At 49.5% G+C, this 142867-nt stretch overlaps 3 protein-coding genes and 1 pseudogene across 5 annotated transcripts; all 4 read right to left on the bottom strand.

Annotated features, from left to right (window-relative positions):
- Positions 1-15769: 15769 nt before the first annotated feature.
- Positions 15770-35762, bottom strand: LOC121437936 (potassium voltage-gated channel subfamily C member 4). Of its 2 annotated transcripts, none has more exons than XM_041638073.1 (4): positions 35085-35762; positions 24569-25505; positions 22493-22696; positions 15770-16872 (listed from the first exon to the last, which is right to left on the bottom strand). In XM_041638073.1, the coding sequence occupies exons 1-4, from the start codon at positions 35760-35762 to the stop codon at positions 16811-16813; spliced, it is 1881 nt and encodes a 626-aa protein (XP_041494007.1). In that variant the 3' UTR covers positions 15770-16810. The 2 variants fall into 2 exon arrangements, with proteins under 2 accessions (XP_041494007.1, XP_041494008.1); XM_041638074.1 differs by having other exon boundaries at positions 16805-16934.
- Positions 35763-44372: 8610 nt separating this feature from the next.
- LOC121437863 (sodium-dependent neutral amino acid transporter SLC6A17) lies at positions 44373-93838 on the bottom strand. 2 transcript variants are annotated; one of them, XM_041637967.1, is made up of 12 exons: positions 93701-93838; positions 75414-75786; positions 70525-70682; positions 68810-68936; positions 67980-68161; positions 66427-66537; positions 54235-54476; positions 53786-53978; positions 51489-51681; positions 50769-50928; positions 48857-49019; positions 44373-48385 (listed from the first exon to the last, which is right to left on the bottom strand). In XM_041637967.1, exons 2-12 carry the CDS (start codon positions 75697-75699, stop codon positions 48017-48019), a joined length of 2184 nt encoding a protein of 727 aa, XP_041493901.1. In that variant the 5' UTR covers positions 75700-75786; positions 93701-93838; the 3' UTR covers positions 44373-48016. The 2 variants fall into 2 exon arrangements, with proteins under 2 accessions (XP_041493901.1, XP_041493902.1); XM_041637968.1 differs by lacking the exon at positions 93701-93838 and adding an exon at positions 93242-93506.
- Positions 93839-109413: 15575 nt separating this feature from the next.
- On the bottom strand, positions 109414-110809 carry LOC121437901 (annotated as a pseudogene).
- A 25053-nt stretch (positions 110810-135862) lies between these two features.
- Positions 135863-136435, bottom strand: LOC121437902 (ubiquitin-like protein 4B). The gene has a single exon (XM_041638019.1). The coding sequence runs from the start codon at positions 136433-136435 to the stop codon at positions 135863-135865; it is 573 nt and encodes a 190-aa protein (XP_041493953.1).
- Positions 136436-142867: the final 6432 nt, after the last annotated feature.

Consider the following 142867-nt stretch of genomic DNA (forward strand, 5'->3'; position numbering starts at 1 on the left):
GAACTCGCAGGAATCCTACTGGTAATATAGTTGGTGGTGCAAACTTCAGGCCCCAGTCCCACACAAATACTTTTTATTTACTCAACACTCACAGAGTCTTGAGGGTAATGTTAGGTAATTTGCTTTAAAGATGGGCAAAGACAAAGTCTATCAAAGCATAATTTTCTTTTGTTGCTTGTTTGTTCAAAGTATAATTTCCAAAAATCTTCTAAAAAGCAAAACAAAAATGGTTGATTGGTAAGGGGAATTTCAGCGGGGGAGTTGGGGAAGGAGAATTATAGGGGGTTAGAAATGACCAGCATTCATTGTATACCTGTATAAAATTGTTCAAGAATTAAAAAAAAGGAAACAAGTGCTCCCAGATACTACTTTTAAAATAACAACAACAACAAAAACAAAATGTTTCGTTGAATTCATTAACAATAAAATGATAATACTGATTTAAAGACCATTTGAGGAATAGCATTTAAATGAAAAGAAAAAAATGAAGATTCTGTTTCTTGTTGTTGTTGTGTTTTGTTTTTAACACTTAAGACAAATTGGTTAACAGCAGGACAATGAGACTGAGTTTACGTATACAGGAAAGGAGTCATTGGAGCTCTACCCAAGAAAACACGGTTCAAGTTAACATGCAACTTCACAGTCTGAATCTGCAGTTTAATATTAATAATACATGACAGCCTACATCCTAGAGCTACTTTCCAATGGGTGTGCACCCTGAGTATGATTTAGCGGTTTCTAGTAACCACATTAAGAAATAAAACCACGGGCTGCTCACTTGCTGCTCTTTCAGGGGACCCAGGTTCAATTCCCAGCACCCACATACTGGCTCATAACCATGTCTAATTTCCAGTCGCAGGGGAGCCAGTGCTGGCTTTGGAAAGCATCAGACACATTGGTGATGCACACATATACAAACAGGGAAAACACTCGCATAAATAAAATAATAACGTTGATTTTTTTTAAAAAAGAAAGAAAGAAAGAAAGCTGGGTGGTGATGATGCATGCCTTTAATCTCACACTTGGGAGCCAGAGGGATGGGGTTAGAGGACAGACTGGTCTACAGAGCGAGTTCCAGTTCAGTCAGGGCTACGCAGAGAAATTCTGCTTAAAAAAGTCAAAAAAAAAAAAAAAGACGGAAGAAAGAGAAAGAAAAGGAAAAAGAAAGAAATGAATAAATAGACAAGACCATAAATTGTGTGTGGTGGTGCAGGACTTTAATCCCAGCACTCGGGATGTAGAAGCAGGTGGATCTCTGTGAGTCCATTCTGGTCTACACGGTGAGTCTAGAACAGCTAAACAGTGAGATCTATCAAGGAGAAAACAAAGAAAGAGAACCAAAAGCTAGGTGTGGCCCACACACCCTCAGTCCCAACATTTAGGAGGCTGAGACAAGAGGATTTTGAGGTTTAGGTCATTGTGTACTATGCGATGAGACCTTGTCTCTAAAGAAATAAAATCCCCAAACAAAAACCCACACACCAAAGAAGCAATAACAGACACAAAATTAATGTGAATAATATGTTTTAACCCGACAAGTCCAAAATATTGTCATTTTGGCATATGGCACTAGCCGCATTTCAAGAACTCAACAGCCATCTGTGAATTATAGTTCTAGAGAATTCAGTAATCTTTGTGTGGATGTGTTAAACAAAGCTTCCATATGACATTGAAGAAATGTAGTCCTCCACTTGGTCTCACCTGTACTTTAGATCATTCTTTTTAACAAGGGTTCCTAGGTTCCTATGACCCAACAGACAAAGGCTCCAGGCAAGGTGACTCTGAACTAGGGATTCTAACAGGGCTTATGCAAAGCCGTGGGTGTGCAGGGCTACAAGACACAACATCTTGTGGACAGGACGTAGTGGAACAGGACAGATTTCAGTTTGCGAGACAGAGGATATAGAGGAGGGACACTGTAAGCAGAAGGCCAAGTGAGCCCAATGCAGGGGAAACAGTGATGTGGGCTCTGGTTGGGGAACAGGGTACGTGGAGGAGAGGCAGGGACTGACTAAGGTCTGGTAGGCAGGTTGAGCCCTTGAGGTCAAGGGTCTGGAGAAATCGTGGTAGCACATCTCCTCTACATCCAGAAAGAAAAGGACACGTCTTATAGTGAGCTCCTTCAAGGAACTCTGAGCCTGGTTGCTGGTCAGATCTTCTCATATCCTTCCCCTCTGGTTTCCACCACTGTGAATGGGTAGAAACATTTGCATCATGCTTGGTAGCTAAAAGCATTTTCTGGCCATCAAATGACAGAGATAATGCCCAAACCCAGAATGATGAAACCATTGGTCGAGGGGGCATAGAGTCTCTAAATCTTCTAAGGTCTCCAGTGAGCAAAGACTCCTGGGACTGAGGGAGGCTAAAAGATGATTTATGGATCAGTGGCTTCATGGCTGATACTCAGACAGCCTTTGGGTCAGGTTCACAGGAGATATGAACATCCAAGTCTGACATTAGCTCCCCTCCTGGCCAAGTGAGCAAGAAGGGGCATAGCTGGACAGGTTTCATCTTCATCATTGGTGGAGGGGATAAAGAGGTGACTTTAATTTCTCTTGCCCTTTTCAAGTGAGAGGCTCAGAGTTCTTTACAAGCGGTCTCTAAGTCACTGGTCTTAGCTTCTAGAAAAGACAGGCCAAAAGAGAGTAGGCTGGGATAGATCACAGAGCAAGAACCAAGAACCAAGCCTCAGTTCTCAGAACTATCCTCCAGGGTCCCCCAACCTATCAGCATCAGGAGGAAACTGGCTCATTTCACTGCTAGTTCTATAGGAGAAATGGTACATGGGCACAGAAAAAGCATCTATAGCACAGAGTCTGTAGCTGCCAGGAAGGGAAGAGGCAGTGTGGGGGAGATTTCACGATGCTCTGTGGTCAGCTGACTCTTCTGCACACTCGTGCGTTCATGGGGGCAGGGCTGGGTCTCACACCAGCTTCTTGGAGAGCGGTGTGTTTGGGAGGCTGCAGATTCTAGTGGGGTCCTCATTCCACTCGGGGCTACACAATTACCATGGGCAAGACTAAGCATTCAGTCGGCTCAGGGAAATGCTGATCTCATTGCCTTGGTTCAGTTTCCACACTTTGTGCTATGAACTGATTGCTGCTGCGTTTTACAGGAGTGCTTTCTGATGATAGTGAGAGGAGAGAAAACGAAAGCCCCAAGCAGCAAAGGCTACTGAATTGGAACTCGGGAATGGAGCCAGGCCTGCCAGCTTCCAGCTCCATGTTTAGAAGCGAGCTTCATAAAATGTCAAATAGTTGGTTAAAGCCAAGACGCAGTGTGCTCTCCAGCTGTGTTCCAAATAGCACACGCACGTTTGGTTGTCTCTCCACCAGTCACCTCAGCTGCCAGCACCTCTGCAGAGACCTCTGGTCTCACTCTCTCCCACCTCCAGCCAGATCTAAGCATCCAGTCCCAGCCCTTCAGGAGAGGCTGTGGCTGACTGTGCTCAGTCACTCTGCCCCAGTTTAAGAAGGGAAAGATGTGAGAAGGCCAGGAAGCTTCGTGAGCATCAGTTTCTGAGCTCGGTCGGTAGCAGGTATGGGATTTCATTCAAGCCCCAGGAACCGACGAAGGTTGACAGTACTGCCCCTGAATGATGATGACAGGTGGGAGCTGCAGCTAAGACAAGCTAAGTCAATTGCCAAAGGTCACATAGCCCAGGTAGAAGCCAGGCTATCGTACAAGATCCCCAGGTCCTGTCTGCAGTCAGTTCCAAAGAGCCATGATCTAAACTGTAAGAAAAAAAAAAAACAATGAAGAAACAAAAACTTCTTGGAATAGATAGAAAAACATCAGTCAGGGATGGCTGTTTTTAAAGTCTATGTAATGGATAATACTTTTAAAGACTTTTTAATAATGTGTGTGTGTGTATACATGTGCATTCAATATGACAAGCATGGGGAAGTCAGAGAACAACTTGATGGAGTCCATTCTCTTCTTTCCACCATGTGGGTCCCGGAAGTCAGTCTCAGGTCATTAGGCTTGGTGGCAAGTGCCTTCACCTGCTGAGCATCTCCTTGGCCATAGAGTGTATAACTTCAAGTTTGAGTGCAGTGGAAAAGAAGCAAACCCCACTGAGACTCTAATGGAACTCTAGATCTTCTTTCCTGAAAAGTGTACTTTAACCCATAGATACCTGCAACCTTTGCTACAATGGACGGAGGTTCATGGGCTCTGGGAGTCAGTCAATTTCCTTTGAAGGCCAGGAGTCTACAGGATGGATGCTTTGGGAGAAAATAAATGCTGCAGGTAGCATGGGGTGGGGCAGTGTTTTGGCCAGGGAAGAGAAGGAGAAGAGGGATACCAGTGGGACCAGAGAAAGAGAGAGTCAGCTGTGTAGTGGTTGAGGGCCCAGGCACTTTCCAAGGTGAAACTTGCTGGTGTCTTGGTGTTGTGTAGCAGTTTCTTCCAAAATTAAAACCTTCCACTCTGGAGAGAAACTGAATACACAGGATGCTTATAGGGAGATGAAGTAACAGGGAAGTTCTTTTTTTTTTTTAAAGATTTTTATTTATTATGTATACAGTGTTCTGTCTGCATATATGCCTACTCTCCAGAGAGAGCACCAGATCTCATTACAGATGGTTGTGAGCCACCATGTGGTTGCTGGGAATTGAACTCAGGACCTCAGGAAGAGCAGTCAGTGCTCTTAACCTCTGAGCCATCTCTCCAGCCCCCATACCAGGGAAGTTCTAAGGGGAAGAGAACACCCATCCTGTAGGGAAGCTCTTTAAGACCCAAAACAATCAAACTAGCTCAGGAAGTCCCTGAAACTGATCAGACAAACTAGGTCCCTCCCTCTCTAAGTGTGTATATAAACAGCAAGGACTTCTGAGAGATATCAGACCAGTTGAGCAGCCTATAAGAAGCAGAGGCCAGCTGTCTGGAAGCAGAGAGATGAGCTGAACCGCCCAAGAAAGCCCAAGACCAACTGATTTACCTGAAAAGGACATTAACCTGTTGAGCTGCCTGCAGGTTGGGCACTTGCTACTCTGTGGAGGATCCAGATTTGATTCTTAGTACCCACATGGCAGCTTATGGTGGCTGTAACTCTAGTTCTAGGGGATCCAATGCTGTCTTCTGATATCCCCCGCACCTCTGTAGCCCCTGGGCATGAAATGGAACACACACACACACACACACACACACACACACACAAGCAAAACACTGATACACATAAAACAAAAATATTTTTAAAAAATCTTTTCCCCTGCAGCCAGCAACATCCATACATAGAATAAAAACCCAGAATAGTCTTGGTCTCTTTACAAAGTAAAGTAACTTTACACTTGCCAAAGATAGGTGGTGTCAGGCTAACTCACTTCTAAGCCAGCCTGTTAAAAGTAATGATTACATGAGGTAAACATCCCCAGAAAAAGAACCTTAACTAATTTGTGCCAGACTGGAATGTCTGTCTCCTGAACTGACCTACCTCTGAGATGAAGTGATCTGCACCTTCTGTGAACTCTTGTGCCTGCTTCATCCATGTGGGCATTTGCTCAACAGATGAACGTGTGGGGTTTGCCCAGTGATTCTATTTCTAGCCTGTTTGGTTCATTTTAGGTTTCGTAACCTCGGCCTTCAATGGTCAGGCTCTCCTCTCCTCTTCTCTCCCTCTCTCTCCCTCTCTCTCTCTCTCTCTCTCTCTCTCTCTCATTTGTCTGTCTCTATCTCTCTCTCTCCCTCCCGCCCTCTCCTCTATCTTCTGTCCTCCCATTCCTCTCTTCTCCTCCCTCTCCTCCACTTTTAGACTCTTGATTTTTTTGGTCTGCTTCCTGTGACTGTAATAGATACCTGAGATAACTGACTTTGTTGGAGGAACACTTATTTGTCTCATGGTTTCAGGGGCATTGGTTTGTGGTCACGCGGCTCTGTTGTTTGGGGCCCATGGGTAAACAGTATATCATGGTGCGAACACAAGGCAGAGAAATGCAATGAATTGATAGCAGGGATGGGGCTGAGTGAGGGGCTGGTGTCCAACTACGGATAAGTCTGCTCACTTCATAGAGTTCCAGAAGCAAAGAGGAAGGAAAAGACTAGAACTCCAATATCCTTCTTAAAGCCACTCCCCTAGTAGCCTAACTTCTTCCCACTAGGCCTTGTATCCTACAGGTTCTGTTGCCTTGCAATAACACCTTGAACAGAGGACCATCTTAGGGCACACTGAAGATGCAAACTGTAGCATTTGTTTCTAATGTGTTATGTACTTCCTCCCATACCACCGTCTCCTTGACTCTACTGCCAGTGGGGTGTGTGTGTGTGTGTGTGTGTGTGTGTGTGTGTGTGTGTGTGTGTACACAAGTCCTGGACCTTGGGAGAGAGATAAAGAGCAGCTTGTTAAAATAAGGGCTGAGTTACCCTAATCCCCAGCATGGCCCAGGAAGCAGATGGCATCGTGGTTAGCAAGCAAACACATGTTGTCCTGCTTCTGGGGTCACCAAGAAGGAAATGAAGTACTGGTGAAGAGTCTCATGAATATTAATATCCTAGGGCCTGGCCTCAAGCTAGAGACACACCATCCCCGTCATCCCACAGTGAATGGTCTTAGCAAGAGATTTGAGGGATATGATTTCTGCTACTTTCTATGGTGAAAACCAGGGCTGGAACTATCTCCTGGCTCATTTCCCCAAGGACATGCAATGATCGCTGTTCAGCTGACTGGGTCTGTCCAGTGTTTCACACGCCCCATCTCTCTGCTCTCAGTGGAGTCTGAGATTCAAGGTTCCTTCCAGGAGAAACCAGTTTCAGAGAGTCATTTGCCTGAGGCCATAGAGTTCCAAAGCAGCCCAAAGAGCTGCAGATGGAATTAGCTGGCTATAGACAGTGTGAATTGATAGTTGTGGTGGTGTTGAGTGAGACCCCTGGCTAGGTCTGGGCATAATCTCAGTGGGGGGTGCGCAAGGCCAGAACCAGCCCAAATGGGTTTGTGTCTCTGAAACTGGCCTGCAGTCTCTGTTGAAATATTCCCTGTGCTTTGCTTTTCTTGTCTGTAATGGTGTTGTTCAGATGAGGGACTGCACAGAATAAGAACAAACTCTGCCCTGTTGCAAGTACCGAGTCAGAGGGAGCTGTTTTCTCTAACTTCCTGTGGAACTAACTGCCTCTGATACAGAACACCCACCCACACCCTCAAAAGGGCAGGGGATTGATAGCCCTTCACCCCAACTCCTGCTTTACAAGAGTCCCAGAGGACCCTTTCAGAGTCTAATTTTCCAGAACACCTTCAGGAAATGTGATGTTTGTGTGGGTTCATCTCCGGTTCACAAATGTGGAGGCAGAAGCTCGGCGGCACTGTGGGCCTGGCTTGGACCTCAGGGAGCACTGTTCCCCTCTTCAAGCCTCTCTTTCCGTGGCTCCTTCTACAGCAGGGATTTTTGTCCAGGAGCAAAAACCACATACTGAGTGAGAGCTAGGGAGGGAAAGAAGCACAGAGCACTCTTCATAAAGACTGAGAAGGAAGAAGGCTGAAGGGCCCAGGACACAAACCTGGCTATCTGGAGAAAACTCTGCAGGTCCACAGTCACTAACCTTCATTGTTTAGAGCCCGGGAGCTGGAGGGCTGAGGTGGGAGCTAAGGATGAGGGAGGGCAGGGAGACTCGGTGGTGGGATTGTAGGGCATAGCATCCCAGGGAATTGTTCTGGACAAATTCTGAGACTCAGCTGTAGGCTGGAATGACAGACGTGGAAGCCAGAAGCTGACAGGAGTCAATGGTGGGTGGCCAACTCATTCACTATCCGTCTATCCATTCCCCTTTAGGCTCCTGAGCACGGAGCAGGGGCTTAGCTGAGTAAAACCAGCAAGGAAGTCATCACTGATAAATATGCAAAGTGCTTAGTGTGCACTTGTCATAATGAAGGACAGAGCGCTCTCCCTGGGAGAGCAGGGATGGTTCTCGGAGGGGATGCCTGAGTGGGCCCTGAGAGATGTTCACGTTTACCAGGAAAAAGACTCAGTATGAGGCTGGGGAGGGGCCAAAAAGAGAAGGACCTTTTAGAAGAAGGCAAATGCCAATGCATAGCATTTCTGATATTTTCTTCAGTGTTGGGGATTGGACTCCAGGCCTTTTAAATGCCACGTAAGCTCCCTATCACTGAACTACAGCCCAAGCACCTTCATATACTTTGTGGTTAATCAGAGCCAAGTGAGAATTCCATGTAAAACCCTGTCGTCTATTTTTTTTTGCCTCTCTATTTTATTTTTTTTAATTTAATTTTTAAATTAATTAATTTATTTTTAAAAAATATATTTTCTTATTTTACATATCAATCTCATTTTTTACCCACACAAGGAAGATCTGCTTTCTTCTCTAAGTTTAAAAAACAAAACAAACAAACAAAAACTATCTTGCTTAGGGCTCTTGGATGTTATAATTTCTGTAATAGAGAACAGGGCTTCTGCTCTGAAAGGTGAGAGGTCTTACAGTTCTATCTCCTGGGAAATAAAGCACACGTGGAGCCTAGTTTATACCAGGCTGTGGATGATTAACATTTTCTTGTTCCTAGAGTAGATGAAGTGAGGGTGACCGGATGAGCCCCGTAACGGGGGCCGTGCCGTAGCAAGGGGAAAGTAGTGAGAGCCTCCTGCCTGGGAGGAAGAAATGGAGAATTCTAGAAACCAACATTTCAGCCCTGTGTAAGGAAATCCAGTTTGTCACAATCCAGCACTGAGGTCCAGAGAGAGAGAATGGTTACCCCAGGGCCTTCGTGCACTGCCCCTCCCGCTCCTGCCCAGGCTTCCTGGGAGCTGTTTTCTACCTCTAGTGAGATCCTGAGAGAAATGACATCCTCAGTGGGTTTACAGGAGTATAAACAGTGCTGCCCCCTAAGGGGATGCGAGGGCCCGCTATCACACCAGTGTCACAAGAAGGCAGGGTGAAGCTGGCCTAGCTTCTGCTCCTCAGCCCTGGAAGACTGCATGGACTAGTCCCTGGCTGGCTGGCTAATAGCTCAGGAAGGTGCTACTTCTCCACAGAGGCATCCATGATGGTGGTGGTGCAGCGGTACCCTTCTGTTCTCCATGGCAACTGGGGAGCTGCCACCTCAGGGAAGCCACTATGGCAACAGCTCTTGCAGAGCAGCAAGGAGCCTCTGGGCTTTCAGGCCTTCTGGGCTTGTCTCCTTGGTCTTCCTGGGGGGTGGCTGGCTCATCTGGGCATCAAAGAAGAGGTGGAGGCAGCCACTTCTCTAAGCCTGGCCTCTGGGTCTGTAAGCTTACAAAGACTTCTGTTGGTGCATGGTTTGTTCTAAACATTCCCCCTTTGTATCTGGCCAGAGGACCAGATACAAAGGACAAAGGATGAGATACTAAGAGGGTCTTGGAAATCAGGAGCGGAGCGGAGCCTCGGTTAAGGCATCTTGGTCTCTCGCCCCTACAAATGTTTTCCTCATGGGCAGTCACACCCGGTGATCCCAGGGTGTGTGACCCACAGCATAGGAAGCCCCTCTTGTCAGTGGGCCAGAGAACTCTACCATCCCCCCTGAGGCTGGGCCAGGCAGCTGGGTTCTCCTTGCCACTCCCCAGCCTCATTTCCAGCTCTCCTCTTTCTGTTCTTCATCAGTTCTTCACATCTTCCTCTTTCCTCCTCTATCTTGATCTTTTTTTTTTTTTCTGCTCATGGCTTTCTTCCTTGCTATTTACTCATTCAGGCAACACTTCACTGAGCATCTACTATGAGGGAGAAGCCAGGAGTCAGCACTCTTGAGAAGCCTGCAGCAGGGCAGGGGTACTCTACCAGTGCCCAAAAAACTCAGAAAATGGAGAACTCCGAAGAACAGAGGTGAAGAGCTGCTATGCTTGCCCTCCCTCACCCCCCCCCCATTATTCTGACAGCTTCTCAGGCAGGAAATGCATGCTAGAAAGAGAAGAGCTTTCACATGTTCCCCAAGGGCTTCCAGAAATGCCCTAGAAGTGAGGCACACAGGCCAGCTGGAAGCAAGGCTGAGTTTAGCAGCTGTGAGCTAGGTTGGCTTCCCGCTCATTCATTCATTCATTCCTTCACTCATTCATTCATAAAATAGGGACTGAGCCCCAAGCATGTGCTAAGGACCTAGAAATTCACAGAGGCCAACATGAGGCAAACTTGCAGCGATGCAGAGAGTAGCATGAAGAAAACCAGCTGGCTGACATAGAAAAGGGCAGAGGATGGGGCTGCGGCTCCATTAGGCAGACGGTTCAGTTGTTAAAGGGTCCTGCTGCACAGGTGTGAGCACTTGAATTCAGATCCCCGGCACACATTTAAAAAAAAAAATCCAGGTAGGGAGGTATCCACCTTTAACCCTAGTACTGGAGAGAGAGGGACCACAGGGACAAGGTGGATGCCCTGGAGCTCACTGGCCACTCAGTCTAGACGAACTGATGAGACCCAGATTGAGTGTTTCAAAAAGTAGAGGACCTAGAAGATGGCTTAGCAGCGAAAGGTGTTTGCCACACTAATACAAGCCCAACAACCTGAGCTTAATTCCCAGAGCCCACCCAAAAAGCCTGATGCAATGCAATTCAGCATTCCTACAAAAGGGAAAGAGGAGACAGGAGAATCTGCCCGAAGGTCACGTGCCAACTAGCCTGGAATAGGCAATGCAGTAGCAGAAACTGGTAGAAGATGAGCCCTGCCTTTAGAGTTGTTCTCTGACCTGCACATGCATGGCATGACATGATGCACACGTACAGTAGGAACATCTACATACACCACATTCACACAAATAAATAAACGTAACTGCTACAGCACCCATGATCGCGGAAAAGGAAATGCAAGTAAAACTACATAAATATATATGGAGACCAGAGGTGAGGGCTGGGGCCAGGTGAGGAGGTCACACTCAAGTTGGGAGTGTGGGTTGTTTCGCCAGATGCAAAGGGTAAGATGCAGTCCGTCAAGGGAAGGGCTGGAGTGGGTGGGGAAGGGAAATGGGTCCTGTGAGGGGACGGGACCAGCATGCGTGACTGGAGAGAGAGAGAGAGAGAGAGAGAGAGAGAGAGAGAGAGGGAGACAGAGAGAGAAAGTGGAGGTGGGCTGGGAGGATAGGGACAGGGGCTGAGAAACAACCATGCCCCAAGCCTCCGTTGAAGGCTTTGAATTGTATTGAAATGCAGAGGGAAGGAAGCCACCAAGGGTTTTAAGGGTAACAGGATCTTGATTCCACTTTAAGCTGCTCTCTGGTTGCTGGGCAAGACGGGAGATGATGAGGGAAGAGCTGAGGGTCACAGGGAGGCCTGGGAGGCGCCTCCTGCAAAAGGCCCAGGCTGGGGACCTCAGACAGAACAGACAATCTGGGAAGGGAGCAGGATGAGACTATCTGAAATACATTTCCAAGGCAGAAAAGTAGCATGCCTGGCCTGTTTCCCCATTTAGCACACAAGCTCCAAGCTTGTGGGCAGGGGTCCTATTTACTGCTCTTTCCCCAGGACATAGCACAGCATTCAATAATCTTGTGTTTGAAAACAGGGAGTGAAGTAATACTGGAGTGAGAAGGTGAGATTATGGCTGTGCTCTTCCACCCGGCTTCCGGTCAGCTGTAGCCTGTGTGGACAGAGGGAAGGAAGGCAGAGGAGGAAATCGGAGGCCTGTGGAGCATCAGGAAAGACGCTGCACCAGGGCCACACAGGCACTGTTGAGAGCAGCGTGAGATGAAGGAGCTCCACTGTGTGCTTGCAGAATGACTGACTGAACTGATGTGAGTGGGGATTTCTGAAATGGGGCTAGAAATAGGGACGCTATCAGCATCTATAAATGCTTAAAGCATGGGAGCGGGTAAGGTCACCTAGGAGACAGTATGGAAGAGAAAGGGGGCCCTCCCAACAACCAGGAACTGTTGCATTAGGTAGCAGGGACCCAAATTCAACCAAGACCAAGACTCTGCATTTCCAGTAATCTAGTCACAATGACCCTAGTACATACTTTAACCACGCCCCTCCCAGGAGTCCCTGGAAAGGCAAGCAGATACCTGGCAGAAGGTAAAACTGGGGTACTTAAGAGACAGCCAGGTCTCGAGTTCTTGAGACAGTTCTCAGGAGCAATGCATGTTGTTTGGGCCTGAGTGTGATGACTGCAGTCCTCAGGGACTGGGCTAGCTCACGGGCCAACTAGGATGTGAGCGCTGTCATGCACAAAGGACTGGGAGCCCTGAGCTAAACACAGATGCTCACGGTGACAATGCCACAGGGATCCCTGGGGGCTGGTGGTGGGTCACATGGCAACCCAAGTCCATGTCTACTGAGTCATTGCTGTCTAGTAACGTCTCAGATGTTCTCTGTCGGGGCAGGGAATCTGGGAAAGTCCCATCAGGAAAGGAGTTCATCTGAGTCTTCCCTGAATCTCCAAGTTCTCGGCCTGCCCCGGCTGAGTCAGCCTTCCAGTCAGAGGTCTGACCACCTTGCACACCATGCAGAAATTCTTCCCACAGCCAGCACTTGGCTCCTGGGGTTCCCTCATACTTCTAGGAATGGAGTTCCCCTCAGCCTATAGGGGAGTCTGTTCCTAACCGTTTCTTAGTTGTTTTGTTAGGAAGCTTGATTCCGGAAGGCCTGGAAGACCTTGACCAGGTGTTCACAGTGCCACCTTTGGGGCACAGTGAAGTGCAGGGAAGGAGATCCAGCCTTCTCTGCTGAGTCGGTGTGGAAGAGTTTCTAACATTTCCTACTAAGTCTGTGAAGGAAACAAAAATAAGGTGTGTGTGTGTGTGTGTGTGTGTACCTCGGGTGTCGATCCGCACGAGCCATGCACCTTTGTTTTTCAGACAGGATCTCTTGCTGGCCTGGGACTTGATAAGTGGACTAGCCTAGCCAGCCAGTGAGCTTCGAGGATCTGCCTGTCCTGCCTCCCAGTGTCAGAATTCCAAACACATGCCGCCATGTTCAGCTTTTTAAAGATGTAGATTCTGGGGATCAAATGCAAGTCCTCCTGCTTGAAAAGCAAGTACTTTATTGACTAAGCCAGCACCCCAACCCCAAAATAGCTCTTTTCATTTGACCTCCTTAACATCTCTACCAATAACTGGTACCCCTACTGCAGTGTTCGCCAAATACCCGAACCCAGGAGCTGGTTTTCCACCAGATCTTCTCCAGGACGAGCTGCTCCTCCTGTCCCCTGGTTTTCAGGCCAGTCCCACCCAGGCTTCCCTTCTGTGTGTCACTGGGAAGGGACTTGTCACTCCCTGAGCTAGGTGTTGCCACCTGGTCATTAATTAATGAAGTCAAGATGTCCCTTCTTCCCCAGGGTGTGTGTGTGTGTGTGTGTGTGTGCTTACACAGACATGAGAGTGAATTAAACCCACTTTCATAAGCCCTGGTTTTCTTATCTTCTAAGAGGGAACCAATACTTTTGCTAAAGGCATCAATTGAGATTAAGGAAATGAAAAACATTCTAAGTTCCACACCAGGGGTTTTTCCTCCCAAGCCTTTCCCAAGCACTGGGACAGTAGAGCCATTCTGTTGGGCCTCGGTGTCAGTTTTGGTGGCTCTTACTGGGCTGTAATTCTGGAGAAATGACCTTCTATGCGGTGCTGCATTTTCTTCTCTGTGGAGCAAAGCGTCACATCAACCTCGGAATGCATTTCCATGCGCATAACACGAGTGTCTCAGGAGAAACACACGCATGCTGTTTAATCAGTCCCTTGTCTCCTTTGTCAAAAGAAAAGGAGGCTAATCCATGGCACTTCTTTTGAAATGGGAAGGCATCAAACCAAACTGCTGCTGTTGGCTGAAGGTTGCGCCACAGGAACCCCCCCCATCTATATTTGTTTAAATGCAATGATTTTTAGCAATTTATTTATTTGTGTGCATGTGGAGGTCCAAGGATGACTCACAAAAATCAGTTCTGTCCCTCCACCATGAGAGTCCTAGGGATCGAACTCAGGGCTGTCAGGCCCGGCAACAAGGGTCTCTACCCACTGAACAATTCTGCCAGCTCAGTGAGCGGTGGTTATCTGTGCAGAAAACTTCCTGGCACCACCTAGCATCATTCTCCTACAGCTCAGCATACCTACTGCTATGACGGTTATGACAATGAGGAATGGAGGTTCGGGCAACCTAGGCAACGCGGGACTAAGAAGTCACAGATCTGAGATTCACATCCGAGTCCCTCTGACTCTAAAAGCCCACCCCGGCACAGTGATTCTGTTCTCTAAGGCAACCCCTAAGTTAGGACTCAGTGTGGGCCCCAGGGAGAGCAGAAGCCTACCGTGTGTCTCCCTTCATGGTGCAGCTTCGGGGACACGTGGGTCACTCTGCATCTGCCCATTCCAGAGTTTTGAAGGTGTCACTGCGTATCCCAGTCACATCCCCGTAGGTCCCCTTGGGATGCTCCTGGCATCCAATACTCATGTGCTGTTTGCTAGGTTCTTAGCCCATAAATATGGATTCATGTTTAAAAAAACAAAATAAAAAAAAACCCAGCTAAAGTAAAAAACAGCCATTCTGGATGTGGGCCCTGATGCGTAATGTCATTAGGGAGTCAGCAGTACATCCCATCCCATTATCGCCTGGCCAAGCTTCTCCGAGCAGCCTGGCTGCAAATGGCTTTCTCTTGGGGGGAGAGCACAGCCCTATCTGCCCTCCAGTTGGAGGAGAGATTTCATCTTTAATTGACAACTGGCCGCCTGCCACCACCCTGCCTCTACTGTTGGCCCAGGCTCGTGGCTGGTTTTCCATGCCACTTCAGGAATAGGCTTCCCCTTGTTTCTTCCTTCCCCAGGGCCCTGCGGTCTTCACCCTGCCATTCTGTATTGCCCTAGACAGCTCCTGGTGTGCTCTTGTCTTTTCTGAGTGTGTTTGGACATGAAGAAAATCTGCAGAAAAAAAGCCTGAACTGAAGGCAAGGGTGAGGGGGGAGCTAGAATTTATGGGCGAACTCCTGTCTCCAGTATGCTCTGTGCAGACATCTGACCTTGGGCCAGGCTGTTAAGCTGTCTTTGGAATAAGCACCATTATTTTACAGGCATGAAAACAGAGCTGAGGAGTTACCCCCAAGAGTCCCAGCTAATAAGGGGAAGATCAAGACTAAATGGAGGCACCTATGGAGGTTTATTGAGACAGTGGGGAGTAGGGAGATGAGAACATGCACCCGGACCTGGCTGTAGAGCCCAGGACAAACGAAACCACAGGTCTTTCTGAGGATCAGTGATGACAGTATGGGGATCCCTTCTGGGTGACAGCAGGGCTGCGTATCCATAAAGCCAGCCTCATGTATGCCCCTACGCGGGGGTGAAAGGAATAGTGAGGGTCACCAGTGTTCAAGAACTTGCCACTTCCCTAGACCATGTACTCCAGGTCTGACCATTCTCCATCCCCAAGGGCCCCTTGGTTGTATCACGCCAGTCCAGTGTTGGCTTTGGTACTTCAGCCCTCATGCAGTCCTTGCAATGGCTGGCCTCCCCAGAGCCTTGGCCCACTTAAAACTGATGCACTTGCAGGGAAGTCCCTGTACGAACAAGCAGGCATACAGTAAACTTCCCTACACACAGAAGACTTATTCCATGCTATGGTGTGTGTGTGGGGGGGGGGGGAGGGGGGTCGCTCAGGTGGCAGCAGCAGAATCAGGACACTGCCCAGGAGTGAGGGGTTCAGTGTTATGCCCTTGGCTGCCTTGAGCAGCCTCACTTTTGAGTACTTCCTGCTAGCTGTAAAATGCAGGAGCTGGGTCACAGGGAGGATCCCTGGTGGGTGCGTGCAATCCTTAGAGGCAGACGGGAGGTTGTTTGGAACTCAGGGAGGCCTCCCCCCACCACAGACCCACAGCCAGAAAAGAGAGGCGAGGCAGATGCTCACAGAGGAGCAGCAGGACACTTGGATGTCTTTATTGGTGCTCGAGCACAGCATGACAGTTGAGGGCATGCAGACAGGGCACAAGGGGCCCGGCCTAGGCGTGCCTCAGACACACACGAGGGAACAGCTTTAGAAAAGGACTGACTGATACCAAGGGTGGGCAGGAAGGGCCGAGGGAGGGGCAGAGGCCAAGGCTGAAGGGGTCACCTGGCCTCTGCTATTGCACGCATCCTCTGGCCGCCGGCCAGGAAGTACAGTATTGCGACTGGTCTCCTCTCGCCCAAGGTGTCCCCTTCTCAGACCCCTGAGCCAGATGGGCAAACAGATCCCCTTCCATCTGCCCAGCAGCATCTTTGAAAACAAATGGACAAAGGAGACTCACACAAAAGAAATAAAACTCCCCTCTGTCAAGGGCACAGAAGGGGGTGCTGGAAGGAGCTACAGAGGCTACAGAAGAGCCCCTGGAAGTGCCCCCAGTGTGGGGTGGTGGGAGGTAGAACCCCAATCTGGGGTGGGGTTGGGCTAGTGAAGCAGTGACCCTGGAGGGCAATCTTGCCTTCGCAGACTTCAACAGGCCACCTGCTGGCAGGGGAAACACCCCCAAGTGAGAGCAGCCTGGGACCACCCAGCTGGAGGGGCAGGTGCCAGGCCCGCTACTTTCCCTGGGACATTCCATACAACATGGTCAGAAGGAACAATCCATGAAGGAAGAGGGGAGGGGACACAGGGTGGGAAGAAAACTTGGGAGACATAGCCTAACAACGAAGACAGACCACCAGTAGCACGTGCACTACACACAAGAGTATATAGTACGTATGAATATAGATACTATATGTGCATATATGTCTCTTCAATGTACAGTAGAACAGAGCATCAGACCCAGATGGCTCTGGGGCCCGAGAGTCGCATGGGAGGTTTTTCCACCAGTTCTCTGCAAACAAGGATATCTGAGTCTTTTTCCCAGCAAAAGATTCGTGCCTGGGTTCCAGAGTTTCCCTAAGCCTCTGGCTTCCTGTCTGTCTGCCTGTCTTTTTCACGTTGGTGCCGCCTTAAGAGAGGGTGAGGACTTCAGCGTGGGCATAGTTGGACGAGAGGGCGTCTTGGCAGGTCTCTGTGTTTAAAGAGCACAGGTGTGAGACACTGGGACGCACGCTTTCGGTTCAACATTGCCTTCTGGGGGCGGGGGGGGTCAAGAGTTCAGCAAAAGAAAGGGAGAAACAAAGAGTGAGATGTTAGAAGGAAGCCAGCCAGCTGCTGACCCACCGGCTGTGGGCTAAGGAACAGCCAATAGCAGAGCTGGAAGGCATAGGGGACCCAGGGCTAAGAGGCAAGGAAGAACCAGGATGGTACAGCAAGTGGGGTGAAACCTTCATCTCTCCTCTGCCAACCCACCTCCAGGCCGAGGAGACTCAGGGGACGCTGAAACTCAGGTAGCCATTGGCAAGAACTACTAGCCTTTCAGGTCTTCGGAGTTCTACTGCAGACTCCACAGAGCCCAGCAGGGAGGCAGGGGTGAAAATCCCTGCTGTAGACTATGGCTCACGGCCCCTCACTCCAACTGTCCTCTGCTCTCTTTGTGCTCTCCCCCAAATAGCCCCATCTGCCCTCACCACCATGGACAACCCCACTGTCCCAAGGAGCCAGTGAAAATGGCTCTAGAGTGGGAAGACACATCACACCAAGCCCCTGGACCTCAAAGTGATAGGAAGAGTCCTGGGGCGTGGGTATGGAGGGCACATTGCCTCGGGAGAGCAGGCTGGCACATGGCATCAGCTTCAGATATCTGAGGCTTGGGTCTTCTTCCCTATCTCCCAGCAGCAGTACTGGCCAGACAGCTAGAGAGGCTGAGCTAACAGTGTGGTGAAGTTTCAGCCCCAAGGCTGATTAGTACAGCTATTTAGTCTGTCATTTGGCATCCAAGCCTCACCGCTTCTACACTAGGGTTCCCTGACATGTTGAAGGCTTTTTACTTTATATATTCCCTGACATGTTAAAGGCTTTTTAATATATATATATATATACATATATTTGTATGTTATGTATATAGTATAATATATATATATATATATATATATATATATATATATATATATTCTCATCTCAGCATGACCCGTTACCATCTCCATAAGACTGTGGCCCCAACCAGCTCTGTCTGGCACAGTCTGAAAGGTAAGGCTCTGAGTTTGCTCCTAGGCTGCCTGCTTGTTCTTTAAGCAGGGCCCCAGACCCCAGCTACAGGGTCATGTTCTAAAAGCAAAAGCAACAGGTCCAATTCCAAGTCCAATGCAAAGACAAGCTAATGCACGCTTTTGGTTCAACATGGCCTTCTGGGGTTTATCTAAGTGAGATAAACCTTTCTCCTTGTGAAGGACATTCAACACCTGGATGGATCTGAGGCTTGTATAGGCAACTGCCATAATAGATTTTTTTTCTTTCCTGGAACCCTGGGCAAACACAAAAGTCCTAAGAGGTAGCTGAGGACAGATAACTCACCTAGTTCTTCCACCAGCTGGGCCCTGCCTCTTCCCTTTGGAGCCAGGAGATTAGGGGTGGGTATAGGAGCCCATCTCTCCAACCAAATGCTAGGGGCTTCAACCTGGCAGATGCACTGTGTGTCCCAGGGACATCTGTGCCCCCTACAGGGGTGCTGTAAGCATGCCCATCCTTGTAGGAGGAAAGAAGAGAGGAGGCGGTGGGTGCCGTGGAAACCTGGGTTCCGCACAGCTTGAGGGTTGCCACAGAAATAGCTGCCTCGGTTCCCCAAACCAGAACGGCAAGCCAGAGAAAATAGCTGTGGTACCCGTGCTAAACTGGACACCTGGCTCATCCTGTCAGACCACAGTCTCCTGGTACCAGGAGCCCCGCTGGGTGGGGCCCAATCTACCACAAGGAGGCTCGATTCAGGCTCAGCCTGCTCCCAGTATCTCCTCATCTTACCTCTCAGAAAACACCCCCTTCTGAGAGCCAGTGGCTGCAGACCCTGTAGAGCACAGCTGAACCGAGTGTGCCAGGGCCTGATCTAGCAGAACTTCCGAAGTTCTTTCGGCCAGGGCTTGCTCACGCGACAGTGCCTGTCACAGGCTTTGCAAAGCTCCAACATCGGGAAACGATTTACATTTATGCCTGGGCCACCTTCTGTGTTGACCGCCCCCTGGTTTTCCAGTTTCCTGCCAGGTCCCTAAAGTTGTCTCACCAGGTCTCTTTATTGCCCTGTAGGGAGCAGATATGGACCTTCCTTAGCCACGCCCTTTTCAAAGTTGCATAATCGGACTCTAAGATAGCCAGGCACGTGGCTCTGCTGTCAGGTCAATTCCCATCAGGTGAAGCAGGGAGGCTTGGTAGAGGCTTTTGTCCTTTAGCCCTGGGTTGAGGGAGGGGCTTATTGGGAGCAGGAGGGGCCCGGTGGCAGGTGTGGGTAGGAGCTCCTGTCTCCTCACTTCCCCTCAGCTGTCTCTGTGCAAGGTGTACCCCTGCTCACCCAATGACTCACAAACCTGTTGTGCTCCCGGGCTCGTTAGGTAAATGAATACACTTAATTATAGAAATTAGATGAGTCTCCGGTTCTGGCAGGAATACAGAGCAGAGGCTGGGTGGGAGTGGCAGGTGACTCAGAGGCAGGGCTGGGAATCGGAGGGAGCGGGAGAGAGGGAGCAAACTGTCGCTGAAGCAGAGGAAGCAGTGTGGAGATGCTGCAGCGCAGGGCACAGATGGGATGCTGGGTGTCACCCGCTGAATCTGGGCACGGGCTTCGGGGAGGAGGGCCTCCCTGCACTTACACACCCTGCCACACCAGGGCTTGCACCAAGCCTGGGGCTTGGGTTCTAGGAACTCCCATCTGTGCCCCAAGGCCCAGATGGAAACACCGGGTCCCACTCCCAGGGCAGCTCTGTCGACAGGTGCTGCTGGTCCAAGGAGCCAAATGTCCTTTTCACCAGCAGAGAAGCCCCATGAGACAGCCTTGTTACCTGCTGATCTTGGTGTGGGGTGGATAGACAGACAGACAGACAAGCTGGTTACTGGTTAAAGGCCATAAGGAATGCAAATTAAATTTCTGTGGTTAAAATCTCAATGTAGGTTTGACTTGCAGGCAAGATTAAGCCGTTCCAGACACTCTGTGTACCACGCACACCCTGGCCTACAAGGATCCTGAGCTGAAGGCAAAACCCAGAGACATGGGCCCTGAGTGTGCCAGCACCTATGGTTCAGGGAGAAGCTGGCAGTATCTCCCCCTTACATTCAGGTTCCATGGCTGACCGTTTGGGGGAGCCAGGTGCCATGTAGGGCAGGCTCAGGGACTCGAATTCTCCATCCTGACTGAAGTTCCCTTCTGCTGTTTTCTCAGACCTCAGGAGGGATAAAAGGGTTGGGGTGGCATGTAAACATGCCTGCTTGGATATGTGTCCCAGTGTCAGAGCTGAGGAAGGCCATGGTATAGCTAAGGACCTGAGTGACCAGGTGGGGGGCTGGTGAGAGGGTGGAAGGGGTGCGAGAGCAGGAGCTTTCTCGGAGGATAGGGCGAGCTGTACCGCGATGCCAGTGGAGACAGCCCCAGACTGGTTCCAGCCGCTCCTGCTATGTTGTTTAGACTCCGGGACTTTTCGCAGCCTTGGTGAAGAAAAGGCACATGGGTCAAAGTGGAGTTGTCTCCTCAACAAGGGAGCTCCATGGAATCCATGCTACTTCAAGAGACTCTAAAGGGTGGGTGGCCCCGGACTGGGGCGAAGGGATCTCTCCTTGTTGCGAGTGGCTTCCTGCCACTCCCTGCCATCAGTCTCCTGGGCTCCTGAGGGCAGACCATAGGACCTCCGCATAGCTTAACCTGTGTCCTGTCCTGTTCTCGCTGGCCCAGCTGCACAGACTGCACAACTTCCAGCACCTGCCTTCCACCGTGAGAGCCCGTGTCACATACACTCCGGCTCATCGGAAACTACTGGTTAGGGATGGGGTCAGCGTGACGGCTGCAACAGGCCTGCATTCAGCCTCCCCTTGTCCTAGGTCTAGATGACTGTGGAGAAGTGTGGCGTGGGGAAAGTTGTGAAGTGCACGCTGGGAGTCTGGTGATATTAATTGCCACACTTGCTTAGCAGGGCCTGTTTCCCAGCAACCCACCTGTTCCCTCTCGAAGGTCACTCTAATTGGCTGAGCTACATGCTTGTTGCCAAGAAGCAGTGTGGAGGCATCTTGAAAATAGAGCAGATGGGCCCCCAAAGGCACCTCAGGGAGGCAACGTGGACGGATAGAGGTTCTTCTGTATGGTGCCTGTACTTATGGGAGTACCTGCCCTCAGGGCTCTCCTGACTTGTATTCTCACGGTCTCTTCCACAACTCTACTGCACCAAGCATTTCACAGCCTGAAGAGGGACGCCAGGGTGTTCTTCCTTCAGCTCTGTGTTCTCAAGTCCTCCACAAGAGTGGGGGATACATTCTACACCGTGGCTTAGCAGGCTGCAGCCTGAGCAAGAGAATACAGTGGTACTACTGTATTCTTGAGGTGCAAGAGAGAAAGGCATGTCCGGGGCCTGAAGGCTGGAGCATGGAAGTCACAGGCGAGGGTCTATGAGCTCTGAGCACTCTCTACCTGTGGACCTTCTCCTTCCAGGTGCCAGACTGCTGCTCCTGTTGCTGTCACTCAGTGAGACAGGTGCCCAGCACAGCTGAATGGCCACTTTTCATGGCTTATCAGATCGGGATGCCTAAGAAGCACACGGGAAGGTGCCCCAGAGACTGCCTGGACCCGGTAGCTAGGGGCCATCTTTAGGGCCCAGAGACATTGCAGGCTATTCCTGCAGCAACCACTACCCTTGTCTGATTCAAACCAGTCACAGTTTGGGATTTGGGACCCTGAGAAGTTGAGAGGGGGAACCTTGCTAGTTAAGAGGTGGTCAAGAGAAAGCCTGCAGATGATGTTTGTTTAGGGAGAAACACAGCTTCTTCTGGAAATGGGCAGGATGTTAGGGAGGTCAGGACACAGGACAGTCAAGGTAAAGTGGGATCAGGAGACAGACAGGACAAGGCTCTGGCCTTGAGCCTCCTGGTTCTCAGTCGTCACTGGCCCTTGTCACTCCAGTGGTTTCTGTTTCCCTCTCCTTTAAGGTTAAGGCTCCTAGCTACACAGGCCGACTTCAGCTCTGTCCCTGCCACACGCTGGAAGTCTGATGATAGAATTCCAGACTTCCCTGACAGACAGGTAAGAGGCTGCTCCACTAACTTCGAGAATCTTTCTGCTAACTCCTGAGAGAGAACCATGCCCCCTGCCCACCTACTCCTAGCCACTCCCAGACTGGTCCCATGACCATCACACCCCAGCAGCTGCCAAACATGGGATCCAGGCCGGCAGTGAAGAATTGGAGATACAGGACCTGTGTGGTCTGAAGACCTAGAACCTGGAATTCCTGGCTTTGGTAGTGTTTGGGACTAGGGACATGGCTGGGTATGACTCTGTAGGCTAGGCCTGAAGGACCAGAGCCGGGGAGGCGACAGAGCATCCCATAAAATGTCTAGCACTGCTCCTCCTGGTGGGTACCTGAGAGGGAGGGACTCCATAGACTCCTAGGGAATACTAAAGGCTTTCTAATCCAGATACGCATACTAAATGCGAGGGCGCATCCAAGGCAGAGGAGATGGTGGCCATGGGCTTAGGGGAGGGGGAGACCTCAAGCTCTGTGGGGAGGGCTGGGGAGACTCAGCTCTGGAGGGGCTCCCAACCTGCCCAGCCCAGGGAGCCACCATACCTTTTCGGACACTGCCATCGGCACAGGCATAGTCCCCAGCACTGAGCAGGAAGCAGGCAGCTGCTTTCTTGTTTCTGTCTCGTGTGCCTGAGCGTCGCAGGGCCCGACGCTCTTCAGGGGTGGGGGCCGAGGCCAGGGGCTGGGTGAGGCCAGCTCCCTCCTCATCAGACAGCACCGCGTTTGCGTCACCATTCTGCTTAGAGTCTGGAGGGGGCAGAGAGAAAAGAAGCTAAGACAGTTGCTGGGGCCTTCTTAAGGGAGCCTCTCAGACTCCAGGTCCAGGAAGCAAAAGCAAAATGGCGGTGCCTGGTCTGGAGACTCTTCTCTCAGCTTAGGCTTACAGCCTCCCTTGTGGGCTGGAACACAACACAGACATCCTACAGTCGCAGTAGTCCCCCAATGGGCTTCTAAGGAGGTCCCCGGAGATCAACCCCTGCAGGCACAGATTCTTACTTCCCCTCTGGTCTGGCTCAGGTAGGCTCTTGATGAGTCTGCATTCCTCAGAGAAGACCTGGCTAGTAGGGGTAATGGGTGGTGGCTTGTGTGCCAAGCGTACTCAGTAGTGTCGCTGGCTCTCTCCCTGCACCACTTAAGGCAGTTATTCTGTTCCTCGGGCACCCGGGGCCAGCGCTGAAAGGGCTTGGGCAGAGCTCTCTTCTGTCTGGGAAGGTATAGGGAAGAGACTCCAATTCAACTCTTCTCTGTGGGAACACCTTGTCTTCATCAAAGAGGGGCACAGCTACTATGGGCTCTGACTGTATGTGGTGGGGTTAACCTAGCCTGAAGACGCTGGCACTGGCCATGCAACACCTCAGTGTGGCCAAGTCAAGCCTCAGTGCTGTGCGCATCTAGGAAGCTGCCTAAGGTCCTCTGTATTGGGACACACGGATCCTCTCTGAGCTCTGCCTGGACCTCAGAGCAAATCTCTGATTCCAATAGGATCAGGGGCACCACTGTGGTAAGGAGCAGAAGGAAACTTTCCTATTAAGGTCTTTATCAAGGAAGATCCAGACCCCAGTTAATACCAGAGAGCACCTAGCCCCAACAGTGTGATGGCTGCATGCCAAGGGGTCACAAGTCTAAATGTCTCAACTCAGGCACCTCTCTGGAGAACTAGTCCCACTTCTAGAGTCTAACCAGGAGCTGCTGCCTCAGTCTCCCAGGTCTACCCAGCCCAGCCTCGGTGGCCTGACACCCAGTCACCCCCCAGACCTGGGCTTGTATCATTCCTGGGAGCTCTGCCCATTGAATCTGATAGTGCTTTTCCTGTCTTTCTAATCTCTTTCCATGTTCTTGGGGACCAGGCTGATCTCCCTTCTGACCCAGGGCAGGTGAGCTTCCTGGAGTGGCCCTTCCATGGAAGGTCAGGATTTGATGCCCAGTCTTACTCCTGTCAGGACACAAACACTAGCACCTTCCATGTCCCTAACCCTCCCCCCATGCTTTTCCAAGACCCTGGGCTACTTCTTCCCTAGTTCCCTTCTACCCATGTCAAACCCTGAGCCCAAGACTCACTCCAGCTTTAGCTGAACAGAAGGCAGCCTCCCACGTGGTTACGTTATCACATCTATTAGGCCAAGAGACAGCAGACATGCATGTTGGGAAAGAAGTGAGTCATGTGTTGATGCACCTTGGAGGAGCAGCTGCCCTGGTCTCTGGCTAATCGGATCAGCGCCGGCATTTGCTCTGACTTCTCAGAGTGAGGCACATCCACCCCTCATCTGGGGGCAGGACCCTGATACGTCATTGCTATTGACATGTTGTGCCTAGAGGGGAGGGGACTCTCTAACAAAACAAGGGGCTCGAGGAGGAACTAGAAACCCTGCCTTCTAACACACAGTCCTATACACTGCCATCACATCCAACACTGGAAGGACAATTCACTCCACAGACCCTGGTGTTCGCCACAATCATTAAACCATGGGACAAAACAACTGATCTTAATACGCTGCCCTCCTAGAGGCATGCCTGACACACAGCAAGTTTACACAATATAGCACAGACGCAAATATCAAGGGCCAAAGGAACTCCCTGACTACTTGGGGAAAAGGAGTCCTGTGCCTAAGCTCGACTTACCTGCCCGTTTCCTCTCAACCATACCCTCTTCCCGGGCAGGGGGGCTGGTGTCACTGTAGGTGCTGTCCCGGGGCGAAGTTTCCTCAGACTTGCAGTACATGGGTGACTCAAGCTGGGCTGGCCGCGGTACGTGCTTCTTTCGCTTCTTGGGCAGCTTTTGCTTGGCCATAGCCAGGGAGTAGTACATACCAAAATTGTTGACGATGACAGGCACGGGCATGGCAATGGTTAGCACACCAGCCAGTGCACACAGGGCCCCAACCAGCATTCCTGACCACGTCTTCGGGTACATGTCCCCATAGCCAAGTGTTGTCATGGTGACCACGGCCCACCAGAAGCCAATGGGGATGTTCTTGAAGTCGGTGTGGTCGTTGCCCCGTGGGTCAGATGGCCTGGCCCCGATTCGTTCAGCATAATAGATCATGGTGGCAAAGATGAGCACACCCAGGGCCAGGAAGATGATAAGCAACAGGAACTCATTGGTGCTGGCTCGGAGCGTGTGGCCCAGCACGCGCAGCCCCACAAAGTGGCGCGTGAGCTTGAAGATGCGCAGGATACGGACGAAGCGCACCACGCGCAGGAAACCCAGCACATCCCGAGCGGCCTTGGATGACAGGCCACTCAGTCCCACCTCCAGGTAGAAGGGCAAGATGGCCACAAAGTCGATGATGTTGAGCAGGTTCTTGACAAAGTCCAGTGTGTCTGGGCAGCACACAATGCGAACCAGGAACTCTAGAGTGAACCACATCACACACACACCCTCGATGTAGGTGAGGATGGGCTCTGTTTCTACCTCCCGCCGGAAGCGCACGCTGGTGATGTTCCCTACCCGGTGGATCTCTGTCACGTTGCGGTCGATGTTGAAGGCCTCGTGGGTCTCCAGGCAGAAGGTGGTAATGGAGACCAGGATGAAGAAGAGAGAGGCAAAGGCTACCACCTGTAGGTCAGGAGAACAGGGAGTGGTTGTCATGTCAACAATAGTTGGCCTCATTGGAAACACTGACTTCTACTCATGGTACAAGAGCGTATAGGTTACTAGCCCATTGCTGGTCAAGGGGTGGGAGTAAGGTAGGGACATGAGAGGATTTACATGCACTGATGCTTCAGGGCAATGCTTCCCCTAATCTTTGCCAGGGTGCTCAGAAGACAGAGGAAACCACAAGTCAGGGTATCATAGCTTCCTGGTTCTGACTATTACAGCTCTGCCCAATTTATGCTTTAAGGCTTCTCAAATTGTGGTGTGTGGACAAATCAGTTGAAATCACTTGTTCCAGTGTGGCTAACTCAGGAGGTTTGGGGAAGGGTCTATATTCCCCCCTTTCTAACAGGCTCCCAGGTGAAGGGTAGTCCACATACTACCCCCGGGATAATCAGGCTCCCAAAGTGGGGGCTTACACCAGAAGCATCAAGTGTGTGGAAACGGGTGAGACACGCAAATTTTAGCAACATAGACCTACTGAAAAGAAACTTGGAGGACACAGAACCTAAGAAGAACGTTAGGAAATCATCTAGGTGACCCTGATATACATCAAGATAAAGGTCCGTTGCTTTAGGGGATGTCCAGAGACAAGGGCTGTAAGGAATACCCACTTTCTGCCAACTGACCCCTTTAACATGACCTGCCTCCATGACCCCGCCCCGCCACCTAGAACCACCTTCTGCCTCCGTGGTAAATCCAGGAATGAAGACAAACATGGCTATGGTGATTGGAAGGAAAATACCCCCAGAGGGAGTGGTACTGTTAGGAGGTGTGACTTTGTTGGAGGAAGTGTGTCACTGTGGAGGCGGGCTTTGAGGTCTCACATATGCTCGAGAGACCTCCCAGAATCCCAGACCACTTCTTGTTGCCCACAAGTAAAGATGTAGGCCGCTCAGCTACTTCTCCAGCACCATGTCTGCCTGCAAACCGCCATGTCGCACGATAATGATAATGGACTAAACCGCCGGAAATGTAAGCTACGCCAATGAATGCTTCCTTTATAAGAGCTGCCGTGGTCATGGAGTCTCTTCACAGCAACAGAAACTCTAAGCCATGGCCTACAACAGGAGGTTGAGGTGGGGAGGCTCTCAGAACAACCAGTGTCTCCTTTTCTGCAAACTGATGCTAGCGGGACCCTGAGCTTCCAAGTCAAATGAACTGTACTTATCAGGGCCAGAATGGCGGCAGCAGACCTGACAGCCGTGGGGATCTCAGCTAGAATGATGACAGCAGTATCAGGCAGAGGAATGGCTGGACTAAGTGTCCAGTCATGACGAATGGAGATGAGATTCATGTGTAACAACACCAATTACAGAGCCTTCATCTGCTATTCATACCATTCGGTGGCACTGTCAAGACACTCACTGTCAAGGTCCGCTCTCCTGCTACTGGTCCTGCTTGGAGGATGGGACGTGGCTTCCCCCGCTGGGTGGAGAACTGAACCTATACAGGTAACTGAGGGATTTTCGTGGCTGTACAACATTTGACAACTCCGTGCCTGCCCTGCCCTAATTTCTACCTGGCCGTGTCCTTTTTCCCGTGCAGCGAGCACTCAGCTCTGCCTGTCGGGGTTTTCCTCATAGTGTGCCCACACTGAAAGGGAGTAGGCAATACAAGACACTAACAGAAAACACGGGGGATATGGAAAACCAGGCAAGACCCCACATCCCCAGAGCCCTCTGGGATAGAAGAAGTCAAGGAAGGAACTTTGGTCATGACATTCACCATCTGTTCTCTCCCCGGAACTATCAGCCACCCTACCTGTGTCTCTGCCTTCCATCTCCTCAGTGACAAGGCAGACAGACCACAACTCTCCATTGCACAAAGGAAGAACTGATGGTCAGAGAGGCTGCATGTCTATTCTAGGACCACACTCCCCAGAGCACATAAGAACCGGGTATGACCCCAAAACCGTGTGGTCTGGACGTTCCTTTATACCATACCATCTTTACTATCCCCTGAGCAGAGTTGCTTCACAGGCCCAGGAATGCAGGCCCCGATGCAGCCTGTGCCATCACTTTCCTGGTGCCCGCTATTCCAGCACGAGGATATGTGCCTTCCCAGGACAGGTCCCCCATCATAAGACAGGGTTATTTCCCTTACTCTTTAGATGGGTTGAACATAGACAGCAGGGAGAGGAACAGGCTGGGGAAGTGGGTCCATCTACCTACTTCTCCTCGAGAAAGTAAATTTCAAGTGCTTTTGCTGGCCTCGCTTTTTCTCCCCTGAGACATGGGCTGCCAAGACAACGCAGCCTACTGCAGGCTCTCCATGGCCATCCATTAGGAGCTGGTGACAGTGCCTGCCCGTGGCTGTGGAATACAGGGTCCTGGCTCCACCCTGTGCTCCAAGAAGCAGAAGGAATAAGAGTGAGGGGTTAGGACAGCACTTCCTGGTTTTGCCAGGAGGCATGGAAGCCCAAGAGCTAGCGCTCTCTCTCTCTCTCTCTCTCTCTCTCTCTCTCTCTCTCTCTCTCTCTCTGAGGGACCGTTAGCCAACAGAGTCTGCCCACCTGGGATCCTGAATGTGAGGTTAATTAGTGATGTGGAAAAACAAGGTCAGGCAGGTGCCCAGCCTTTGCCACAGCCTACATTCCTCAGCTGCCTCTGCCACAGGTACTGATGGAAGGCCCAGACCACCTTCACGTGAGGCAGAAACATCCCCAACTCCTGTGGTCTCTTTGGCTTTTTTTTTTTTTCACAGAGCCATCCCAAGATTGCCATAAGGTGGTACAGGTCCTTTAGGGCCTCCAGTGACCTCCAGTATTCCTCTCCTCTACATCACTCTCAGGCAATTGTTTCCTAAGTGGTTGGCTGGTGTAATTAGAGCTTTTTGCCAGGCCTCATCTTTGAGGGAGGGATACTATTTCATTTCCCACAAGGCCCTTGACTCAGGCTGCCCAGGACAAAAGGGATCCCAAGAGACAGTAGCTACAGCAATAGCAACCTGCAAGGGGTCACAGCCTGTGTTTAAACTTTAGCCCCCATGAGCAGCAATTCTGTAGGTCTGTCAGTTGTGCGTGAGCCTCCCTCTCATCAGGCCTAGCACTGCCAGCCTGAGGGCAAAGCAGAGCTGAAGAGCCCAGGGCTGGCGGCCTTACAATCAGTCGGGTAAGTGTGTGCCCTCCGTGCCATTCTCTCCTTGTACGCTGGGACCGTACAAGTGCTCACCTCACACCCTCCCTGGAGGATGCATGAGCCGCGCCACAGCAAGTGTCTAAAATCTGCTAAGTGCTGAGCTGAGGTGGAGGCAGTCTCTGGGGGAGCCCCCTCCTGCGTCTAAAACTGACAAGCCACCAAATCCTGAGAAGTTTATACAAGTCAACTCCCTTTCTGCTCTTGGAGACAAGGAAACCTGAAGGCTAGAAGCGGTTTGTCCTGGAGGCCATGGGTGAAACTGGCAGCTCTCTCCTTGGCAAGAGGACACAGGCTGTGGATTCTAACGGCAGTCAAAACTGCCCAGGCAGAAGACTGTTGGAGTGAACTGACTGTATCTGCTAGGGGAGGTAGCTGGGCCTCAGCACTGGGGACAGGAGACCCTGGATGTCAGGACAACACTCCTTCCAGCTCCCTGTTCCCCTGAGACACCCTCACACACGTGCTGGCTATTATGGCCTTCAAGGGACCTGCCCATCACTAAAGGCCCAAGCGTTGCAACTATCAACCCAGTTACCAGCTTTTCCTTCTGCTCCACTGTACTGGAACAAATGAAAGATCACACTTTTGGGTTCAAACTGGGTTCTGTTATCAAATGCCTATGAGACCCCTCTGACTTTCTTAGCCCCAAGTAGCCTCTGAATTGTTATTTATAAAGAGGAAACTTGAATACCTACTATGTGCCACTATGCTGGGAACAGCAGGAAAAATCTAGAGAAACACTTCCGACTTTTGGATCTTACATCCTAGGGGATAGAAACTGCTGACAGACATCTTACATAGCATATCAATGGTATGAGCATTATGGAGGAAAAGAGAAGAAGAAGGAGGCTAAGAGAGAAAGAGAGCTAATTCAAACCGGATAGTCAGGCCAGATCACAAGGACAAGATGAAATCTGACTGTAGCGGTAAAGGAAAGAGAGCCCGAGGCAGCAGGAACAACCGTGCAAAGACCCCAAGTCTTAGAGGGGATGAGAGCAGAATCTACCTAGTGCGGTTGTTTGAGAACTAAAAGAAATGATACCTGTGAAATTTAGCACAGAGCCGGAGGGCCAGGAATCTGGCAGAGGCTGGGTGAGTGGAGAGGTGACAGACACTAGTCAATGGGAACTGAATACAACCAGTGGGGGTTGGGCAGGGGAGTCCAAGGAAGGAGGACCAGGGAGACAGATGGACAGATAAACATAAGGAGACTCATGCCCAAAACCTATATTAAGGAAGACGTGTAGGAGAAGGAAAAATTGAGAACACAGCCAAAGACGCTTGCAGAGGAAGAAGATCTGTGGAGACAGGGTGAGGGGCTGAGCCTCCTGGTGAAGTCAGATCTTAGTACACAGGCAGTGCTGGGTACTAAGTGGGGAGCCCTGGGGTTAAAAGGAAAGAAGGAACAGGGCCTGTCAAGAAAGGCAGCTCCAAGCAGCTCCTGGCTCCTAAGTGAGACATACATGAGGCCCTCTCCTAGCTGAGGGCCACTCCCCCTTTCTCTTTTTTATCAAACCTGGTTGTGAGCCAGCAATCCCTAGTTCCAGCAACTAGTGCTGCCCTTCCCCTGTGGTCACCCTTCCTGTGAGTCCTCAACCAAATGGGACCAGATCCAACCCAAGTCACTGTCCAAAAGCCTCTCGTTGGTCAAGTTCCATTCTGCCATGTCCCATGCAGACTTGCCTTCCCTGGCCAGACAATCCTGTCCCTGACTCTGCAGAGTTGGGCACCATGTGTTTCTATAGCAATACCTCCTTTTAGCCATCATTCAAGGAGATAAGTCATCACCCCATTTAGAGGTGGGGCTTGTCACTCCTCTCTGCCTATTGGGCTTTATCTTTTACAACTACCACATCACCCATCACGACACATCTACAATTACTGTTGCCCGTCCTTGTCATTAACGCCTCTCTACCTGCCCTAGCTCTCCCCAGACCACTGGCCTCTTCGTTACGTTTCTAGAACCCAGCCGCATGTACTACCATGGAGCAAGTGCATAGTCAGTATCTTCTAGATGCCTAGAACCGAGGTAACTGTAGCTTCTTCTCACAGGACAGGCAAGCTGTCAGGAGAAGGGATCATTTAGCTACAGGACTGGGGCTAGAGGTGACAAAGGTATACCCAGGAGTACCTCCAGATTCCAGGGACCTAGCACCTTGACAACGCTCTAGAGTGGGCCAAACCTACTTCTGACGGGAGTCCTTGCTAAGCACTGGGTGACTACTTCATGGCCGGAAGGAAAATCAGCAGGGAGGTGGGCCATCGTGGTGGGTTGGTAGTACCCAGGCTGTTGGGAGTGGCTGGTACCCAGCATCTAGACTAACAATGTCCACTGTGGAGGTGAAGGGATCAAGGAGCTAGCTCTCCCCATGGCCCAGTTACCTAACTCTCTGCTCCTGTCTGCTTTCTCCTCGGATCTCCAAAAGAGGCTGTTTAATTTCACTCCCCTCCCCCACTCCACATTCTCACAAAAATGGTGACAAACAGAAACAACGCATCATCTATAGACAAGATGCTCTGAGGCAAATGTTGATCTCTTCAGAGTGAGAAAGAGAAACAACACTTGGAGGAACCCGAGAGGAACCTGAGAGGCTGCCTGAGGCAGGATCCGCGGGGAGTCTTCAGCCTCTGACCACCCAGGGTGGGTTGGCACTACCCTGCTGGACTCATGTTTCATGTTCACCCTGTACCCAGACTCAGAGGGCACAGCATCAGTGGTGCCGGCCCTCACTCTGAAGCCCGTCATGACTACCGTGGCTACCAACAATGTCAGACCTCTAAAGGGGCCCGAGTTTTGACCCTCTGCCCCACAACCTAATATTTATTTGTAACCAAGTCTGGCCTCTATTTTTTATCAAAGTTACCTGGTGAAAAAGTGAGAGCGAAGGGTCAGACCAAGGCAATTCTAGAAGTGATAAGAAATAAGAAGGGGCTAGGAGTGGAGTGGAGGAGGAGACTCTCCAGTGAAGGCCACCCCCAAGCCCTCCAGAAGCCAGAGACCCTTTCTGGGCTGGAGTTGCAAGGCAGGAGTAGCAGCAACAGAGTGGACTCTTGAGAGCTGAGATTGGATTCTAATGCTACGGGCTGTGCTGTCTAGGCAGGTGTCACTGTGACTCTGTGTTCTTATCTGTTCACTGAGGTGAACGATTCCTGCCTCTCCTGAGCCAGAGGAGGTAGCAGAAGAAAGCCCAAGCCAAGCTCCTGTCACACAACCTGAGAAAGAGAAACATTCGTGTCTAGCTGCCCTCCTGAGGCATTGGGGATCCTGTGATCAGCCCCTTCTATTCTGAAGAGAAACATGGAAAGAAAAAAGATCCAACCAAGAACCTTAGCCAAAAGAGAAGGGCCGTGGCCCTTTATACAGCTGATAGCTGAATTAAATCCATCGCAGCTTGGGACCTAAAGAACAGAACAAGGAAGCAAGGTAGCCCAGGGTCCCTGAGGTAGGCCTCTAGTCTGTTCTCAGAAGGAACAAGGCAAGATTCTATGGCTCTGAGTGCTGCGCGAACCCCTCCTGGCCTCTCCTGGGTTATACAACAGCCTAAGGAAGCCTTTGCTCTGCTCCAGGGCAGTGTCCATGAGAGGCTAAAGACAGAACCAGCCTGCCCTCAGCTCAAGCCACAGAAACAGAACCGCAGGAGCGGCCTGACTGACGACAGTGGAGGCAGTAGGGGTGATCATCCTGCCTCAGAGCCTTCCTGAATGGACCAGCTGATAGCCCGGCCAGTAGCTAGGCAACAGGCTCTCCTAATTAGCTCAGTTCACTTTGTTGTTTGCGTCTGTTTTGCTCCTGTCTAACGTACTATTCAAATGGCTGAACTGCTGTATGTGAAGAGACGCCTCAAGGCCGAGAGCACAGCTCCTCTGCCCTCATGTGCCCTCCTAGGTGACATTGTGAGTCTACAAAACCTCTAGTGTTGCAAACTCCTTCCGGGAAAACTGCAGCTGATTGGGATGGGATGCATGCATATCCAACAGTGCAGAGCTCCTGTGGGGACAGTTCTGACAACTTGGGGGTCAGTGGAGAAAACAAATGCAGCTTCCCAACTCTCCCACTGGGCCCTCAAGTCTTAAGGAGTAGTAACAGGGCAAGTGGCCCTTCTAACGTCCCCTCGGACTTCTGAGTGCCATTGGTTCCTGGGCTTCTGATGTTTATTCACAGTAGAGAAGAGGTTTAGGACTCTGAGCAGGCTGGAGCAAGGAGCTAGCCACTTCTCCACCCAGCAAACAGCCTCACCCAGTAGAGAAGGCTTGTGGTAGTTACAGAGTAAGGAGCCTCAGTTTTGATTCAAAGCCCTGCAGGAGTGCTGTAATCCCAGGTCAGTGATTTACTTGCTCCCAGCCTCCATCTGTTAACTGGACATTGTTTAAAGTTCTTTAGGAAGAGTAGAGATTAATGTAATGTCTTCACAGCAAAGCATTAGTACAGGATGCTCAATAAAGAGTTGTTATTCATTTTTTAATAAATTGTGTATTCTCACTTATGTGACCAGAACGGTTCAGAACTGGTCTCTGCCTGTGTTCCTCAGCTGTGGGCAAGTCTTTTGACACGTGTCAGCCAGAGCTCCACAGCGTTATTCCCATCCATGCTAATGATCTGAAGGTTAGAAACTAAGGATGGCTTTGGCCAGACAGTTAATGTGTTCGAATCCTGGTTCTTTCCCTACTTAAATGGGAGAACTAACCCTCTACTTGATGGTAGAGTCTCTCGCAATTACAGAGGGAAAAAGAAAGCAGGGGCCCCAGAATGCTCAGAAATAGGGCCCAGTTCCCTCAGTCATCTCTTCCCATAAAAGCTTCCCTGGTTTGGGCCCCTTTCTGCCTCCTCCCTGCCCCATGACTTTGAAAAAGTCTCAATGGCTTGTGATTGCCTCTCTCTCCTAGTAAAGACAAACTAAGGGCCATCAGGGCTAATAAACTCCCAGCAGGGGTGCACTGGCCAGAGGCATTGCTGTGCTCCCCACTTCTTAGCTGGTTTTCAGGACCACAAAGCTTTAAACCAAAGCAGCTAGAATAGACAGGGCCTGAAAAGAGTCCAGATTTCCAGTGGCTACTTAAAGTCCCAGCACTGCGTGGAACCTCTGGCTAGGATCTCCACCTCCTTTCTCTTCCAGGGAGGAGCTGCATTGCCCTGGCTTGGTATTTATGCCAGCCTAACGCATCCCTTTAGCTGAATTCCTCAACCCTCCACTCTCCCCTGGGTAGGAAGTGGAACTTTTTCTCCCATGACTAGGGTGAGGACCGGTCCGTGGGGTGTTGAGGGGAGATGGAGAGCAAGGCTCTGAGACTCACTAACATGACAACCTGGGATGCCAAAGGAACCAATCAGACCAGCTTCAGCTCACAGAAACAGATCTCAAACACAGCTTGTCACCCTGTCTCTCTTTTCTTTCTCCTGTCTCCTAGACAGCTCTCAGCTAGCTTTGAGGCTAAGGTCCATGAGAGCAGATACCAGCCTGCAGGCTTTTTTGTTTTTAAATTTCTAAAGCCTTCTTCAGGGTTTTAGCTGCCCAAGCATGCCGGAGTGAATGAATACATATCTTTCTAGCACCCCACCACCACCACCACCTTCAGGGTAGGGACTAGGTCTTGTCTAAATCAACCTGTTTCCCCTTCTCCCCACACAGCCATTTCCAGTGTAACCTGAACCAGGGCTTTCTGGGAAGCCACTTTGTGCTAGAGCAGAGAGAAAAGAGCAGTGACAAGTCTGACCATCACTAGCAAGCTTGTGGCTATCCAGTGTCCTGGGACCCTGAAGAGCCCAAAGCAGTGGCTTTATCCTGTCCACCACAGAGAGGCCAGACTATGACAGAGGTGTGGAAAGCCTTGGGACAGGGCCTGCTCCCTGGAAGAAAAGTCCTAGACCAGGAAAGGTTTGGGCTCTGAGGATCTCTGCTTCTTATGAGCTAGGCATTCTGGAAACTATGCCCCCTTCTCTGCGATGCTTAGCTGCCTGCACAGGGAGCTGCTGGCAAGATGGAAACAGGTAAGTGTCCAACCCAATCCACGAATTCCTTCTCTTGATCCTGCCTTACTCCCTGCAAAAAAAGGTCAAATTCAAGCACTCCAGGACTGCGGTCCTGTACAGGGCAACCACGCTGACCAAAGAGGAGCAAGAAAAGCCAAGTTGAAGGCATGCCACTCACTGAGGGGCATGTGGCAAGGCCGACAGCTGGGATTAGGTCCAAGGAGAGAGTCAAGTGTGTGCAATCTCCTAATGGAGCATGCAGAAGGGAGGGGTGACTTCCAAGGGCCCATGAGGGAACTGGGAGGCAGGCAGGTACAGTCTGCCAGGTATATCAATCTCCTTCCACCACCCCCCCCCAATCGGACCCACCAACACCAGCACCAAGAGCCCACTGGACACCGAGATGGGGAGACCCTGGCTTCTGCCACTCACCCTGGCTGCCCGGGATGAGTAGGGATCCTCGAAGAGCGCCCACATTCGGGGCTGCCAGCCACGGCAGCCCCCGGATCCAGCACCAGAGCCCGCGCCTCCCTCATGGGGGCCCAGACGCTGCAAGGCCAACTCCCGCTCATCGTCGCCAGCCTCATCGCTGGGCCCTGCGCCACCCCCGCCCCCGTCCGGGCTCTCGAAGATGTCCAGTGCCTCTTCAGCATCGCGGTGCTGCCTATAGGTCATCCAGCAGCAAGGCTCCACATCAGTTTCATCAATACCCCAGAAGGTGAGCTCTTCCTCGAAGAGAGGCCCACAGACGTCGGCGGGGCAGTGCAGCTTACCGGTACGGTAGTAGTTGAGCACATAGGCAAAAACACCCGGGTGCCGATCAAAGAAGAACTCACAGCCCCCACCACCGCTGCTGCCGCTGCTGCCTGCACCGCCGCCATCCGACTCCTGCCGACCCCCGCCGTCGGGATCCGCCAGCCAGGCAAGGCGGGTGCCGGGTAGAGTGCGCAGGGTGCTGCGGTAGGTCTCATGTCGCGTGCCGCCCACGTTGATGATGATCTTCTCCGACGCCTCGCCCTTGGCCATCTCCTCCTTCAGACATGTTTTGGACGGAGGCTTGTTCCCCGACTTGCGCCCGCGGTAGGAGGAGACACACACCGAGCTGATCATAAGAAGCGCTACGGGGCTCCGGCTTGGGGCGGCCGCTGCCCTCCAAACACCCTTCCCAAGGAGGCAGCGTCAGACCGGGGAGGGGGAGGAGACGAGGAGGAGGTGGAGGAGGAGGAGGTGGAGGAGGAGGCAGGAGGCAGTGGCGGCCCCTTCGGCGGCGTGGCTCTGCCCCTGCCTCCCTCCCTCCCCCCCAGGGCGCGGAGCAGGAGGAGTTGGGTTTCTCTGGTGTACAGGTGGTTGGGATTTGGTCAGGCAGAGCCTAGGGAGGAAGGAAGTGGAGACCAGGGTCGAGGACTCAAGCCAGGGGTCCCGGGAGGTAGGGGCAAGCCCAAGGATGCTCGGGGCCGGGGACACGCCCCCAACCCCAGAAAGACGGAGAAGCGCACAGTCCCGGAGCACTGCGAGGGTCCGCGGCGCGCGCGCTCACACTCACGCGGGCCACCTTTTGGCTTCCAGTCCTCGTCGAGCCTGAAGGCAGCTGGTTTTCTCCGGGTGGCAACGGCGGCGGTGGCAACGGCAGCAGCGTAATAGCAACAAGTCCTCGGAGCGGCAACCGGGGCCAGGCGGATGCTCTTAGGGTAGCCGGAGCTCTGCGGGGCCGGGCAGTGTGCGGTCAACTCGAGGCGGCGGTGGCTGCATGTGGCCTCTTCCCCCCATTCATAAATCCAGCGCGGAGCACCGATGGCGGGCGGGCGGGGCTGAACCGAGCGAGAGGGACCGCCGGGCGGGGGCTGTGTAGGACCAGGCGGCAGCAGGAAAACAAGCAAGCCCGCAGCAGAGAGCCCGGGTCCTGCGTCCGCGGCCGGGATCTGCGCCGGGCTGGATGCCGCGCTGCGGGGGCCGCAGCGGGACGAGGGGGGGCTCAGACGGGGCGTCCTGCGCGGCGCAGAGCCTGGAGGGCGGGGCTGCTCTGAAGAATCTGGCACCCGGCGCTGGCGAAGGAGTATCCCGGCGGCGGCCGAATGGCCAAGGACACCTGCAGGCTTCCAGGGCCGCGCCAAGAGGGAGCCTCAACGCAGCGCCCCGGCGCCGGGTTCCTGCGATCTGGCGGCGGCGCCGGGAGCCGCGCCATCTACGCGTCTGCCCATCTCCGGGCGGGGCGCCGGCCTTGGCTCGCTGTTAGGGGCGGGCGCGAGGTGGTCTAAGGGAGGGAACGCCTGGGCGCCAGAAGAATGGGGCTCCGAGGGTTCTGCGTCTCCCTCCCGCGATGGCAGCGGTTTTGGCGCTCCAAGTGGCGCCTTTTCCTCGCGGCCCCGCCTGACCCCAGCACACCCTCCGCGGGGCGGGATGGGCGCGGCGCGGCGCCGGGCCGTTTAGGTGCGTTGCGGAGCTCGGGCGGCGGAGCTCAGCCTTCCTCCGCGCATTCCAAACCAACCGAGGCGCGTACCCCGCTCACAGCTAGTGCCCAGCGCCGCGCGCCGCCCCTGCGCGCCTCCGCCGCCATCCCCTCTCGCCCCTCTCCCCGCCTCTCCCTAGCCCTCAGCTCCACCCACTGCAGCCCTTGGTGACACTCAAGCGGTCTCGACTCCTGACCTCTAACCTCTCTCTTTCTCTGAGCCTCTTCACACAGAACCTAACCTGTGTCTCGCTTGCAGCTAACCCGGTGGTATTGTTGCGGTTTCAGTGCTTCATTGTGGCCGAGTGGAATCCAGGATGGAATAGAGTGGTAAGGCTGTACATCAAAGAAGCTGTCCTCTCCTCCTCCGGAAACACTGTTTAGGGCCTTCTGACCACCATGGCCCATATCTTGGGTGCTTTAGATCTTGATAGTCATGATCTCTGCCATAGTCATCACAGCCTCCACCTTGGAGCCAGGACAGCATGGTGCTGAGCAGGGAAGTGCTTTGGGTCTAGGTGGAGGGAAGTCCTAAACCTGAGGCTCTCCTTGAAGAAATGGTGAGTGTGGCCCTGAAAATCGTCAGGTTGAAGGCCCTGCTCCCTGTTGCTATGAAGGGACCACAGGAAGGGCCACACTCTGCCTCATGCCATCTTAGGATCATATTACTGTCCCATTCCTTGCAGTTTGTCTTTTCCTGTGGTTCGGCTCCTCTAGGCTGCACTGTTTTTTTCATATTGCCTCTGAGGACCCATTTGCTAAGTAATTGAGAAGCTGCCATATCCAAAACATGAAGCATTGGATCTTGCTGGCCGTGTCCCAAGAGCAATTTCCATTTTCATTGGTTTTTAGTTGTTTTTTTTTTTTTAAGCCCAGAACCACACCTATGTCTTTACTCTCCTCCCTCTCCATCTCCTTTGCCTCTCTCTGCTGCAGGCGCTCTGCGTGATATGAAGAGGAGGTTTAAACAGAGTGCAGGATGATTGACACACCATACCTCATACTACATGTGTACCATCCGATTTCTGGATGAGGTGAACAAAACAATAAACTATCTGCAAGCCTGGGGCTTGCCTGTTCTTCAGAGAGAGGTTAAAAGTCCAACATAAATGCAAGGGATTTTTATAAGCAAGGGTTTCATCATGAATGAAGTAAATAATAATAATAATCTTTGATGATTTGAACTAGCATGCAAGCGAGGGCCACACCCTCATCTTCACCTCAGTCAGAAGCGCTCATTTGTGGGATCCTCTTTGTGCACCCCCGACTCCTCAGACACGCTGTCGGGATTTCAGAGTTTGGCTGCAGCAAAAACAAATTTTGCAACATGATTGAGAAAATCCCCATCTCTAGCCCAGGGAAACCGCTGTCCAGTTTGTGCGTCCATCTGCAATCTTAGTGGGGTGGTGATGAGTGTCTGCAGAGAATGCAGGAGGAACCCAGCCAGGAAGAAAAAAAGGCCACAAAATCAGAGAGGGAGATGAGAAAGCTGGTCTGGAGCTAGGGGGTCCCAAGAAGAACTCAAGAAAAGAATTGGTAAAGGTGGTCTAGGAGGAGGGCCAGCCCCTACTGACAGTTTATCCTAAAGCTCTGGATTAACCCACTCCATGGGCCTTTTTCTCTGGGCTAGTAAGGTTGGCACGCAAAAGCCTATTGCTCTCATCTCTGTGTGTGAGGTAATGCTATTATTCTCTTCCAAACCTACACTCCTGAAAAATGTGAGCCCCCTGCCCTGCTGTGAGTGGGTGGGTGCTGCCCCCTGGTGGTGCTTAACTAGCTTGTCCTCTGCTCCAAGCTGTTAGGTGTGTAGGAAACGGGCAGTTTGCTATTGGTTCCTAGTAGCTGCTGGTCCATGGATTCCTGCTGATTCCAAGACCTCAAGGCTTAGCCCCACCCTAACATACCCAGGAAAATGCCCACCCTCTCTGTTTTTCATTTCCTAAGATCCTGACAGCGTACAAAAGTAAGCAAGCCTACTTCCAACCCCTGCTTCACCCCGATCCTCTCCCCAACTTCATCCTGCAGCTTCATCCTACGGCTCTCTCTTCATCTTAGTCTTTCCTCTCCTTTCTCACCTGGGATTTTTCTTTTTGGCTGTCAACAAGAGCATCTAGAGCCAGTTCACACTGTGGAATCAGATATCAGACCAAGTAAGTTCCCTAGCTAGAATTAAGGGGTTAGCCAAAGAATAAGGGCAGAAGGCAAAGCCGAAATCCAGAGTGATGCCGGTACATGCTCTTGAGCTCCTGTATCCTTTGTAGGGCTCTCGAAGAAGCCTCTCCCCTCCTTATAGAGGCCAAAGGGAAACGGAAAGGCTAAAATCAAAGTCTTTCCCCCATTTAGAACATGCATATGGTCTCCCTCTTGGGGGTAACAGGTGCTATCTGACCTGTCTTCTACCGTCCTTTGGGATCTCCTTTTCTGAGAGGTTCCAGGCCAAGGAACTGGCCTATGGCGATCAGGGCAAAGTCATAATCCTTTGGTGCTCATGTCTCTCTCTTAGCATTCCAGATCCTGCCAGGGACCAACCCCTCCTTTTTCAGATCCAGGCCAAGGAGCCAGCATCCTTTCCCAGCATGCCCCGCTCCCTCTTGGCCTAGCAAATTGAATTGCTTTATCGGAGCTCATCACCAGGCACATGTGGCAGGCCTTTATTCTGTGCAGGGTGAGGAGGGCGGGCAAGAGGAGACTGCAAACTTGTTTGCTCAACAGCTCATCTTATTCTTCCACTCCCACCCCCAGGCTCTCGGGCTCCAAATCACATGGGAGAGCTGTCTCAGGAAGGGTCTAGAAAGAACATACCTAAGACAATGGCCCAGAGCCCTGTGGGCCATGTGGAGGCCAGCTACACTGATTCTGACAAGAGCTTCAGGCTCTTGTATTGCTTTAAAGATCTCAGGGAACTCCAGGCACCCTTTGATGCCCTTCCATCTCTTAAAAGGAAGAGACCAGAAAGGTGCAGATCATAATTCAGGCTGGGTCAGACCTCAGGGCTTCAGAAACTGGCTTAGTGTCATAGGGCTGGGCTGGAAGGGAGCAGGGTATGCTGGGAGGGACCCAGTGCTACCTCAGAGGCATGTTCCTGTTAAGGGATTTCAGGTCTATGCAGCAGCAGTGAACCTTGGAGATGGAGCTACACAGCTGGGTTTGGGCCCCAAACAGAGAAAGCACGGAGGCTTATGTGGTCTCCATGTGTAGGACAGTGTAAATGAGAATCACAGAGGCAGCTTAAGGGACCCCTCCAGGCATTTTTCCATCAAGGCTGTTGGGCTCTGGGAGGCAGCTGGGACTGAGGAGTGTGTACACACACACACACACACACACACACACACACACACACACACACAGTGCGGGGCCCAGCTGGCATGACTCCCTGGCACTCAACATCTCTCCATCCAGAAAAGTACAGATTCCTCCTACCTGGGCTAAGTTCCAAAGGAGCAGGTTCCTTCCAGTAGAGTAGTTAATTAGTACTGATGGGCCGGATCCCCTCCAGCAGGATCCTGGAGAAAGGGGAGCAGCTGTCTGGAGAGACAATTCAAACCCAGGCTCTTGTTAGGTCAGTCATAAAGTGCACAGATACAGCCCTTCTGACATGAGGGAAGACCCTGGGAGCCTGGGAGTGGCCCCCTACCAGGTCCTTCTGCTGTGCATGGAGTGATCTTATTCATGATACGTTTTCTGTTGACTTGCTCGTCTTCTCCCCAGCTCCCAGGTTCCTTCCCACCTAAGCTAGTGTGCCTGGCACCACAGGAAGGTGGACACACCAAGTCTCATTGTGATTGTACAAGACAAGAAACCCTGCCTGATCCGAGCCTTTGTGCAGATTCTCAGTGGTTAGTACAATTCTAGGCACTCTGAATACCTGTGCCATGCCCGATGCAAGGGATCAGAGGAGGAAGGTTAGAAGCAGGAGACGGTTGGGGTCCCTCCCATCAGGGCCTTGCAGCATGGGAAACCATCCACTGGGTTGGATCGGGAAAGCAGGCTTTGGCCACGGTTTCCCCTCTGCTTGGTTGTAGGAATTCTTACCCCTGGCCTCTATGTCCTCAACTGTTATATGAGGTGATTTGGTCAGAGAAGCCCTCAGATTCACTTCCTGGTTATTTTCACTGTGAAACAAATTGACCTAAAATGTAAGTTTAACAGTCATTTTCTTTCTTTCATTCTTGTTTATGGGCCAGAAAGGTAGGAAGGGCTCCGTTGAGCAGTGCTTGGAACTCATGCAACTGCAACCACACATCCACTGGTACTGCAAATCCATGAGACTCCTGAGCCGAGTGTTCAATACGACACACTCCCATGGCTGGTGGTTGACACGGCCATCGGCTAAGAGCTCAGCTGAAGCTGTCAATAGAAGCATAAACACACGGCTTCTAGCCCTATTGTCTCTGTGAGGTACCAGGGCTAACCTTACAAAGCAGCAAGCTCCCCCAGGAACCATTATCCCTCATGGCTTCTAGCCTTGTAGTCTCTGGTACCAGGGCTAACTTCACAAAGCAGCGAGCTCCCCCAGGAACCATTATCCCTAGAATACCGCGAGGAAGTGGAACTCTCCTTGTTGATGCAGCCTTCCTTGCAAGTCACATAGTATTATTTCCTCCATTTTCTGTTGGTCAAAGAGGGGATTTGCTTGCCCAAATTCAAGAGGAAAGGTAGAGAAATTTCTTGATGGGAGAAGGGTTAAAGAATCCTTTGAAAATTCACCAACAAATGAGCTGCCACATTCCTGGAGCTTATAGCATTCTTTAGCCCATGCCTATGGGCTGGATGAGGCTCTGTGTCTGGCTGTGGCTAAGGAGCAAACACAACCCTGGTGGGATTAGTGAGCACCCACTTCCTTGGAAAGGGACATTCTCTTTTCTCCTTCCTTGGCTTTTTCCTGAGTTAGGCTGAGACTGTCTTTTAACAATGGTCCTAGGATGCTGGTTTATTGCAGTGGTAGATGCACTCACCCAGGTTTGGAATCGAGAAGAGAGCTGTGCTTACTTATCATGTGTTAGAACCCCCTATGGAAAAAACTTCTCTGCTAGGTTCCAACTGGTACCTCAGGAGTCCGTTTATTTCTTCCAGCATCTCAAGGAAGGGATTTTATTGTCATACAGGGCTCAGAAGGTTAAGTGGTCTGCCCAAGGTTGGTGAGAGACTCATGATTGGAACAACCTCACACTGCCTGCCCCTGGGGTGAAAATGGGGCAGAAACTCTCTCGTGTTCTTCAGCATGCCCTTATCATCTTGCTGCTCACTGCCTCCATTCAGGCCCCGAATTTAGCTGCTCACCTCCTCATTAGGAGAGATTCCCTGTGTGTCTCAGTTCTGCACTTCATACTGAGATCCTCTCAGGAAAAGCATCCACAGACATGCCCACGATGGATGATGGAGACGTCCGAGGCCCAGAGTGGTATCCTCCCATTTCTAATCTACAGTGAGGTCTGGGTGCCCTATGAACAGATGCCAAGGCCCATAGACCATGGTGGAGGCGAAATATCCCCAAGCCCAGGCCTCAAGAAATAGGCAGCTTCCAGCTGAGCTTCCATTTTTTTTTATTTTTATTTATTTTTTATTTTTTGCTCTTGAAATGGTCTCCCCAGGCACTGTGAGCCATCAGGTGAGAATCTGGTCCCTAGAAATGAACTGTGTCAGAAAGGTCAGTTGCAGAAAGTCACTCTGACGAGCAAGCCCAGCTGAACCCCACTCCTACCCATTTCTACGCAGGAATTAGATATTTGATGCATGTGAGGAAAGGCTCCCTTGGGACTTCCAGACCAGCTCTTCCATGAACTGAATACCCCTTAGTTCCCACTGATCTACAGGCCTAATCCATACTGGAATTCCCCATTCACAAAATCATGAGGTATGGTATGATGGTTATTTTAAAATTTGGACTGACTCGGAGTACGGCAAAAGATTATTGATTCAGGTGTGTTATCTACTTCAAACTATTCTCTCCCCCTCTTCTTCTTCCCCCTCCCCTCTTCTAAATTAGAAAAGGTAGGCTCAGAGAGATTAAGTAACTTGCCTAAGGTCTCTCGGGAAAGACAAGACCATCCTGACACTTAAACTTTACTTTGAGGACTTAGCTTCCGAGTTCCACTGCCGTGAAGCCCTTATATAGTGTCTTAGGGTCCGTGTACCCCTCCTGGAGGGATAGCTGCCATTTCAACCAAATTTTCCAGAAGTCTGAGTAGCTGTATATAGAATGATTTGTCCAACACTGGGACATTCCCTTGTCTGAGAGATAAGTAGGGGGATTTGATGGAACAAAAGAGGTGCCTCCTTGGTCAAATCAGGGCACTGGGTGCTGGTTTGCCTGTTGTGGGGGTGTTGTCTCTGGCTAACATGGAGTCTACCCCATGGTGCATTCTTAATGTTTATTATGAATACTCTGCAGAGTCTGTGACAGTTGAAGAGGAGGTTTCCCAGGCTAAAACGTGGACAGAAAGGGGTTCCTGCCACCTGGTGGCTGCTCGTGGAACAACGGGAGACAGGGACAGGAAATGGAAGGTCCCTTTGGAGGGCCCTGCTGAATGAGACAGAGAGGGAGGGCAGGGTGGGCAGCGTTGATCCAGACCAGGATGAGGCTGGAAGAGAGTGAGGTTCTTCCCGAGACTGTGCTCCTAGTGGAGGCAAGAAAGGGGCTTCTCCGCCACCAGCTCTCTCTGTTCTTCACGGTCCTGCATTCAGTGGGTGCTTATATAACAAAACTTGGGGTATCACACCTTATACTTCACCTGTAGCTTCCGCTGAAGATTCCAAAGGACAGCATTTGCAGTGTGTGTGTGTTGGGGGGGACTCTCAGCACTTAGAGCACGGCTTTCTGGAACCAGCCCACTTCCCTAAGGACCAAGTCAGGCCCCTGCCTTTTGTGTTCCCCACAGACCTCTGGTACTGCACCCTTGCAGAGTGTACATATGTCGCTTTTCCCTGAAGCCAGGCAGAGGAATGACCCCTGAAAAGTCCTGGAAGAGGACACTGAGCAGCACATCCTCATATTAGACAGAGCCTCATTTTCCTCGCCCAGAAAAAAAAAAATGTAGGTTCCAAACATTTCCCTCAGAGAAAAGACCTTAGCTGTACAGTTGCTGAGACATAGTAAGGCCAAGAACAGTGCACACATCGTCAATACCTAGGGAAGCTCCCAGGAAACTGGATATCCATCCTCAAATTTCTCAGCCAGCATCCATAAGAATAAAATCACACTTTTGTCCCAAAGCTCCCCTCAGCTCCCCGCACCCCTGGAAGTGTAAGAAAGGCAAGAGAGAGTGGTAAGAACAGACACTTTATTGTACACCAGGGTAGGGGAGACGAAGGAGGGGCCCTGGGGTGGCATTGCCTCATCCCCTCTCCTGGGCTGAATATCCTGACTCAGGGCTCTGACCAGTCCAGGACACATGGATTCTAACTGCTCTGAACCTGTGCCTGGCCCTGAAGAGACTGCCTGATATGTGTTTAGGTCTGTTTAAAGCAGGACTTCTCATGAGAAATGACCCTGGGCCCTCCTCCACCAGTTCCCTGCCCTTTCAGACCTAAGGGGAGGGACCAGCAGGGTACAGAGTCACAGGTGTATTGTGACCCGCCTCGCTCCCATTCCCTTTTCACAGTGGGGCCTACTCTGGTTGGGGGAGGGGTACGATAAGGAAAGGAAGAAGGGCAGTCCCTACCTGTTAATACTTGCAGGCCTGTGTGGGGCTGGCTCAGCCTCAGGGCTCACACAGGCTGCCTCTGGAGGGCATTTCCTGGCACTTAAAAAGCGGCAGCCCCTGAAGATTTATTGCTTGATGGCAGATGCCAACCTCACCTGCTTTCCCTTGGGTGCCTCACGTCTCCCCCACCACCCAAATTGGGCCTCAGGCTTCACACTGTCTCCCGGAAGAGGGGCCCAAGGGCTCCCTGAGCAAGAGGCTGGTGACTGGGGCTGGGGGACAGGCAGAACAGGGAACCCTTAGGTGTACCTCTGCCCTGCCCCAACTCAATTGACTCACAGCCCCCCCGAAACCCCTTGTCTCCTGGTGGGCACTGTTTGGGCAGCACTAACCAGCAGCAGTGGGGATCCTGGCCCTCACTGCCAGGTCCTCCAAGGAAGCTGGGGCTTGATCTTCAGTGTCAGGAGACTTCACCTCATCTCTCCTGAGGAGCCAGCAGAGGTCTAAGGAGCAGCTGTTGCTTTCTGGGTACTCGGGACTCTTTCAAGGTCAAATGCAGGACAGAAAGGCAGAGAGACGCCTCCCTCGGACAGCTGTCCTAAGAAACCCAGTGCTGTCTGCTGAAGACCGAGTGCCTCCAGGGTGAACAACAGAAGGTTGGCTAGAAAATAAATGGGGCTCCCCCGCCACCCAAGGCCGTCCTTCCATGGAAGGACATGAGACATGAGTCACCTGTGGGAAGCAAGCCTTTCCCCATAGCTAGTGCTCTCTGAGGTGTCTGTCCTGAGGCTTCCCCATAGAGCTAAGAGGAAGACCCAGGTCTTCAGAAGGTGGTGAACACTGGGTGGGGGGGTGGGGGTGGGGGTATCACAGATCAGCACCTTATGCACTCACACCTACCAATGTCTCTCTCTCTCTCCCACACACACACACACACACACACACACACACACACACACACTCACGGAGAAAGGGAGCACGTGCTCTAGGACCTATGTCCAACTCACAGCAAAGATGCAACCAGGACAGGTTCCGGCCTACAGCTAAAGGCTACGACAAACCCTACAGAGCCCACAACGCACAAGCAAGCAGCCTCGGCTCGGTTCCCCTCCCCCCACTCACCGCAGGCTCACAGGCTGGGGCCTGGCCCAGCCACGCTACAAAATTAAAAATATATCAAATATACAATGAAAATAGATCTGTACAGCACTGAGGATGAAAATAGCCCACCAGCCGCAGTATAATATGGGGTTTGTCATTTCACAGCAAGGACACCCACATGGACAGATTGAATGCACAATAGAAATAGCATAGAGAGGAGTAGAGATAGTGGAGTCCGCTGGGGCCTGCACTTCCTGTTTGCTAATTCTGCTCGGGACTAGGCACGGGGCCAGGGAGAAGGTGTTGTCAGGCAAGGGGGGCCGATGACGGGATGCCGCACCCCCAAAGCGCATCTCTTCAGGGATATTCGGACTCCCTCTCACCTCAAATACTAGGACAGGTGGAACTGAGAAGGCTACAAGGGAGAGAAGGAGGTGAGGAACTGAGGAAAGAGAGAGATGGCAGGAGGAGGGGATGGACCTTTCAGGCTAGGAAGGGAGGTAACCAGTAGGCATAGGAGTAGAAGGTGGGCACCTGGGCCTAGTCTGCCCCTCTCAGTACTGAGGGAAGTCAGGGCCAAGAAAATGACCCCAGGAACCTCTGGAAGTTACCCAGGTCAGTTCCTGTCCACCAAAACTTTGAAATATATATATATATATATATATATATATATACACATATACACATATATACACACATACACACATATATACATTTATGTATGTGTGTATATATATATCCACCCATCCATACATCCATCCTAGTCTGCCAGTCATACATAAATATATACACATTCACACACACATATATATGGATATATATATCCATACACCATCTCTCTGAGGTCATACTGCAGAGAGATACCCTGATTCTCAGGTCAGTTTCTGAGTCCTTACAGGCTGCTCTGAAACAGTCCCTCTCCCCAGGGGAGCTTTGATAGAAGGACAGGGACACTGCCAGAGGCTGTACCTTCTCAGGGCCTAAAACCAGAGGCTCTTTGCTTTGCCACTGCCCTCCACCCCCGGCAGCCTCCATCCTGCCCAGAATCACCTGTGCCATATCTCTGAACAGACTGGGGGAGTTTGGGAAAGTTTCCAAGGTGTCTTCACACGAGGTGCACACCGGAGGCTGTGCTTGTGCAGCAGGGAGAGCGAGAGGCAGCCCGAAGGGGCAGTGAAATGACCTGTCTTTCCCTAGAAACGAGGGCTCCTGGTGACACGGCCCTGAACTCCAGGAACCCCCATTCCAGGAGAGAAGCTGCCACGAAAGAGGATGGCAAGCTCCGGGTGAGAGCGGAAGAGAGTGTTTCACTTGTGCTCCAGACCTAGGCTGTGCTGGAACCCTTAGGTTGTGCTCTGCAAACCTCGCCTGGCGCTGCCCCTTTTCTCCCTGGGACAGAGGCCAAGACCACCACCCCTGGCGCCAGGCTGGATAGTGGAGATCCAAAAAAATGGCTAAACCCTAGTTAAGGTGACCCCTCCCTTCACCATGCTTCCAGGCAGAATCAGGAACATACCCGGTCTGCCCCTGGCAGGAGAAAGAGTCATTTCAAAGATTCCATGAGCTGGCTGTGGAGCATTCCTTTCAATGCTCAGGTTCTCGCTCAAGCCAGAGGGTACCGCCTATCTCGTAAGACAGAACTGAGGAGTTTCCTGACACACGTGTCCCTATCCCCATCTTAGCTCAGGAGCAGCCATGCTGGGCTGACAGGATGATGTGTTCTGTTCTTACGGCAGACTGGGCTAAAGTCTACCTCCTGTGCCCTCGGCCCTGAAGCCTCTGCCCACTACCACCAATACCAACAGCGCAAAGCGAGCCTCCCCAAGACCTGAGAACTGCAAGTGGTAGGTTTCACAGGGAGAGGGGGTGTCGAGTCCTAAAGTGCCCACTTGAAGTTCCCCCATACTGGGGTTGTTGTGGTCACATGGCTGCAACTTGGCAAGAGTTCTCAAAAAGTTACATGGGGTGGAGGCCTGGACGAGGGGATGAAATTGTCCCCAGTCCCCTGCTCATAGGTAGAGGGAGTCTGCTGGGACTTGGGTGGGGAACAAGGCCGGGCAGATCCCCTCTCCGTGGACTAGCCTGGGTCTGGCAGCTACCACGGAGGAAGAGACTAGGCCCAGCCAAGTGGGCAGGTTGGGTATTGAGGGGAGGTGGGCAGAATGGCACAGTGGTCACAGCTCTGATTCAGGGGTGCTGGCCAGGAGGTAGCCGCTTCCATAACGTCCATTGGGATTGCCGCTGCTCTCCAGGGGCGATGTGCTGCCGGGCCCCAGATAGGAGCGGTGGGTGGGCATGGGGGAGGGAGCCTCGCTGGGCACCTTGCTGAGGATGAAGCGGGTCTCATCGTTCTCCTCCAGATTGGAAATGTCCTTCATCATGCGGCCCTTCTTGTAGGACACAGAGAGGGTGTTGGAGCCGTCAGAGAGCAGGTGGAAGTGCCGCAAGATGAACACCACGGGGATGGGCAGGGTTGCCACAGCGATGAGGGTGATCAGCAGTGCCATGGCCCAGTTGGGGAAGTACAGGTAGCGCTCTGCAGCCTAAGGGTTGAGAGCAGGAGGGGTGCTGCAGGGCACCAGGCAATGCCCCTCCCAAGCCTACAGGCTGATTTTTTCCCACACTTGCCTATGGCCTCCCCTCCTCCCCTCCTTCCCTCCCTCCACCCTGGCCAAGTAGCAGTAGAGTTGGCGTCCCCAGTAGATCACCTTGGCTAAAGGGGGGCTCAGTGTCTACATCTGTAGAAAGGGCAGGCAATTCCACACCATAGACACGAAAAGACACTGCCTTAGAACACCCGAGGAGTATGCTGATTTTGCCCAACTCCAGTTTCTCCGTTTATGCTAGAGGAATAACGCCACTCCTTAGGGCTGTCCTACAGACTGTACGTTAGGAAGACAGGGCACCTGGCAAGACCTGTCACGGAGCTGCTGTCCTAAACAAGTTTGTTCCGATTATCTGTAAAGGCCTGAGAAGATGCAAGTGGTTCTGGGGTTTGCGGGGCCACCACTCACCTCTTCTTTGATCCAGGCACTGTAGCCTGGGGGCGACACCCCCAGCTGAATGATGCTGGCTGTGGTGAGAACAGCCATGAACAACGGGGACACGAACTTCCACATGTAGAAATAGAAGCGATAGGGTCGGAAGCCCAGCATCTCTGTTAGCTCCTGCATAAACCTGCCAGACAGAGCAGAAGACAAGAGCAGTAGGCACCTTTGCCACCGTGCCTTCCCTTTCCCTTACGGTCACTTGTTTCTGACCAATCCCTTCTGGGTTCTGCTAGCCTTTGTCTTCGGGGTTCACAGTGTGAAGCCCCAGTGGTCTCCAGGAGGCTCTGCTTTGCCTATTTCACACCGGAGATTTGATTCACTAGGCAGGCCGGGGACCAGTGGATGGGGATAGAAAGCTGAGTTCTCAGGGTGCTGCTGCCTCCCACCTGCCGTGCTCACGCTTCCCCCTGCTGGAGAAGAGGCAGTAATGCACCTAGCATGGGAAGGAAGAAGCTTCTAAAAATCCTAAGGTCTCTAAATTAAGGAGGCAGGCAGGCTACAGTTTTGGGTGGTATACAAAATGCATCTTTACCTCAATCACGCTAACCGAACCTGGCCACTCCTTCTGTTGTAAGTGCAAGCAACCTCAAGAGTGTTAGCGCTACTTGTGACTGAATCAGACATTCTCTTATCACCGCCTGCTATGGAAGATACCAGAAACACATATGTCCACCACTGTTTTTAAGTGACAGCTGTTACTAGACCCACAACCAGATCTCCAGACTTGTTGTGGTACAAAGAGAGTACACACTAAACCACACTAAACAATGCTTAATCCGTTCTCAGTACCATTGGTTTTCTATATAATTATGGATAGCTAATTGCATGCATTTGAAAGGGACACTGTGAGAACAGGCACAGGGGCTTCCACAAGCTGCACAGGAGTCCACGGCACCACAGTCCAAGCCCTTCTGGCAGAGCCTTCCAGCCCCAGCGCGTGCGGTGAACACGGAGTCCGCTGTCCCTTCCTTTTCTCATCCCGCCGTCAATTCGCTCCTCCTTCCTTCCCTTCTGTTGTCTTTTGAGACAGGGGTTTTCTGTGAGCCCAGGCTGGCCTCAGACTCATGGCAATCCCACCTCGGTCTCACAGGTGACAGAATAATAGGCATTTGTCTTCACCCCTGTCCTGGGCGCTCCTTCTCTTATGCTTTCTGCCCCTCCTCCTCCTGTGCCCTCCCAGGAAGCAGATGTCCCCTGTGAGACACACTGGATTCCAAACCCATCTGGACATCAAGGAGGGTCAGGCTGAGCTTCGCAGTGGAAGGCCTGGGCCTCTCTGAGGACAAGGACAGTGAACACAGTCAACACCAAGAGGGTAGGAAGGTGGTAGTCCTGGGAGTCCCCGGGAATGAAGATTTGACCGTAAATAAGAACTGGCTGTAAGTGGAGATCTGCCTTGGGTCAGGCCATGAAACCAGATCTGACCTTACTGCTAAACCCCCTTTCTCTGCAAATCTTGAGGCCAAAACCCATTCCTTAAAATTATAAATCAGGCTGCTGGAGTCTACTTGGAGGGCGGGGGGGGGGGCTTGGAATCCCAGCCAAGTGCTACACAAGCTAAGCAGCCATCTCTGGACTGGTCTTCGGCAAAGGGGCTGCGATAGTTAATTGTTTAGGCTGACGTCAGGATCGGAACCTAGGATCCCAAGGTCCTTAGCATGGCTCTGTCTCTTACTAACCAAGCAGCCTCCAATATTCTTGTCCTCTTTAGAGGCCTCAGTTTCCTGGTGCCCAGGGGCCCTTTAGCTCCCATAGTCTGTAATCTCTTGCCCCTTTCAGAAGCAGCCTCGAGAACGCAGGTTTCCCCCCGAAAAGTCCTCATGGGAAAGAACCCCCCTCCTCCACCTGTCCCCATCACTCTCTATGACCTCCTTACTTCTTGGTCCCATAAATCCAGGCCACAGCGATGTTCTCAAGGATGACGATGACGGTGAGTGGCAGGGTGGCCGAGTAGTCATCGAACATGGTGACGAAATAATTTCCGGAGCGCTGGACGAACAACAGCCCCACGAAGAATGCAAAGACACAGCAGCCCACTACAGAGAGCCGAGAGGCCGGTGTGGGGGCAAAGGTGCAGGGTGGGGGGGACCCGGCTACCCCCCCAGCATGCTGCTCCCAAGCAGGCCTGCAGCCTGCCCCCTCTATGATTCACAGGCACGGCCCTGCCCTGCAGGAGAGCGCTGGAAGCTGAGGTTCTGAGCTCCCCCTACATCAGGCAGGGGACTCTTGAGGAAGGCATCAACTCTGCTTTCTCCCTCATGCTCCCTGCTCTGGGCACAGCATCAAGCCCAAGGCAGCTGCTTCACTTAAATACTGAACTGAATTGAGATGATTCAGCTGATTAGTCCTACGATCCTTTCCCGGGAAACCTTAGTTTTCCCATTTGAAAGGAGGAAGCCACTACGCCACTCCTCCTCCCCAGGGATGCAGGGAAGAGGTAGACGGGGATCCTGAAAGGCACATCCAGGTCCAACTGTCTATCATCAGGGAGAAGAGCCTTCTGCAGATGGGGTGACAAACCGCCCAATCAATTCAGAACCTGATTATCACATGCGTGCCGGGCTGGTGTCTGGCAGGGTGACAGGGAGTTACTTACCTGTGAAGATCTCCTTGGGCACCTTGAAGGTGTCGATGATAGGTGTGGTGATTCCCGCCATCGTCCCGATCATGCTGCCCAGGCCGAGGTTGATGAGCATCAGGAAGAACATGACAGACCAGAAGGGGGAGGCCGGGAAATGTGTCATGGCCTCAGTGAAGGCGATGAAGGCCAGGCCTGTGCCCTGCACAGACTGAGGGTGGGGCAGAGAGTGGGGGCTACTCTTACTCCAGAGGTCCTCTGCCTCCTTCCCTCTGGAGGAACAGGAATCACCGTTCCCTCTTTCACAGGGCTCCCCATTGCTACTTGAACTCTTTTCAGCTTGAAAGAGAGGATCTCAAACCATAGTGAACATCAGAGTCTCTGGAGAGAGTTAGCTGTAGTGACTCACACCTATAATTCCAGCACTCAGAGGGCTGCCAAGAGTTCAAGGCCAGCTGAACTTCACATTGAGGTTCAGGCTTACCTGGACTACAGATTAAGATTGTCTCAAAGCAACCACACTAAACTAAAATGTTAAAAAAAAAAAAGTCCCTGAGAGTTTCCTTAGGGGACCTAATTCTACAGGTTGTTTCGGGACCCCAGTGGTCCAGGTGAAGATGCTCCTATCTAGAAACACACACACAGTGTAGGACCCTGCTCCTAAGACTCCTCTTTGCTGCAGCCACAGTGACCACTCCCAGTTCTGAACTGCTGAATTATAGACACCCAGGCTCAGCTGTCCAATGGGAGCAACTAGAGTCTTTAAATACCCACCCCTGTCAGGTTCTCCTGCAGAGACCACGATTTCACTGGGCGAAGGTTAAGGTGGTGTGACGTTTTCTAAAGCTATCAGGGGTCTCGTGGACAGCCCAAGTATGGAGCCACTGCTTTAATACAAGGGCCACACTGCCTGCTCACGTCACTCACAAGTGTCCTGTTACCTGGAGGGAACTTAGGAGTTCTCAGTTGTCATTTAGCTACTCTTGAAAAAACCTGCTGTATTCCTAGCGTTGTCAGAAGATCAGGTCACGGCTGTGAGAAGGGGTGGAAGGAGAGGATGCTGCCAGTTGGGCTCCTTTGCTCTTGAGTACGGGAGAGAAGCCAGAGATAGTGGGATGCAGCGCCCCCGGACTAGTGAAGCTGTCTTTTTGCTTTTCTTCTGTTAATCCTTTTTATTTAAGGGCACAGAATCAAACCCAGGATGCTAGACAGGCACTCTACCAACAAAACTACAGCTCCAAGCCATGGAGCAGCCTTTGGCATGGATCTCAGGCACCTCTATGGAAAGCTTCTGGTCTTGTGAAGAAACTCAGGGGCTAATGGGGCTTGCTATCCCCAACATGCGCCTTGGCTCTAGCCAGAGGCCTGGGATCTGTGGATCTGTCTGGTTGGTTTGCTGGTACCACTGTAGCAGAACGGGTCATTTTGAAAGTGCCCAGAGGTGCAAATGCAAACGCGAGAAAGTTATCCCCACCTCATCCTGAGCACTAATGGGGAGGAGCACCTCTGCTTAGCCCAGGAGCTAAGTCTCACTGTGACGGTGGAAGTGGGAGCACTGACGAGAGCAGGCGTCTCAAGGGATGAGGCGAACAAGGACTCTGGAACTAGAGCACTAATTTGTTTTCTTGCTTACTAGCTGTGAGACCCTGATCTCTCCCACAACCTACAGACTCCTTATTGATAAAACTGGGAACAATATTCATACTTAACTCATAGAGCTGCCGTAGGGGTCAAAGGAAATGGGAACTGGAGGGAATTAGCAATTACCTGGTCCACAGCTGTTGTTCTAAGTGGATTGTTTACACGGGGTCCTGTGTAGAAGAAGCCTGCTCAACAAAGGGGGATCCCGACTCAAACTGACAAGGGCTCCTGCGATTTCAGCGTTCCCTTTGACCCTCCATCTAATCATAAGCTTCCCTCTGGGCATCCTGACGCTTCCAGCCTTTCTCCATCTGTGCTCATAGTGAGTCTTCACGTGTTAGTAAGTGCATGACTCTGCGGCCATGGTTCTCAACCCGTGGGGCGTGACTCCTTTGGAGGTTAAACAACCTTTTCACAGGGGTCACATATAAGATACCCTGCATATCAGATATTTACATTGCAATTCACAAATGTAACAAAACTACAGTTATGGTGTAGCAACGAAATAATTTTATGTTTGGGGGGTCACCACAACATCAGGAACTGTATTAAAAGGTCACAGCATTAGAAAGGTTGAGAACCATTGCTCTATGGGCTTTCAAGGCCCAAGCTCCAGCCACTGAGCTTATCTTCGGATTCCTGCTTGTCCTAGGAAGGGCAGTTTGTTCCAGTACCTTGTCAAGTTCATCCTCCAGGAGGCAGGGATCCAGGCCCAGGGCTGAGAACTGTTTTTCCTTAACAGTCATGATGACGTTGTACATCTCGGAGTAGTCCTTGGTGGTCAGGTGTGAGAAGTTGACGTGGGGTGGAATGAGGTCACGGCTCAAGACGTTGGAGTTGAGGTACCCTAGAATCTTCTCAGCATTCCTGCATTGCAAAGAGGGCAAGACCTGGTAAGAAGGGAAGTGTGGGACCTGAGAGACCCCTCCCAGAAACCCAGGCAGGGCACCCATAGGCCACTGACAGAGACATCCAGGAGCCTATTCTTGTGGGCCAGGGCTGAGGAAGATGATGACCTCATCCCTTATGGGATGAAGGGGGCCTCTCATCCTGCCCAGCCCACCTGCTACCTTTGGGTGAGGCAGGCAGAGAAAGAAGGGACCGGAGGGGTCAGGCCACCTACTCGACCACACACTTCTCATTCATGATGTTGGCTTTGAAGCCCAGCACAGCAAACACCACGAGGGTGGCCAACACCGAGGTGAAGAAGTTGATGAAGGACACCAAGGCAGCATCGAAGTGGCAGTTATTGTCCTGTTTGTTGTAGCTGGAAAAGGCGATGACACCTCCGAAGCCCAGCCCCAGGGCGAAGAAGACCTGGGTGGCTGCCTCCCGCCACACCTGGGGGTCCAGCATCTTGTCCAGCTATGGGGATGACCATGGGGACAAAGACAGAAACAAAGAGATGATGGTTTTACCCATGTGCCCACCATCCCCCACCCTTTCCGCAGCCTCCAGAGCTGATGCAACATGGCCTGGTATTAAGCAGTTGTGGCCGGGAGATTCCAGGCAATTCCCCTAACTCTTCCACGCCTCAGCTTCCTCTGGTGCAAAGGACAACCTCAAAAATTAAAAATGCTGAGTGCTTGCTTACACAGGAGGCTGAACTATAAGAGAATTTGGGTGGCGTGGAGCTATTCCCAAAGTCTTTTTCAATTCAAATTTTCTTTCCCTCTTCATTCCTCAAGGTAGGAGCTAAGGAGAATGAACGAGGCAGGGTTCCAGCATCCTTGGAGTTTATGGTCTAACTGGAGAGATGGACATTGGTAAACTGATCCCACCAACAGATGCTAAATTGCAAACATGGCTGGGACAGTCGGCACTCGGTGTTCAGAACAGTTGTGACAAGAGGGTCAGGATGCTGCCCAGGGAGAGAATCCTCAAGCTGGCCATCTGACCCGGGACAGCAGAGATAAGAATATTGAGGAAGAGAAATCAGTGTGGGCATAGGGTGGCTTATAAAGGACATGGAAGTGCCTGAGGGGTTATGACTGGACTGGTGACGTGGTATAAATGGTCTGGCACAGGTAGGGGTGCAGGGGAGGCGAGCAAGTGGGGTAGTACAGGTGGGATGATACATACAGGAGGTGATACAGGTGGGATGGAGCCGTGCGTACAGCTGGGATATGTGGGAGGGGGAGGTGATCTAGGTGTGATGGAGCAGTGGGTACAGCTGGGGTGATGTGGGCAGGAGAGGTGATACGGGTAGGATGGAGCACGGGGTACAGCTGGGGTGATGTAAGCAGAAGACGCCATACAACAGTGCTGCAGGGGAGGGGCAGTGCAGGGGGGATAGTTCGGTGGTGCTGAGGAAACCCAAAGAGGCAAAGGCCTGTAGAGATCTTGGTATTCATTCTAGGAAAACACTTGATCCAGGATACACTAAGGAGCTGAAGAAAAAAGGCCACTATTAGATGTGCATACACAATAGTCATCGGTGTATGGAGCCAGGAAGCTGCAAGGAAGCACCTTCTGGAGCTCCAAGGGGCCTGGGATAGTGGCTTTCCTGCGGCCAGATGGTGCTGAGGGAGAGATTTAAAAGGGAGAATGAAGACCTGAAAGATGAACTGGAGTTGGGTTTGCTAGACTGGCCGGCCATGTTTGTGGTCTCCCTGGAGAGGGGGCTGAGGGAAGAGAGGTCCAAGGCACTGGGCAGAGCAGGTCTAGAAGGCAGTTTAGAGAGGTTGAGTTTAATGGTCTGGGAACTGTTGAACAGGTAGATAGTGCAGTTTACTGCAGGGAGCACAGCTGGAGACCGAGGTTGTCCTGTAGACAGACGGCGAGAAGAGGACAGGTCCTGGGGCCAAACCCATCTCTAGAGTTTCATGCAGGAAAGAGAAAGTCACCTCCAAGGGAGCAGTAGATCCATGGTGTGTGTGTGTGGGGGGGGGGGGGGTAGGAGGACCTGGATGTGGTACATCATACAGGGAAAGTTCACATTCCCAGTGACAGATCCTCAGGGATCTGTCAGCGGCAGGAGGTCACAGGTAGAATTAGCTGCTCAGGGATCCAGAGGTCCTGGAGCCAGGTGGAGGGAGGGAAGGCAAGAAGCCTAGGGAAAGAGTAGAGTCCAGGCATATAAGCTAGTTCTTGGAAGGGCCAGCCTTGGGCAGCAGAGCGGGTATTATCAGGAAACATCTGTGAAATCAGTGTTGCTGTTTTTCTATATTGTCGTTTTTTGTTTCAGGTGCTATGACTTGATGATTGGATGAAAACTTGGTGGGGGCAGGGACGTAGGAATGGAGAGTGGAGCTGTCCTCCACAAGAGCCCTTTGAAGTCCTCACTAGAAATGAAAGAGGGAGAAGGACAGGACAGGCTGCAAGCAGGTCGGCACCTCCAGTTTCTGCCTGCCGTTCGAGGTGTTTTTAATTTGACAGCCCTGCCTTCCCTGAAAAGCAAGAGGGGAAGGTGCGGAAGGGCAGATGCTGTATCAGTGGTCATGGAGGAGCCTGAAAGACAAATGGTCCTGGAAATAGGGAAGGGATCGCCTGTGGGCCACTGCGTATGCATAGACAAAGGTCTGCTCTGAACGGATGTTTGTCTTATGAGAAAGGGCCTCACTGTGTACTTCAGACTTGCCGAGAACCCATGCTTTTCCTGTGTACACCACTATGTCCAACACATTTTCACTGCGTGTGAGTGCTTGTGTACACGAGTGCATGCGTGTGTGCGTGAGTGTGTGCATGTGTGTGTGTTAATGTATACTATAAGGGGTGGAACTCTGGGCCTCCTGCATGCCAGGATCCTGTTCTGCTTCTCAGCTCCACCTCTAATACAGAAGTCTGGCTTTTGATACAGGATGAATGTTTTGACTTTTGCTTTGTTTTGATTTTTTTTTTTTTTTTGCAGAAGTACCCAGGTCCAGGGCTCCTATGTAAAACCTTGGGACTTGAGTGAGGCTTTGCTTCTGATTTTAATTTAGGACAGTGATATGGTGCCGTGAGACACAGCCACATGAACATTCCCCAGCAAGATTTGGGGCGGGACCCTGTAATCAAACACTTCGGGATGTCAGCAGCACAATAGGAATTTTCACACCAAGTGAATCAATAAGGACTATAAATAGGCTCGCATCTGTGCAGGTTGTTTGCCCTCCAAGTGAGTTCTACAGGAACCAAAGCACCTTTTTTTTTTTTTTTAAATTAAGAAACAGGGGTCTGTACTGGGTTTAATAGGAAAGCAGAGATTAGAGAAAAGGAGAACAGTCACTTGATTCTGAGAAATGACTCTTTAAACACCCCTCCCTCTCCAGAAGGCTCCAGAAATGACTCTTTAGACACCCCTCTCCAGAAGGCTCCAGAAATGGGCTGAGGGATTATATATACTCCCTCATGATGGTTGTGTGGCCATCACCGGTGTTTCCTGATGTCCACTGTGAGGATTTCACCTGTCTTTGAGACCTAAGCATGGGACTTTGTTAGGAATTTTGTCATTCCCTGAATCTATAGTGAGAATGCTGTGATATGTCAAGCCCCATCACCGTACAGGGCAAAATTCTTAAACAAAAGCAGCTATTCCAGGGGAGACAGCCCAGTCCCAAACTGACTAGTGGGTCTGGTCTAATAGCTTGAGGGACATCTCAAAGGACAGGGCAGGGTTCAGGTACATGCAATCATTTTGGTTATAAACAACTGTTTCTTTTATTAGGACCACAGCTGTCATTGCTCTTTTTATATATTATAAGATAAACAAAAGTAGAAATGGGCAGTGCAGCCAGCCCCTGCTATAGCCATTGCCAGTTTAAAACACGATCAACAGGAGACCAATCTGTTCTTCTGGATCCCACCCCCACCCTTAGCCCTAGATGATTTTGAAAGAGACTGATAGCTACAAATTGAGGTTTGAGGATCCATAAAAATCACCTAACACTAAAGCTCGCCCTTGGAGGGGTGACTGCCCTGTGTGAATGTTCTCCCACACCCTTGCTCCTAGTCCATAGCTTAAATGGGGGAGCATTTGCTGCTGGAGATACCCAAAGCTAATCTGGAAGTGGACTACATCAGGAGGCTTCGGGAGAGATCTCCTGACGTTACTTGATTTTAAAGGAGGCTCTTGTCAGGCTTCACGGGATGACAGTATGTACTTTCAGCAAGTGTCAGCGTAGGTCAGTTGAGACAGGATGCTCCACGTCCCTTCCAAACATTGGGATGAGACTACAAGAGGAGAGGTGGGCAGGGATTTTCTGCTCTGGAGAGAAGCCCATTCCCTCCCTGGAGCCCAGTGTGATGTAGCACTGGCTTCCTGCTGTTTCTTTCGCACAGCGTCTAAGTCACTTCCTGCCAAGGGAACGAGGTATTTTGCAGCACAGAAGATGTTTTCTGAATGCACAAGCAGCTGCTGAGCACCTGCCTGAGTGACACGTGACAGCAGCACACGCGTGACGGAAGCACACAGCCTTGCTTCTCGGTGCTTCTCTAGCACCTGCTCTGGCAGAGCCAGACTGAGCTACAAGACACCAGATGGCACTGGAGTGCAGAGTTCCCAGTGCCTAAGAACGGTGTCACCTTCACAAGGGACAGAGACAAGAATAGCTGTGCTTGCTAGGTGTACCCCACTTGCCAGGAGCAGTCCTAAGAGCTCTGTTGACAGCTCTGCAGAGGGGTATCACTTGCACCCCCACTTGCAGCTATAGAAGTGGGCCCCAAGAGTCAAGGAACCTCCCTAGTGGAAACTTGGTGGTGAGCTGGTCACAGGGGTCGCAAGGCTGGTCATCTTCTTTGAGTGGTCTTTGCTCAAACGGGAGTCAAGAAAGTCCCTCAACCAGACTGTTTGATTGGGATCTTGGAACCTCCAGGGACCTCTCTGCTTTTCCTTGAGAGTTAATATATATATTCTTGATCCTTTGGGCTCCTGTAGTGATATTTCATTTTTATTTTTAATAGATAAAGCTTGTCTGAAGTTCAGAGAGTAAAACAACCACACTGATCAGCCTTAAAGACCAGTCAGTGGTGATACACACCTTTAATCCCAGTAGCCACGCTAGTTTGCCATAGAAATCGGGCAGTAGTGGTGCAAGCCTTTAATCCCAACACTAGAGAGGAATATAAAATGGGAGGAGATAGCTCTCAGATACAGTCTCATTCTGAGATTCCTGGAGGCAGAATCGCCATTTCAGACTTAGGTAGAGAGGTAAGACCAGTGGCTGTTTGCTTTTCTAGCCTTCAGGTTGAAACCCAGTTTCTGTCTCTGGGTTTTTATTAATCATGCTACAGGCTCCTTTTCTTTACCACTTAATCTCAGAAGTATGGTTTCCTTCCCCAGAAATAAGTGATTTTGGCTTTCTGAGTATTATTCCGGAGGTTCAGACAGACACCAGCACATGAGACAGGCATCTCATGTTACAACGACTAGCGCGCTGCTCTGCTGTCTCACTCCATGGTTAATTCGCCTCTTTGGAAAGCATCCGTAATCAGAACACTTACCCGGAGAGGCATTAGAAGGCTTAAATGAATTGACACACACGCTGAGTATAACACAACTGTTTAAGCACCTCACTGACATGGAAAGCAATGTGCTCTCAGAATGTTCGTTTGCAAAAAGCTGCACCTCAGATTGCTGAGAGCTGGGGTGGCCCGTGCTACTGAGGTCACACCCATTCCGGAGCCACATCTACCAGACGGCTTTTAGGGTCATACCTGTCCACTATTCCCAAATGGACAGTGACCTCACACTCACACCTCCTCAGCCCTCCAGGGTCCCTCCTTCATTCCTACTCCAAGTTGGCCACTTGGTTTCCTGCCTCACTGAGAAAGATGCCACTATTGGAGGAAGACCATTAGAACCCCTCCCTACAGCTTCTTCCTGCCAGCACGGTGCCAAGTGCTGCCCTCTCCCTTGGTGAGTGTGGATGCAGCTAACGTCAACTCTTCCCCCAAAGGCACTGGGCCTCTCCCTGATGTCATCTGGATCTTTTTAAAGTGTACAGTTCAACAACGTTTAGCATACCAGTATTGAGCAATCGGTACCACTATCAGTTTGGAGCCTCTTCCTTGCCCTTAAGAGAAGCAACTAACAGTCGCTCCTCATGATCTCCCCTCTAGTGCAGCCCTCAGTGACCACTAGTGCCCTGTCTCTATGGATTTGTCTATTCTGGACACTTCCTATGCTTGGAATTCCACACAATGTGGCCTCTCAAGTTTGAATCCTTTGATTTGCTTAATATTTTCCGGGATCTTCCGTGCCGCGGCATGTGTCAGTACTTTATTCTTGTGTGTTTTGCACACGTGTTCTTAGGGGTGAGGTTGTCTAGATCTGTGTGTACACTAGTGGAGGTCAGAGGTTAACCTTGTGTCTCTTCCTCAGTTGCTCACCACCATTTACTGTTGAGATGGGTTTCTCCCTGGATTACCACTTCATTGAACATGGATGGCTAAATTAGCTGAGTCCTAAGGATTTTCCCATGTCCACATCCACAGAGCAGGGATTCCAGGTACATGCCACCATGCCTGGCTCTTTTATTTTAGGGATCAAATTCATGGCCCACGCTTGCATGGCACACACTTTAACGACTGTGCCATTATCACAGCTCTGGTACATCCTTCCTTTCTACGGCTGGATACCATTCCGTTTTATGCATCTACCACATTTTGTTTGTCCATTCCTCAGCTGATTGACATTTTGGTTGTTTCTGCTTTGGGGCTATTATAAACCACGCTGCTATGAATATTCATGTTCCAACTTTGTGTGAATTTACATTTGAAGTTTTCTTGGATACACGTCTAAGGGTAGAATTATTGCATCATGCGGAAACACTAGACTCTTTTTTTTTTTTTTGCCCCTGAATCAATTCTAGCCTGTCGGTGTTCGGTGAATTATTTTCATCACTATATAAATTCTGGGATAATATCCTTGACCCCAGGGCCCTCTCCACTTACTCTTGTATTTCTCATTTTTGTTTCCTTTTATGGTGAAACTACTGAATACAAACGCCCTCTCCCACTTGTCTCTGATTCATCACCTCGCATTCACTACTATTAGAGTTTGTCCCCAATGTTCTACCAAAGCATCTCTTATGAAGGTCACCAATGACGTTTCCATTGTCAGATGATTGGTTATTTCCTGTCTTCATCATCTGCCCATCTCAGCTTTGCTCAAGCATTTCCCTGACTCTGCCTGGGGGCGTGGATATGTGTGCTTCCTCTTCTCTTCTGCCTCCCTTACCTGCTATCCTTCCCTCAACCCGAGCCAAGTCCTCCTTTCTGACAGAGCTTGCTCTCCAGTCATTATAAACCAAGACATAGCTTCCATCCACTATTCAGAACTCCCAAATTTGCTCCTTCACCTGTTACTTCCAGATTTATGGACCAAATTACCACACCACATCTTCACTTGCCTATCTAGTGGACATTTTAAAATTGCCACATCCAAAACAATAGTCTGGGTGTTCCTCCTAAATTCTGATTCTCCCACCATCCTTCCCATCTCTGTAAATGTCATCTCCATCCTTCTGGCTGCTCAGGCGAAAGATCTTGGGGTCACTCTTGGCTCCTCCCACACCTCATATCCAAGCCACGGCAAACCCTCTTGAGCCTGTTTCCTAAGCATTTCTTTCTTTTTTTTTTTTTTTTTTTTTTTTTTGGTTTTTCGAGACAGGGTTTCTCTGTGGCTTTGGAGCCTGTCCTGGAACTAGCTCTTGTAGACCAGGCTGGTCTCGAACTCACAGAGATCCGCCTGCCTCTGCCTCCCGAGTGCTGGGATTAAAGGCGTGCGCCACCACGGCCCGGCTTCCTAAGCATTTCTTCAACTTAACCAACTCTCAGCCCTCCATCAGCACTTGGCTCACTGGTTCGTCTCATCCAGTGACTCACACAGCAAATCTCCCTCTTCTCCCCTTGGACTCCCCATAGCAGTCTTCTCTAAGAGGCTCAAGGTGGCCATAGCATCTCATCCCCCTGCCCATAACCTCCCACTGGCCAGAGTTTACACAGGGGAAATGTCCAAGTGTCTTTATGGCCTCCCAGACCCCCATAGCCCTAGTCAGACCACAGTCCTGCCTCTCTCCCCTCCTTTTTTTCTTGCACACTTCCTAGAATTCACAAGCTGCTCCAGCTCAAGCCCCTTTCACTCATTATCTCTCTGTCTAGAATGGATCTCCACACCTGCGTGTAGCCTGAACCCTCAGTACCTTAGGGTCACTATTCAAATGCTCTTCCTCAGTGAGGCACTCCTTGACCACACATGAAATAAAATAAAATGCATTCTGTTCTAGAAGCTCCAATTTTTTGTTCTCTGCTTTGTTCTTCCCCTCACCACACTGTTCTGCAACAGTTCTGCATCTTCCATCATCCATTCTGAGGGCTGGGGGATTTGTCTGTTGTATTCATGGGCTGAATATCTGTCTTAGAACAGTGTTTGGCTCTAGCGAGCCTTTGTTGGATGAATGCAAACATGAATGATAGACATTTGGGTATTTGGAGCATGCTAGTCTTTTGCTACTAAAACAAATGCTGTAGCAACCAATACTGAGTACTAACCATTTTGCTTATATATGACTACATTTGTTGGGAAAGGACATAAATGTTCATAATTCCGACTGTTTGGGAGTTTATATGACAAAAAAACTCTCCATAATTCACCATTATATGTTGGGCAAATTACATGAGAATTGTATGGCACCCCATGTTGACCTGGTTTTGTCTTGGATGAAAGAAATGATAAGGGAAAGCTCTCTGGGAAATTCAAGTTGTTAATTAGCTATTAATACCAGTTACTATCTCATCAGGGCCACTAGAGAGTCATCATAGCATCCTGGTCACACAGCACACCAGATCCACTAGCTCTCTGTTTGCAGACAGGGACAGAAAGGATAGGTCCTATAGCCTGGATATTTTCTGATGTTTAAAGAAGTCTGGGGCGGAAGAAGGACCTCTCACATCATCCGGCATAGTATAAAAAATAGTCTGAGATGTCTTGATCAAAATTTTCTTGGACTTTGTTCAGGGATTCGAGTGGCATGACCTCTTGGGATATTGTTAATATTGTAATTCATAGGAATGACTGAAACCGTGTTCATCCTGGGCAGCTCTGGACAGTGACCTGGTGGTATTCTCTGGCGCCAAGAACTTTAAATGACCCCAGAGATCTCGTATCTCCCAGTCCTGAGCTACAACAGCCACCTCTCTGCAATGGTCCTCAGCCTGACAGACCATCAGATGGCTGTTGCTGAGAGTGAATTCATGTTTTGCTGCACAGAACAATCTGGGGGCATCTGTTAATAGATCTCCAGGCAAACAGCACAGGCTGCCTGGGTGCCCTTGGTAGGAGAGTGTCCAAGTCTTCTTAGCCACCCCTCCTTGCCCAATACAAGCCTTCAGAGTCAGGTGCAGGAGCTACACAACACAATGCTCAGTGGACAATGTCAAGATGGGTCACAAAGATGTGACCTGGAGACTAGCAAGTCAGATGAGCCATGAGTTACATCATGCTGGTTCTTGGGGACTTGGGTCCTTTATGGGTTTCTAGGTTTAATTTTACATCTCAGAAGATTCTGCAAATGCCAAGGTAGCTTCACATGGCTTCTGGAACATCCAGGAAATAGTTTGAGAAAGGGAGTGGCTCTGTTGTTCTATGAGTACTTAAGCTATATCCATCTATTGATGGGCAAAACTGAAGCCTGTCAAATGCGGAGCCTGTCAAATACCTGGTGTGCGTGCCCGTGGAAACAATCACTTGGAAAGCATTTTGGCTGAAGATTTGCATACCCTTCGAAACAGCAATTTTTACTGTATTTACTCTAGAGAAACTTGTTCAAAGACTTGGGTAATAATGTTTAGTATTGCCTGTGCTAGTTCTTATTGTCAACTAGACACCACTAGGAAGAAGAAATCTCAATGGAGAAACCACTCAGATCAGATTGGCCTGTGGACTTGGCTGCAAGAGATTGTCTTGCTTAATGATTGATGTGGAAGAGCCCAGCCCACTGTGGGCAGCACCGTCCCCAGGCAGAGAGATCTGAGCTATATACTAGACTCTGAGAGTGAGCTTCTGCCTGAGCTCCTGCTCTGACTTTCCTCAATGACAGACTGGGAATTGGAAGTGTAAGATGAAGTCAACCCTCTCCTCCTTAAGTTGTTTTCGGTCATGCTGTTTATCACAGCAATAAGAAAACTAACCAGAACATATCCTTATCGGTAATAGGAAAAACTGACAACAACTTAAATGTCTACAAGTAGACATTTTTAGGTTAGTTCTGTGGTAAAATATTATACCACACTGAAAATAGATGTGCTATAGCCTACATGTCAGTATAATAATAATAATAATAATAATAATAATAATAAAGAATAGTGTCATGCAAAATCAAAAGCGAGTCATTGAAGGATACATGTGAAGATATGTAAACTTTAAGGATCTGTAGAATTGCTGTGTACTGTTTGTGGAAATAGGTCTATGTATAAAATCTCAAAGAATGCATTAATGGGATAAATCTCAAATTCAGGATAACAGTTTCTGTAACCCGCTAATTTGCATACTACAAAGTAATATTCAGGAGTCATTTCCTGGGAGTGATTAAATCATGAGGAATCCACTCTTCTGAATGGAATCCGCGCCTTTATAATAGAGGCTCAAGCGGCTTCCTTTGCCCTTCCACCATGGAATCTTCTAGTGCCTTCAGCTTGGTCCTCCCAGTTCTAGAATTGTAAGCAATACATTTCTTCTGCCTATAAATCTCTTAGTCTAAGGTATTTTGTTATAGCAGCAAGAGCAGACTGCTAATGGCTGCTTTTGAGAAAGGAAATAACTGTGAAGTCAGAGGGTACTGCAAAGGCATCTGTAATGTTTTCCTTTTTAAAAATATCCATTATATTACTAGATATATAATTATAAGCTTGAGATATTTCAGAATTAAAGAGACATTGCAATGGTGTCTGAATCCCACGAGGCGAACTGAAGTATTGTTTGTGCTGGGGCTGGTGGCCAAGTCCGGTGAGTCTGGGCCACTAGCTTTGGATGTCACACCAATGATTCTTAAGTCCATCAGCAGCCTATCTGGGGGTGTTTGTGAAGCTCCGTGTTCATGTGCATCATCAGAGCATATAACATGCTCATACAGCTCAGCGAAGTACAACGCAAAGACTCAAGGGGACACCTGAGACTGATTGTGCGACCAGGGCAACTGCTGAAGTAATGCACAGAGGTTGATGGCCTTCCTGTGATCACTTACCCCAGAGGAAGCCGACTGCTTCTCCAGGAGATATCACAAGCTTACAGCCCTATGGTCTGCTTTGGGAGACATAATTCCTGCTTTAGAAGGTGAGTCTTTGTGAGCATGTTTGTAGAAGTCTTGGTTGTTCAGTCTAAGGACAGTTTGTGCAGTTATGAGTAGCGTAGGTCCTAACCATGGCCATCCTCCACACACCAGGAGCCCACTCACAATAACAGGGCAGGAGAGTCAATGGGACCTGGGGACTTCAAACTCCATAGAACCTGGGGCTTTCTTAATCACCCTGTGTGAACTCCCCGTGGAAGGGAGTGTGTATGTGCATGTGTATACATATGTATGGTGGCACTATTGAGTCCTGAGGCTTCAAGCTCATCTGGTCCCGTCTGACCTGGAGCCCACGGGCTAGCTCAGAGGGATCTGGAGGTGAAATTCTCAGCCCCATCAACTGGAGGCACTGACATACATTGTTTAGGACAATCTGAAATTATCATTCCCCCATAGCCTACTCATGGAGTTGTGCCCAGTGGTCTAAATGGTCACGGTCATGAGGTGGGGACAGACCACCTCCTGAAGGCTAGGTGTGCATATGCAGAACACCTGTTTCTCAGCACATCCCTCGCAGTCCCTTTACGGGCTAGTGACGGGACTAGGAAGGTGGCTGTGTGGGCTCCTTGTTTCCCTGATTTGGGTTCAAACCAGAATTCCTGAGGTGAGTTCATCTTCTTGGCTCCTATTATCACACACCCACAAAATGAAGACACCCCTAAAATGAATGACTGAAGCCCCATCCCTCATATTTAAATGGAATATGCCATCACTGCAGGCATACCTGGTGCTTTTCCACATCCTTGTTCACACGGTCTCCTTTGATTAATAAATCATACTGATACTTGCTGAAGCCCTTCCTGCTCTGCAAGGCTCACTTCAGATGCCACCTCTTTTCTGGAGCCTTTTCTGACTTCACCCAAATTGAAGTAATGTCCCTCTCCTTGAAGCATGAGGACGGAGCCTAGACCCCTTTCTCGGGCTTCTCTGAACGGGCTGGCAGAACACCTGCCAGACAGTTGGGTTTGGGTGTAAAGTTGCACGCAGTGGAGCAGGCCCAGTGGAGCTGCCAGGGTTCCCCCCATGTGGACACCACAGAGCCTTACCTTAGGGGTGAACATGTGCAGGATGCCGTCAATCGCCCCTCGCAGCAGCAGCCCCCGAACCAGGAAGCAGGCCAACACCACGTAGGGGAAGAGGGAGCTGAAATACATTACCTGCAGAGAAGACAGAGCCCCCCCCCCGTCAGGCAGAGCCCCCCTTCCCTGCTCACAGCTGGGGCCCATGAGCCTCCTCTGCTATCAGGCAGCAGAACTCAGAGCCTGGAGCCCCCAGGCACTGAGCCAAACCCACCATCCATCTGGCCCAAGCAGGAGCAGAACAAGCTGGAGTCAGCATGGCTGTGCCTGGAGCTAGTCTGCCTTTCAAGAGCTGGCAGGACCAAACCAGCAGTTTGTACTCCTAAGTCTCATGTTCCTAGTAGACAGTTCCAGGATCTGCACTGTCCTCAGAAGTTCTATAGCAGAAGACATCTAGGGGGCCTTGACACTGTTTCCCAACAGAGCCCATCAGAAGAGAAAGTAGCCCCTACACATCCCGAACCTGAACCACGTGATTCTTGCTAGTTCATATATGTCATGCACCTCTCTACAGCCCTGTGCTCCTGGCACAGAGTCATGCACAAAGAATTTGATCATGGGGCCTCAGCTGCAGTAAAACCAACCCTGGGGCACTTAGGACAGAGCAACAGAAAGGCTAAGAGCTATCTGCATGAGTACTGATCCTGCAGCTACCATCAACCAATCCTGGGGCCTCAGGCTACCTGCTTAGTATGCATCCATCTCCCCATCTCTAAAGGACTGCAATATTCTTAACTCATAACAGTGGTGAGAGCCAGGGATATGCAGATGTGACAGCCCTGATAAATGTCATGAAGTGTCAGCTACTATTCCGGCCCCCAGAGAGAGAGGAGGCTGGTGGCTGAGATGGTACCACCTTTCTGCAACTCAGCATCCTGACTCATCAAGTCTGACAAAGAACCAAGAGCCTCAGCTCAAGCCCTGGACCTGGACAGACTAGCTGTAAGACCTTAGAGGGGGCTCTTTCCCCAGTACAGACCTCAGTTTCCTTCTCTATAAAATGAGTGGAGGAGACATCTCTATCAGATGTCTGTCAGTCTTTCCATCCCTGGCAGCCCATGAATTCTGCGAGGTCATAAATAATAAGGATTGGAAATGCTGGGAAAGAAAGATAGGGCTGGACTGTTATGACTTTCACTGGCTGGACTGTTTGGGGGCCCCAAGCTCTCTGCGGCTCTAACAGCCCTTTATCGGCAGACAGCATAGGGCAGAGTTTCATCGAAAACTGCTTAGACTGCCCAATGCAAGGGCTTTTGCTTAGGAACCTGGGGATGCACCATCTAGATATCAAGGTCAGTACCTCTAGCTCCTCGGTGTTTGCAGGGCAGGCCTAAGCTATAAGCACCAAAACAGATGGGGCCCCAGTAACAACTACCCAGCAAGTTCATCCTTGGGCTATCTGTGGTGGTAATGCTCCCACCCTTCCCATGAGGCTAATGCTGTCACTCAAGTAGTCTTCCCCGGTGGCCTGGGATCCGAGCTCCTGCTCTCTGGGTCTCTGTTGCCTTTTTCCAGCTCACCTTTCCAGAGGACTGGATACCCTTGACTACAGCCATGCCCACGATGCTCCAGGCCACAAGGAGGCAGAGTGTCATCTTCCAGTTGAGGCCCCCACTCTCTGAGATGGAGTTGGAGATGTCCAAGGCCTCTCGGTACCAGAAGTAGGTAGTGGCTGAGCTCTTCTCACACTCGGGCTCCAGCACTGAAACCACAGGAAAGGCCACAGGCCTCAGCTTCCAGCCCTATGGCCATCTCCTGTGGTGGACCCTGCCCAGGCAGCAGTGGGTGAGTGGGGAGCTGGGGGACGACTGTGCAATGATCTGGAGGAACCCGAGGAATCCTGAGTTTCTGGTGGGACCTACGAGCCTTTGAGCCACAATCACATGGCTCAATTCCCACCTCCACCGTCTTCTGCTCACAAGTGCCAAATTTGTTTAAAGGTTCTTGGGGGAAGGCCCTGAGACAGAGGCTGGAAATCCAGATGTCAGGTCACTGGTTAGATGGACAGCATGAGCGTGGGAACAGGGGCTACGGGATCTGTTTTCCCGTCTATGGAGTGAGGCACGCAAGTCACAACTGTTCTTAGACATATGCTATTGGGGAAACAGAGTAGTTCATAATAACTAAACAAAATTCAATCCCTGAGACCTCTGTGTGCTAGGCCAGCAGGAGATCAGTAGATCATTTCCTCAAGAGAAGGAGAAAAAAAAGTATTGGGGTGTGAAGTGCTTTCTCCAAGGTGACTGAACCGATTAAACCCGAATGTTAGTACTAAACAGTTTAGACTTCTTCCCGGGACAGTGCTGGCTGGAGACCACAGCTGGGGTTCCTCCAGGGTCCCCACACTTGCCTGCCACAGTCCCATTCCTGATGACAGGGCATTCGCTCCAGGGCAGCGGGTACTGGAAGGACTTGAAGAAGTAGAAGACGCTCCACCCAATGATGACATTGTAGTACAGCCCAACGAAGAGGCAGACCTGAGGGCAAGGACCAGGGTAAGATCACGGAGGCTGCAGGTAAAGCCGCCCCTCCCTGCACTCCACCCAAGGCCCAGCAGCTCAAAACTAGCCCTGATGGAGGATGTGGGCAGGGCGGGGCGGGGGAATGCAGAGATGGAGCAGGGGTTGGGGGTCTGCTCCCAGTCCTCCTCCATTCATCTGGTACTCAAACAGTCCACAAAGGAATTCCTGGGATATTAAAATTTTCTCCTTTAAGCAATAAACTCTTAAAATGTTAATTCTTTCCAGTTTGAAATTCCTGTGAGATACTTGAAGCCCTTCCCCCATCATTTCCTGATGACTCGGGATTCTAATCAGAGATGCCCTCCAGGACCACGGAGACACACCACAGTAAAGGTCCTTTTAGGCCCAGATGGTGGCACTTTTTGAGACTGTGTGGATCCCTGGTTTTTCCACCTCTTCCCTCTTCTCAGGTGCTGCTCTTCCTTCGGAACAGCAAGCAGCCTGCTTCTAGCTTCTAGAGACAAAGCAGTAAGCTTGGCAGAGTTTTATTAAACTAGGCGGGATCTAGCAATGTTTAACAGGCAGGGTTTGGCTGCATCTGCTCCGGATGCTCCGAGGGCCCTTCCAGAGGCCTGGCTGTCCCAGACGATTCAGATTGCTTGTTAGTGTGAATGCAGAGTGCTCCTGGTCTCTCCCATTTCACACGAGCAACTATGTGGAGGAGCACATGTTCACATACACAAAGCGAAAACGAGGGAGGGGGCTGCGCTGGAATAAGCATGCAGAGAAGCAGCCCTTTCCTTAACTGTGTTGTTTCCAGCCCAGGTAGAGGGTTCCCCTCCTCATGCATGTCCAAACATGGCCAGCCTGGTGTTTACACTGGAGCTGGCCACGGGAAGGTGATACCTGGTCTGACAACAGGATAATCCTCCTACCGTGCTTGACAGAACCCTCAGTCCCTTCCAGAAACAAATTCCAGTTTTTATCTCAAGTATGAGAATGGGCACCTGCAGGTTTCGCCTTTAAGGGATGCTCAGTTACTTTAGTTGTATACAGCTCTCAGCAAGATTTCATCGACAGCTGCACAGATGAGCCCGGAAGTCCCCATCCGAGGCTCGGGAGGTCTCCCCAAACCTCATGCTTCCTGGGTTGGCCATAAGGCTCCTGTCTGAGTATTTCAACTGTTTAATTGCATGGCGCTCTAGCAAGGTGTGCTAAGCCACGTACATTTGAAACTCACTTCCCAAGGAAAGGGAGAGGAGTCCATGAGGAAGTGGTAAGGAGTGGTGGGGACCTGGATGGTCCATCTGTTCCCGGATGATAAGGACTGAGATATCCTTGTGAACGTGCCCCGTTTTCCCTCCTTTGCCTCTTTTGTGAATGTCACATATGGTTTCTGGCAGTGGCATCAACTGCCAGTTTAGGAAATGTGGTGACTATGGCCCTGAGACCATTCCATCTGTGAAGAATCTGTTGATGAACCCTCTCGTTCCCCTTGTGTCGGCCCAGGACTCTGGCCTGTAAACCTGGTGACCTCCTCCACACTATCCCAAAGGGGACCCTCTGCCTCCCGCCCAGTGCCAGCCCCCAGCTCTGAACTCACAATACAGCTGGAGAAGCCGATGCCCCCCAGGCGCGGGCACACGTAATGCCACACACCGATGCTGCCACGGCGGATCCTCTGGCCCACAGCCAGCTCCAAAAAGAAGAGAGGGATGCCAATGATGATCAGCAGCACCAGGTATGGTACCAAGTAGGCACCTGCAAGGATAAGAGAAGGTACAGATCAGAGGGACAGTGAGGGAAGGGGTGGCAGCCGTGTCCAACAGTGTCAGACATAGTGTGTGGGCAGGGACAACAATAGAAGGGAAAGGTGATCTATCCAACAGACTCGGCCACAGCGTAGGCCATCTGGAGCTTCCCCGTGAATGTTGCTGCTCAAGGCTGTGATTTTTATCTCCAACGCTGGCCCATTCAGACTTTTCCTCTCCTTGATCCTCTGACTCGGGATGGGACACAAGAGAGCGTACAGACACCACTGCCTTCCACTCGCAAGGCTGGATTCAGAAGCAGATACCTCATTGCCTCTCAGAGAGCCACGTGTCAAGTCACAGACACTGGCCTCACTCAGCACTCTGTGGACACCTGTCCACAACCCTCCCAGATGTCACGGATCCCGCTCACTCATTCCCAAGGCCTCACTCCCACCCACCCTCCCTCCTACTCTGTGGTCCGGCCTGCAGGCATCTGAGACAAATGCTGACACAGCAGACTGAGCAACTCGAGAGAAGCCGAGCTTGGACGCTCTCCAGGGAGAGGATCTGATCAGCATCACCATTAATCCACAGCCAATTGGGAGGAATGGAAGAGAAATTAGTTGTTCAGGAAAGCGTGATAAGGGAATCATAAAGGATGGAATGATCTTGCTAAAGATTACAGATAACAAATTAATCTTGCTGTCTTAAACCTAGCTGCAGACACGATCTCAATTCCGAGTGACAGGGCATTTAGCAAGAGAATTAAGGCCACAGCTGGACATGGACGAGTGCATCCCCACCAAGAGTTGTGCCAAGAACATAGCCCCGTTGGCAACACTATCAGTCAGGCCCTGCCTGTCAAACTGTCTTGCTTGTTCCTGTCTCCTGGGTTACCTAGCACCTTCAGGGAAACCCGCTCAAGAGAGGAGTCTCTGAAAGCCCCGGCTACACTGCTCTATCCTGTAGTGGTATTTGGTTTATGATCTAACAAATAAAGCTTGCCTGAAGATCAGAGTGCAGAGCTAAGCCACTAGTTAGTCATAGATGTCAGGCAGTGATTGCACAAACTTTAATCCCAGGACTAGGGAGACAGAGGCAGATGGATCTCTATGGGTTCAAGGCCACCCTGGCCTACATGAGATTGAATCTGTCTAAAAAAAAAAAAAAGTGATCCCAGCACTTGGGATCCCATGCCTTTAATCCCGGCACTAGGGAGGTGAAGACAGGAGTGATATGGCTGGGCGGAGAGAGGAATATAAGGCAGGAGGAGAGACAAGCTCTGCTGCAGTTTGAGGATTCAGTCTGAGCATGCAGTCTGAGGTTTCAGAGACAGCAGTCAGTCTGAGAATCTGTAGAGACAGGATCGCCACTTCGGTCTGAGCACTGGTTGAGGTAAAGGTTCTCTAATGGCTGGCTCCTTTGCTTCTCTGATCCTTCAGCCTTTACCCCCAATATCTGACTCTGAGTTTTGATTATTAAGAACAACCAGAGTTCGTGCTACACTGTCCCCTGCAACTTACCCTTCTCAAGTGCACACCTAATCTGCCAATGAACACTGGAGATCAGGCAACTACTGGACACAAAATTTGTCCGTCAGCAGCAAAAGTTGTTTACCATGGATCTCCTCCATGCCAGATTCAGGCTTTGGGGGGGATGCAGGAGGAACAGAAGACCCAGATGCCATCCTGGGAGACCTCGCGGGAGGCAAGTTCCTCAGATTCATTTAGGCAGTGTCAGCAGGCACATTCTGGATTGGTCACACCACAGGGGGCCACCTGAGCACACATCTGCTGAGGGAACTCATGGGGAGAGCCTTCAAGAGAAGCTTCCCACCGAGTCTCACAAAGCAATATCATTTTAACACGCGCGCGCGCGCACACACACACACAAATGCACACACATACACGCACGCACACATGCACACACATGCACACACGCACACATGCACACACATGCACACAATGCACACATGCACACATGCATGCGCAGGCATCCACCCATGTACTCCTCATTCAGCCTGTCACTCACCAGTAGCCCCATCAAATGCCCTAAAAAGCCGTGAGTATGGACCTCTAGTCTGGCTTGGTCTTTGGTGGAGAGAAACAGTAGCAACAGAAGCAACTTATTGCAGGAAGATGACAAGGAGGAGCCTTGCTGGTGTTTTACTTTGCCTCAGGGTCCTCAGGAGGAACACGATGTCCAGGGAGATGAGTGTCGGGGTGTCAGAGCACACTGCTATCTCCTATGTATGTTTCTCTCCTCTTCCTACAGCTGGGGAGATCCTCTAAAAGTGATCTGCGGCCAAAAGGTGGACTGGCTTTCCTTCTGTCCGAGTCCTGACAGCAGGTCACGGCCACATGGAGTTTAGTCTAGCCAGGGGGCTCAAGGCCAGGCACTCAGGTGAGCTGAACTCATAGTTAATCAAAGGCACTCTTGTGTGCCAATCATCACTGAGTTCACGAGGCACCCTCTTCTACCTGGGAAAACATGACCTGGAGGCAACAGTGTCTCTGAGGAGGCTCAGGGCTGAGCAGCTGGGAGCACCACTCAGGGCATTAGGACACTGGGTGGAGCCTGACTCTCTACACTTCACCAGATCTCTCTCTATACACCGTGCCTTGCTTTTGCCACAGCCCATTTATTTCTGGGGCTCAAGAGCTCATTTTTTGGCCTCCAGTCAATTGAAATATGGATAGAAAAGAAGCTGCGAACAGACTCTGTGATCAGATTATCAAACCTGGAATCCTGGCTCTGACACCTACTTTGCAACTTTGAATAAATTATTTGATGTCTCTTTGTTCTTATTTTGTCATAGATGCAGACAGAATGGAAGTATTAGACGAAGCCATAGGAGATAGCTGATGTGTGTCCATTTTTTATTTACAAAAATGTCACTCCATACTCCTCCACTCTCTAAAGGGTGTTGTGAAGAAGGAATGAGGTACTTTGAACAGGAAGGCTAAGCACAAATGCTGCTGTACAATCTTCAGGAGGTCTGGCTGGCAGAGGTGGGTCCCTGAGTGGGCCGTTGAGAGGTATAGCCTGTCCCTGATTCTGTATTATCCTGTTTCCTGCTACTCTGCCTTGTGATGAGTTCCCCAACACACTTCCTCTGACACAGATACTCATTCACATTACCACCCTCACAGGCTGAGCTCCCCTGAAACCCTCAGACAAACTGAGTCCTTCCTCCCTCAAGTTTCTTTTGTTAGCTATTTTGTTCCAGTAGGGAGAAAAGTAACCGATACAAAGGTGAGGTGTCCCTCTCTGAATGGAGCAGAAATTTTGGGAGAGGCTACGATGGTAGGAACTCGCCGGCAGGAAAAAGCTGAGCCAAAATGCTAGGAAGCTGTAGCTATCCAACAGGCTGGAGCGTGGTGGTCCCAGGGCAGGGGACTCAGGAGCTATGCAGTTCCCTTCATAGCTTTCATAGAAAGGACAGGTTTCTCGGGAACACAGGCGTGGCCTTGGAAATGCAGTTGCTAGCTCTCTGTGTTAGCACTAACTGTCGGCTTCACTACAGTCATGTGAGAAGAGAATCTTGGCTGAGGGATTTCCCAGATCAGACTGGCCTCTGGTCGTGTCTTTCAGGGATTTCCTTCATTAGTAATTGATCCAGAAGAGCCCCGCCCACTGTGGGCGGCACCATTCCCTGGGAAGCTGGTCAGGGCTCTAAAAGAAAGCAAACAAGGCGCCACACTGTGAGCAGGGCAGCAGGTACTGTTTCTCCGTGAGTTCTTGCTTCATTTCCTGCCCCGATTTCTCTCGGTGACGGCCTGCGTCCTCACTGAAGTTGCTTTTAGTCAGTGTTTCATCACAACAGAAAAGAAACGAAAACATGAGCCCACCAAGGTTTTCTTTATTTTCTGTGATCTTCCCATCATTTCAAGCCAGCCTGCCTCTGGAAAATTCTGATAAACGTCCACACTCTGGAGAGACAGCCAGTGCCTAGGGATATCTGTTTGCTCTGGGCTTTGTCAGCACCGACGACAATTTTATAGGATGCCACATGCGCCAAAGGAATTTGTAACCAGGTGCAGTGTGAGGCGCCTCTACAGGCAGCCAGCCCACGTGGTGTAATGTGCATAGGCCACACCCACCAGGTGGAATCCCACAGCATTAAGCCTTCATGTCACATGACCTGGGAAAATTACCCAACCTATCTGTGCCTCGGTTTTATAGTCTCTAAAGTAAAGACAATGACCTTCTCCTTAAACAAGGTCGCTGGGAGGGATGGATGGATGACCCATTTGAAGCTGGCGCTTGGTTGTTCCAAGATGCTCAAAGAGGAGGAGTTAAGCCATTAATCGCTTACAACAGTGCTTCCTGTCTCTGTTTGATAGTAACAGCCAACAGTTGTTCTTTACCAAGGTAGTATATAAAATTCACTTAATCCTTCCAACTACCAAGAGTAGACAGGAAGCACTCTTATGTTCAATTTACAGGGTAAGCACTGACAAGCAGAGGTCCAGCAGCTTGTATTAGGGCCCAGGCCTCACTGGCTATGCTAGAATGGGATCTGAACCATGGCAGTCTGGAGCCAGACCCCCATTCTTATCATAACCTCCAGCCTTTTTATACCTATGAGCCACTGTGTGACTCAATGACTCTTGTTCTGGAATTCTGCACTCCTATCTCTAAGGAATCCAGGTCCGCCTCAGCAAAGGTTTGGTCCTTTCTACCCCAGCCCAACCCATTTTCCAGGTACCCTTGATCAATCACGGTTACCTCTTACCTCCTCCATTTTTCTGGCACAGGTAGGGGAACCTCCAGATGTTGCCAAGACCCACAGAAAAGCCAATCTGGGCCAGGATGTACTGCAGCTTGCTATTCCAGGCCGGCCGGTCCTCTGCATCCAGCTCCTCCTCCGCTGCCTTCTGCTTGCCACCTGCCTCGCCGGCCACATTCAGTACACTCTGCTTATAGTCCACAGGCTCCTCGAGGGCCAGCAAGTCAGCCACGGACTCAGTGACAGGCTCATTGCTGTGTTCGCGCTGTGTCACCTTGCTGTTCTTCGGCATGGGTGCCACCGGGGCTGTGGAGCCCTGTTCCCCAGCACACAGAGAAGGTGGGGTTCGGCTCCTGTCAGCTCTTTCTCATCCAAAGGCCTGTGGAAGCAGATAAACAGCAGAGGATTGGTGGGCAATGCCAGAGTAAACAGACAGAACCCAAATCAAGTATCGGGATATATCCCATACTGGCCCCCAGTTTCCAAGTGTTGAGCTCAACTTTGTCCCCAGCAGGATGATCACTGGGGCTCTGTTTTCCCATAGGTGTTACCTGGGTATCACTAGAAGGTGCTGGAAACCTAATGAGGCAAAACCTGCAAAACCCAAATACAGGTCCTCTACCATGACCTTCATCTTTCATCATCACAGCCTAGAGTGGTCAAGACCTCTGGAGATACCCACACTCTTCCCCTTCTGAGGTAGTGTGGTTGTGACTCACACCTACCTCTGTTGTGTTCTATTAGCCAAAACCACTTGGTGGGACCCTGGGGTGGTAGTTAATTTCAACTGTTAACTTGCTGAATTAAGGAACACCTTTGAGTGTTTTAAGAGGGTGTTTCCAGAGAGGATGAAGCAAGGGGGTACTGTGTACCCTGAATGTGTGCCAGGCTACCCCATTGGCCGAGGTCCCAGATGGAATAAAAAGGGTAAAAGGGAGCCAATAAGTCAGTCTTCCCTTTCCAAGCTTCCTAGTCTGTGCAGAGAGGAGCAAGCAGTCTCATGTGCCCACCTGCCACTGCCCTCACCACCATGCTTTTTCCCGCCACTGACTGTGTTTCCTTAATTTATAAGGCAAAAGAAGTCCATGGTAGTTTTAATGTACATAAGCTCCACAAGGAGGAGCGTTATTAGGCTGCATGGCCTTGTTGGAGTAGGTATGCCCATGTTGAAGGAAGTGTGTCAATGTAGAGGCAAACTTTGAGGTCGCATATATGCTCAAGCCATGCTCAGTGACTCAGACCACTTCCTGTTGTCTGCAGGTCAAGACATATGACCCTCAGCTCCTTCAATGTCTGCCTACATGCCGCCACGTCACACGGTGATGATAATAGACTAACCTCTGTAAATGTAAGCCACCTCAATTCAACGCCTTTCCTTTATAAGAGCTGCTGTGGTCATGGTCTCTCCACAGCAATAGGAATCCTAACTAAGACAAAGGCCTTTTTCTCTTAAGTTGCTTCCTGTCAGATCTTTGGCTACAGCCATGAGACAATAACTATACACACAGAAACTGAGCATCTGACTTCTCTAAACTCTTCTTTGTCAAAACATAATCCATGGGCCAAGGAGTCACCAGGAGTTCAGTAGAAATGAGAGCCTCCCTAGGATTCAGAAGGCTCCCTGAGTCTCACTATGGGGATCCTGGACAGTAGCTACCAAGTTCCTCTCATTTCCCTGGCAGGAAAGCTGCCCAGGCTCCGCTATGGATTCTGGCACCAGAGCCCTAGAAATGTTTGCTTGGTGCCAACAAATCCTGGGTCATTGCTCAGCACTGACATTATCTGAGGGCCACTGCAGCCAAGAGCTGGTTCTCCATCCTTCAAGCGACAGCTTTATGGCAGATAACGTCTGCACAACATGGGCGGGGGCGGCAAAGCCCTCCCCTCCTCTGCCACCCCTCATTTGTCTTTTACACTTTCCCTTACAGAAAGAAAGCACCATGAAAACGAGTGCTTTGAAGAATCCAGCGTTCTGTTATATTTCAAGGTACCTCCTCATTAAGAAGAGGCTGGAGAATTTAAAATAAAACACACACACACACACACACACCCCAGCCTACCATTGCCCTGCATCTTTCTAAGGATGTAAATTAGCCAGCTCTGTAATCACTTTATTAAGGGAACAAGCTGTCTCTGGAAGCCAGGCTTGCTATTCTTCTCATGTGTCTGTGCCCCCTGAAAAGCACAGGCAAGGTCACTGTGCGACAGAAGGGCACAAGGATTCTTTTGTGGTTGATGCAACCGTCCTGGCTAACTCCAGCCAGGACCTGACCAACCCAGCCCTGCTGCATGTGTGATAAACCTGTGAGGCCTTATGACGACAGGGGTGGGGGCATCCATGCTAGTCTGTGAGACTGGCTAGCTCTCCCCAGGCCAGGCTGTGGAGCACAGCAGCAGGTGACACTGACCTGCACTCTTTGTTCAAGAACAGCAGTGAATCTTTTGCAACTGCCCTCTCCACCCCAGGAACAAGACATCAAGGTCTTGGGCTTTGGAGGAACCAGGGCAGAGTCAGCCTCAGAATTCTTAATAAGACATTCTGTTGAGACTCCACAGTGGGCTAGCTGAATATTCCATTGCATCCTAGAAAATGCCCCAAGTTGGCACAGTGGGCTAGTTGAAAATCGCATTGTGTCTCTCTCTTTTATGGTTTGCCTCACAGAACAGGATAAGCCCTGGGGAGACAGGCCAAGGAATTTGTGCCCCACTTTTCATGGGTGTCCTCTGCAGCATGAGAGAGTACCTAGGTAACCAAGCTGAGACTTCTGTGCCCCTTTTCCATGCCCCTAGAGGCTGCCCAAGGTGGCACTTGTGTATCTGTGGGCTCTTCAGCCCTCAGGACTCTTCCCCGCTGCCATATAGCCCATGCTACACAATGAAGAGTATACAGAAGTTATGTCATAGGGAGGCCTGTGCCTGGACCTGGCATGTCAGGGCGAGTGCCCCCATGGACCCCATGGCACTCAGCTGGAGGAAGCCTAAGGAATTCACACTGCGCTCCTTGTCTGGGAACTTACTCCTCCCCTGCAACCAACCTTGAAAGCTTTTACTGCAGATTAGAGCCAGGGGTACTGGTTGTGGTGTCTGGAGATTGCAATCTGGGATGCCTTGGCTTAGAGTTTCCTCCAGTTGTCTTTCTCACACAGGAGTTCAGGAACGTTCTGCAGCGCATTAGGTCTGATCATTAGGCTCGAAGTGGAAAAAGCCAGGGGAGATCCCCACCAGCTGCAGGATCCGTCTCGATGCTAACCAACTAGAGCACGTTTCCCCTAAATACCTGAAGAGTAGGAGCTCTAGTCGCTAATGTGAAAGAAAGGGCCACCACTTTCAGCTAGGAACACTCAAGGACAGAGGCAGCGCACAGTTGGGAAGAAAGAGCTGCTTGACCAGCGGCCACGGGACCACACTCAGTATGGCTTTCCTCCTCCTGATGTCACTCACTCAGAGTGTCCTCCAATCTACGGGAAGGTGCCCAGGGACCCCTGTACCACTGCAGGACGCAAGCTCATGTTACGAGCCTATAAGCTGCACTGCTGGGCTGTAGCCACAACGAGGAAGTTCTGAATCCAGTGATATATCCAGGTGATGACCCAACATGACATTGGGTATACAGATATACATATATGTGCGTGTGTGTGCATGTGTGTTTGTGTGTAAACTAAGGCTCATAGAGAGGAAATAAATTACTCAGAGTACTCAGGTCCTCCTGACACCCTAACAGGGTATCCTGCCAGGATTGACGCTGTGGATCTGGGGGGAGGGGTTGCAGGAAGAAAGCAGGCATCCCAGGATCTGTTCTGGGGAATGTGATGCTGCAGTGAGCATGACAGACCCCCTTTCTTTTGGAGGGCCAGGTACTAAAGAAATAAATATCAAATGTAATGGCCAGGGGTGATGTGCACTGCAAAGAGAAACAGCATGGGCAGAATGGCACCAGCTGCCTTCATGCTGGGGAGGAAAGAAGTCAGGAAGGGCATCATCTGGAGCAGAGGCCCAAATGACAGGAGAGAGCACTAGCAGAGATGAATCACACATACACACACGCGCACACGTACTCACTCATGTATGCACATACGTGTGCATGCCCACACACACTTATGAAAGGAAGCTCTGTGAGTAATTCAAGAACAGCAGTGTGACCCACATGGCCAGGGTGAGGAGGGAGATCAGGGAAAGTATGATGGGTAGTAAGGACTTGGATGGGCATTCTTCATGAAGTGTTGAACACATACTAGCCGTGTGCTCCTGGAAAAGACCCATTAGTTACCCAAGGGCCAATTCCCTCGTGATGAAAATGGCTCTATTTAATGACAGGCTCCCTCTCCTAGAAAGCAAGAACACATGGCTAGAAGTGCCCAGTACAGAGCTAGGGCCCAGACACCAACAGCTGCAGCCTGAAGGCCTGGCAGTATTCATCTTTGCACGTTCAACTATGTAAGAGCTCATTTATATTTGTTTACATGATTCTCCTTTCTCCTCAGAAAGAACCGGAGTGGCGGGGTGGTGGTGGTGGCGCATGCCTTTAATCCCAACACTCAGGAGGCAGAGTCACATGGATCTCTCTGAGTTTCAGGCCAGCCTAGTACACAAAGCAAGTTCCAGGATAGCCAGGGCGACACAGAGAAACCCTGTCTCAAAAAAAAAGAAAAGAAAAAGTAAGAAAGAAAAAACCAGAGTGAGCAGAGAGTGCGAGAGGTGGCAGCTGGTTGAAACGGCCACCTTTTTTTCTTTTCTGTTGCTGATGGTCTAACCCGGGGCCTTGTGAGTGCTGCCACTGAGCTACATCCACACCCCAGAAATGCTCATTCTTCATAGCAAGAATGAGACCCTCCTAAGGCTTCTCACCAGCACCCCACTCATCACACCCTAGAGCCCAAAAGAGTCAAGTAAACACCATCAGCTCCAGGTGGTTTAGATCCAAAACCTCAGCAACATTATATATAAAAGATAAGTATTAGTAATAAAAATAGTTCATAGCTCATATATAGCATTTGCAATCATTTGAAGCCATTAAACATTTTTGTGCACCATGCTGGTATAGTATGGAGTACTGATTATGTTGGGCTTGGGTTCAAATCCCAGCATCACTAGGTATCAACTGCCCAGGTTTCGGTTCCCTCATCTGTCACAGTTATATTCTAAAGTGTCCCTCACAATGCCGAGACTCAAAGAGGTTCTCACAAATGCTTCTCCCCGTGGGCTCTCATTTGAGCCCCACTCCAGCTCAGGAAAGCAAGCAGTAAACTGCACACACGTCATTTACACATGAGAGCACCCAGAAAAGGGTCACATCTCACAGGTCTACTCCTCTACCTGTTCATTCTCCAGGCTGTTCGCCATCTTTGACATGTTTTAAATTTTTATTGCATTTATTTATTTATGTGTGTTGTAGAATGTTATTTTAAAATGTGTTACCTTTGTTTATGCTGTGAAACATTTGTTTTAAGGGTGCAAAGATGTATTGCATTCTCTTATGTTGAATTTGTTTAACTCTGTGAAGCTGTGATTCTTTGCCTGTCTAAAACACACGATGGTCTAATAAAGAGATGAACAGCCAATGGCAAGGCAGGAGAAAGGAGAGGTGGAGCTGGCATGCAGAGAGAATAAATAGAAGGATAAATCTGGGTGGAGAAGAAGAAAGGGCAAGAGAACAAGAAGGAGCAAGATAGAACAAGGAGAGGAGGACATCAGGAGCCAGCCACCAGTTACACAGCAAGTCACGGAGAAAGAAGTAAAGAAAGGAATACAGAAATAGAAAAAGATAAAAGCCCAGAGGCAAAAGATAGATGTGATGATTTAAGATAAAAAAAAAAAAACATGGCTAGAAACCAGGCAAGTTAAGGCCAAGCAGTTATAAGAAAGAATAAGACTCCATGTGTGATTTATTTGGGAGCCAAAAGAATAAAACAAACAAGCAAACAAAAAAGTTCCTACATTTTGGTGTTCTAATGTGGGGCTAGAGTAAAAAAAAAAATCCAACAACATGTGTGTAACATAAGTTTCTGTCCCTCCAGGTCCCTCAGCCATTCAGTCCCAAAGAAACACACAGAGGCTTATATTAATTATAAACTGTTTGACCTATTAGCTCAGGCTTATTATTAACTAGCTCTTACAACTTAAATTAACCCATAATTCTTGTCTAAGTTTAGCCACGTGGCTTTGTACCTTTTCTCAGTGCAGCATTCTTATCTTGCTTCCTCTGTATCTCGCTGATGACTGACTCTGTCTTGCCTCTTCCCAGAATTCTCTAGTCTGGTTGCCTCCCCTATACTTCCTGCCTGGCTACTGGCCAATCAGCATTTTATTAAACCAATGCAAGTGACAAATCTTTACAGTGTACAAGAGCATTATCCCTCAGCACATATGTGTACATATATATGTATGGCACAGCACACACACGAAGATCGGAGAACAATTTGTGGGAGTTGGTTCTCTCCTTCCACCATGTGGGTGGATTGAACTCAGGTCTTCAAGCTTGGCAACAGTTTTCTTTACCTCCTAGACCATCTCAGCAGCCCTGTAGAGCTTCTTTAAAAGGAAAGTGGTACCAGCAGCTTGAAATGATGCTTCTTAACCCAAGCCCTCACACCAACCCACAAGCCTGGAGACCATGCACTGGCTTGGTCTATGACTAAATGCCAGATTTCAGATCAGGGTGTGGGGATCCACAGTTACCTAGCCAATGGCCCTAAAACAGCCTTGGACAAACACCAGGATGCTAGAACCCTAAGAAAGCAACCTCTCTCTTCTCTACCTTTACATCCCTTAGGACCAGCCATGAGTCAGATATATAGCCAGCACCCTAACTTCACAGGACCTCAGTTTCCCTGTGTGCAAGAATCAGGAATCTGTGCAGCCTTCCAGCATACATCCAGAGTGCTGCTCCTGCAGGTGGGTCTGAGCAAAACATGACTACCCAGGCACTGGGTGCAGCAGGCTCTGCAGTCTGTCTGTCCTGCCCCTATCCATCAGCTGAGATCCTGCTGGAGTGTAGTAAGGAGGTGTTGACAACCAACCGCACCATACTCCAGTTATCCCCCTGTAGTAGCTGGGGTAGGCTGTAATGTCTTTCAGGAGCAGCACATCAGACGGCGAAGTTGCACGGTACTCTGAACGGAACGCCTCAATGACTTAAAGCACAACACAGAGGGGCTCAAGAGCAGAGCGAGTCTTCAGTGCCAGCTCGTCACTTAGCAACCCGTGCGGCTCAGCGCTCAGAATAGCTCATGTGAGAAAAGCAGGACTGAGCAGTGAGCTGTGCATCTTCTTTAAAGGAGAGGGAAAAAATATAGTGAGACTAGGAGGCAGACAGGTAGAAATATCTCCTGCCAGAGCTCTAATTAATGGTCCCACAACAAATGTTCAGGCACAACAACTTGGTAATCAGCCGTGGGTAGGGCATGGCTGTTCTCACCCTGTGAGCAGCACCACACCCAGAGCCCCCTACCCCAACGCCACTAAAGATGGGGGGGAAAAAGGCTCTTCTGGAATGCTAGATTAGCTCCTCTGGATCTGGGGTGTCTCTTGTTCAGAAAGGTTGGACCAGGTCACTGAAAATATGAGCTCCCTGGAGAAGCAGAGTGAACATGATGCCATCTTTGGGAAAGCAGGCAGTTCGCCCAACTATTCACACTACAGTGCACACATTTTCCAGTCTGGGGTGTGCCCAGTTCTGCTCTCTAAAGTTTATGGCTCTGGAAAGCATCCTGTGACCCAGTCATTCTGAAGAAAACCCTTCACACGGAGGCAGACGCTAAGCGGGAATTGAGAACTCTACCCTTTGGGCCTCAAGGCCAAGGTCCAGCTCAGGAATATCTGGTGGTGAAAAAGAAAATGTGGCTAGACCCTTTTCCCTCAGAGAATGCTTAGTGGCTTCCTGAGCTCCATATGACTTCAGTTTTCCTAATTACCTCAGTGCCTCTGGGCTTCCACACAGCTCAACACAGGTTGGACTGCTATCAGAGACACAAACTGTCCTCCAAATTATTTATTTATTTATTTATTTATTTATTTATTTATTTTTTCAGTGTCTTTGGCACAAGAAGGTACTCTTCGCCGGGCAGTGGTGGCGCACGCCTTTAATCCCAGCTCTCGGAGGCAGAGGCAGGCAGATCTGTGTGAGCTCGAGGCCAGGTTGGTCTACAAGAGCTTGCTCCAGGACAGGCTCCAAAGCCACAGAGAAACCCCGTATCTATGAAATCCTCAGACCGAATGGGGTATCCTGTTTCTATAAGTCTTCAGACAGAATGCCTCCTCCAAATTAATTATAATTCTTTTCTCCAAATTTCTGACAGTCACCAAAGGTAAGCTGATATGCCCTGCATGGTTTTGAGGCAGCTTTCCTTGGACTTCCTCTCCCAGGACATGCCTGCAGGGACTCCCAGTCCTGTTTTGAGTTCCTCTCACTCCATCCAATTTTCATGAAGTCTTACAGGAGTGTCCATCTCTGTCCTGACCTCACCACCCTGCTCCTCTTCAGGCCCTTTGTTTGCTTAGGAACATTTACATTTTTGTTTATATATACACACACACATATATGTTTGTGTTAGTGTGTGTGTTTGTGTATGTGTGCATGCATGTGCAGGTCTGAGGATGACTTGTGGGAGCTGGTGCTCTCTGTCCACCCCAGGTCTTAGCAGCAAATAACTGTCCCCACTAAGCCATCTTGCTGGCCCTTACGTGTGACCTTCAGAAGCAACTGCTAGAAATACCATCTCACTCAGATTCACTGCCCTCTAAAGAGAATCCATAGCCCTTCTTTTTCTCTTTTTCTTTGTTTTTGTTTTGCTTTATTTTAGAGACAGGGTTTCTCTGTGTAGCCCTGTCTTTGAACTTTCTTTGTTGACCAGGATGGTCTCAAACTCAGAGAGATCCGTTTGCTTCTGCCTCCCAAGTGCCAGGATTAAAGGTGTGCACCACCATGCCCAGCCCTATAGCTCTTCTTAAGTCATTTGATTTCCCCCATGTCCACATAAATATTGTCCTTCAATTCCCCCTTCTACAGCAACCCTTCCATGTTCTCAACCTCCAGGAGCCTTCTAGGTCCACCTCTTCACCTTACCGTAGCAACACCTTTTATAATTCTTTGAGTAAGCACAATTGTGCTTCCTCGTCCCTTCTCCGCATACTCTGTGAGACTACCGTGGCTCCTGGGGTAGTCGGCTGTTCACATGCCCCATTCCTTTCCCAAACAGGACATTCCTCGAGGCAGGAAGCAAGGGCTCAGCTTTTTGTCCACCTTCCTTATTTCTTGTGCAGCTACTGCCTGTTATACACAGGCTACCCAGGAAAAATTTCCAGGGGTGAACTTCCTTTCCCACCCTCCAAGAACAACCTTCTTTCCATGTTGAAATTTCAACCACTGCTTTTTTAAAAAATATTTATTTATTTGTTTATTTATTATGTATACAATATTCTGTCTCTATGCCTGCAGGCCAGAAAAGGGCACCAGACCCCATTACAGATGGTTGTGAGCCATCATGCAGTTGCTGGGAATTGAACTCAGGACCTTTGGTAGAACAGGCAATGCTCTCTTAACCTCTGAGCCATCTCTCCAGCCCTCAACCACTGCTTTTAAAACAAATGGGAAGAGTGAAGAATGAGCAGAGCTGTCCAGGGAGACACCAAGCAGGACCAGAAGACTGCAGGGCTCTGCCAGAGTAGTCACCAAATGCAGCTCTCTGAGCATGTGGGGAGGACCCAGCACATAGAAGCCAGGTTTCTGTTTCTTATTCATCTGTAAAATAGAGAGCATCACTTACCTACCAACTGCATCTGGCTACCACATGGGCAGCAGGAAGAGGAGCAGAAACTCCATGAGAAGTCAAACACAAGGAATGGTGGTTGTCTGATCATTCATTTCGCCGGCTTGTAGGGTTTGTATTTTGGTCTCCTATTTGGCAACACAAAATTCTGATGTTTTTTTTCTATTCATGCATGCCCAATAAATATGCTATGAAAAAATGAACCTGCATATTGAAGGCCCCTTAATTTTTTCCATCCTGAGTTTAGTTTCCTAGTTTAGATATTTTTCCATTTTCTGATGCAATATTCTGATGTCATGCCCCAGGATGTCCTCTGGTGGTAATTTAAAACTTGAGGTGTATCAAGAAGTCTGACCATGATCCACTGGCTTTTTCTGCTTTCAGAGGAGCCAGTATTTATATCCCAACTTCACCATCTCACAAATGGGATTCATCCTCATCTCAGGAGTAAGTGTGGATGGGCACCATGTGCCAGGGGTCTGGGGGAGGGGATGATTCCCAACAATAAATGAGGCCAAGGAGTCAATGCCCCTCATCACCTTCCTGTCATGTCTGCTGGGTGTGTTCTTTGTGGCTAATATTTTGTTTTCTTAGTCAAGACAGAAAAGAAGCAGGAAAAGAGGCAGATGGTCCAGAGGGGGAGGAACTGGCACTGGAGGACGTGGGCGTGGTCAGCGCAAATAAGATCATTTGGTTCTGTTTACCATTTCACAAGAGGGGGAAATGCACGCTCAGTACGTTAGATGGGCAGCATGGTGCCTCTGCGTGAGTCCACTCTGACGGAATTGGGTGCTGAGTTCTTTTCTGGGGGCTTCTGGAAACACAGCATGGTGTAGCCATAGCGATGTGCAGCACACAGGTCACATGGCTTCAGTTCCACCGCTGTGCCAGCCACGGTGCTAACACCCTTCACTCACTGTCCCCCTTAATCCCTCCATAATTCTAACAGGAAAATGCCACCGGAGTTCACGTTTGGCAGTGAAGAAGGGCAGGTTATGAGGAACGGCCTATGTTTCACAGAGCTCAAGAGTCTTTGATCTCGGGCCAAGGGAAGTAGGTCACCCCTGTCACACATCAGCTGCCATTTTGAAATGGACATTGATTACACATTACGGACTGTTTTTAAGATGTATCAGTGAGCATAAACATGCATTTTGGAGCTGATGGAATAGGGCAACTAGTGCATGGTCAGAAAGCGGAGGCCACTGGATCTGCACGGCCATAGGCTGACTCCAGGGTCTGACTCCAGCCCGGCTGCCATCATAGGAAGACATGGGGTTTAGAGGCAGGCAAGTTTGCTATGTGTCCTGCTCTGCCATCTGCCAGTGAACCTCTGGGAAAGTATGTAGCCTCTTTTGATCCCACCTTCTGGACCTGGAAAGGTAGGGGATGAAAACTGATTCATGTGTATAAAAATATAAGGACTGTGGTCATTTGAGCCCCCACCCTCCAAAAGCCAATACCAGCTGCCTCCTTTAGTACAGAAAATGTAGGAATTTGGCTCAATCCACAGGAACATACACCTGCGATCCTATGATGCCCTGAAATAAATGTGGAACAGCACACCGGGGGCCCACAGACATGGTGAGCTGCACAGGGACCCACAGACATGGTGAGCTGCACAGGGACCCACAGACATGGTGAGCTGCAGGGGACATGCAAGTTCTCATTACTAAAATGACTTCCCACTGTCCTCTTGGGCTGGAGGAGTGGAGCCCAGAGTTCTGTAAGTTAGAGGCACTACTGAAAATACATTCTTAATTTTTTTTTCATTTTCTTTGTTTCCTTTATTTCTTTCAATAAATATACACTGTGTGTCAGGCCCTGTTCTAGGACAGCAGAGAACAGAGGAAATTATGTTCCTGCTCTGTGAGATTTATATTCTCATGCTGGGAGGCAAATAAATACATGATACATAATGCAAAGTATGAGAAAATAGAGTTGGGGCAGGGATGCTATGAGCTACAGAGGCGTTAAGTCAGCACACTCGGATAGGATAACACAAGGGCCTAAACAGAGAGAGAATGAGCCATTCTGATATCCTGGGAATGCATTCAGGAGAGAGGAACCAGCAGGCACAGAGGCTCTGAGATAGGACCAGGGTGTTTGGCAAATGTAAGCAACAGAAACGTTTATGACCAGAGCACCCTGAGTAAGGGAAGTTGGGAGGGGCTGAGGCAGGAAGATAGAGACTGTCTGGAGCAGGCAGGACCCACAGTCACGGGAAACAATCTGTGCTTTCTTTGAGGCTGGAAGAAAGATCTCAGAGACTCGTGAGTTGAGATAGGATCTGACATGAATGTTTTCAGAAGGACCAATAGCTGATTGTAACTCAACAACTGGAGAAACTGGGAAGGTAGACGAAAGATGGTATAACCCGGACCAAGCTATTGCAAGAGGCGTAACTTTTGAAGAGAGGAAAACAGGAAGCCAGGTTGGTGAAGGAAACTCCAGGCCCCAGACATGAGGTCCATGTGTACACCAAATTTAAGAACGAAAAAGGTTAAAATTAGACATGAAAACAAAAGTGACTAGCTGAAGGCCTTGATCTCTTCTTTTCCTACCCATGGGGACTCAGGATGGTGGCAGATGGGTCTCCTCGTATCTGTCCGAATCTTCTGACCTGGATTTTCTTAAACTCGTTATTTTCTCTGGTTTCAAAGACACACAGAAGGATCAGAGTGTCCAATTACCTGAGTTAGCCAGCAGAGTTCTGAAGAGCACTTGAAGCAATAGTAATCAGAAACCCTTAATTACAGTCCCCACATGGCGTCTTCTTCCTGGGAACAAGAAGAGTCTGATCTCTTTCCTTAGCTCTCTGTGCAGCTTGGTGGACAGCTGGGCAAGAAACTGTTCCTTCCAGGGGACAAGGCACAGCAAAGACCTACTATGCTCGCAATGACGAGGAAAGCACCACCATTGTTTGATAGAAGAAGATTCTGAGGCAGAGAAACACTAACCATCGTGTACACGGTTACCCAGCCATTAAGTGCAAGAGCTGAGCTTTAAATGGCGACCTACCAAGCTCTGTAGTGAAGACTCCTTCTCATGTGCTGGTGTTTCCCAACTGTTTACAAATAGTGGTACCCAGAAAGATTAATACTGGTCTGCAACATTGCAGAAAATGAAGGAGGCTTCACAACCCTGGGTCATCCCCAAGCGATTTCCAGAGAGATGGGCATCGTGGTTTCTGGATCACAGGCACCCTCTAGCACTGATTGGGAAGACCTGTAGTGTGTCCTGCGGCCGTGCAGAACGGGGCACCGCCACAGGCCAAGTGGAACAACTTGATGGACCATGGCCTCTCCCTGAGGTCAAGAGCTTCCTTACTCCCTTGGGTCCTTCTCTGAAACTAACAGCATACGACTCTTGGGTCGAGAGGTCAAGCAGAGTCTTCCTGGCTGTTAAAGGAAGTCCCAGATTACCAGTAGGCAGCTGGCTTCCGGGTGTGGCAGGACCGTGGACAGCGCCCACCAGCCATTCTGGGAACCAGCCCAACAGCTCAGCAGGAAAACACCCCAGCCCCCCTTCCCTTAGATTCCACAAGAAGAGGTAGTCTACATCCTCACTGGCTTCCCATCTGGCAGCACCTGCTGGGACCACCCTACTGGGTGACAGTCACATCTTTTGTGAATAGCCCCTTCTGCTCTGCTTACAGCCCCTGCGGGCCATTAAACCACAGGGGTCTCCAGTCGCAGAGAGAAAAATATAATTGGCAGGGTTTTGGGAGAATGGACCAGTGAAGTCTATTTGTGAACAAAAGAATAGGTGGCAAATTAGTGGCACATAAGAAATTCTAGCTAAACCAATAAGTATAAATGACGGAGTGGGGTGAGGCGACCTGCTGGGTAAGCTCGAAAGCGTCCTGCCAGGGCTTAGATCTGGGGTTCCTCTGGCCCTTAGTAGGTCTCACTCCCACCCCATAAGAACTAAAGAAGAAAGGGGTCTTTACACCTCAACTCCAAGTTGTGGACAGAGGCAGCCTAAGACTCACTGGACCCAGAACCATTCTCCAACAAAACCTACCTGGTTCTGAGATAAGAATTCCTTCATGACTCAGTAATAATTCATACAGCCTCTGAGTATGTTCTCACATAGGAGCTTCCTGTGCACAGTGATATTTAGTTATGTGTTTTTAAATAGCTGAATTTGCACATCGATGAATACCTTGGTATTAAAAAAAGAAAACTACTCATGAAAAGAGGAGAGAAAGAACAAGTATCAGCAGATTGCATTACCACGAAATGGCTGCCCCTGAAGCAAAGGTTTCTGGATAACTTCTGTCTGCTGGGGCAGGGTACCATTCATGCTTACATTTCAGTTATCCTTCCTTATTTACAGAAACTTCCCCTTCGAGATCTCTCTCTGGTGGTCTGGGGGTGGGAGGCAGGCTAGGACAGTGTGGGAAAGACAGACAGACAAGAGGAGCCACATGCCAGTCGTCCTAGAACAGCCCAGGAAACAGGGGTAGAGGCCTAAGAAGAGGCGAGCCTCCATGGAATGTAAGACCAGGAAGCAAGCAGACCCTCTTCACCAGCCCCTGCCAGCAACTACGGTAAATAACCGACCGTGCTGTGCCAGCAGCTTGGCTCTGGGGTCTGGGCCTCATCAGAGACTGTAAATCCCTGGCACACACTGTCCAGCAGGGAAACCTGACACACCAGAGCTCCCAGCAGCACCCGGCTGTCCTTGATTCTGCGGATGCAGAGATTCTCAGGGCAGCGTCCAACCTGCTCCACCTCATTTTTCCTGGCTCCAGGCACAAGCCCTGAGTAGACAAACTTCAAGGGAGTGAAATCTGGAGCTGTCAAGTCAGGAAGAGAAAGACAGGACCAGCACAGAAAGCACCTAGATAGAGCCTAAGGTCTTTTTCTGAACTCTGACTCTCCTGGAACCAAATGTCATAGCCCTTAAACCTTGGCAATATGGGTGTGGTCATTTTATACCAGTTTCCTGCTGGCAGAAATCGGACTCTTCTTTCCCTTGGGTACTAATTTGAAGATCAGAGCCCACAGATTTTAATAAAGCTTCATTTTGATAAATGCCTACGCTGTTGGCCACACTTATTAAGAACTTGCTGTTGGAAACACATCACAAAGTGGTTAAGAGCCTGGAATTTGACGTCTGACAGAAGCAAGTGCCAAGTCTCAGGTTGCCACTCACTAATCTGAATGACCTTGAGCAAATTAGTTAACCTCTCTGAACCTCAAAATCCACATCTATAAACTACAGATAGCAATATCCATCTCATGGGACCGTGGGGATGATTGAAGGAGATGGCCTGTAAGTACTCAGCACAGCACAGAGGCCTCAATAAAAAGCTGGGTATTCACTGTGCATGCCAGCCACGGCACGAAGTGCTGCAGTCCAGAGCTGCGTTTTTCCCCTGCTAAAATCTTGCATGTGGTACCACACACTTACAATCCTAGCACTTGGGAGGCAGAAGGGTCAGGAGTTCAAGGTCATTCTCAGCTACAGGGTGAGCTACCTGAGACACTATCTGGGTGGGAAAAGGTAGGGGTGGGAGGAATGGAGAGAGGGAAGAGGAGGAGAGGTACCAGAAGGGCCTGGGATGCAGGGGGCATTTCTCTCAGAGCACTGCCTCACTGTGCCTGGGATAGCGTACCAGCAATTCAGGATTGTGCTTCCGACCTCGAGCAGCCTAGAATGCTCCTCAGAGGAGGCTGGCACAAGGGCTGAGGTGCAAGGATTTTGTTTCGTTTCCCACCCTGGTTCTCGGATGTTTGGCTGTCAAGATTTCTTGCAGCGTAGCCTGGGAGTCAGTGATAAGTTAGACTTTGTCTGTGGGGGGAAGGGAAGCGTCCAATCCTCCTTCTTTTTAAAACTCTTCTGCTGCTTATCTTAGCGGTTTTAGACGGATTAATGATGAATCGTCCTACTGCAGCAGAATTGGACAGGAGAGCCCGAGGGGCGGGAGAGCACCAAGCAGGAGGATGCTGCTCTGGAGTCCTCGTGTCTGTTTCTATTGGTCATGGAATAGGTGTCCAGACAAAATAGGGAAGGCATTGACTTCAGAGTGGACAGACAATGTCAACTCTCTCTCTCTTCCAGTAGCCAACTGTAGTTCCACGAGTCAGCTCCCATTTTTTCTTGTTACCTTGAGAAAATCCTGACTTTTTAAGTGAATGCATCTTAGGTCAGCCTTAGATCTAGACCCTTTATAAGGGGAGGACAAGAAGTCCAGAATCCTTCAGAAAAGTAGGAGACCCATTCTTCTCCTTCCTTTATAGGAAAAGGCCAACATCAGCTCTGAGCATTTCTTTTGAAGCTTCCAGATCTGTTATAGATAGGACAGGTGAGTAGGGAGATGGCAAGACCCATTCAAGGAGAAAGAACCCCTGAAATCTACTCAGCAGGTACCCCAGCTTGGGGACAGGCCACAGTCATAAACAATACCAGTGAGTCCAGGTCTCTCTGTTGGAGCCATCTAGGAGCTGTTGTAAATAAACGGTCACATTACTTATCTCACAATAGCCTGGTTCTCATCCTAGCTTTCGCATCCAGGGGGGGACTTAAAAACAGGTTCACTTCAAGCTGAGCTGTGGGTTCAATCATACAGGATCTGGCCACCTTCATATGCACACACACACACACACACACACACACACACACACGCTCAGGAGCACAGCATCGAGAAGGGGAAATCATCTCTGGTTGAGATCCACAGCGGAAGAGGTGGGAACCCAATATCTGGCAGCAGCTGCTATGTCTAGCACCGGTCACAGAGTGAGACTGGGTAAAATGGTACCAACAGCATCCTCCTTAACAACTGTGGAAACAGATGTTCCGTGATGCAGGGACTGGCCAGACCGTGACAACAAACACAGTGACTCCTCTGCAGCCTGACCCTGCTGGCCATCCCCATGGGGACAGAGTTCAGCAGGCCCATGTTAACAGCAGGCAAACTGAGATCTACTCTGAAGATTCACCCACCCCTAAATCACTTGGTGCTCAGGCCAGTCCCCTCACGAGAGCTGCTAAAGAACTGCACTGATCCCACAAACAGCTGACACACGACTCTGTGTGACTCAGGCTAAGCAAACTCCGATCAGCTGGTGGGCACGATTCACCTCCTGCACTGAGTCACTGAAGGCTAAGCTGCAGAAATCCTCTATTCAACTCAACCACCTACTTGGCCACAGCTGCTCCATTAGAGAAGAAGGCACCACAGGAGCTACAACCTCTGATGGCCTTGTCCGTAGCCAAGGGCAGCCAGGTGTGACCTGAAAGTCCTTCCTTCCAGGAGATGGATCTACTTTACTGGATAGGATACAACGCGAGAAGCGCAGAAGGCACAAGATGCTTATGCTCCACACAGTTTGAAACCCACCAAAGTTTGACAGATACTATAGAGCCATTCCAGGATTTTCCCAGTCCCCGGAAGTTCTTGTTAACAGTGGCAATGGCGATCTTTCTTCTTCATCCCCATATCTCCAACCCAACCCAACCCAGCTTGCCTCTTCTTCACAGCTAAACTGCCTTCCAAAGTGGCTCTACTTTAAAATCTCCTTATTCATATGGCCCATTAAACTATTTCTAAAGAGGGGGAGCGAAAGGGTGGGAGAAAAAGACAGAGAAAGAGAAGGGAGGAGGGACGGGGTTGGGAACCGAGGAAGGGAGGGTGGGAAGAGGGACGGAGGAAAATTTTCAAAGAATAAAGTCCACTTGACAGCAACTGGGTCCGAGTAGCCTCAGAACTTCTGAACCTGAACCTGTGACAGAGCTGAAGAGATAGCTGAAGCACTGGGCTTCCTTCCAAGGCGGCCGCGCCCCTGGGGGAGCAGCCTTGGCATACTGAGAACATCCCTTCAGAGCACCGTCTGCACAGGTATAAATGTGGCGGAAGCCTCTCTCCCGACAGCAGGCCCCTCTAGACTGTGGCCCCCAGTGCACGCCTCCTATCTCTATCCATAGGTCCCCAGATGCGCTTTCCTCGGGGGAGGAAGGAGCTCTTCCATTCTAACTCCGAATTCACTGAGGAGCAGCCCCGGAACTGGAAATGAAATATTTATCTCGGCATGAAAATACTGCTTCTCTAGCCAATGTTACCGTCAAGGTCACGGGCCCGAGACCAAGTGGCTGGGGCTGGGGTCCCCAGCTGCTCCGGAGCCTCCTGGTGGAGCTGCGCCTTGGGCGCACTCCAGGCACAAGGACCCACCGAGCTGGCCTCGCTGGTCCTCCGCTGGTGCTCGCCTCTGCAGCTGTCCTGTTACCTCCGGAGTTCTGGGGCATCCTGAGCTCCAGAAGCTGAAGCCCAAGTCCAACCTGTGCAGGAGCTGCTGAGCACCCTTGCCGCGCCAGATCATCGCCGCCCCGGGGCTCTGTCGCCAGGCAACGGCGGCTGGAGCGCCAGGAGGAGCCCCCGCGCCAGCGCTGGGTCGGGCGGACCGGGTGGAGCGCCGCCACGCACCAGGGGCCTCCGGCCTTCCAGGCTGGGGCGGGGCCGCAGCAGGCAAAGTTGCCGTGGCTGGCCTGGGTACGCCAGACGGGAATCAGACGGCGACTCACCTGTCCCGCGTGGACCGTCGCGTAGATTCGGCCCCTGGATTACCGCCGAGTGACCGTGGTCCCCGACGGGTCGTAGGTGCACCGTCCTTCCCGAGGGCAACTGGAGTCAGGCGGCGACAGGCCCGGTCCGGGGCTGGGGGGACCCGGAGCTGCGCGCGCCGGCGCACGCGGCTCAGCTGGCTCCTCGTTCCCTCCCTTGCCGTCAGTCCCAACCCTGCTCCCGCTCTTCGCTCGCTCGGGGCTCTGGGGAGCCACCCCGGGGCGCAGATGCCGCGGCGGAGGGAGCGCGTGGCTGCGAAGGCCCCGACAGACTGCCGCCCTCCCCGCGCCCTGTCCGCACTGGCTCTGCGGAGCGGAACGGAGCTGGGCGGAGCGCGGCGCGCACTGTTCCCTCGCTTTCCGAAAGGCCACCCTGGCGGCGGGGCGCCGTGACGCAGGCTTGACTCACGCGCGGGCCCGCGTCAATGCGAGGCTCCTGGTCTGTGAGCGAGGCTCTGATGGCCGACACAAGCAGAGGGGTGGACAGGGAGCAGAAGGGTTGCCAGGAGCCACCTCTTAAGACCTCAATGCTCTTCTTAGAGCATCTACCCTCGGGAAAATGGGCCCCCATGGCCATAGGCCTACCTGAGCCTGGGACCTCACCTGTCTTTACATACTCACCTCTTCTTGACCCTCTTTCAGGATTTCAATTCTACTCGGTGGTTATTCTTTGCATCCCATGCGAATGTCGCCTCTCAGTCCACCATCCTACCAAGACCAACCCCTGCACAATACAGTTTCCCAGAACCCTGACAAACGAGTGGAGTGGGGGCGATGAGAGAGAGGGATATTGTGACTGGGTACCAAAAAGTTGTTGAAGTATGCTGGCCTTAAATAAGGTATAGACGAAAGGGGAAAGGGCAACCAATGTAGAGGGAACAGTGTGACCAGGGCAAACACATGAGCGAAGAATGTGTGCAGACAGGTGGTTGCTGAGCTGGAGCAGGGCTGGAGGGTGAGGAGAGGTGAAGGTAGTCATGGGGACAGGATCTGACTGGCTGGAAGTGCTGTTTGGGGAGTCTTTGGCATATCACAGGCAGGTACCTGTTTGGGAGGGATGGAGAAGGTGGCATTGTCTTAATTATCCCAGCTAAAGTTGATAAAGACCAGAAGCAAGAACTCGGAAGGAACTGAGATTCTCCACTTACAATCTAACCAGTTGTCCTGACACAGTCTTCTGGACGCTGGCAGAAGACAAAGAACTCCAGGGCTAGAGACAATGGACTTTTATTACTTGGGACACAGCAAATAGAACACGCTTCATACTCACGTCAGCTTCTCCTAATCCACAAGTCCTATGGAAGGAGTTTCAAGTTTAGCGAAGCCTAATGTTTTATAATAGACTACAAGAAAACCCGCTGGTGATTTGCACTGATAGAATTTTTATCATAAAGGACAGCAAATAAAACTACCCTGCACTATCTTTGTTTTCTGAGGCAATTCATGATGGGGGAGTGTCATATATCAATCTGTTGATTTCCTTGGTTAAGCAATAAAGAAACTGCTTGGCCCTCATAGGTTAAAACATAGGTGGGTGGAGTAAACAGAACAGAATGCTGGGAGAAAGAAGCTGCGTCAGTGAGTCGCCATGATTCTCCCACTCCAGACAGAAGCAGGTTAAGATCATTCCTGGTAAGGGAGCTCGTGGGCTACACAGATTAATAGAAATGGGTTAGATCTATATGTAAAAGCTAGCCAATAAGAAACTGAAACTAATGGGTCAGGCAGTGTTTAAAAGAATACAGTTTCCGTGTAATTATTTCGGGTAAAGCTAGCCGGGTGGCGGGACACAGCCCGCCGCTCCGTACTTCAACAGAGTGGCGCCCAACGTGGGGCTAAATCCACTTAAAAACCTGAGAAGGCTTAAAAATAAGGGAGAGAGACTTTAACACAGATTTTTGCTTTTTGTTGGTGGCGTGCTGTAGAGAGATTTCCTGATTCGGCAATAGCAGCAGAAAAAAAAGCTGCGTCATTTTAAAGTGCGGCTTCTTGGGACTGTGCCGCCAGTGCAAACTCTGGCTTTAAAGCATTTCAATGGATTTTATGGGACTGGATGTTTGTGTTCCTGCTTGGGATCGGAAGGAGAGTGCTCTCAGCGCTCCCCGCCTGCACCTGGGCAGATGGCAGAATCAGGCTTAGGCAGGCGGAAGAGCATGGTGGAAGAGACGTGTTTTCAGACTGCGCAGTGCTCTGCGTGTCAGATTTGGTTGTAACTTGGATAAAAAGAGTTTCTGTGCTGCATGCTCAGTCTCAAAATTAAACTGCTGAGTGCGGCTCCAATGAGGACTTGCTGTGTGCCTGGAACTGTGCACAGCTCAGGGGCACCAAATGGATCTGAGGCAGGAGTGGCTGCTCCTTGCTGAACTGTGCTGGTTGGCAGGAACTACCGTAATTACCATAATAACAGCACAGTTAAGGTTTAGACTGGGCAGGACACAGGTGGTACCGTATTACCTGTACATGGTGCAACTTAAGTTTTTAAGAAGTGCTTAACATTTTAAGAAATGCTCCTGGATAGTAAAAATATTACAGATTCACAATAAAACAGATTCAGACATAACAGACCTCAATGGATCACAGTGTTGGATGAATGTACATAGGCTTGAGAGAGAGAAAAATAAGAATATAGAAAATAAAGTAAATGTCTTTAAAAAAGGGTAAAGTCTTTAAAGAGACAGAGTACAGATAGTTAAGAGATTAAAAAAAATAAAAAAAAATAAGCCACGTAAAAATGGAAAATTCACAGAGAGTCTGGATTATGTACATTGTGTTTTCTTTAAAATTTTTGACTGTAAAGGAGCTAAGTACAGACAGACATTTCATTACATGGGCTGCCAAGCTAAACCAGAATGGATATAAAGGTATTACGATTTCAAAATTTGGGTCTAAGGATATGATACTTTGGAAAGGGTCTTCTTTTGTTTTCACAGAGGACCAGACCCTGTGGATTTCTTCTATTACAATTTGGTATGATAGACCACGCCCTCCTGAAAGGTTGTTGTGAACATCTTCAAAAAATTGCTTCGCTCAACTGCCAACTGAGATGAAACTAGCACACAGGTTATACCATGAAAGACCTAATTAACGACGCCCCCATTCAGCAGGAAGCAGTTTGGAGAGAAAAAACTGCGCCCATGTTCCCAAAATATTGTTTGTAAATGTTCTTTTACATTTAAAGGGGGAAATGATATAGGTATGAGTAATTTGCATTGGTGTGGATTTTACAGTCAATTTTGTTATATGTATATGTATTTCTGATCTTGATTAAGGTATTGTGATTGTGTAGTTCATTTAAAATGTAATGTATAATAGGAAATATAGGTTGTTGATGGATAATCATAAATAATAGTCAAATTTGTAGTCATGTTACTTAGATTTTCTAGATATATAGAGATATATTTCAGATAGGCATTCTTCATATCTCTCAAAGGCTGTAGATATTTTAATAACTTAGGGTTTTTCATGACAATGAGACATGTCTGCTCCTGACAGCCCCAGCTACTTCAAGAGGAAGAGGGGCATTGAAGAGGCTCGTTATGGAGTTTGATAGCCATTTGGGCAAGAAACTGCTCTTGCCTGGACTGTTGCATAAAATGGACACAGAGAACCCACAGAGAGAGGACTGCTGAACTTGCCTAAAGGTGAGACGGTCTTTTGGGGTTCTTGACTCATGAAAGAGTCTGCGAGACATTCTGCAGGACACAGCAGATAGTGACTGAACTGTCTTTGAAATTTCCTGCTTCATGGAAATGTCTGCTGGATACTATGGGCCTGAAGGCTGAAGATGGATGCCCCAACGGTACAAAAGAACTTTGGGTGACTGTCCAGGCAGCAAGATGTCTCTGTCATTTCTAGAGTTTTCTTATTTCTTGTTTACCTAGGTAGTATTATATCCTTCTGGAGTCTTTGATGGAGTTGAAAAATGAATAGATAGTTATAGTTTTCCTTAGTTATGATAAAAGATAAAATAGATATAAATATTGTAACTGTAATTCTTGCTTGATAACTGTTTTACTATATGTAATTTTGCTATGTTAAAGTTAAAGCCTTCCTTTTTTTGTTTAAACAGAAAAAGGGGAAGTGATGGGGGAGTGTCATATATCAATCTGTTGATTTCCTTGGTTAAGCAATAAAGAAACTGCTTGGCCCTCATAGGTTAAAACATAGGTGGGTGGAGTAAACAGAACAGAATGCTGGGAGAAAGAAGCTGCGTCAGTGAGTCGCCATGATTCTCCCACTCCAGACAGAAGCAGGTTAAGATCATTCCTGGTAAGGGAGCTCGTGGGCTACACAGATTAATAGAAATGGGTTAGATCAATATGTAAAAGCTAGCCAATAAGAAACTGAAACTAATGGGTCAGGCAGTGTTTAAAAGAATACAGTTTCCGTGTAATTATTTCGGGTAAAGCTAGCCGGGTGGCGGGACACAGCCCGCCGCTCCGTACTTCAACAAATTCACTGTGCAAAGATCCACTGAACTAGATTGGAACAAGAGGTCATCCGTGCCTCTGCCCACAAGACACATGGAAATGCAAGATGCCCATTGAGAATAATCTCTCCCAATCGATGGTTCTATTAGTCAACAAGTATTTAGCAAGCCTACTGTTTGCTGGAAACTGTTATGGTCCTGCGGACATAACAGACAAGTCCCATCATGATCCCTGCCCTTATGGAACTTACATCCTGGTGCACTTAGCCAGGAAACCTGCAGGATGGAGGTGCAGGAAAGGAGAAAGCAGGAGCCCAAGAGCTGTGATGGGGTGAACAAGTTCGGTGTGACCCTCATGTGTTGAGAGGGGTGAGAGGAAGGGAAGCCTCACATGTAGATGGTTCTGGGTGGAGGGCTATAGAGTTGGTGTAGAGATAGGAAAAGAACTTTTGAGTCTGGTGAACCTAAGTTTTTAATCTAGACTGCCATTACTTATATACCTTGAGTAAGATCTATAACCTAATGAGCCTCAGTTTCCACATTTGTAAAGCAGGTACACACTGCAAGAAAATCCATGTTTTATGTGGTTGTGATGGTCACATGTGATGGCCACATTATTTTAAATGATCTGATATCACATACCCTTGATAAATGACTGTTATTGGGTGACTGTATTGTCACTAAGATGACCTAGGAAGAGGAGATTTGGGAGCAAAGGTGAAGAGACTCTGGATTTGAGGCATACTGAGAACAGCATATCTATCAGGTACGAAGGCCCTGTATCACTTCCACCTGACGACAGCCCTAATCTTGAGTGAAATTAGTACTTGGTTTCTTTATGCAAACTTCTCTGGGAAAAGAAGTTCCAGTAAGAACCCATCTCCTGGGCTGGAGAGATGGCTCAGAGGTTAAGAGCATTGCCTGCCCTTCCAAAGGTCCTGAGTTCAATTCCCAGCAACCACGTGGTGGCTCACAACCATCTCTAATGCCCTCTTCTGGCCTGCAGGCATACACACAGACAGAATATTGTATACATAATAAGTAAATATTTAAAAAAAGACCCATCTCCTGATTTCATCACCAGCCTTGAATGGCCTTCTCATTTCCCAGCGCCTCTGTGTGGCTTTATGAGCCATCCCTCCTCTCTCCAGTCAAGGCCACCTCAATTTTCTATTCTCTCAACCTTCCTTCTTGTCTACCCATTACCTCCTCGGTCTCTCAGAGGTTCCTTGACTCTCACCCAGGACTGTGGGTCAGCCTTGCCTGCACCCCCAAGTATCTGCACTTCCTCCCTCCAGTCCCTGCGAGAGCAGGGGAGCCTCTCCTACTGTCAGAATCCAGGTCCTACTTAGCCCCTGGGTCCCTTGGCCCACACCTTCTTAACAGCCTCAGACATTGACCACCCTAGATTCTGGGGCTTTCTCAGTGGCTTTGAAGCATGTTCAGATATCTCCTTTATAAGTCGCCCCAACTTTCTTCTTCCAAATGCTCTGTTTCCATTTTCTCCTCTCCCCTTCACTTCTTAACCCACCCTGCACTCTCATGACGTCAAGATGGATGTCAGCAATGACCTCTGATTCACTGAATCTGCAGGACAGTTCCCCAGTCCTCCCGTTATTATCCTCTATAGTACTTCCTTGGACTTCTCTCCTTCTTTATGTCCCTGTCTTTATCTCCCTCTGGCCTCTGGTCATCCCTGTAGTTCTTCTGCTGACCTTTATATATTGGGCTTCCCAGATCCCTGCCCCTTTGTCCCTCAAGATCGTTCTCCTAAACCACCCTCTCTCCTGCTGCCATCTTCATTCCAGAGTCTCCTGTGCCCTGCACACTCACTCACTCACTCCACCGGTCCAGACAGGTCTCAGAGTCACCTCCTTATCCAGAGACCCAGCCTGCAAAACAGTCAACATTTTTCTTTCCATTCCACCTCCAAGTCTCCCTCACAGAAAACCAGCCATCACTTTGCAAGCCCCTCCTTCTTATCTCTTCATGATAGGCAGCATTAAATCCTGGAGGTCTTAGATCCTAAAGGCAGTGAGTGTCTGGTCACTTCTCTCTAATTGTATTGTCACAATCTTAGTTCAAACTATACTCACTAGTCACCTGGACCCTCAGAATCTCCTGACTCAAATACCAGGTTCATCCCTTTGCCACATACAAGAGGAATTTTTAAATGGTTTTCCAAGATACGGTTTCTCTGTGTAGCCCTGGCTGTCCTAGAACTCACTATGTAGACCAGGTTGGCCTCAAACTCAGAGATCCTGAGCACTGGGATTAAAGGTGTGAGCCACCACACCTGACTACAAGAGAAATCTTTTCAGAAGTGCAATGTTCTGGTGCCCTTCTCAAGCCTGTGGTGCCGTGAGGCCCTTGCTTGTCTCCAGCTTCATCTGCCACTCCTCCCTCCCTGACTTCCCTGCAGCCCACTAGCTCCATCAGCCTTCTCTCTGCTCTCCCCACTCTTCCCACGCTTTCCTGGCTCAAGCTTCGGCCCATCTGCCCCCTCTGCCAGGAATCCGTGGCAGCCCCTCCTCCTCTCCCCGTGCTTCCTGTCCACTCACCCAACAGAATCCTCCACACCCTTCTGACTGTGCAGAAGAATAATGCCAGCCTCTCAGGTGGGTACATTCCCTCTGTAGACTTTGTCACACCGTGATGAGGTATTTAAAGATGTGACAATACATTTCTAACAGCAGTGGGTGCCTGGTGAGGCTTCCATCCGTGTGAGGTGCTGCAGCTTCAGCAACAGAGATGAGATGGAAACGGGGATGGTGATGTAGGGAGGACATGGTAGGGTCTAGAAATGGGGGGTGCTCTTCTTCCTGTGACCCTGTGTACACGGAATGGAGCTCTGAGAGGGGAGAGAGCTCAGCCTGTCCACAAGAGGACACCACCACCAAAAGGGGAGGGGACTTCCATGAGCCGAGACAGCGCAGAGTGGCAGCTGCTCCTCCTCACATGGCCGCTTGGACCAGCCTTGGGGATGGCAGGTCTTCCTATGGCTCAGCGCTTACCTCCTCCTGTTGTCACATAGTGCGCTCTGGGTTTCAAGTGCAAATCAACGACACTTGGGGAACATCTCTCTGCCATGCAAGGTGCTTAGTTTCTGGCATATCTCAGAGGAATGGCTGATGCACCAGTCAAGAACACCTGGGAGGTGGTTGGGGTGCTTCCATCTGTAATAGGCCAGAACCTAGTAAACGTCCCAAAGCAGCCTGTGTGGTGAGAAGAGAGTGCTGAACTTCACCTAGATCAAGGAAAGCAATGCTTCCATTGCAAGAAACAGGGTATTTGTTAACACCCAGTGGTCGGGGCAGGGGTATTCCAGTCAATTCTTGGTCTGAGTACTGTGTTTTAGAAGAAATCTAATTGATTTATTTTCATTCATATTGCATTCTAATTTCAATTAGATCCCATCTCATAATTTCTATCACTTCCCAGTAGTGCTAATATAAATAAATATTTCATTATTTATACAAAAAGAAAAAAAACACTCCTAGAGGCTTTTCTTTTTTCTTCTCTTTAAGGTAGAACCTAGAAACAGACATTGAGATTTCCTCTAAGAAATCCTGGTATTTCTTAAGGGAACTTGGCCCCACCTCCCAAGCAAAGATGTGTAAGTTATTCCCATAGTGCCACCACCACGCTCTGAAATTTTCAATAATGAGATTATTTCTAAGATTATAGAAAATAGAAACCTAGAATCTTTGGGGAGGGGCAAGAAATGGTTTATTTATTTCTCTCTGTCTCACACACACACACACACACACACATAACATCATGTTTTATTAATTATTTGGAAATTTAATACAATGCACCCTGAACACACTTGCTTCCCAGTGTGTTCCACTCTCCAGTCCTTGCACCCCCACCCCACCCCCAAGAAAGAAAAAGCAAGTACAGCTTGTGTTACCCATATACTCCCTGGAGCATGGTCAAACTCCCATCCCCTTAAAGAGAACAGAGTCCTCCTACCCACCCTTGATCCCCACCGGAAGCCATCAACTGTGAAGAGCTACACTTCTGCATCTTTATCACCATTTTTAAGGACTCTCTTTAATAGCTTCATGTCTGGACTATTTTTTCTTTGGGGGAGGGACAGGGAAAGAACACCTCTTATTCTCAATTATGAGTCTGCAGTCATCGATACCACTGCAAAAGATTCCTCCCTGCCCATATCAGCCGGCAGCAGCCTGGATCGTGACAATAAACACGGAAACCTAGAGTCTTAAACTTACATTGAGATAAAGAAAGAGATAACAGTGTGAAATGGCTGATAAAACAGTGCCAAGTCACCTGACTGTCAGCATAACAAATATGTGAGATAATCCATTTGTCGAGACAAAGCCTCTATTGCAGCTCAGTTGTAGAGAGGTTCTAGCCCATGGTCCATTGGCCTCATTGTCTTGTGCCTGTGGTATGGCATCCAGACAGGAAAATGTGGCAGAGTAGAATCATGTACCTCATGCTGGTGGGGGTAGGATAGGTAGGGTTTCAAAGATCCCTCCAAGGGCACACCCAAATGACCTGGAATTCTTCAATTAGATTCCATCTCATAATTTCTATCACTTTCCAGTAGTGCTAAGCTGGGGACCAGGCTTTTAACTCTTAGGCTACGGGATGGAGGGATATTCCAGATGCAAACCACAGCACATAGCTACTGAAGGTTGAGCCTTATTAGCAGAATTATGGTTTTCAGGGGAAGGCAGGGGTAGAACAAACCCTCCTAGGTGTCTATAGGAGTAAGCACAAATGAGGGCAATAAGGAATTTACTTTGTGTAAGTGGACTTTTCTTTCTTGCCCACCAGTTCCCAAATAAAAGACATGGAGACTTAATATTCATTGTAAATGTTCAGCCGACAGCTCAGGCTTATTAGTAGCTAACTCTTACATTTTAAACTAATCCATATTTCTTATCTAAGTTCTACCATGCAGCTCCTGGCTTGTTACCTCATTTTTTACATGTCCTGTTTCCTCTGCATCTGCTGGCATCTCCTCTGACTCTGTCCTTCTTCATCCCAGCATCCTTAGTTGGATTGTCCCATCTATACTTCCTGCCTGGCTACTGGCCAGTCATCTTTTTATTAAACCAATTTGAGTGACAAATCTTTACAGTATACAAACGGATTCTTCCACAGCAGCTTTGTCCTTGATCTCACAGGCAGGTGTGGGTCCAGTGAGGTCATTTACATTTCTCGGCTTAAGGAACAAGCAGGGGGAAAAGCTCGAAGATGAATTTAGTTCTCTAATATAGAAATGGGACATGTCAGGCCTAGCACCTTCTACTTAGGAAATAGGGAGATAGCCCACTGGGGGTATGAGATCTTGCTACATAAGCAGGAGATCCTGAGTTCAAATCCTTAGCAACAATGTAAAGCTATATATGCCTGTAAGCCCAGAACCGTGGGCATGGGGACCAGAAGATTACTGCTGGACTGTGTTGGCCCTTAGCTTAGCTCTCAGCGAGATGCCCTATCTCAAAGAAATAGAAAAAAAGACTGGTACAATAGTACACTCAACCTTTTCCTCTGATTCTGTATGAGTGTATCAGCATGTACACATGTGTATGTACCACGTACACATACACCACACACGAGTGCATTCACAGGCACAAGAGGGATGTCTTAGGATATCTATGGCTATGAAGAGACACCACGACAATGGCAACTCTTATAAAGTAAAACATTTAATTGAGGTGGCTACTTACAGTTCAGCAGTCCAGTCCATAATCATGGTGGGAAGTATGGCAGTGTGCAGGCAGACATGGTGCTGGCTACATCTTGATCAGAAGGCTACAATAAGTAGACCGAGGCACTGGGCATGGCTTGACTATTTATGAGACCTCAAAGTCCACCCTACAGTGCCTTACTGCCCCTGCTGGAAGACCACACCTACTCCAACAAAGCCACACCTCCTAATAGTAGCACTCCCTATGAGCTTATAGGGGCCAATTACAGTCAAACTATAACAGGGAGTATTTTGATATAGTATCAAAAAACAATAGTGAGCTATTGAAAGTTTCATAGCATGGAAAAAGGCATCATAGCAAGAACTTAGCTAGGCTTAGTTGTGAGGTGGTTACCCCAGAGGTCTTCAGAAATATCCTTCTTTTTCAGAAGAGTCCACTCATGGTAGCTTCTAGGAAGTTCTTCATCATTGACTTTGTGTGTTTCATTATAGCCTCGCCTTGGGACCTGAGGAAGATTCCTAAAATGGACTCCAGTAACAAACAGGTTTGGGGGGAAATGGCAAAGAAATGGGAATGGAATTGAGACCAGAGAAAGAGAGCGGAGGATGACACACAGAGAGAACTAATGGAGGCCTCTATTTCCTGCCTGCCACCTCACGTTCCTCCGCCCGTGACTCAGAGGAGCCTCTGAATGGCTTTGTTCCTTATCTCCCATGGCAACACAAGGCCATCGTGCTGGTGTTGGAGATATGAATGCACAGCCCTTCACAGGAACAAGATGTACCATGCAGGCTGCGTTGTCTGATTCTTTTGTGTCTTGGAAGTCAATGGCAGGAAACAAGACCCCTAGAGAACCTGATTTCAGAGAGTCCTTTCTGGGCAGGATGGGCATCCCAGCTCACCACACCACCGTCACCGTCCAGAACCAAACCCAGAGCAGACCTTTGGAAACAAATACGCTAGGGCAGGATTGTAGGCACACATCTCACTGCAGGAAAGAATCTGCTCTCTCTGTGGCCCTGGACTGTAGTGCAGAGCTAGGTAAAATGAGGTTCTGATGCTGGCACTACCTGCACACTACCCAAACAACCTCTGATAGATTGTTCAGTTTCTATGAACGTCATACTCTTTATCTGAAAAAAAGGAATGGAAATGGGATGGGGAGATTGCTCGGTGGGTGAGAACCCATTGGGGCGAAAGCATGAGAGCTGAGTTCCAGGGCACCCACATAAAAGCTAGGCATGTGTGTACCTGTAGCCAGCGCCAGAGGTTAGAGGAACAGAAGATCGAAGGATACCTGGCCAGCCAGCCTAGGTAAAAATAGTGATCTCCAAGTTCCCAAAGGAATAAGGTGGACAGTGACAGGACAGGACACCCAATGTCCTCTGTACACACACAGGAGCACTCAGGCACTCCACACACATGCGCGCACGTGCACACGCGCGCGCACACACACACACACGCACCTGCGCACATGCACGCATACACACACACATACACACACTCACGTGCATGGGCATGTAAAAAGTGGGGAAGAAATGGAAACAGTAATCTGTGCCCTGAACTCGCCTGGATGCTGTAAGGGTCAGGGAAGTGCACGAACTCAAGGCAGTCTGCCACGGCTGCTGTCAGAAGGAGCGCTTAAGATGCGCCAAGCACTGCTCTGGGCAACTTAACATTTAATGTTACAAACCATTAAATCATTAAATAGCCATTTGCTCCAGGAGTTTTAAAATACATAGTGCATGCTCCCCTTGAAGGCTAAAAGCTTCATTTGAAAAGTAACCTAACTAAAAAAAACCTAATAAAAACCATTCGGCAACGTTTGGTTATAAAAATTAGCAAACTAAAAGTGCGTAACCTTCTGATCCACAGCCACCAGGCAGAGAGCTCAAGAAATGATTCTGTTACCATAGCAACAGCAATTAAAAAGAAAAACAGGAATATAAAATAAAGATACGTAGAGAATCAATATGAAAAAGAGTCCAAATAAAAACCAAGAGGTTCCAAAAGATGGCTTGAATATAAGGAAGGAAGTGGTGATGGTTGGATGAGCCATAACTGTAATCTCAGCCCCTGGGGAGCTGGTGAGGCAGGGCTGAAAGCGTGAGACCAGCCCCGCTACATATTAAAAATGTCTCAAAATCATAAACAACAACAAAAGACTGTGGTCTTTGGAGGAAATGTTTCTCGAAGACAAAACATAGTAAGCATGTTTATTCTCTCCAACTGATTCAAAAAAAACTACAATAAATAACAATTTTTTTCTTGACAAGCTGATCCTGAGGTTCAGAGAGAGAGAAAAAAACAAAATTAGCCAAGTAATTATGAAAATGGAGATTTGCGAAGAATTAGCCCACAAGCGAGAGTATATTCTAAAACTATTGAAATGGATGTAGTCCAAATCAAGAGAAACACAGGAAGCAGCAATAAAGCTCAGAAAATCTCAGGTAAGAAGTTTTGAGCTACAGTAAAGATTGTATTTAAAATGGGTAGAAATGTATTTTAATAAATTATATTGGTTTGGCCATCTGAAGCAAAAATAAATCTGAATCCTTACCTCGCTCCTTATATCACCATAAATTATAGATGGGCCAATATTGATGAATGTAAAAACCTAAGCCACAGTTGCACATCATGAGCAGGACCTGGAGGGATCTTATAACCTCCGATAGGTCTATTAGCAAGGAAGAAAGGCTGAAAAATCAATGAGTCAAGCAACCATTTCAAACCCCAGGAAAAAAAAAACACAAAGCAGACCCAAACAGATAGAAAGAAGGAGATGCTGGAGATAGTAGGGAAGGTGAAGACATGAACAAGCAATGGTACAGCTGGAAGGCTTGCCAGAAGTTTATCCTTCGAATTTAGGCATGACATCCCACATCTATAAACTTAGCACACAGGAGGCAGAGCCAGGATTGTGAGTTCCAGACTACTGAGAGAACAAGAGCAAGCGAGTGAATGGGCCTGAAACAGATAGACAGACCGAGAGTCAAAGAGATTGATTGATTGATTGATTGATGATTGATTGATTGACTACATGGTCTCTAAATATCAGCAGGAAAAATAGTAAATGGTTATATAGAGAAGAACGTTATTGGGGAAATTCTAAAAGTGAAAATATAACTGGCTCTTACATTTTTTTACAAATGCAAACATGTTCAGTTCCATGTGTAACAGGAGAAATACAATTGGAAAAATAATGGGATGCCACTTTCCCTGTTATGATGGCAAATAATTAAACATGAGAAAGGGAGTTGAGAATACACATGTTTCTAGCAGAAGAGTTAGGTGGTACGGTCTCAGTGGCTATAGTTATCAAAATTCCAATGCCACAAATCCCTAATCATTAGACAATGTCTATAAAAAGAAATAGAAAGACATACACTCATTTGGCATGCATTTGGTTAAAGAAACTCATTTGAAGATACTCCTTGAGCAGAGTCTGCAATATGAAAACCAGAAACAGTCTTGATATCTATGAGCAAGGAGCTGTTTAAATCATTTATGGCACCTCCATTCCGTGACATTCTTAGTGGCATTAAAAAGATCAGGGCTGCTCTTTATGTTCTGACCTAGAAATGTCTCCAAGATGGGCAGTTAAATGCAGAAAGGATAAAGAGGACATGGCTGTGTATGCCTGTAGAGCCAGAGATATTTCTTGATCAATACCTGACAGATCAATAATCATGTCTCCTCTATGGTGAGGCGCTGTGTGAACAGGGGCGGGTATGGGATGAAGATTTGCCTTTTAGCCTTGTGTTCCCCATGTCCCCACCCCTGCATTCCATAGATCCCTGTGGTCTTCTTGTGCCTGGCAGAGCTGAAGGAAGTAACACCCTACACCAACTATAATATCCCTCTAGGCACTCCTCATTGGTTGGGCAGAGTAGGAAGAGCTTGGGGCAGACCTGCTGGGTTCTGATTCTGAGCTTCCCCTCTTTGGCTACACAGTGAGGCTGGCAGAGGGGCTGCAGGACCTGGTGAGGAGTAAAGAAGAAAATGCATACAGCCCTCACTCAGTAAGCAACAATTACTGCTTACAGATTTTCTGGAAACCTGGAGAATGCCAGGAAGGACAGAAGGAATTGAGCCTTGCTCTCAAATGTGCACACTCCCTCCCTTCCGAAGTTGTCTCCGAATGGCTCGGGAAGAGAAACAGCAAGCAAAATTCTCTAATATGAGCAGCCAAGGACATTGCTCCTCTCTGTACCTGAGAGGGAGAGAAAGAGGCTGTTCCAACTGCCTTGACTTTAGCCTGGTGGGTGAACAGCCATTCAATGTAAATGATGCTCAGTGGGATCAGAGCATCAGCCAGGAGGGGGCTGGGAAGATGTGCCCGGTAATTCTGGGAATGGGAGGGCGACGTCAGTCCCACCAGGCACCAGGAGAACTTAAGGTACCAAACCCGCATCCCGTCAGCTCACTGAAGGCATGGAGGTTTCAGGACCAGCTTCAAATATAGACCCGTTTCCATAAAAGCATCAGCAGCTGTTTCTATAAATACCTCAGCCAGTTTTCCGGGGTTCTCATGTGACTTTGATGCCAACCTCAGCTGCGGGGATCCGTCACCATGGTGACTGGCCCCGTGACCAGCCACTCTTCATTCATAGCAGGTTGCTGCGTCCTGGATTGAGGGTGGAGTGATTAAGGGAGGTGGAAAGAGGACCAAGGGTAGGGGAAGGAACAGGGATGAACAATGAGTAAGGACGAAGTCTCCAGTCCCAGGAGAGACTGCGGTGCTCCAGCCTGACAGTTAGGATGCTCTGACAGAATTATTGATCTCTCCGGCTCCTGTCACAGGAGAAACAAACGTTCTTTTTTTTTTTTTTTTAATTCAGGTCGAAGTAAATTTCTTTGCCTTTGAGTCAGAGAATTAAAGATTCCGAGCTGAAAACAACCCTCTATCACTGTTGTTGGTACAGACGAAGAGCAAGGCCCAGAAAGGGGAGCCAACTTCTACAAGGTCACACAGCAAGACTTTTGCAAAACTGGGGCAACTGTCCCCATGCTGCACGTCCTCCCTGATTCCTCTCCATCCAAGTAGGGCTCCCCTCTGGGCAAGGTCTGCTGTGGCTTACAGAGATCTAAGTATGACCTCTGATGCTCAGGACACGAGGTTCCTTTGCTCCTGTGTTACTGAACCTGGATGGAGCCATGAGTGAGCTCATTTAGTCTGTGCCAGGTCAGCCCAGGCCCTGACTGATAAGTGTGGGAGGGAATGACTAATAAACCAGAGGTCCCGCTGCAATTAGCAAAGTCAGTTCAGGCTTAGTTAGCTATGGCGATCTCTGTTTGATCAAAATGTCTCAGACCCGCCAGCCAGTGGTCTCAAATGCCACCCTGTCCTGTGCCTGTCCCTGCTTCACTCGGGGTGAAATGAAGAGACAAGGAGTGAACGTTTTTCCACACGGAGAGCACACACCCACTGTAATTAGCTATTAGGGGCAAGAAAATCAAAGAGGCTTTCTTTTTTGAGCCACGATCTCACTATATAGCCCAGGTTGACCTCAAACTCCTTTTTTCCCCCCTGCTCCAGTCAATGGAAGGGGACCTTATTTGGTCCTGGGATCATAGACCAGGTATAGCCCCAGCTTTATTTGACCTTCTTCTTGGGGTGCAAGGTTGTTGGTGTGACCACATTTCTTGCACGGAGGTGCAGGGGTGCATAGCACTTGTGGCAGATCATCTTGTCACAGTTGTACTTCTGGGCAAGCTGACGAAGGGACGGCTCGATGATGCCACCATACAGGCAAGGCACCAGGGACACTGGGGACTCTTTCTGGATGTTGTAGTCCAAAAGAGTGTGGCTGTCCTCCAGCTGTTTGCCAGCAAATATCAGCCTCTACTGGTCAGATGGGACGCCTTTCTTGTCTTGTGTCATGGCCTTGACATTCTGGTTAGTGTCACTGGGCTCATCCTCAAGATTGATCGTCTTACCTATCAGGGGCTTCACAACGATCTGCAGGCTGGTGTTAACATGGCCACGTCATGGAAGAGAAAGAGTTGCCTCTTGATTCTTGATCAAATTCTTGATCTTCCTTTCTTAGCCTCCCAAATTCAGGGATTATAGGTATGTACCACCATGCCCAGTCTGAAGAGACTTGCTAATTCACAAGCCATGCTCCAGGGAGGTTCTCAGGTCTGGAATTAGAGTGGACCACAGAAATCAAAGTGGGCTTCCAGGAAGTGAGGAAAAAATATAGCCAGAAACACGGGTTGGAAGGAGCAAGAGGAAATGTTCGGGGCAGAGGCTGGGTGGTGAGGGCAGGGGAGAGAACCTGGTGACCAAGGTTCAGGAAAGGAATTAGCTGCTGGTCACACGCTCATTCATATGGTTCCCTCACATGGGCTGCAGAAGCACCACAGAGGGCCTGGGAGGCAATGAATTCAGATAAAGAAACATTGTGTTAAAATTTTCCTGCACAGGACTGAGAACAAATGAAGATGTTGTCATGGGACTGGAAGATCAGCAGCAGCAATTCCAGGCTCTGTCGTCACCTGCTCCCGGGACAGATGCTCAGCAGGCTCTGCAGAAGTTAACGCACACGCGCGCGCGCGCGCGCACACACACACACACACACACACACAACCATAGGTGTGCTACAGTCTAGCAGCTTCCAGAGAAACCCAGGCAGAGGCTCAGGGGCTCTACCTCTCTTCACTCCTGCCATGTTCCTCCTATACCTCAGGATAAAAATCAGAGAGTAGCTTGTCCCTCCTGTTCCCACCCACCTCTGTTATCCAGCCAATGAAGGGACTCCAATAATTAGTTTCCCAACCTGGAAGGGACAGAGGATTCATTCCATCAGAAAGGCGAAACTTCATCTATGCTAGTCACGGTTCTTGTGTTGACTCAACCAGGACAGCAGCCCCTGGAGTGCGGAGACTCTGCTGCACCTGTGTCACAGCAGGGCACATGGGGCATCCATGCAGGAAGGCCTGCGACATGCTGGCATTTTGCTCAGCTTTGGAGGCGGCCCTGCATCTGAATCCCGGCTGTGTCACTTACACAAGAGGCCTTCAGAGCTCATTTAGTCTCTGAGCCTCCGTTGCTTCCCTTGTGAAAAGGGATGTGTCACCTACCCTGAAGAGAAACTGTGGTGAGAGATGATGGCCACAGTGGCACGTGGAGAAAGAACTGATGGGAAATCGCTTCTTTCCCCACAGGACGTGGAGAAGGAAGACTGTGCATCCACACACTTGTCAAAACACACATGTGCATTCTTATAACATACACACACGTGCACACTTACAACATACGCACACGTGCACACTTACAACATACACACACGTGCACACTTACAACATACACACACGTGCACTCTTACAACATACACACACGTGCACACTTACAACATACACACACGTGCACACTTACAACATACGCACACGTGCACACTTACAACATACGCACACGTGCATTCTTACAACATACACACACGTGCACTCTTACAACATACACACACGTGCACTCTTACAACATACACACACGTGCACACTTACAACATACACACACGTGCATACTTACAACATACACACACGTGCATTCTTACAACATATGCACACGTGCATATTTACAACATACACACACGTGCACACTTACAACATACGCACACGTGCACACTTACAACATACACACATGTGCACTTACAACATACACACACGTGCATACTTGCAACATACACACACGTGCACTCTTAAACATACAAACACGTGCACACTTACAACATACACACACGTGCATTCTTACAACATACGCACACGTGCACTCTTACAACATACACACACGTGCACTCTTACAACATACGCACACGTGCACACTTACAACATACACACACGTGCACACTTACAACATACACACACGTGCACTCTTACAACATACACACGTGCACACTTACAACATACACACACGTGCACACTTACAACATACACACACGTGCACTCTTACACATACGCACACGTGCACACTTACAACATACACACACGTGCACACTTACAACATACGCACACGTGCACTCTTACAACATACGCACACATGCATACTTGCAACATACACACACGTGCACTCTTACACATACACACACGTGCACACTTACAACATACACACACGTGCACACTTACAACATACACACACGTGCACTCTTACAACATACGCACACGTGCACTCTTACAACATATGCACACGTGCATTCTTACAACATACGCACACGTGCATACTTACAACATACGCACACGTGCACACTTACAACATACACACACGTGCACACTTACAACATACATACACGTGCACACTTACAACATACGCACACTTGCATTCTTACAACACACACACACGTGCACTCTTACAACATACACACACGTGCACTCTTACAACATACACACACGTGCATTCTTACAACATACGCACACGTGCATACTTACAACATACGCACACGTGCACACTTACAACATACGCACACGTGCACACTTACAACATACACACACGTGCACACTTACAACATACACACACGTGCACACTTACAACATACGCACACGTGCACTCTTACAACATACGCACACGTGCACTCTTGCAACATACACACACGTGCACTCTTACACATACGCACACGTGCACACTTACAACATACACACACGTGCACACTTACAACATACACACACGTGCACTCTTACAACATACGCACACGTGCACTCTTACAACATACGCACACGTGCATTCTTACAACATACGCACACGTGCATACTTACAACATACGCACACGTGCACACTTACAACATACACACACGTGCACACTTACAACATACACACACGTGCATTCTTACAACATACACACACGTGCACTCTTACAACATACACACACGTGCACACTTACAACATACACACACACACCCTGTGGTGGCTCGAAAGAAAATGGCCCCAGAGGGAGTGGCACTCCTCAGAGGTGTGGCGTTTTTGGGACGGGTGTGACCTTCTTGGAGGAAGTGTGTCAGTGTAGAGGTGTGCTTTGAGGTCTCATATATGCTCAAGCCACGCCCAATGTCTCAGTTTGCTTCTGTTACCTGCTTATTAAGAGGTAAAACTCTCAGCTCCAGCACCACATCTGCCTGCATGCCACCATGTTGCACTATGATGATAATGGACTGAACCTCTGAAACTGCAAGCCACCCACTTAAATGGTTTCCTTTATAAGAAAGAGTTGCTGTGGTCATGGTGTCTCTTCACGGCAACAGAAATCCTAAATAAGACATGCGCCCCTTCCCAAACCGACATCCTTCTCTTTCCTACCTGAGTACCTCCAACCCACCCCGATGTCCCTCAGTCAACTATGCCTGTACTTACTAGTGACCATGGCACCTCCCTTAGGAGCACAGCACAGCTTACTTTTAACAGCAATGACGATGAGAATTACCCTATGAACACCTTTATACTGTACTGAGCTTCTACCACAGACAAGATCACGGGAGTCAATCCCTGTTCACAGTCATGCAGCTGAAAGGTAACCTGGGCTCAATCCCCAGCTCTGCATAAAGGTGGCATGTGCTTTCTAATCCTAACATTCTGGAGGTAGAGGCAGAAAATGAAGGATAAGCAGTTCAGGTCATCCTCAGCTGCACAGCAAATTCGAGACAGACTTGGGATATATGAAACACTATCTCTAAGTAAACAAACAAGCAATGAGACGCCATAGTGGTGGGCCTGACTTGGAACAAGCCTTGCCCATCTTCTCTCCTTTTTGTTCCCATCAACTGCAGGTCCACTCTCCAGCAACGTCCTAAAAGTTCCCATGTACTCCTTCTTTTTATCTCTTACAACTTCATGGAGTCCGTGTTGTTGGTATCTCCACTCCACAAAGGCAAAGTTCAAGGAGATTAGGAAACTTGCGTTAACCAGATACAAATAAGAAATGGGCCTTGGATTTGACCCTGGATCTATCTGATCACAAAGCTCACACGATTTCTACACTGTGACTCCTGGGACTTGTCACCTGGGGCTTACAGGTGACTCCTCATGCATTTCTTCTATGAGGAAGTTAGAGCAGGGTCCCGGATTTTATCTCATGAAAAAGCCAGAGAATCTGTCCATTAGCTTTATGTAACTATAGCAATATACTGTGATGATCAACACATAAAAAGAAAAGGATTTTGTTTGTTTATGGTTTTAGAGCCTCCAGATCCTATGCTGGCTGATATGAAGGAACTATTTTTATTTTTTGGATAGTTCAATTTTTTTTAAAACGTTTTATTGATTTTTTGTGGTTTTTACATCATGCATCCTGGTCCCACTCCTCTCCCCATCCCCTCACCTCTGCCCTTGTGACCTCCCCCAAACAAAACAAAATTTAAAGTATAGTCTAAAACAAAAGCAAGACAAACAGAAAATTTCAGTGCAGAAGCTGTGGTGTGGCTCAGGGAGTCACACAGTTTACCCCTTAGTCCATACATCTTTAGTTGTAAGTGTTCTGTGCAATGAATCGTTGGTCAAGGCCTCCAGATTCTGCTCCTCCATCCATACTTGGCCCTGACTGGGACTCCTCCTGGGTATCCTGTTGTCATGGGAATCCTGCATCTTTGGATCTGCAGGTCTGGCCCTTCAGATACTCCAGCAGTTCATAGTTGAGGAGGATGTTGGGGTGGGCTTGCTCATAGCCCTGGTTCTGACCTGGGTTGGTCAGCTTGCCTGCTAGCTTTCCCTCATCACCACCAGGGCAAGCTATCCAGCACTGCCCCAGCTAGCTCACCCAATGCAGTAGGCAGCAAGGAGCAGGGCCAGTTCTGCTCTTGTGCACTTGGGTCTGGCTCTCCCACACTCTCCCACCAGGGCCAGCTCTATTGTTTTCTCCCACTCAGAGAGAGGATGGAAAGATGGTTCAGAGGGTAAAGGCACTGACCAGGAAGTCTGACCCCCAGGTTTGATCTCTGGAATCCAAATGACAGGAGAGAATCAACTTCCACAAATTGACCTTTATATGTACACCCATAGTATAAAGAGAGAGAGAGAGAGAGAGAGAGAGAGAGAGAGAGAGAGAGAGAGGAACATAATATAAAACTGTTGACAGAGGTTTCTGTCCCGCCTGGTCCTGCAGCTGTTCAGTCCCAAAGAAAGACACAGAGGCCTACATTAATTATAAACTGGCTGGCCTGTTAACTCAGGATTTCTTATTAACTAACTCCTACATTAACCCACAATTCTTGTCTGTGTTAGCCACGTGGCTTGGTACCTTTTATCTGTGAGGCATTCTTATCTTGCTTCCTCTGCATCTGGATGACAACTGCAGACTGAGCCTTTCCTCTTCTCAGAATTCTGGTATTCTGGTTGCCCCTTCTATACTTCCTGCCTGGCTACTGACCAATCAGCATTTTATTAAACCAATACAAGTGACAAATCTTTACAGGGTACAAGACCATTGCCCCACATAACAAAACTATTTTTAAAAACAAGAGTAAAAAAGGGGAAATCCAGGGCTCCATAATTCCTAGCTGGAGCTTGCCCCTAATGACCTGAAGACCTCCCACTAAAACCACTTCTGGGTTCCACTACACCCAAAAGTGCCTAAGTGGAGGCCAGACTTCACCAACTGTGCCTTTGGAGGGATATTTGTGGTCTAGCCTCTAACATAGACTATCAAGAGACTTGCCCAAGGTACAGACCAGCTGGTAGCCACCAATCCTACAGCTGAGGGCTCCTGCATCCAGAGATTCAATTTCTGCCTTGCTCCCTGCTGCCTGTGACTGGGATCGTTGGGATAGAGATGCTAGAGCTGTGGATCTTGGCCAGAAAGCCTCCAACCATGGAGGAATTTGCTTTGAAGACAAAGGATGACTCCTGGCAAGGACAGTCATTCCTATTTCTGCTACCGACAAATGGGCGGTTGCCACGGGTTCTGTGATAAATCTTTCTACTAAAGATGATGCATCGCTTGGGGCTGGTTACAGGCACAGAGCCTTTGGACATTATACAAGTCAATTACTGAGACCAAGGCTTCAGCACTGAGCAGAGATATTTTCATCGAGTGTGGCTGTAACGGAGCCAGGCAGTCCCTGGGATCCAGCTAAGAAACTGTGTCTGCTCCGTGCTTGATGTTAGGGGTGACGAGGAGAGGTGAACCTGCCTCCACTCCCATCATGATGGCCTCTACTCTCTGTTTCCCCCTGTGGTCACCAGTAGGCACTGAACCAACCAGGAATATCTAGCACATTCTAGAATCCCCAATCTACGAAGGGAAGATAGCTCAGCACTTGCCACCAAGTCTGCCAACCTGAGTTCCATTTCCAGGAACCTCATGTTGGAAGGAGAGAAATGACTCTCAAAAGCTTTTCTCTGAATGGCACACAAATGTGCACACCTTCCCCACCTCCACACACAAAATAAATGAAGAACATATTTTTTAGAATCCCCAGCTCAATGCATCCTTGCTCTCAGTTACCTGGAATTAAGAAAGTAAGTTTCCACTCCAGACTAAACCCCAAGAACAATCTGAAAATATGGCCTTGCTCTTTCAGTCCCAGGAAAGGCATTTCTGCTGCGTCCTAACTGTACCTGAGCCCCAAACCTCCCAGATTATCTCTCCTGTCTCTCCAAAACCTCCTGGACGTTACAGTCTTCCAAGTGATGCCATTCTCCAGGAACTGCTCTAAGCCAGCAGTCCCCCAACCCTTAACTGAGAAGCACTTAACCAGGACTTCTGGGTCCAAGGGTTTAGACACTACATATTTGCTGCTCCTCTGGCCCAAGCATAGTTTTCTTTCTTTCTTTCTTTCTTTCTTTCTTCCTTCCTTCCTTCCTTCCTTTCTTCTTTCTTTCTTTCTCTGTCTCTTTCTTTCCTTCCTTCCTTTTTTTTTCTTTTTTCTTTTTCTTTTTTTAAGAGACATGGTTTCTCCATGCAGTCCTGACTGCCCCAGAACTCACTTTGTAAACCAGGCTGGCCTTGAACTCACAGAGATCTACCTGTCTCTGCCTCTCGATTGCTAGGATTAAAGACATCCACCCACACCATCGGGCTGGCTTTCTTATTTCTTTTTTTAAAATATTTATTTATTTATTATGTATACAATATTCTGTCTGTGTGTATGTCTGCAGGCCAGAAGAGGGACCAGACCTCATTACAGATGGTTGTGAGCCACCATGTGGTTGCTGGGAATTGAACTCAGGACCTTTGGAAGAGCAGGCAATGCTCTTAACCTCTGAGCCATCTCTCCAGCCCCTGGCTTTCTTATTTCTTATTTGCCTGTTAGCTGATCCCCAAAGGCTGCTTCTACTCATCCTGGTTTTGTGCAGATCCTAATCCCTTTGAAACCCCAACTTTCCCACCTGAAATTGTGGCAATGGTCTACCTAGCACCAAAGTGTCAAGAGAGTCACCCCCTGGGGTTCCAAAGAGACAGTTAGAGGTGGTCAGAACATAAGATGAGGGGGCTGGAGCTGATCAGAAATAGAGAGGTGAAAGATTAAACCTTGAGGGCCTTAGCTTGAATCACCGAGATCTTGAATGTTATACTAAAGGGCTGAGATTTTATTTTAAAGGTGGTGAAGAAAGCATGGTGGTAGGACTGCCAGATTTAGCCATGAGAATGCCAGACGTCCGGTTAAATTAGAACTGGAATCACACATCCTGTATTTTGTGTGGCAAGCCTGTTTGGGAGTGACAGAGAAAGTCTTCTGGATTCTAAGCAAAGGCTACAATGCAGGTGACAAAACTGGGAGCAGGAAGACTGCATAGGGGGTTATTGTATACCAGGCGATCATTAGAGCTAGTGTTTGCTGAACTCTCCTATGCCAAGCACCGCTTCTTAGAACTGTACATGTAGGATTCATTTAATGACATAACAAACAACCAATGAAACCTGTGCCTAATATCATCTCCACCTTACAGATGAGGAGACTGAGCACAGAGAAGTTAAGTAACTTACCCCAGGCCACACAGTTAGCTAATGACATAGCAGAGACTGCAGGCAAAACCCAAGTCTTTAACCCCACATTGCCATGCAATCCCAAGGGATAGTGAAAACCAAATAGCAGAATTATGTTAAATCTCTTGTCCACTGGAAGGTGTGAGGGGCGGGAGGGGGGGGACTCAGGAAACCCACTGTGTGGCAGGATGGTCACATTTCACATCATTTCATTCTCTACAAAGAAGGAGAAAAAGAACCAGAACCAGAAAAAGAACCAGGTCCTCTTCCGAACCAACCAGCGATAGGGCTTTAGGCCTGATCCACTTCATCCTCCACTGCTGCCCTTTATAGGCAACTGTGAGACTTGAAGCCAGAGAATGAGCTGTAGGGGTGAAGAGCATCCAGAGGGAGACCAGGAAGGTATAGCCCTGGCCAAGGGACACACAGGAGGACAGAGGTCCCCTCAGATTTAGGAAGTACCATCAGCAATAATGGAGGTTAACTAGGTCGAGTCCTGGAATAGGAGAGCTGAAAGGTCATGTTAACCAGACAGGAATGATGACGAGAAGGGACCTGAGCCCCTCCTGGGGACCAGAGGGAAGCTATATTTAGCTTAGCAAGCACTAAACTAATGGAACCAAAACAATGAATCAGTTGAAGCCCAGAGAAACCAATGATGATCCTGGAGTCACAGGGAAAGGGGATGAAGGCAGAAAAGGGGCCTGGGGGTCTTCCAACTCTTAACTGCTGAGTCTGGCACAGATGGTGTCCTGGTCTAGGGTCCAAGAGAGGACGGAAGCAAGGCATGATGGTACATGCTTGTAATCCCAGTTCTCAGGGGGCTGAGGCAGAAAGATTAAGAAGTTGAGGTCAGTCTGGACTACACAGGCAGTACAAGGCCAGCCTAGGTGGCACAATGAGATCCTGTTTCAAAAAGGACCAAATGGAGACGCTCGGAAGTGAAGGCAGTGGTCAGGGTTCGGGGTCCCTGCTTTAGGCACTCAGCTTTGGGCCCTTCCAGTGTGAAATAGAAGCTGGGGCAGGGCTGGACTAAGAGTAAGATGTTGAAAGCCAAGAAACACCCCCCCTCTCTGTCTCTCTCTCTCTGTCTCTCTCTCTCTGTGTCACTCTGTCTCTGTCTGTCTCTGTCTCTGTCTCTCTCTCTCTGTCTCTCTCTCTCTGTGTCACTCTGTCTCTGTCTGTCTCTGTCTCTGTCTCTCTCTCTCTCTTTCTCTCTCTCTCTCTCTCTCTCTCTCTCTCACACACACACACACACACACACACACACACACACACACACACACAGAGTTTTGCTTTGAAAACCCACAGTAGCTGGTAAACGGGAAGCTGCCCCATGGATCCACCCCGTTATTCCTTCCTTTGTCCCTGCCACTACCTGCTAGCCTTCACACGCCATTCTATTTCCCTCCTCTGTACCAACTACCAGCTTCCTTCTAAGACCTTGAAGACAGATCCCATTCCCATCTGCAGAGAATCAGGCGGGAGACAAACGTGCCACCTCACATCTCAGCCAGCCTGGCTGCCTGCCTGCCTGCCTCTTGCTTTCCACCCCCAATATGACGCCCGCATTACCCCCTCCCACCGTCTGGCTCACAAAATATCCCTGTTCATCGGGACTTCTCTGCTCTGGTGCACCACCCAGGGATCTGGCGAGCTAGCGGAGGGGGCAGCATGAAAGGCTCAAGGGGATAGGAGGAGGCTCCAGCCCTGCCAGCCTGGAAATGTACAAAGCCCATCCCTCGGGACCAAGCCCGAGCCTGACGTCAAACCGAGGCTGAAAATACAGTCTGGAAAGTCACGAGGTGCCCATGAAAAACGAGCTGCCCTCCCCAGACAGAGACGTGGGAGCGCGGAAGGGACGTAAATCCCAGCTTCTTAGAGTCCCTGAGCAGCATGAAGAGCCCCGGGACCTCTACAATTTCTGCTGAGAAATTCCTAGCTCCCTCGTCCCGCTCCAGGGACTGCCCTGGACAGGACATCTCCTCAACCCCTCACATGTTCGCACCCCTAACAGCAACCTGAGCCGGAGGACTGAAAGGCAGTGGGAGGGGGAGAGGTAACAGTGAGTTCAGCGCCCCCTAAGGCCTATCTAGAGCCTCTCCGGCTAAGTCACAGTGTGGTGAGGGCTTGATTCCCCAAACCTTACCCAGAAGTCCCAGAGAACCCATAGGTGAGGCCCAGATGTGCGGGTGAAGGCCCCTGGCCATACTAAGCTATTCGGGGAGCCCCCTTTCCAACCTTATTCTCTCCACCTACTTACCTTTGCAAGCTCTCCTTAGTCATTCCTTTATCCCAGGAAACACAAAGGTTCATTCAAGGTTTCTGAATGGCTTAGCACACACTTACACACACACACACTTACACACACACACACTTACACACACACACACACACGTGTCCTAATGCATACACATATGTGTAGCACACACATGTGCACACATGCACACTTACTCCCCTCCCCCGTTACCATAACTAGGGCCTGTGTATTTTGCTTGTTTCTCTCCTCATTAGAATGTAAGCTCAATAAAGGTGGGAAATTTATGCTTGATACTTTCTTCTAATTGAATCAGACTCTTCTCATGTAATAGCCTGTATTTAGTAACTTAGCTTTTAAAGAATGGGGCATTGTGCCGGATAGTTTTATGTCAACTTGACAGGAACTAGAGTTATCTGAGAGGAGGGAAGCTCAATTGAGAAAGTGCCTCCATAAGATCCCTCTATAAAGCGTTTTCTTAATTAGTGATTGATGGGGGAGAGCCCGTACCATGGTGAGTGGTGCCATCCCTGGGCTGGTGGTTCTGGATTTTATAAGAAAGCAGGCTGAGCAAGCCATGATGAGCAAACCAGTAAGCAGCATCCATCCATGGCCTCTGCATCAGCTCCTGCCTCCAGGATCCTGCCCTGTTTGAGTTCCTGTCTTGACTTCCTTCAGCGATGGACTCTCACCTGGAAGAATAAGCTGAAATTAACCCTTTCCACCCCGAGTTGTTTATGGTCGTGGTGTTTCCTCTCAGCAATAGAAACCCTAAGTCAGGCATCTTATTATTAGATGGAGAGAGAATGAGAGAGGGGAGGATTTAAAAAGTGTTGACAGATGGAAACTGTAAATGCACACAGACAGAAATACAGGTGTTCCGACAACTGACCAGACAGCCATGGTGGGTGTTTTAATGACCTTCTTCCAGGTCTGTGTTCCTGACCCCCTCAGCAAGCTACTCAGCTGGTCCTCGTGTCCTTGCCTGAGGTGGAGTCGAGTGCAGGACCTGTGGTGGTGCCTCAAGCAATTCTATTGAACTAGCGTGGGAAAAGCCAGTTTGCTCATAGCCTAGGACGAGAAGCGGGTCTGGTTTGTATAAACAGCCAAAATACATTGACTTCTTAAAAGTCTGACACCCAAATAACTTTAAGTTACCAGCTAGGCTATAGGATGTGGCTTTGACAGTTTTTCATTTCCCAGGGCCTGTGGCACACAAAGAGATGTCACTGTGGCTGACATAGAGCGTTCACTTGTTTTCATCCCTCACAGCTGTGGACGGCCTGCCCAGGACTGAATGAAGTGTGAGAGGCTCAGTCTCGGTAAGCAGCATGCAGGTGAAAAGTGCTCCCTTAAGCCTTTATACCCTGTCCCTTTCCACCTCCCTCTGGATAGTATTTGCTAGTGCTGCTGTCTGTCCTTCTAACAAGGCCCAGGAGACCCAGAGGGACTGACACCAGGGCCCTATTGGTGCTCTGAGAGGTCCCGCTCTTCCTGCAGAGGGGAACACCTTTCTCTGTAGAGGTTTCCCCTCAAGGATGTGAGCCTGTGCGTTGCTCGGGGCAACCAGATCCCCCTGGGAACACTGTGTGCAAACTGCAACTTACCTGTAGCTCAGCATCAACTCTGCCCCAGCCTCATGGGCTTTTCCCCAGGAGATGCTGAAAAAGGGAGGGAAGGGATCTGTCGGCTCCTCCTTTATTCCTAGCCCCAGCTCAGGGACTGGTCCAGTAGAGACACTAGACATACAGATTCCGAGCCAACATAAATACAATTGACAAGGCAGAGAGTGCAGCTGTGGGCTGTGAGGGCCCCTGGGGTCAGTGGATCTCAATTCTACCGCCTATTATCTAGTTATCTGAGAGATCCTGGTCTAGTGTCTTGCCTTACCAAGTTCCAATTCTTCAAGTGAAAAGTAGAGCTAACCACATCTCATCCACTCTTTACAAACGACCCTGTGTTTACAACACGACCAGCAGGAAGAGGGAGCTGTACAGATGCCACACGCATGCAGACAGAGGCAGGATGCCTGCAGTCCCTCTGTCCCTGAAGGAGATATGGGACTGATTGCCTGTCACCAGTATCTCCCAGCACTGCCCCCAGGAGAAGCAGCACTTGCAGAGGTCCATGGAGTCAGGCCTGGGGATGAGCCCAATGGAGCCTGGCTGTGCAGCAGTCAAGGAGGGAAAGCCATGGACGGAAACCTAGCAGGTACCTGTCCCTCTCGAGGGACGATGAAGCCTTCTCGTGGCACATCTTTTTGTACACCGTGAAGTCATGTTGCTCTCATTGGTTTAATAAAGAGCTAAATGGCCAATAACTAGGCAGAGAGAGGTTAGGCAGGACTTGTGGGCAGGAAAAGAGTGCTGGGATGAAGAAGAGGGAGCTCCCAACCAGATGGAAAGGAAGTAGGATATGTATAAGATGAGGTAACAAGCCATGAGCCATGTGACAGCAAGACAATGAGTAGAAATGGGTTAATTTAAGTTTTAAGAGCTAGTCAGAAGCAAGCCTAAGCTATGGGCAAAGCATTTGTAATTAATAATAAGCCTCTGTGTGCTTATTTGGGAGCTGGTTGGTGGGAATTATGGCTCCACCTTCTCTTAAGGAGCTTCAACTGATTGGGCCAGGCCTGCTCAAGATAACTTTCCTAACTTAAAATCAACCAACAAGGAGCCATGATCATAGGGACAAAATCCCTCACAGTCGCACTAGCATTTAACTGAGCACTTAACTGAAGGGTAGTATGTCTCCTGGGTGTCTATCCAAAGCACTCCAGTCACTATATTGCAGAGATACTTGATATCAATGCTTTACTAAAGCGGTTTTCACAGCAGCTAAACTATGGAGCCAAGCTGGGTGTCTAGCAACAGAGAAACGGACAAAGAAAAGGTGGTAGGTTTGTGTACACAGGGGAGTCTTTCTCATCCTTCCAGATGGATGAAGTCATGCTGGTTGCAGGGAAACAGATCCAAATGGAGAAAAATTATAGTAGGTGATCTAAGCCAATCCAGGGAAACAAATACTGTGTTTTCTCTCATGTGTGGTTCCTATATTTTGTACAGATACACAAAACCATGTGTGTATGCAACATAAAAGAGAAGAAATAAAACTGGGGGAAGGAGTACGGAGAACTAGCTGGGGAGGTGTGAAAAAGGAGGGTAGGAAAACTGGATGGAGAATATATTCAACATTAACTATTAACAAAACCCCTCATAAAATAAACTGTGTGTGTGTGTATGTGTGTGTGTGTGTGTGAAAGAGAGAGAGAGAGAGAGAGAGAGAGAGAGAGAGAGAGAGAGAGAAACGGCTCAGCTGCTGTTTCCCTCAAGTCCCATGAGAGTCTATCACTCCTTGCCGTCTATCGGTGAAACCACACAGGAAAGGGAATTCTGGGAGCATGGTCTTCCCTAGCGTCGGTGAAGCCATCATGTACACCATCTTTTACTTCATAAAGATACCTGTTGCCATGCAGAGTGCTGAGCCACGGACTGTAAGATCAGTCGAGTGCCACCATCTTGCACAACCATTTGTAGGCAATTTAATTAATTCACTCAAAAACACAATAGTTAAGACTTACCTCTCTTTGTTTCTCTGGCTCTGTCTTTCTCCTCCCTTCCTGTCTCTCTGGCTCTTGTTCCCTCCCGCCCCCGTGTGTGTGTGTGTGTGTGTGTGTGTGTGTGTGTGCGCGCGCGCACGTACAACATGTGAGGGGAGTCTAAGGTCAGAAGTAGGTCTTGGAACTACTGATGCTAGAGTTACGGGTAGTTGTGAGTGGCTCAGTTATATATTTGAATGAGGGTCTTTTGGAAGACCAACAAACTCTCTTAACCTCCGACCCACCTATCTAGCCATTTCATTCTTTTGTGTGTGTGTGTGATTTACCAAAGTTCACAGGCAGCTGAGACTTGAACTGGTATTTACCTGACTCCTTCATAACTTCACCTGGAGCAGAGAGTCTGGTAAGAGGAAGGAGGACAGAAAACCATTTACCTCACATCAGAAAAGGCTAGAGGAAGAGACCTAGGTTTCCAAGGCCATCTTGGCCTAGCAAGTCTCACGACATAAAAGAAGACCACATTTCTTTTTTCAGTATTGAGGATTAAATACAAGACCTTGTACATACTGGGTAAATGCTCTACTTCTAATCTGAATCCTCAGACCTTTTTGTAACTTTAAGACAGTGTCTCGTTGAGTTGCCCAGGCTAGCTTTGAACCCACAATCCTCCTGTCTATGCCTGATGAATAGTTGGGCAAGCAGACCTAGCTGTTATTGTTTCTTTTCCCAAAAGAAATGTAGCCTGTGCCAAACCCCCCTCCTACCAGTCCAGAGGAAAGTTCATGTTGGTGTGGAACTTCCTTGCCCAGCCACCCAAGTCTGGGCTCTCCCACATTCCTGAACACTCAGGAAGCACATGCTGGTCTCTGAAACCAAGAGACTTTCTGAAGACAGTGAGAAAGGAGGGAAGAGTGGGGAGAGACAAAAGGGAGGCTTGTTTTCTTGTGTTAAAGAGACTAGAAAGTGAGCTGAGCATGGTAGTGACGCCTTTAATCTCAGCACTCAAGAAGCAGAGGCAGTCAGATTTTGAGGTCAGTCTTGTTACAGAGCAAATTCCAGTACAGTCAGGGCTATACAGAAAAACAATGTCTCAAAGAAAAGAAAAAGAGGAGAGGAGAAAAAAAAGAGGAGAGGACAGAAGAGAGGGGAGGGAAGGGAAGGGGAGGGGAAGGGAGAGGAGGGGAGAAGAGGGAAGGGAAGGGAAGGGGAGGGGAAGGGAGAGGAGAGGAAAGGGGAAGGGAGGGGAGGAGATAGACTAGAAAGCACACAAGACTATTTTGCAGCTAAGATTCACACATGACCTGGCTTCACCAAGGAAGTTCCTACATGACCTTAGAGGTAGGGAAAAGGACAAAAATGGCAGCAAAGGAAAGACAGCACGGGCCGAGGGGATGAGGGTTTCCTGGGGCAGCTATGGAGATTTTTAGTATTCTCAGAGTATGGACAGGGGGTAATGGTTTCCCCAGATCCCTCTGGTGGGATTTCTCCAGGGTATTTGTCTCAAAACCATGCATCTCCTGGCCCTTCAGAAAGTTCTAGAAACAACTTAACATCCTCTAATAAATTCCTGTCTGAGTACATTAGCCAGAATGGCATCTGTCACCCCCAACTTAGAAGAGTAATTCAGATCAGAAGAGATTCCAAGTGAGAAGCCCTCAGGAAATGAGGATCTGGAACTCATTCTCAGTATTCTGAGGCCACGGTGAAATGGCCAGGAATAGAGGAGGTGAATGGCTCATCTTGACGAGAGTTCCCGAGGCACCTGAGGCCACCATATAACTGGAGGAAGGTTTTCTGCACACTGAGAGCAGCTGATGAAGTCAGCCTTTCTTTAGGAAATTATTATGACGTATTTCAAACAAATACAAAATGGGGTAGTAAGCAACCCCCAGGCCCCAGTTTCCAGTAACTGCGTCACTACCCAGCATGGCCTGTAGCCAACCCATCCTGCTCCCGCTTCCCTGGGCTATTCCAAAGGAAATGAATGTATCACTTCATCCCATGCATCACCGCCTCACTATGCATGCTAAAGGATGGCTTTTTATGTGTGTACGTGGGGGTAGTGTGTGTGTGCATGCATACATGTGGAGGCCAGAGGTTGGCAGATGTGTTCCTCTATCGTACTACACCAAAACAAAAAGAAAGGAAGAGAGGAAGGAAGGGAGGGAGGGAGGAAGGAAGGAAAAGAAAAAGAAATTAGTGTGTGTTATGTGCGTACGTGTCTGTCTGTCTGTGCATGTGCCATGGTATACATGTGGTGATCAGGGGATAACTGAGAATCTGTTCTCTCTTTCAACCATGTGGTCCATGGAGGCCAAACTCAAGTCATGAGACTTGACAACAAACACCTCTACCAGCTAAGCCATCTTGCTAGCCCTCCCTCCTATTATCTGAGAGCAGATCTCTCACTGAACACCAATTTGGCTAGATTGGTTAGGCAATTTGGGATCCTCCTGTCTCTGTCTTCCAGAGTGGGAATTGGAGGCACGTGATGTAATGGATGACTTTTTACATAGCAAGCACTTAACCCACTAAGCCGTCTCTCACCCCAAGGATGAGTTTTTCAAGCATAACCACCACAGTATCATCTCATAGCCAGCCACTGTTTAAACTCATCCAACCACCTTGCTTTTTGTAAAATACTGTTGAAATGTGTCAAAGCAGACACATTCACCTGACTTATAAGATGAAATTAGCCAAATGACACATGTCTCTACAGAGAAACTTAGGAACTTTGGGGTTCCTGGGGTGCTCATTTCTGGAACCAAAGGGGCCATGCAGCAATCAGGGTGGCGGTGATGATGTTTTTCTGAGCCACAGTGGTCCAGGTCAATGTCCAAGCCTGGATCCTTGACCTTATAACCCACCGCTTCCTGCAATAGATTCTTTTGTGCTTAGCCTGGACAGGGTGGGTTCTATTAAGTGCAGTAGAGACCCATGGAGGTAGGAGAGTGAGAACAAGAATTCTTATTTCTGCCTTGTACTTCAGAATTATAAAACGTTGACACACCTCGTCTTGATGGGCTCCATCTACTACCCCACAGGAGTGGTGCTGTCTTTATCAAAGAGATGAGTCCATGTGAGCAGGTGACCAAAGTCTCACCGGGAGCATCTCAAGACAGAATCATAAGCTGTCAGGTCCTGGATTCCAAGTGAACTCAGAGAATTCTAAAGACTAGACTTATTCTCTGACCCCACTGGCCTTCCTTGCCCCCATGGGCTTCCATCTTATGCATAAAGATAAGGCATGGGACCAAGATGGTTGAGAAAATGAGTCTGAAGAGATCCCGCCACTTAGTTTAACATGAGCATACCACCTCAGAGTCCCCTGCCCCGTGAGGTCAGCCACAGGCCTGCTGAGACCAAGTCCAAGGGCCTGATGATGATCCAGGCTGCAGCTGCCCAGCTAGAGGCCTGGCCCTGCAATCCCACCACCTAAGCTCCACAGAGTCCATGTTCTTATATGCACACATGAATAGGGGATGCACCCAGAGTTGGTAAAAGAAATAAAATGGAAGAGACTCAAAGGAAGCCAGGAGGGCTGAGGCTTTTCCCAGTGTATTACAGCTCAATTCTAAGCAGCACCGGAGGCCTGAGGTGGTCTGGATGAGAGGAAAGGCCCATAGGGGAGCTTCAAGGGCCAGCGCCCTGACCTCTTGGAGGGGCGGAAGCTTTGATCCCAGGGTTGGAGACTCTCATAAATAATACTCCAGGCCCAGGTACCCAGGGGACCCATCCAAAGGCTGCTGCCTGAGAAGGTAGACCTGCCTATCCCCACAGCAGACACGCCTCTGCTGCAGCAGGCTGTGACAGGTTTACAGCCAGACGGCCTACGGTAGTTACCTCAGATTTATCACCCTTCTTCAAGGGCAGTGGGAGCCGCCAAAGGCAGCCTGGGAGCCTTTAAATCACCCCAATGTGAAATGCTGTCAGAGAGAATGGAGGGGCAGGTAGGAGCCATCCAGGGGCTGGGGCTTCCTGCTAACTCCTCAGGTTACAGGTCTTTCTAGACTGGGATTTACAACCCCGGAGCCTATTGGAGCCAAGCAGCCCGGTAGGAAGGAGCCAGAAATTGAGTCAAGAGAATGAGGGTACCCAAGGCCAGCAGGGCAGAGCTGGGAACAGAACAGGAACCCCGCATGGTTGCTGTGCTGAGGAGCAGCTTGTCTGGCTCCCTCCACGCAGGTGCCGAGATATTGCCTGGGACTCTCTCTTCTCTGCCTGCTTGCTCATCTCGCCCAAGGCTGTTTGTGAAGACCTTGCCTATGCTGGTGTCTGTGTCCTTTGTGTGTGTGTGTGTGTGTGTGTGTGTGTGTGTGTGTGTGTTGTCATATTTGGGGGAAGTGTGTTAACAAAGAGATGTATGTATGAAAAGAAACTATTTTTCACTGCACCCCAGTACCAGGCTGGGCCTATATACCTACCTATGAATTAGATTTGCAGACATGGTAGAAGTAGAGGGTCAGGGACATATCCAAATGTCATAGGTTCCAGATCCCTGTTCTTGCCAGCCTGCTAAGTCTAGGGCAATAGCCAAGGGCTGGTGACACATACGTTTAATCAGACCTAGGGAGGCAGAGGCAGGTGGATCTTTGTGAGTTTGAGGACAGCCTGGTCTTCAGAGTGAGTTCCAGGGCAGCCAAGACAGAGAAAGCCTGTCTGGAAAACACCAGTAAAAAAGTAAATGAAGAAGATGAGAGTTCACACCGAGAGGCCACCGATGGTGTCTCCATCTGTTTTGTTCTGTATGTTTTGCTGTTGCTGTTGTTTGAGGCAAGGTCTTGTCAGAAGCCACCACTGGCCTTGCACTTGCTGTGTAGCTCAGTCCTGGCCTCATGCTCTCAGCAATCCTCCTGTCTCAACCTTCCAAGTGCTGGAATTACAGTCTTGCACTGCTATGCCTGGCTGCCAATACTTCACAGAAATACAACTACTGTGGATTCAGATGGATGGGAAGCAGGGCTAAGTGGAAAGAGATGCAAGAAACAGAAAGAGCCAAAGGAAGCACCCAGATGTCCATACAATAAAGTCCAATTGGCCCACATGGGGTCAGAGAGAACAGGATGATGTGCGTATGGTAGAGAAGAGGTCCAAGAAGAAAAGCAGAAAGGACAGAAGAAGGGAAGGTCACCCAAGGAAGGAAGGGAGCCAGAATGGGAGGTGACCAGCAGGGAGAACCATCTGCTGCAGAGGGTACCAGGACCTCGGTTTGGCAACTGTTTCCACCTTAGCCACCTCAGGGAGTGACAGCTGGCTTGGCAGCAGGATCCAGGGCAGCCTGCCCTCTGGCCACTCCCCTACCATAGGCTGGCAGCCAGTCAAGCACAGCCCAGAGCACAAGAGTAATGAGCCAAGCCAGGCCAGGCATCCAGAAGCAAACTCGTCACCTCTGAGAGTGTGCACAGAGCAGGGGCTCCACGTGCATACACGTGTGAGCTGATGTATGTGAGTAGGCACCTGACAAAGTCCAGCTGGGGCCACTGTAGAAGTGTGACACCCTTCACATGCCCGGGGCTCCCCAGGAACACTTCTGTCTTGACTGTACCCCGTACCGATTGTGGGGAGAAGAACCGGTCTGGCTATTTCTTTCTACAGCCCCAACAGCACCTCTACTTGGCTCTGCTAGGCCTTCCCTTTGTGTCCTTGACTATGTAGCAAAGGATCTTTTGACATGCTGGCTGGTTTAGGCTGGGCTGGGTCAACTCAGTTTCAGCAGCCTGAGCCAGAAAGGCCAAATCTTATCCTCACGGTGCAAGTGGCCTTTGGCTCACTTCTTCAAGTCTACCACTGTAGAGCCCACTCTATGGTCTGAGGTACTAAAGGAGATAGGAGAATCTGTGTTTGTAAGTGTGCCTCTTTGGTGTGTCTGTGTCTCTAAGGGTCATGGTTGTCATGAAGCATCCGGAAAGGTGAGATGTGCGGGATACTCAGCCAAGTGTCATGTGGACCCCAGGTGTCATGAAAAGCCTCCTGTGACTACAGTCCTTCAATTCCAGACTTTACTAGCTCAAATGTATCCTCCTCCATGAAGCTTCCTTAAGACATAGCTAGGAATGAGCACTCTTGCTCTCTGCTCTACTAGGATCAACAGAATACAGCAATTGGCTCATTTCCAGTGATTTTTATATATGCAGAAATGTAGTGATGTAATCACACCTTCTGCAGGGAGGTGTAAGGTCCCCTATGATCTTCACCTCTTGGTGTTCGTGACTTTGTATAATGGCCTCCCGGCTCTGAATGGAGACAATGCCTCTGTCTTGCTTCTGATAGAATCTGGAAATGGGGATAAGATGTCGCATTACATCGGCTTGAGTAGAACTTGATCTATTTTTCTCTAGAAATTCTCCTAGCAGGCCTGAAAAAAAGGAAGCACCCATGTTGGGAAACCTGTATGATGAGGCCAGAGGCAGTTTTGAGGAACCATGGATGGCCTGCAGCAACATCCCATTAAACCAAAGCCCTGGTTTCTGTGACAGCAAGAATTCTGCCTACAACCTATGTGAGTTTGGAAGTGGGCTCTTCCCCCATCAAGCTCCCAGTGGCAACACAACCCAGTGAATATCTTCAAATAGGCTTTGAGACACTACGTAGCATGTAAGCCATGCCACCAAACAATGAGATCATGCATAATACCCATGTATCCACTACTTGATATAAGTAACTAAGTTTTTATTATGTATGTGTGCACATATGCGGACCACAGGGCATGTGTGGAGCTCAGAGGACAACTTGTGGGCGTTGGTATTATCTTTCTACTATGTGGATCCTGGGAATTAAACCGAGGTTGTCAAGCTTGGTGGCAAGTGTCTTTTTACCCACTTAGCCATTTTACCAAACCACAGCTTCATAAGAGAACAAACACCCTGTAAACCTTACCTTGGTTGAATTTCCCTTCTTATCATAATATCCTCCTAGGCGTGTGTCCCTAATCATGTTTTATGTGATTGTAAGTGTCGCTTTTTAATGTATTTATAATTTCCATGCTACCTGGTAACAACCTCTCAGGGAAGCCCCGACCTCAGTGCCTCACAGTAATCCATGCAAGCATCAGCTTCCAGCGACCTGGTGACATCATCGGTGTGACTTCTTGTCAACATAGGACTTAGCCCAAAAAGGCACCTTGGAATTCAAGCCCAGTCCCTCTTCCTCCTATCAAACTCACTCTGTGAGTGAAGGAATCTCTGGTTCGGAAATACGAAGTGACTGGCCCAAAGCTCAAAGCAAACAGTAAAGCCGGCATGGGCCACCCAGGGCTCCCATATGAGCCGATGGCTATCTGGCTGTACCTATCTATCTGGGGGTTGGTCTGAACACTGTGTTTCACACCGCGATTTCGTTAATTAGGAGCAAGTTACATTCAAGGGAAAGGGGTTATATAAAGGGTTAGATAGCAGTAGGTAGAGATTATGGGTGCCTCCACACAGCCTCTCCACTGTACTAAGGGTTAATTAACTTCAATAATTTTAGAATAACATCCAGACAGGCTTACTTTTATTATAGCCTTTCCCACAATGATAGTTTTCATTTAGCAAAAGCAAACCTGTGTTCAAGCTAAGTACCAGATGTGGAAATAGAAGCTGGCTCTCTACCCCTAGCCTCACCCCCTAATGGAAGCTCCCCCAGCACAGCCAGCACAGATGGCAGATGCCCACAGCCTGCCCATCCCATCTGGTGCCCATCTCAATGCAGTGTTACCATGCCTTCCCTTGGGCATCTCAACTGGATTGGGGTGCTTTTCTGGGGAGTTTGGCCATGCCCTCCACTTCCTCCCATCCATGCCCCTCTTCCCCAGTTTCAAACAGCTGGAAACTTTAAACAACAACCAAAGTCTTACTTAATCCTGAGCAAATAGGTTGGGATGGGGTGGGGAGCCGATGAGGGGTGGAAGCAGAGAGCTCTGGGGATCCCTTCTAAAACCAGGTACCCAGGCATCTCTTGAGCTCTGGATTAGTGTAAGCTTCTTCCACATCTGCAAGACTTCACCCTGACAGATCATTGTCTGCCTGGCCATTCAGAACTAAGGGGAGATTTCCAGGCCTAGCCATAGGCCTATAATCTCAGTGTTTAAGAGGCTGAGGCAGGAAGACTGAGAGTCCAAGGAGCCTGGTGTACATAGTGAGATCCTGTCTCAAAATAAATAAAACGGAGCCAGGAGAAAAGCAATGTGGCTTACCTGCCAAATCTCAATCTTAGGTCAAGGCAGGATATCGGGGACTCCCACAAGCCAGCAGTTTTCATCCTGTGGGACACAATCCCTTTGGGTGCTGAACGATCCTTTCACAGGGGTTACATGTCAGATATCCTGCTTATCAAATATTCACATTACTATTTATAACTAGCAAAAGTATAATTATGAAGTAGCAATGAAATAATTTTGTGGTTGGAGGTCACCACTGTAGCAAAGGGTCGCCGCATCAGGAAGGTGGAGAACCACGTAAACCCTCAGCAAGAGACAGCAGGGGGAGCACCGCTCTTGTCCAGAATCCAGGACTCTCCTATTACCAGCTCAAGCTGGAGCACAAAGCTCAAAAGGGGGCTGATGGGGAACTGATAACTTTCTCCTCGATGCAATAGTATTAAGAGGTTGACCTTTTAGCAGGTGCTCTGCCCTTGAGATTGGAATTTATCCTTATATAAGAGACGAGAGAAGCATTGGAAAGATAGTTCAGTCAGTAAAGTGTTCATCAGCCACGTAAGCATGAGGACCTGAGTTTGATCCCCAGCACCTACATAAAGGCTGTGCAAGGTAGCATCCTCTTGTAATCCCAAGCATTAGGAAGATAGACAGGTAGATCCTTAGAACTTGTTGGCCAACCAACCTAGTCTACTTGGCTTTTGTTCAGGCTAGCAGCAAACCACCCCAGAAAACAATGAGGACTTCTGGCCCTGACACGCTTGCACACACGTGCATACATCCCTTCACACATATGTTCTCACACACATACTTGTATATGCTCCTGCACACATACAGGCCCATATACTCATGTGTATGTACATGCAAAGACCTGGGAGGGAACATGTTTGCTCGTCACCTGTGTGAGGACATATAAAAGGTACCACCAATGAGGAGCAGCTCGACAGACTGACTGGCACCTTGATCTTGAACTTCCAGCATTCCGAAACTGTGGTCAGCACTTTTCTGTGATCCATTACTCTTCTCATTGTGGTGACACAATGTCTGACCAACAAATGTAGGAAGGAAGATACAGTCCAGGTAAGCAGCCCACAGTGGCAGGAGCACAAGACAGTTAATCAGATTAGGCAGGAAGTAGGAGCAGACGATAGAATCCGAAGGTCTGCCTTCAAAAGTCTACTTCATCCAGCGAGGCTCTGCTTTCTAAAGGTCCCACAACCTTCCAAAGTAGTATCACTAATGGCGGACTGAGTGTTCAAACACACGAGCCTATGGGAGACGTCTCATATTCGAAAGACAATTACCCGAGCCTAAGGGATCTCAATCAAGCTGATACAAGTCAATAACAGAGGTGCAAAAATGTTTGTTGATGAAATAAATGAACGGTGAAGTAGCTCATGGGCCAAGACGCCATTTCTATTTCAATTAGAACTAGTTTTGCCAGGGACTAGAGGGGCTTGGGACTGCAGGTAGGTGATCCAGGAGGGGGCAATGATGGGGAATGCCGTTTCTCAGTGGACAGGAAGACAAAGCTGTCCCAAGAGCAATGTTGTTACCTCCAGTAACATGCATGCCCTTTCATGGGCGAGGAGAGAGATAACGTGGGGAGTTGAAGAGCTTTCTGCACAAAGAGCTTGGTCTCTATTCCTATTGTCCTCCCAAGTGGAGATGCAGAGTAGGAAACAGACAACCTTTCCACTGGTCCCTAGTACAGTGTAGAGACCTTGTGGTGGGTGACCCAAGAGCTGGGGTTAGCCACATGCAGCAGGATTCACGTGGGAGACAGTGCCTGCTGAGGACCTGGTCCACACTACTGATGCACTCTGTGTGTCTTCAGTAGATCTGCACCTGCTTCTCCCTGATGACTAGAAATGTTAATTTATTTCAGGAACAGAGTCCATAACTATACAACAAGAGACACTGCATTGAGTGACACTATCTCCGGGGAAGTTGACAAATTCAATGTTGCCAAGCTTCACATGTTAGCACATGCTCTGTGGCGCTCAGCTTTTGAGAGGGGATGGAGCAGGAGGGCCCTTGGGAAGGATGGGCTCAGTAGTACGAGACACACAGTGCAGACAGAAGGATGATCCAACTTTTTTTCTTCCCTGTTTAGGACTGGACACATCCTCCCTGAACTGCTCGCCATAGGAGCAGGAGACTGGCTACCTGCTTGTCCTTGCTCTCTGCCACTAGGACCAGCCAGAGGAGACAAAGGTTTTGCCTGTCCTTCATGCCAGTTTCTCTCAGCAAAGAGAATAAAATGGCCCACTTACTTTTATCACTCAGAGGTTTCCTGGGAAATGGACTATTAGTCCCCCTAATGTAAAGATAATAGGCTTGTCCCCTTTGGCAAATGGCACAGGCCCAGCACAAATGAATTCACAGACCCATCACAAGACCTCCCGGCAGATGGCAAATGGCCCAGGAATGAGAGTGAGATCAGGATAGGAACTTGAAGCAGTCTGGACCCCACCCTACCCTCGCCTGTGGGCAGTGAGTCTAGGAGGAGATCAGACCCTTGGAATCCTGACTTTCTTCTCCCCTTATCAGACATGGTAGAGCTGAATACTACCAGCAAAATGAAGCTGTCTCTAGCCAAGAAATGACAGGACAATGCCACCAAACGAGCTCTTCCCCAGTAGAGGATCCCCAGGCCCTTCCCGCCATTACTGCGGAGCTCCCTGCTAGAAAACATTGCTCCCAACTATACCATCCTTGCCTCTTGCCTGCATTGATGACTCTGGGGTGAGTGGATACTATGGTACAAGTGGAAAGCCTCAGCATCCTACAGGGGAAGAATTCCAGCCAAGACGTTGGTTGGCCTAAGTTGAGAGCCAAGGGCCCTATAGGCCAAGGGCAGAGTGCTTCCCAGAACAACAAGACTTCTTCCGGTTCCTTGACAAGCATCTGTCTCCCTTTGCCCCCTGCACAGTCTCCATTTCCAGTGCCCAGAACTCAAACTTCTGCAGGTACAGTAGGGGACTTCAACAGCAAATGAGGGACTATGGTTCTCAATGAGCAACCCTGAACTTGTCCTACACACACACAGTACTGGGCTCCTTGACTCTCGTCTAGGGCTGTGCTCTTAACCCCAGAAAGACAAAAGACATGCTCTGGCATATTCTGCAAGTCGGAAGCACCAGGTCATGGAGCCTACGTAGGCTGTCCTGTGTTGCCATAACGCCACTTTGCTTTTCTCTCACTGAGGCCATAGGCCCCATAAGAAATGGGGCCTGGTCTGTACTATTTTGTTTGATTTTGTTTTCTTCCAAAGGAAGATTGGGCAAAGCCAGTCAGATATCAGGAGTTCAGTGCCACCTTAAATACTGAGAATGTGGCAAAGGTCTTAACTATTCAGACTGTCCCTACGAGTGTGCAAAGGTCATAACTGTCCCCACGAGTGTCAAAGGTCATAACTGTCTCCAAAAGTGTGCAAAGGTCATAACTGTCCCCACGAGTGTGCAAAGGTCATAACTGTCCCCACGAGTGTACAAAGGTCATAACTGTCCCCACGAGTATGCAAAGGTCATAACTGTCCCCACGAGTGTGCCACTTGCAGACCATTTTTTTGCCTAATACTGTTGTTTCCTGTCATTCTGCAACTTCATCTGAATTTCTGTGAGCCCCAGGACTGGCCCATGCCACCAGTTTTCCTGACTTCTGTCTCTATTGTCCCATCTCTGAAGTTATGGAAGCACAAACAGGACAACGAGAGCATCCTCACGAGAATTCCAGGGCAGCTGAGAGCCCTTCCTCTTCTCTATACTATTAGGGATCTGGAGTTTATGAGGAGGACAGACAACAGACTCAACTGTCTTTCTGTTTTGGAGAAGGAGAGGCTCTGTCTAGAGCCATGGAGCCTTTCTCTGAGCCAGGCTTGAGCAAAACTACTCCCCCCAGAGCTGGGGTGAATTTTGACAGTCCCTATAGGGTACCTTGGCTCGTCCAGAATTCTTGTAGCAGAGACTGATGGTGCTAGAATCATTCTGCACTTCAGACGAGGACCTACAGGCTAGAGGGTGTAGAAGGATCCAGATACCCTCCAGCTACTTCAAGGTTCAGTAAGAGGGATGAATGTGTCTCCATCGGGAGAAAGTAATGAGAAACACTGCCCGAGAACAGGAAGAATCAGGCCAGGGGAAGTTTAGTGAGCAAGAGAGTAGGATGGACCAGTTTGCTGATCAGCCTCCTTCCCATTCTTTTCCTCTTCCTCCTCCTCTTCTCCGCCTCCTTCATCACGTTGTTGGCGCTCTGAGGCAGCAGCCAGGTCCTCCTTTTCCTCAGCCAGCTCTTCAAGCTGTTGCTGTGCCAGGAGCTGGCCCACCAACTGCTCCAGGGCCTCCAGGCTCAGCCTCTGCAGGCGCTCCTCGTGCTCTTGCCTCAACAGCCCCAGCACTGCCTTGGCATCCTTAGGCCCAAAATGTTTGCCTAGGACCTGGCCCAGCTGGAGCCACAGGGGCTGGGGCGGATGGGTCTTGTCTAGCGCTGCCTCCTCTGGAGGCCGCATGATGACATTGATGGAGGCGTTGGGCCCGATGCTGTAATCGGAGAGGTGTTTGTCATCATCCAGGAGCTGGCCCCGGAACAGCAGGTGCTGCTGCTCTGCTGGCACCTGCAGGTGTTGAGAAACCAGCTTCTTCAGTGTGGCCACACTCTCTTTTCCAGAGACCTTCAGGCTGCATCTTCGGCCCAGGAGCAGTTTGACCGTGAGGAACATTGGGCCAGAGAGAAATCAGGAGGGATCCATGCTCTGGGAGTTGCCCTGAAGGTAGAGGGCCCTATAGGGTGACCCTGTCACGAGAGGGCCACTGCTCCCAGCAGGGTAAGGGCCCAGCTCACTTGGGCAGCCACTAGCTAATGTTCAGTGATGTCACAATGTTGTGGGAGGGCTCATTTCCATAGCAGAACTCTAGGGACAGAAAAGGGACATTGTAAACATAAAGCATCTTTCCTATGAGAAAGAGGGGAGAAGAGGTGGGGCAGGGGGTGTGAAGTGACCAGGAAATAAAATGTAAAGAGAGCTGAAACAGAGAAAGAGAAACGGAAAAGGAACCATGAAAACAGCATTTCTGCCAATTTTCTCAGCACAAGCCTTGGGTACTTTCTTGATGTCAGCAGGAGGAGACCACAGAGCCCCCAGGAAATCTGTCTTATATCCATAGCCTCAACTTAATCCACGCGACCTACAAGATGCTTTGATAATTCCTGCCTGTGGGAGGGGAATGTGTAGGCTCATTCAATCCTACAGCCAAGAGGCACATAGCTGTATCTTCATGGTGGCCTCACCTTGCCTCCTGAACCAACATCTACTCAGTATCTTCCGTGTGCCAGGCACTGAGCAGACTCCGGTGTGCAGAGTCACATAAGGGGCAGGATGCTTGTTCGGCATGAGTGTTGTATTTGACAAGTTTCCCTGCAGCGCGTTGTTGATCTCGAGCTAAACCCTTTGCAGGTGTTGCCATGTGTTAGCCGGCAAGGATGGTACTGTCTTGGCTGAGAAGTGAGTGAGCCTAAAGAAGAGCTGATGCCCCTAATGGGTATGCTGGCTGCTTCAGGGGATCCCATGGGTCTCCCCAGCACCCAAGCCCTCCCTTCCCCTCCTCCCTTCCCGCCTTACTCCTTTCCCTTTCCTGCTGCCCTGGCTCTACAGAGGATGACATTGTTGACAATCACCACGGCCTTCTTGAGTCTGCCCTTCCAGTCCCTGGCCCCAACCCCTGGCCCAGGGTTAGCCAACCTTCACCTGTCCTTCTGACCTTGACATCTAACAGCAGCTGAAAGAAATAACCGTAAGCACCAGGACCGTTACCTCCACTCATTCTCCTGCTCCTGTGTTCTCACGCTTGGCGGATGACCCAGATTCTGGTCCTAGATGGCCCAGCACTCACAAGTCAGGAATTCCACCCAATGAAGCTCTTGCTGAAAAGTGCTCCAGAGTTCATCTCCCCGCTGGCCCCCACTGCCCTCCATGACTGAGGCCTCACTATAGCCACTGCTCTGAACTCACTGTCATCTCTCGATGCAGCTACTACCTTGGACCCGCTCATCCCACAGGCAAAAGAATGGTCCTAAAATTATTGTGAGTCCCCTGAGTTTAACTCTTTTGCTCTTGGAAACTTTCCTGCTGTGGCACCTAAGGACTTTACAGCTTGGCACCCCATCCTCCCCATTTTTCATCCTTTGCCCCAGCCACATGAACCTGCCTTTGTCCCTGCTTGTTTCAAACTCTACCAACTCACCCTGCAAACTCTGACTGCCTTAAAAATCGCCTCCTCCTTGAAGCCTCTGCTTTCCCCAGGCTTGGGCAAAGGCAATCCTACATCCTTCCCTGGTGCCATTCCTCCACTGGTTGGTATACCCAGCACAAACATCTCCACCTCTCCCCTGACGCTCAGTAGCAGGGTCTGAGTCTCTTCCATCATGATGCCTCCAGTACACTGAATTTTATATACAGATGGTCTTGTTGGTAGAAGAGATCCAATTTAGTCACACTGAGCCAGGCAGGGTCGTGCAGGATCCAAGTACATAGACTGGGGAAAGACATAAACTTGCCTGCAGCCTCTCCTTCACCCTGCCTCTTCCCCTAGAAAGAGGAAAATCCAAAATTATATAGAAAATAAAACAGAAAGTGATATGAGGCTTTACCAGAGGCTCTTCTATAATACTTATTTAAATAGCCAGTTCCCTGGGAGAATGAGAAGCAAGTCTGAATTTGCAAGTGTACACACAGTGTGGGAGGGGCTGTGGGCTCCGTGGTGGAGATGTGGGCATCTGTGCAGATGAAAAGAGAGATGTGTTTGGTTTCTGAAAGGTCACTTAAGAATCCTCAGTTCTTTGAGAGGCGGACCCCCTGGTGGACAAACCATTGGATAGACAGGAATGGAGCCATCCTATGGGAGATACCCAAGCAGAACTAACTAACCCACAAAGGTTTTCTGGAGGGCCAGCTCTAAGTGATCTTTACAGGGGACAGAGGAAGGTGAGGCAGGGAAGGGAATAGCTTGCAGTCTGCCCTTCTGTAGGAAGCTGGGAGCATCCAGGATGAAGATAAAGTCAGCCATCTGCCCCTAACCCCTCCTCCGAAAACTATTTATCCAGGCTTTGAGCTGCCCCAGTCATGAGAAGTCTCTGGAGATGGCCACTTGAGTTGGGTTCCCCAAAATGAAGTCCATGAAAGACCTAACACGGGCTCAGCTCTCCAAAGCTAGTAACTATGTGTAGACAGGTACACCTACGATAGAGACTTTGGGGCCACGAGGACAGTAACAACTGAGTTAGTGGTGTTCATACATGCTAAGAGAAATGGTCACTACTCCCCTGGAATCTCCACCACCCTCCCAAAGGGGGCAGAAGAAGCACCTGTCTGGATTCCTGTTTGGAGCCAGAAAATATTCCAAGCCCTTTCCCTACCATGCAGTTGCTTGTCTTAATTATTCAGTTAACGTGAGTAAATAAAATTGTGGAATTAGAGCATGCAACCAGACAATGCCTGTCATAATTAGAAGGGATGATCATCTGGAGTGAGTGGGTTTGTGACTTGGGAACGGGATGAATGTGTGCAGAGAACGTTGAATGCCATGCATTCATATTTCTCTTAAAAACACTTCAAAAAGCATTAGCACCACTGGGGACCAGTGCAATGTCCGAGGAGGAGATGGTCAGGGGGGGAGAATACTCCTCCCTGGGATCTTCCATCGCTGCTGGGTGGGCTAACTGAACCTTGGTGCAAAGAGAGCATACAATTAGACCTTTTGTCCCTCAGTTGTCCTGGGGCCTGCCTTTAGCTGGGTGAATCCTCAGATCTCATTTTGCACCTCTGGACAACAGGAGGATGATCAGTTCCCACCATCCTTTGGAAGTTGCTATGTGAACCCACAGCATCTGAGCCACAGAGATATTAAACATAGGGTTCGATTTACAGATAGAAATGGAAGTTCCTATTGTCGCTCCTAACCAGTGAGGAAAGAGCCCACTACACCTGGAAACATGCTCACAGTGACTCCCCACATGCTCCTATCTGTACAGGTGGACAGGCAAGGCAGTCTTCTGAAGACTGGTCCAGCTCAGAGGGGAAGATGAGGTGAGTTCGTTAGCACCTGCGGGGGCTGCAGTGTTGTGGGACATTGCTTTAACCAGGCAAATATGTGTTACATTTGTTTAACGATGCAAAGATGTCTTGCTTTGCCTGGTTAGGTGCCTGATTGAGCTAATTAAAAAGTCGGATGGCCAATAGCTAGGAAGCAGAGTGATGGGCAGAGCTGGCAGGCAGAGAGAATCAGTGGGAGGAGAGAGAGACTGAGGAAGACAGAGAAGAGAACAAGGGAGAAAGAGAGGGAGGTCCCAGGGCCTGGCAGCTACCAGACAGAAAGACATGGAGTAGGACATACAGAATGAAAGAAAACTAAAAAGTCCTGAGGCAAAATACAGATGAAGAGAAACAGGTTAATTTAAGTTTGAAGAGCTAGTAGACCAGCATAAGATAAGGCCAAGCATTCATAGCTAATATTAAGTCTCCTTGTCTTTACTGGGGAGCTGGTTGGTGGGCAGAAAGAAAGCCTGTTACACTGCAGGGTACAGTGAATTTGCTGCTGCCTCCTCTCTGATACTGACAAAGGCTTATCAGGGAGGTAAAAGTTATGATCTCTGTCCACCCGACCCCTCAACAAGGTGTTGTTACTGTCCTTGAATGAGGCCGGCCTGGCTTTGTCGGGAGTACCAGGATGGGGCAGCAGCTAGGAGTGAAACCAGGAAGACCTGGAAGTAGCCGGAAGCAGGAAAGAAGAGGGCAGGCATCCAAAAGTCAGAAAGGGAATCAGCAAGGAGAGAGCCACAGAGTGGGCCAGATAGCAGCACCAGGGCAGGGGACAAAGAGAGAAGAGAAGGGGAGATGCGGGGGCAGGAAGAAGAAGTTCAAGTTCATGTAAAGTACAACAAACACTCGGGCAGACTGCTCCTCTGAGAACTCCATCCTCTTCCCCTCTCTTCAGAAGTGGGAAAAAGTTCATGGGAAAGGGTTGTTAGGGTAAGTGGGATCCGTCCGGAGAGCTGTTTATCCTGGGGGTGCTGAGAGCCTATGGTCTTTGGTTCTAGGAACTCTCTGCTGCCTCCACCTCAAGGGGAGCCTTATTGCTCAGAAGCACATGGCGTGCTCATCCCCCAAAAGGCCCAGGAGAGCCCAGTGCCACGAACAGCAAGTCCTCAATCCTGTAGCCAGATCCATCCTCAAGCCCACCCTGTGCTGGCTTCTGTAGGAGTGGTCTCTTGAGGTTGATCCACAGTCCACAAGCCTAGCTTTAGGAAGGACAGGCAGCTCTTTAGGGGACTATCTGAGCAAGCGGAAGATGGCAGATCTTATGCAACTCCAAGAACCCACAGGAGCCAGGCGGGAGAGCACAGACATAGACAAGCTCTTTTGGCAATAAGCAGGCATGATGTCTATCCAGACCTCTATTCTCAAGCCTAACGACCCTATCCCTGCCCCATGCTGCTGTCCCAGCATCCTGGAGAAGTCAGGAGCCTGTCCCAGTCAGCTAGAGGAGCCTAGTAGCCTGGTCCTAGAGCCAAACACAACTCCCACCTTGTGACATCTAGCTGTGGCCACTAGATGTCACTAGTGGCCTCCCTGGCCAGCTCCTTGGCAGGCATGGCCAAACTATTGTGCTGTAGGGCATACAGGACTGAATCTCAGGAACAGAGTCTTATCCTGAATGAACTCCACCTCTCACAGATTGCTAGTCATTCCTCTGTTCGGCCCTTGACAGTCACGCTTGGGGCATAGACATAAGGACCCACACTGAAATGGGTTCTGGGCTGGGCCAGGTCAGTCAGGCACATCTTTTGGGAGACACATAAGCCTGCCACTTTTGTGCCTAAACTGCTACTAGGGAGAGAAAGAAGCCACTGGTGGGGTATCAGAGGGCTTTGTTCAGGAGGGGCCTTGGGACGAGCTGAAGGAGCCACGGAAGGCAACAAGAACATCCCGGCTAAGCGCCTAACCTGCACAAGGCTGCGTGGAAGAGTGTGGAACCTGAATGGGTTGGATGAATGATTTCCAAGTCACTCCAAGGTGTCTGACTGCTCCTCGGAAGATTACGACATCGGCCTGAGTGGCAGGAGTTCTCTATCCTGCAGCTTTGATAAAATACGATAGAGCAGAATCGAGGACACAGAAGCTGTCCCTAGAACTCTAGGGTGGTGTCTTCCCACCTAAGATCCAGATCCAGAACCGGAACTGCGGGCCTGAGTTCATCTCTAGAATTTGCAATTAGTCTAGATACAAGGTACTCAAAAGAGGTTAGCGGTGGGCAGGCGGCAAGGGAGTGGGAGGGCTAAACTGAGGCTGAGGGCCCAAGCTCATTGGCTACCTGGTAGGATGGCAGGTGTACATCAGACGTCAGGCTCCGTTGAGATGCTCAGTTGAGCATGTGCAGCAACGACCCAGGGTTAGCAAGCCGAGCAGGGGTCAGATAAGGCAGCCCCAAGGTCCTCCCTCTCCTGCTAGTTTGTGCCCAGGTGAGAAGATGCAGTAACTCTCCAAACCAAATACCTATGGGGAAACAGAAATGAGCCCCTAGCCTCTGGGTCTTGATGGAGCTTGTGTGCTGAGCATGGTGTTTCCAGCACTGAGACCCTCCTGCTCCTTGCTGGGTAGAGATTAAAGTCATAACAAGGCTAGGTTGTTGGCCTGACAGGAACCAGCAGCCCATGAATGGTAGAAACCCCGGGAGGTTGGCTGTTCTAGGTGACAGACTATCCTGAGCGGTCCCAAACTACAATATATGCTTTCCACTTGACCTCCCCCTCTCCCCGTGTCCGTGCAAGAGCATGTGGACTGAGTACAGGATTCAGGGCTACATATGCGGAGACATTTCTAATAGGGAGCAAGAACATTGAATGGGGCTGCATCTGCGGAGACATTTCTAGTAAAGAGCCAAGAACGCTGAGTTCTGCCGACCATCAGCAGAGAGAGAATCGGCCTCAGGTAGCCCACGGAGATGCTGAATTAGCCAGGAGCAGGAGGATAGACAAGACGACCCAACAACATGCAACTTTGAGAAGCAGATGGCTGAGAAGACTACGCAGTGTATATAGGCTGGATAAAGAGGCCCTGCCCTTTAGTAGAGAAGGGCTCACTCACACAGTAGGTAAA

Source organism: Microtus oregoni, unplaced genomic scaffold, assembly GCF_018167655.1.
Source record: "Microtus oregoni isolate MIOR12 unplaced genomic scaffold, Mior012 000054F_ref0000373, whole genome shotgun sequence".
NCBI classification, from domain to species: domain Eukaryota; kingdom Metazoa; phylum Chordata; class Mammalia; order Rodentia; family Cricetidae; genus Microtus; species Microtus oregoni.

Coding starts and splice junctions, on each gene's coding strand:
- LOC121437936 (XM_041638073.1), bottom strand. CDS start 35,762: ATGATCAGCTCGGTGTGTGTCTCCTCCTACCGCGGGCGCAAGTCGGGG. Junction 22,697..24,568: donor GGTTGAGAGGAAACGGGCAG/GTAAGTCGAGCT, acceptor TGCCCCCTCCAG/ACTCTAAGCAGAATGGTGAC. Junction 16,873..22,492: donor CGATGGCAGTGTCCGAAAAG/GTATGGTGGCTC, acceptor CTTTAAACACAG/AGACCTGCCAAGACGCCCTC.
- LOC121437863 (XM_041637967.1), bottom strand. CDS start 75,699: ATGCCGAAGAACAGCAAGGTGACACAGCGCGAACACAGCAATGAGCCT. Junction 54,477..66,426: donor TGCACATGTTCACCCCTAAG/GTAAGGCTCTGT, acceptor TCATCCCCATAG/CTGGACAAGATGCTGGACCC. Junction 49,020..50,768: donor TGGATTTATGGGACCAAGAA/GTAAGGAGGTCA, acceptor TCTGTCTGGCAG/GTTTATGCAGGAGCTAACAG.
- LOC121437902 (XM_041638019.1), bottom strand. CDS start 136,435: ATGTTCCTCACGGTCAAACTGCTCCTGGGCCGAAGATGCAGCCTGAAG.